This window comes from Carcharodon carcharias, chromosome 3 (genome assembly GCF_017639515.1).
Source record: "Carcharodon carcharias isolate sCarCar2 chromosome 3, sCarCar2.pri, whole genome shotgun sequence".
NCBI lineage: Eukaryota > Metazoa > Chordata > Chondrichthyes > Lamniformes > Lamnidae > Carcharodon > Carcharodon carcharias.
In genome coordinates this window covers 187008287-187113998 of record NC_054469.1, presented here as the reverse complement: position 1 = coordinate 187113998, position 105712 = coordinate 187008287, and the positions used below count along the sequence as shown (strand labels likewise).

Genomic DNA, 105712 nt, shown 5'->3' with positions numbered 1-105712 from the left:
CAACTATAGATTACAAGCAGACAACTTGAAACATCACATTGGTGAACCATGGTTAAGACAAATAGCCGTAGTTTGAAGGGCAAAAAGATCCAGGTATGGAGTAAATTTCTGACAGAAAAGTAGAGGTTGAAGAAATGGCATTGAACTGTAAATTGGAGTGCATGGATCTTGTGGGCAATGGCAATGATACTAATTGGAGCAGAGATTTTGACAGTCCAGAGACCAAATGTTTAGTGGGTATAAAACTTGATGTTGCTGAATGGTTGAACAGAGTGGAACAAGAGAAAAGTTAGCTTTCTCCAAGTTCTTGTTAGGTAGCCTACTCTGGAGTGCTTCATTTTGGGTGGAGAGGAGAGGGGTGAACTATTATCCACAAGTTAATCAAGGAGCACAATTAAAATTGGCTTCCTTTTTACAGGTTATTTTGTAAAAAAAATCACTGCTGAAAATTGGAGTTTCATGAAAAAACCTTCACTATACTGAGTGCATTTGGTTAAGATCAATTTAATTATTGGGTGAGATTGTTAGATTCTTGAGGAAAATTTTAAAAAGTTACTTCACTGCTTGATATCCAACATTTAATCTATTCTAACTCTGCTCAACATTAACATTTTTCCCGAAGATGAAAGCAAAATACTGCGGATGCTGGAAATCTGTAACAAAAACACAAAACGCTGGAAAAACCCAGCAGGTCTGACAGTATCTGTGGAGAGAGAAAGAGTCTCCAAACTCCAATGGATACAGGCTCAATCTGTCCAACATTTTCTCATAAGATATAACACCTTCATTCTAGGAATCAGTTGAGTTAACCTTCTCTGAATTGCTTTAAATGTAATTATATCCATAAATTATGAGACCAAAACTATACGCAGTATTCCAGATATAATTGAAGGATGCGCTGTTTGGTATAATCCACTAGTCGTTGGGATGTATAGCATTGCACTGGCATTGAATTTCATATATCACATCACTGAAGGAGGGTCATACGAACTTGAAACGTCAACTTTGTTTCTTTCTCCACAGATACTGTCAGAGCTGCTGAGTTTTTCCAGCATTTTCTGCTTTTGATTATCATTTTTCCCTTTGGTTAAGTAAGTTGTAGGTAGAGAGCAAATGTCGACCAGCTTAATGTGTACATGTAATCCATCATTCAGTGCATTGGTTCATTCTGCTGTAATTAGAATTGTAACATTTGACCAAGTCCTGAACAGAATTTGAGGGTAAGGCTTTGTAGGGTTTATGTTTTCTTTTAATTGGTTGTTTCAAAGCATGATGGTAATAACTGCCAGCTGAACACAACTAATTAGTGTTGGGGCTGTCAGGCATTAGACTGGTCCAAAACGAGATGTGGGCAGTCCTGCTTGTGCATGTGTACAGTATTTGGTTGAGGTAATGAAATGCCATGCTGTGCAGCTTTTGGTTAAACTTGTTGGGTTGTGCTAACCTGTGTGGGTGGCCACCCTGCCTCTATCCTTCATCTTGAGTAGCACAAAATTCAAGTTTGGAATACTTTGAGGCCTGTCCCAGTTTTTCTCCAAACATTTTCCAAATGAGAACTTGTAAACAGTTTCTGTATTCCTTATAATTTGAAGCCTATTACTGGCTTCCATACTGAGTTAGTGTAGCTCTCTTCTAACAATTAGCCTTGATTCTGGTAACCTTGCTGGAGAATGTCTGCCACTATACCTGTCAGTTTAACCAAGAAAATCTTCATGCTATTCAGGCTAAAATATTGTTCCAATTTACAAATAAATGAGCACAAATAGAAATCTGATACTATGCTCAATCAAATTTACATAAGACCCTAGCCCTTCCAGTTCCCATCTCGGAAAGACAGTCTTTGGTAACTCGGCACTAATTTATGGAATTCCATCCATTAGTAAATGACACAAGAAACAGAGCCTAGAAGGCTCCTGAATTCTAAAAATGTTATTCCAGAGAAGTTTAAGACATTTTCAAAATAGACACCAAAATTGTAACAGTCTACCACATGTTGGTAGACAACCTTTAGCAGTTATGCATTCTTTCACTATTTTCTACTAGCTGTGTCTTCAATGGCCATATCCTGAAAAGCAGGTCCATTAACATCTGCAACCAACACAAAAGTAAAATAACTGTGGATGCTGGAAATACTCAGGCCAGGCAGCATTCAGGTTAATGACCTGATGAAGGACCATTGACCTGAAATGTTAACTCTTTCTCTCCACAGATGCTGCCTCAACTGCTGAGTGTTTCCAGCATGTTTTACTACTATTAATATCTGTTTAATTAGAAATAACAACTCTGCCTAGAAGTGAACTGATTTTTTTAAAAAGTGAACAGGACAATTAAGAGGGTGGAAAGTTTTGATGCATGGTTCCAATTTACATGTTAGCCTTTCCTGCATTGTTAAAGAAGTCACTTCACATGGACAAGGGTTGGAGACAGCTGCTGGCATAATGAACTTAAAGGATCAGTAACTTGTTTTTGATAATGCATCAAAATATTCACCTGCCTCCTCGGAAAGTGCACGTTGCACAGTATTTAGAATTGCATAAATCAGGGTTGTATACGGTTTTGTAGATTTGGGATTGGAATGTTAGTGAAAGGTATTTCCTTGGTAGGGTCCTGGGAGACCGGTTTCATTAGATTGAAGTAATGGAAGGTAGTTGTTGAGTCAAACAGGATATCAGGGCCACTTTTTAATTGTTGGTTTTGGGCTACTCCACCTATCTAAGCTTAGGATACACAATAGAGGTGGGGATGATTATTTCCTTCCCACAATCTAAGTTCTCAATTTTTTTTGTCTGAAACATGGTTTTGAGTATTGCTGAAAAAAAGACATATGCTGTCAAAGCTTTTCATCTTGCACTCATCAGGACTGATGCAAGAATGCCCAATTTCAAAGGCAGCAACAATTTATACTGCATGAGAAAAGGGTGCTTATTGGTTGGCAAGGTGGTGCCATGGAGAATACTCCAGGGAACTGTTGTTCCCCTGTGCTTTTGTTTAGTTCAAAGAAGACACAATGTTTGGAATGTTGCCTTTGTCTGCAGAGGACAGGTCCCTGCATTCGAATATATGTAGCTTCTAGCAAGTGAGCCACATTGCGAGTCAAGTTTGGGTGTTAGTGTAACTCTTGGCATATACAGGATTATTCAGCAAGTGTTGTCCAATCAGTATGTCCTGAGTTTTGCCAGCACAAGCTGCTTGAGTACAATCAGTACTCTACTTATTGCATACATACATGCATGCACGCACACACGCACACCCACCCGGTCCCTTGTGCATGTTCTGCCATTTGATATGACCATGGCTGATCTGATTGTGGCCTCAACGCTACTTGCCTGTCTAATCCCTAATATCTTTTGATTCCCTTGTTAATCAAGAATATATCTTGATATCGCGTGGGGGGTTAATTTAAACAGCCCTGATTTCTCCCCTCACCACCTGTCCATAAACAAGTTTTTTATTTTTGATTTCCCCCTTTATAAATGATGGTGTATTTGCCCTAACCCTTCAGTTTTTTAAGTGATCCAATCCTCTATTAATAATCACACAGCAAACTTGAGAGGGTAAAGTCAGAAGGTTAGTTTATTTTGCACACACTCAAATCACAGGGGCATGTCGCTACACAACTCTGGTACATTCACACAATAAAAGAGGGATAAGGAAAAGAAAGAGGCGCAGGGCAAAGAATACAGGCAAAATAAGAATTATTGTTTCATGTGAGTCCAGAATCAAAAGTCCAATGGTGTATTCCTTCAGAGTGGTTAGCCTGCTGAAACTGAAGTGGGGTGATCCACTTTTCCACAATTGGAGAAGTACATAGGGATGAATCAATCTTGCAGTAGGCACTGATACAGAAGTTCTGATGTTCCAGGAGGAAAGAGTGTAGATGAGGGCCAGGCAATTTAAATCTGGACAGAGCTCTATTTCTGCTGCTGCTTTGTTGATGGAAGTTGGCAGACTGCCTGGATTCAGCTCCGCAAGGCAATGTTACAGGTTTGAGCAGCTTGTGAGGGAGGGGGGTGGTCCTATGATGTAACTCCCATTTCTCCTTGGTTTGGACTTCTTGGCTTGGATTCTTGAGAGGGTTAATGTTGCATCCGTTAATAAGTTTCAGGGCTCCTTTGTCACTGCAGTTGTATTGTCTTCGTTGGCCAGAGCTCTGCCTTAGAAATGTAAAGGATCTTTGCGCATTTCCTTGGGATTTGATTTTTGAGGTCACAGGGGCATTGGCACCTCTTTAGAGATAACAAGATCCTCAGTGTTTTCTGATCCTAGATATTCCTTTTGTGTAAGCTGTAGCTAGTCAGCCTTTGTCAATTTAAAAAAAAAGTTAATAAAGTGGCCAAGATGATATGGACATATATGTATATTCCTTCATGTCTTTCAGGTATGACACTAACACAACCTTAAAAGATATTCAATGACCCTGCCTCCACTGCTCTATGGGGAAGAGAACTCCTCCCGAAGAAAAATTTCTCCTCATCCCTATCTCAAATGGGAGACCCCGTATTTTTAAACTGTGTCTCATGATTCTAGTATCTCACACATCCTCTTGGCATCCACCCTGTCAAGTCCCCTCAGGATCTTGTATGTTTCAATAAGATCACTCATTCTCCAAACTCCAATGGACACAGGCTCAATCTGTCCAACATTTTCTCATAAGGTAACCTCTTCATTCCAGGAATCAGTCGAGTGAGCCTTCTCTGAACTGCTTCAAATACAATTATATCCTTTCTTAAGGAGACCAAAACTATACACAGTATTCCAGATATAATTGAAGGGAATGCAGTTTGGTAGAATCTGCTCGTCGGTGGGATGTACAACATTGCACCGGCACTAAAATTCATATACCACATCACTCATTTTTGCAGTAGGCAGGATGTCTTTTTGGCTTGACAGCAGCATCCTGTTCATGGAAAATATCACTACTGCATAGTAACAGTGTGAAACCACTATTTCCACCTGTTGCTCAAATTTTTGAGATACCTTGCCCTTGCAGTGTAATTTGAGGTAGACTGGGCACTTCTCGGGTTTCAAAACACTTGCTGAATAATCCAAAGTGTGCTGAGAATTCTAGGAGGTCTTGCAGTGCAGTGGTAGTATCCCTACCTCTGAGCCAGCAGCTCTGGATTTAAGTCCCACTCCAGGACTTGATGGCCAAGGAATGTGTGTTCATAATGTGGCCAAACAGGTTGAGTATCGGCCTGAAAATCCTTCCAATATATGCCAGTGGCAGGCAGTAAGAGTGGTAGAGATTCCTGGTCAGCCACATGATGAAAGAAAATAGCCTCTACCATCACTATTCATACCTCTGGACTACAACGTGCATGTAAAAGTGCATGTTGCCTTAGCAACTTGGACTCCTTGCCAGGGGAGGTAGTGGGGCTTGGTTTGCTCAGTTGGCTGGATGGCTGGTGTGGATCACACTGCCAGCAGCACAGGGTTTGATTCCCATTCTGGTTGGGGTGGACCCGGGACTTGCTTCCTTGCCCTATCTGTGGTGGTGTTAGTGCTGTGGTTCAGACTTACTTTCGGACAGCGAACTGAAAAAGAAGTGCTGAGAATTACACCAACAACCAATTTAAGATTATTGTTGGGCTCGTAATTACCACCCTTGCAAGAAGCTACTTTTATTTGTATGCAGGGACCTGGCCTCTGCAGGTAGATGGAACATGTTCAGGCATTGCACTCTTTTTGAATTGAAAAGCTTAGGGGAACAATAATTCCCTGGTGCATTCTCCATGGCAATGCCTCTACCAACTAATCAGTTTCCTTGTGCCGTATAAATTATTGCTCCCTTTGAAATTTGACATTCTTTTTGTCTGTCTTGATGAGTGCAAGAGGAAAAACTTCAATAGCACGTCTTTTTTAGCAATAACGTTTTTGTGAATGTTTGGGCTGTTATTGGTTTTGAAATGTGACGGTGTACAAAGTCTCTTTCCAAAGCAAACACTTGTAAAGTGCCTACTTGGTTTCTACTCTTATTAAAACTGGTGAACCTGCACAGTTATGCAGGTTAGTAGCTCCAGTCAAAGATTAATAAGGTGCATTCTCTTGTCCAATAGTTCACATTTCCTGTGCAGACTTATTATTAGCTTCACTTCAAAGCTGTTAAATAACCTGACAATTATAGCATTTTGGCTTTTTCAGTCCAGGCTGTACCAGAACATTATTCATAGTATTTCTTCTGGGCTGCAAGTGGGCTCCAACAGGAAGAACTTAAATGGCAATGGATCCTTCTGGGATTGTCATTTTATTCTTGGCCTGTCATCAGGGTTTATATGAGAATTTATTCTAAAGTCTCAAAAGCTGTATTTGTCACAACTGGAGAACAGTAAACGATTTTGGGTGTGGCAGTTTCATGTAGGTGGCAGGTGAACTGGCAGTGACTGCCATTAGTTACAACCCTGAGCAGCACCCAGCCATTCTCTTGGGATAATGCTGGTGTTCTGTAGTCGCTTGGCTGAAGGGTCTGCATGGACAATTTGTTGGCAGCCAGGCCATGTAACCAACTTCACTGCAAAGTGGTTAGTGTAAGGTACAAGAGGTGATTAAACACAGGAGTGACAATGTTTCACAGAGCTTGTGAAATCTTGGGATCTGGAAAGGCCAGCAGTTATGGTGTTGTGCTTAGATCACTACCAGTAGTTCCCGTTGGGAAGGTGTTGCATTAACATTAGGGATTTTTTCTGGGGCTGTTAGGTAATGTGACATTTTTGTCTTTAATTGCATTGCCTGAACTTTAATGAGTTAAGATCAGTATTGTATATGATAATAGTTCTTTGTCATCTCTTTAATGACCTCTCTGCAGCCTTTGACACATATACATTGTTCTCCTCTAATACCTTTCTCTGTTGTCCAATTCAGTGGGACTGCCCTCTCTTCGTTCCAGTCTTATGTATCCAATTGGTATTTCTCAGATTGATGGGCAGTGAAGTAATGCCCTGCAAGGATCATTGCTGGGACTTCACCTTTGCACTTCATATAAGAATGACCAGGATTTTGATATCTAAAAACTTGGATATACTTCCCTAAAGAGGCAAATTCGACTGTTTAAAAAAAGTACAAAAGGATGTGGGCAGATCAAATGACTAAGCAGAATGATGGCAATTACACTTTAATCCAAAGTGTAAGGAAATGCATTTTGAGACATAAGAACAGGGAATACAGTCTAAATTGAGGAAGACATAGTGGAAGAGGGGAAAATGAACAAAGATATTTGGATTCAAGTATGCATGTCATTAAAAGCAATCAAAAAGACAAATAGGATGCTGGACATCATAAGATAGAAAAGTGCTACAATATATAGAGGACCAGTCAGACCTCATTTGCAATACTGTGTTCAGTTGAGGGTGCCCTAGATTATGAAGGGTATACGGGCTTTGGAAAACATCCAGTGGTAATGCACCAAAATGATACCAGACATGAAAGGACTGAGTTACGATGAAACATGCTTGGGTTATATTTCCCAGAGATGTGGTAGCTAAGAGATGAACTGATTGAAATGTTTAAGATCACAAAGGGTATAGTTCGGTTAGACAGGTAACAACATTTTCCTGTCATGAGGGAATCCAGAACTAAAGAACCATGTTACAATTTGAGTTCAGCAAATCCAGGAAAAAGGTTCTTGTCAATAAAGGATTGTTAGAATATGGAACACAATGCCCTAGAAGGTCATTAATCTAGAATAAATAGAGATGCTTAAAAGGAACATTGTACTTACTTTTGAATTAATGGTTTGTTGATATGAAGAAATGACCCTAGAATTGGGATTAAGTTAGAGCTGCCATGGCAAGACTGTAAGGCTTATTTTCCTCCAGTATTTCTATCTTTCTTTAATTCTAAAAGCTCACACCTTGTATAAATCCATCTGAATCTTAACATAGAACTACTTAATCATGCCACCAGGTTCGAAACAGTGTCATTGAATCATATTGTATATCACAGGAGACCCATGTGAAAGCTCTCCCCCTCTCATTCCTCTGAAAATTATTTTAAAAATTATTTGTGAAGCACTCAAGGATTGCTGTCAGGCACCCAATGGGAGGAGGACCAGCAGCTTGACACCCCTGAGCCATTCACCCAGGTGACTCCAGGAATATGCAGCTGATCTAAATACCCTCTTCCTGTGATCCCATCAACTGCAGCTCCATAGGCCAAGGAGGGTGCTCCAGGCCCGCAGCAGGATACCCAAAACAGGCCCGGGCCCTTCAGTTCTCGGCCCTCCAGAGGACATCCGCCAATGTTATCTATCACAGACAGCAGGGCATAGCAGTCAGCAGGCTGCCTCCACTTCCGCTGTGGATGTCCAGGGAGCACCAAAACATAGCAGCATGGTTAGGAATGTTAAGATATAATTGCACCGCATAGGCCCAGGTCTTAATCACTTGTACATAATGTTCACTATTATAAATAAACTCCCAAGAATGTCTTCTTGTCTATGCCTCCTTGTGATGATGAGCTGTGTTTGTGTCACTCAGATGTGAAACCTTGGTTTCTGTACAAGATAAAGGCAGGTGTCTCGGTCCAGGGCCTCTTTCCTGTACAGTGTGTAACCTTCAGACCAAAGTGATGGTCCGGCTTCACACTCACTGGACACATCAGGGATGGCTGCACCTCGATGGTGCTGGTCATTGCTGCCAGAATGTCGTGGGCCAGCGTCAAGAGTTCTCTCATTGCCTCTGTGTGCTCTCATCATCTTTGAGGTTGGGCTGCACCCCAACTCCCCATCTCTTCAGCATCTGTGACGGTGTGGTCCTGAATGCAACAGGTGCTGAAAGCTGGCAAAGGATCAGGTGCATTTAAAGTTTCATAGCTGTGTCTCAATGATATGACCCTGATCACAGCGCAAGTGAGCTGCCCTCAGCCAGACAGGAGTCTCACATTCACAGAGGCTATGTGAAGATCTATGGAATGTCCTCACTGCATGTCGTCGTCATCTCCCTGGAATCTTGTGCCTCCGCTGCGTCTCCATGACAGGAGCCTGAGCACTGAGGGTAAATGCGCGGCCATCAAGCACAAGCACACAGGAGTCAAACGTTCACAGATGCAAGGTGAGGATGTCAGAACTGTCCTCACCTCACCATCATCCTCCACGAATCTTGCGGCCACCAGTGCCTCACGAGCGCGCCAGCCTCGCCTGGCCAGTGTGATTGCCTCATCGCCGCATCCTCACCTTTGACAACCTCATCACCGTCACCCTCTTCAACGTCCTCATCAGAGGAGATATGCAGTTCTTCCAGCTCCTCCTCAGCCAGGGCCTCACCCCATCACAGCATCAGGTTGTGGAGTGTGCAGCAAGTGATGATGATATGCAACACTTTGGGGACTGTTTTGCAGTGCTCCACCAGGCCTGTTGAGGCACCAGACCTTCATTTTCAAGATGCTTATCATTTGCTCCACCAAAGTCCAGGTTGCAGCATAAGCCTCCTCATACCGTGTCTCTGCTGCAGTCTGAGGCCACCGCACGGACATCATCAGCCACATCTTCTGTGGGTAACCCTAGTGTGTGTGGGATCCTGCACAGGTCACCTGTGGAGCCCTGGAAGGACCCACTGGCATAGAAATTGAGTACCACAGTCACTTTCACGGCCACTGGCAGTGGATACCCTCCATGTCCCCATGGCGCAGTTCCCTAGACATTTGCAGTCTTCAGCAACACTGGTTCTCAGGAATGACAAGCGACGTGTATAGACCCTGGGCCTAGCGAGGCACTTACGAGCGACTGCACTCTGTGGATTTTCAGCTATCTAAGCAGGAGGCCCTGCTGCACCTTGATCTTGAGGGTGGTGCTCTTCTCACGGGTGAGCTGGGCACCTCTGTTACACACTCCTCCTTTTTCTCTGCTCCCTGTAAGCATGATCCTGATGTCCTCCTCCTGCAGGATCAAAGAGAGATAGGTGTGGGTTAGCATAGGTGCCCTAAGGACTTCTCTTGGTTAACTCTCGAGGCCTCTTCATGCATGCTGGAGAGTGCTGGCCACCACTTGGATGGCCAGTAGCTGTCCAAACCCCCACCCACCTCTGATTGGTGGCAGCTTCGACCACTGGAGTGCATGCTGTGTTCTCAGCTCAGGTGCAGGCATTCTCCTAACCCGCACTGCAAGACTGCACTGTTAGCTTGAACCATAATGGATACCTTAATAAAGACATTGCAAGGGGCTGTGAGCGCCTCCACCAGTGACCGTGCCATGGCCACCTTTTGCAAGGGAATTGTGCAACTTGCCCAGTCATCTAAGTGTTCTGTAGCCCCCTAATGCACATTAATTTGCAGTCTGCACCAGAGGGTGAAAAGTTCTGGAGCATTTGGTGGCAGATTCATGCTTTTGCGTTGCTTGAGTGGGCAGAAATGCTTCAGAGGTCTGACTCCAAGCGTATCAATGAAGCTGCTGGTGAACAGTCTTATCTATGGAAGAATGCTCACCTTTGACAAGCTTTCCCAATTGCATGGCTGCTTCTCTCACCCTCCACCCCCTACCACAATGCCACTCTTCCCCCCCCCCACCCCTTCATTGTCCACTCACACCTGCCATGATGCCTGCCGCCAACAGGAGTGGAAAATTCCAGCCAATGTATCAGTATCTAACCTGTGAAGTCTCTTCAGAATCTTGTATGTTTCAATAAGATTACCTCTCGTTCTTCTAAACTCCAGAGAGTATAGGCCCAGTTTCTTTCCTAATTGCTTATTGTTACCTGCATACTAACTTTTTGTGTTTCTTGTACAAGTACACCCTAGTCTGCCTGAACATTTACAATTTCACACCTTTGAAAAAAATATTCTGCTTTTCTACTTTTATGACCAAAGTGAATAATGTCACACTTCCCCACATTAGATTCCATCTCTCACCTTGTTGCCCACTCATTTAACCTGATTATATCTCTTTGCAGCCTCTTTGTATTCCTCCTCACAACTAGCATTCCCACCTGGCATTGTATCATCAGCAAAATTAGGGACAAAGAGACACAGGGTAATGTATAAATCATTAATATAGATTGTAAATAGCCAAGACCCCATCACTGGTCCTCAGCACTCCACTAGTCACAACCTGCCAGCTTGAAAATGCTGTATTTATCCCTACTCTCTGCTTCCTGTACATTAACCAATCCTCTATCCATGTTAATATATCACTATCAACTCCATGAATCCTTATCTTGTGTATTAACTTTTCTTGTGACATCTTATCCAATGCCTTTTGGAAATCGAGGTATACTACATTCTCTGGTTCCCTTTTGTCTGCCATGCTAGCTACTTCCTCAAAAAACTAATAAATTTGTCAAACACCATTTCCCTTTCACTAGATCATATTGACTTGTTCTCATCACACTATGTTTTAGGTGCATTGTTAAGAGTTCTTTAATAGATTGCAGCAGTTTCCCAATGAATGATGTCAGGCTAACTGGCCAGTCGTTCCCCATTTTCTCTCTCCTTCCCTTGAATAGTAGTGTTACATTTGCTAACTTCTAATCTGCTGGACTGTTCCAGAATCTAAGGAATTTTGGAAGATCATAGCTGCAGAGATGGTGAACATGCTGGCTCTCTCTTGGAGAGCCCTAGGACGTAGGCAACCAGGTTCTGGGGATTTGTCAGATTTTAGTCCCTTAAATTTATCCAGTATTTTTTCTCTGTTGATATTAATGGCCTTAATTTCCTCAATCTTATTAGCCTCTAGGTTACCCTCTGTTTCTAGTATGTAACTTGTATCTTCCATTGTGAAGACAGACAAAATATTTGTTCAATATCTCTGCCATTTCCTCATTCCCATGCCGTCCTTGCTTCTAAAGAGATGAAAGCTTAATTAAGCTGCTCTCTTCCTTTTTTATACTTGTGAAAACTCTTTCAATCTGTTTTTTAATATTCCTGACAGGTTTACCCTCATTCTATTTTTTCCCTTTTTAAATCAACTTTTTGGTATCCTTTTTCTGATTCCTAAACCATCCCCAATCCTTATTTTACTATTCATACCTATATAATTGGTAAGTTTAAGATTCTTGTTTAATTGGAGTGTGTCATTTACAAACTTTGTGTGGAATTCAATTGTATTATGATCACAATTTCCCAGTGGATCTTTTACTGTGACATTACTAATTAACCCAGCCTCATTGAGCAATAACAGATCTAAAATAGCTTTATCTCTATTTGGTTCTACAACAGATTGCTCCAGGAAACTCTCATGAAAGCATTCTACAAACTCATCTTCCAGGGCAGCTTTGCCATTTGACTTATCCAGTCTATATAAAGATGTAGACATATAAACCTTCACAACTATTACATTACCTTTGTTACACACACAAATCATATATTGTTTAATGCTCTGTTCAAAGGTATAACTACTGTTAAGGGGCTCATAAACTACTCCCACCAGCATTTTTTGACTTGCTATTCCTAATCTCCACCCAAACAGATTCCATTTCTTGATTTTCTGAGCCAAGATCCTTTCTCACTAATATCTTTATGTCACACTTTATTATCAAGACTACCCCTTCTCCTTTTCCATTCTGTCTGCCTTTTCAAAATGTTGTGTACCCTGGAATATTTATTTCCCAACCTTGGTCACCTTGTAAGCATGTCTCTGTAATGATTAGGTCTCAACCATTTATCTCTATTTGTGCCACGAGTTTGTATTATTGTGGATACTCCACATATTCAGATAAAATTATTTCATTTTTTTACTAGTATTCCCCACGAGTTTGTATTATTGTGGATACTCCACATATTCAGATAAAATTATTTCATTTTTTTACTAGTATTCCCTACATGGACCTTACTCATGGATGCATTATTACTGTTAAACTGTCTGTTCCCTCCCATCCCACTCAGCTTATTTTTATCCACATCAATACACTTTACTGTTGCCTCAACTTTTATTTTTGGATTTCTAAATATCCCTTCACCTGAGCCCCACTTTCCCTGTGACCTTTTTTGCTGGTCCATTCTTATGCTCTGTCCCTCCCTATCACCCACATTGCTACTCTGCACTATTGGCTTACCCCTCTCTTTAATGTTCCACCCACATTGCTACTTTGCACTATTGGCTTACCCCTCTCTTTAATGTTCCAAATTTCCCCTCGTGCACCTCTTTCCCCCCCCCCCCATTTAGTTTAAGCCATCCCTATACTAGTTACTCAAAACCAGTTTTTCCCATGCTAATTTTTAGGCCATGCATTCAACTCTTATTTACTTTGTCAATTTGCTCATGGCTCAAGTAGTAATCCAGAGATTATTACCTTAGTGGCTCTACTTAGGGCAGATGACTAAAAGCTTGGTTAATGAAATTGCTTTTAAAGAAGCACCTTAAAAGGAAAGAGAGGCAGAGATGTTTGAAGAGGAAATTTCAGAGGGAAAGCGACTCTTCTCCTCCCAAGAACCTTTATCTTTGACTATGCCCACTCCTTTTCAGTTTTTGTATCAAGACTAATTATGTTGTGATCACTGTTTCCTAGATGTTCCCCAACCTTTACAACACCTACTTGTTCCACTTCCTTTCCTAGAATCAGATCCAGCACTACCTCTTTGTCTATTCAAAAAGCAACCCTGGACACATTGGGCAAAACACAATTTCAGTAGGGCACAAAGCCAGTGGTTTTGCATTGGTTGTCTGCCACATGGCTTCATTGGAAAAGAAAACAGAACATGGTTTATAATAGGTGGCTATCCTCCAGCACCCATTGTGCATCCTTGAAGTTGATTTTTACCCCATCTCTTGATTTGCAACTTAAATTACTTATACACCTGTCTATATTTGCATAATTAAAACTGCCTATTATTATGGATCTATTTTTGTATATTTTTCTAAATTTTCTACAGATCTATTTTTCCCCCACCAAACAGTCTACCGTATACTCTCATTGAGTAACAGTTACCTTCATATTTATTAACGCCAAACATATAGATTCAGTTTTTGCACCATCCCTATATCATTCCTATGTATTCCAATATTTAATTTATACTGCCAATTTGACACAAGACTACAGAATGTTGTGGTGACATCTGGAATACGTGTTAGCTTAATGAACAAAAAATATCCTTGATGGAAATTAGGAATCACTTCTAATTTCTATCTAATTCCTCACACATGGATATCCTGCTCATACAATTCTTCTTGATTTTCTCTTCCCTGGCCTTTAATTAAGCCTTCATCATTTTTTCCAAGTGATACTTTTCATCAGCAACTTTTCGATGGGAAAAAGACTGCAAAAAAGAAAGTATTACAAATGGCTGAAAATCCATTTGTACTTTCTACCCATTTTGCTCTTCCATTTTCTCATGTATTTTATAATTAACATGGGGAGAAAAATAGTTTCCTACAGAGTAACTATTACATTTAGAATGCTTAATCTGTAGAAGACACTAGGATTTTCTTCTGACCTTCTGAAGGAAAATTGTATAATGCAAAATGTGTCAGTGTGCTGTTGTGCAAAATTCAGTCTGAAATGTATACATTAATAAACAATAACCTTTTTTAACCAATAACCCTTTATTAAAATTATTTTTGTTTTTAGAATGTGTTACTACAATATGACAATCAATTTATCTGTTACATTTTTACATATTTCTGTATCATCACCTTTGAAAAATATTGATCAAATACCCAAATATACCATACTTTAGTATAGTTTACAGGTGCTTGTATAAATCTGACACAGTTATCAGAATCTCTTCATCAGGAACTTGTAAGACATAATTACAAATTAATTTGTTAGTTGAAGATAATGTATACGTAACCTGTGGAAATCACTTACATTTTTCTATCTTTTCAATCTGAAATATTTCAGTTTCCATATTGAAATTAGTCTTGTGAGTGAGTCTTGGCTCCCATTGGTACTGAGACTATCTTCGCTGATCCTAATATCTAGGTATATCTCTGATACTGAGCTACTTAATTTCTCACATGTTTCCATTGGATTTCTCTCATGCTTTCAAAGGGAGGACAAGCATCACATTACACCACTTTTCAGTAACTATGACGCATATTTAGTGAACAGACACAACCACAATTACATATCTATTAATAGTACACATAGGTGTTATACAAATTAGTTCCTCTTTAACAAAACAATAATTGGATGCAATTTATATATATATATTATATATAAAAACTACGTTGTAGTTATAGCTATGCTGCTTTCTTCCTATAGCCTTTCCATCTGTTGCTAAATTGACCAAACCTAATGTTGATAATTCATACTCATGCCATAGTCATCTACTATAATTCGTCTTTCCTAAAAATGGAATTCTCTTCCTCAGTCTTTTCTTAGGCTTTGAAAAGCCAAGCATTAAAGAACAAAAGGTCATCAGGTAATCTTTACTTCATGATTTACAAATAATCATTTGACAGTACAGAAATTGAGTATTGCTGAAAAAATACATTTTGTCGAAGTTTTTCATCTTGCACTCATCAGGACAATCGCAAGAATACCAATTTCAGGGGAAGCAACAGCTTTATATGGTATGAGAAGATAATGCTGATTGGTTGGTAAGTGGACTCTGATTGGTAGAGAAATTGCTATGGAGAATGCACCAGTTAATGGTGACTGACAGTTAACTGCCAAGCATTGTTTGAAATTTTAAATCAGGCACCTTGACTCTGATTGGTCAAGGTATTACCCTGAGGAATGGCTATCACTTAATTTGTTTAGCTGAAACAGGTGGAATGTGTGTACATGTTCTTTCTGTCTACAAAGAACAGGGTCTTGTGCATTAATATATGTAGTTTCCAGTATATGCAAATATGCCACATTGCGAGCCCGACTGACAATCTTAAATTGGTTTTCAGCATAATTTTTGGCACACGGAGGATTATTTAGCAATCTATCTGACCATAATGTCAAAGATTGGATAAGTAAATCAAAAAATGCAGCAAAGCATACGTGATCCAAAACTGGAAAAACGACATGACCATTTGAGTCTCCAGGAGCTTTTTAATTCATTTTATTCATTTTTATTTTACCATTGAATCACTGATTAGCCTATCAATCTTCAGAAAAGCATTATTGTGCCTAATAGAAATCATATAATAATAAAATGAAAACAAATTCAAATTAACCCAATCCTCACACTCTCTTTCTTGGCAACAAATTGCCTTCGCACAATTCCAAATTAAGGAAGAGCCAGATGTATAAAGAAAAGCTCAAAATAAACTGGTTAAAACTTATTATTCCAATACATCAGTTGTATATACCAACAGTCTCCAGACTTCAAAATTTGATGGTGCTGTAACAGATCCGCATGATCAAACACAAGAAGATAGCTAATCAAATAAAGTAATTCAATGCCACTAAAATGGTCCATTAATTTTATTGTTGTAATTAATGTCACTAAAAGATGGAGTCGATGTGTTTTATGATAGTCGACCAATGTACTTTTGCAAATTGACAGAAAGGATGTATGCATCAACTATATCTTTTTTTCAAATTACTTACTAATCAACTCAAACATATTTGCTCAATGGGCATCAATTTCACATCTTACTTTACTGAATTTTTATTACTAGACATTTTCTGAGCAACTTTGTGTTCAGACTTGACTAGATATGTTAAAATTGCCTAAGGTTTCTTCTTGACTTGAGAAACCAGAATTAACCAAATGACCTTACCCCAACTTGGTTGCTCAGTTAACTATCTAACTTTTGACCTGTCATGTTATCTAACTGTATAGCAATTAATATGTGCACACTGGGATTATCCATATTAACCCCATCTCAGTTGATATTGCTATTGCATGGATACTTACAACACCTGTTCTAAATGTCCCATCATTCTGGGACTAGCTAAACACTCGCACAATTAGCAGTAAACTTGGCTTATGTAACCCTCATTGAATAGTTTTTCTTCAGTCATAGGTTTTCCTTTCCCATTGGGTAACAACTCAATGGTTTACCATTGCATGTGCTACAGCATGCTGATACACCCCCTTATATGCAAAGTCGGTCAAGTGTTAAATTTCTCCACGTGGTTGGTGACTGCCTCTCTAACATACGTCACTATGACTTAGGCCCTTAGTTCTCGCGAGAATTAATATTTTGGGGCCCAGGACCCAACTTAAATGGATAAATTGCAACATTTGTGGAAACTGTTTTCTTTTGCATTGATTTTTTTTAAATAAGTTTCAGCAAATTGCTTTATGCATATTTTAATAGATGCATACAATACTCTATTCCTATTGGCCAATTCATCGGTATGCAAATTACGTTAAACGTCACTTCCAGGTGGAATCGAGCGCCATTTTGTCAAGAACGTTACGGTTCTGAAGTGAATTTATGACAAAAGATAAGAAATTAGAAAAAAATCATTAAGCATTTGACTGCGTAACAGCGAGCAGCGGAAAGTTGGAAAACGGGTTAAGGTTAGTCGGGTCAGCGAATTTGGCGCGCAATGTTTTGAGTGGAAAGGGGGTGGGGTGAATAGCTCCCTCTTTCAGCTCTGCCTGGTAGTGAGGGGTTGAGGTAGTGGCGCCGCTATCACTTAACTCGCAATGTCCTTCCCCACCCCAAACTCAACAGGAGCCATGCGCGTCCACTCCACCTTCCCCCGCCCCCCCCAAAACAAACTGCACCTTTAACTCTCATTGACTAAATCTGGGTACTCTTACTCGCAACTGGTTGGTGCGAGTGTGCTTGTGGCTGAGCTGTCTGGGTTTTTTTTTTATCTCTTCTCTCTTTTTCTCTCTCTTGCTTTGTATCTCCCGTGCCTTGTAGATAAGTACCAGCCAACAGGTGAGCGAGTTCACTGCAGCCCGGCGACTGGCTGCTGCTGGTGCGGGCGGTGGCAGTACCTGGGCTTGCACCTCCCCTTTCTCCCTCTTTGCAGAGGATGTCTTCAACTTGTTCAAAGGCGCAAACTTGAACCGTTGGTTGTGACACCCCGCAAGGCTGGGAAAAAGAAGAGATTTCCCTCGCAAACCAAACTACCGGTGTGAAGTGGATGTGTGCGAGGAAATTTCAACACTTACTCCTGCGCGTTAGTCATTACCTGACAATTGCATTGAGCATTTTTAAAGTAACTTCCATAGGTACTTAGCTGTGTGACATTTAAAATACTTTTTTTGTGATTCTTTTTGGGGGGGTGGGGAGAGGACGATGGCGGCAAAAAATAAATTGATTTCACGCGAAACACATTTAATAAAATGTGGAAGAAATAGATACATGCAGTTGAAGTATCAGAAGTTGACATGTTCCTCTGCCCGTATGTAGTTGATTTATTGTAATCACTGATTTGACTTGGTGTACTTCATTGCACTCGTTTGTAATATATTGAAAAATAGTGCAGTATAGGAAGAATTAACATTTTTATGTATAGTATTGGTGAAACATTGCCCTATGACTATTGCCCTAGAGTACTTGCAATGTTGTGTTCCACGTGATGGCAAACTTTTATTTTATCAAAGTTTTAGAATCACTTTCATACATTCTCGAGATTCTGTAACAAAGTCAAAAGTGTAAACATTGCCGTAAATATAGCCCATCGGTCGTCAAGATCGAGCCAAGTTGGTTGCAAGTGTTAGATGCTATATTTCCTTTAGGGATTACTAAAGTAGCAGTTTAGAACATTCATTGAATCGTATATTAATTTGATTTTGGCTACTTCAGCAATGTTTAAGGCATGGTATGTACCATTTTTAGATCAGTATAGTTTCTTAAGCAGTATTTTACCCTGATTCTTTTTTTTTTCTTCCAGTCTGAGTACAGCTAACCACGTGATCAACTGGTATTTATTCTATTTGACGGGCTCTCAGCAAATGCCAGTGAAGGCAGGCCAAGTGGGGGCGGGATTTGGCTTGTTTCAGGTCAGTGTTGACCACGTGACTGTTTCCGTGGTAACTAGCTCATTGGGTTCTGAATGGTGTGATTGGTCTCTGGAAACAAGGTGATTGGAAAGTTGATATCTCATTGGTTAATAAGTGCTACACTTTATTGGTTGGTTATAATCACGTGACAACAAATAAATTACATCACGAAGACAGTGACATCAGAGCAGCTTCAATTGTTAAATCATTTTTCATCGGATGTAAAACTAATTACATAACACGTAAATGGGCCATTTGGCCCAACTGGTGTATGCTCCACCGGCTGTTTCATTTCACCCTATTCCTTCTCCCTCATGTAATTTCCTCTTGAAGACTTCGCCTCACTATTACCATGTGGTGGGAAGTTGCATTTTCTGGATAACAAAGTTTCTGCTACATTTATTAATGATTATTTTATATTTATGACCCCTGGTTTTAGACTGTCACAAATGGAAGCATCTTTACATTTACCCTATCATACCCTTTCATATTTTTAAAGATCATATGAGTTCACCTCTTAGCTCCCTTTTCTAGCAAAAAGAGCCCAACCTGTTAACCCTGTTGGTCATGCCCTCTCAGTTCTGGTGTCAGCATTGTGAATGTTTTTTGTACTTTCTCCAATGCCTGTTTACATACTTTTTGCAATTTGGCGACTAGAGCTTTTCACAGTATTCTACAGTCATGTTACCAGGGTCATGGATTGGGCTGTTGCACTGTTCTTTTACAAATGAGATGTCATGCAGGTAAATATGCAAAGGTTAACAAGAAATATATACTGCATATAATACAATAAATGCCCACTTAACTTTGCAGACCACTCCATGGGTAATCACTTCTTTCTTAAAGCCCAGCCTTTTTCTCCATTTACCTAGACCAATGTTTTCAAATGTTTGTACCTAGCCCCATCGCTCGTGACCATTGACAGGTACCATGGAGGCCACCTGCAACTAATTATCCTTTCTTGGGAGCCCAGGAATTACTGACACATTCTTCGAGATCTCTAGCCTAACTTTAAGATAGTCTCGGCTATCCAAAAACTGTGTACACAACTGCATCCTAGCAGAGGTGAACAAAGTTTGAATAACCAGTTACTAAGCCAACAAATAGACAATTAATGACTACCCTCGTGCCCAGTGACAAGACCAAGTTATTATCTTAGTACTGTACCACATATTGCTGTAAAATGAGGTGCCATTGGCTGCAAAATTTTTCTCCTGCCCATCCCACTGGTCAGCGCAATTCTTGTAACTTTTAAAAATTAGTATATCAGTACAAATCAAGATATCTTTAGTCATTGTGTAGATCATTATTACTTTTTGCTGTTGAAATATCTCCGTGATTAACTTAGTTATGATTCTTTAGCATTGGACTTCCAAGTTGAGACCTGTTATCAAATTATACTTTTGACTCTCTTTATTTTTCACATGGGCTTTCCCTCAGCGATATTTTAGTCTCAGCTGAATATGGGATGAGAAATTGGTGGGTAGGAATCTACCTGCACTGTTTTTAAAAAAAAAACTCTAATTTCCATCATTGGTATTTGAGTGATTGCACTGTTTTAAGGAATGTGGCTGCTTGAAGAATTTGACAATCAGTTGACTTCAGTGATTCTCCACAACTTTATTGAAAATTATATTGTCATTGGTTTGGTGGGAAACTGTCTCGATTGTTACTGCGGTTGGCCCCTTATCACCAGATCGCGCTTTGCCTCTCCAGGCTCCTCTGCTTTCTTCTCCTTCAAGCACCTCAGCTTGTTCTATGCCTTTCATCTCTTCTATAAAATTCTTGTTCTTAATTGCCCAGTCCCCAGTCCTACAGTGTTTCTCTCAGATGTTCTCCCTCCTTTCTTCTCTCAGACTCTACACAGAGTGACTCTTCAGCTTTGCTGAACTTCTTTCTCAATCAACCTTGCCTGTCTTCTCTTATTTCATTGCCTTCCAGTCCTGCGCTACATATATTAATAGACAGAAAGAACATGTGTACACATTGCTCCTGTTTCAGCTAGTTAGTCATTTGCTTTGCTGATTCATTCTTCAGGGCAATGTCTTGATCAGTCAGAGTCAAGCTACCTGGTTTAAATTTCAAACAATGCTTGGCAGTTAACTGTCAGTCACCATCAACCAGTGCATTTTCCATGGCAACGTCTCTACCAATCAGCACTCTTCTCATACAGTATAAATTGTTGTACCCTTCTTAAATTTGGTATTCTTGCGAATTGTCCTGATGAGTGCAAGACAAAAAGCTTTGACAAAGTCTCTCTTTTCAGCAGTACTAAAGTCCTTATTCATAGCTGGTCCATTTCTAAAGGCATTATAGCAAAACCAGAGGGAATGTCAGTTGGTTGCCTCCGTGTACTTTGCAGCTGCAATGGTTTCTATTGAAGTTATTGCCAAACAGAAGTCTACCTTCCCTATTTGTTTAAAAAATGTTGGAAAGGTTTTAGAAACAACACATGCACTATAAACAAATACATTATAAACACTGCTGCATGATCAATAGGTTAACTTAAATCTTCACTTTGGGGAAGAACATTCCAAATATTTGAAAAATCAATGTAAGATGTTCACACCTGGCTGGCAATCAACTTGTGCAACAGTACCAGGAAGTCATGCTCCCAGTGACCATACGCTAAGGTGAATGAGAAATTGAGAGTCTACTCACCTGGTTTAAAAGGCACTGGACTTTCAGTGCTGAGTCGTAAAATTCAGCCAATCTGTGCTTTAAACCAAAAAGTTTGAATTCTAAGGCAGAAAAGGACAGTTGGGTTCAGAAGGCTGTGCTGGGGTGAAAGTGTGCTGGGGTGAAAGTGTGCTGCAGGCTGTATGTTTGACACCCTTGCCCTATGCTCTGGAATCCCCTCCCTACACTAGTCATCTCCCTCACCTTTAAAACCCATCTGCTTTTTGTCGCTTTTCCTTTGCCTTGACATCTCTTTTTTTTTCTGATTATACTTTCATTAAATGCCTTTTGGATGTCTTTTACGTTAAAGGTGCTGTGTTTCTCAACTTTCAGAAGTTAAGGTGATAGGTTGCTGCTACAAACTGAACTAGGAATACTTTGATATTGAAAATGCTGATTGGAATTGCTAGTTGACATGGAAAGGGAAATTAGTATTTTAAACCAAAATGTCAATGTTTTAAAACCTTTATATCCTACTTTTAATTAATACACTAAGGTTTTCAGGCCAATGGAAATCTTCAATCCTGTTAACATTTCATACAAGGTTTTAATTCCATCCTTTTAGCTAAACATATTTTAATGGTTCAACAGTGCTGAGGGTACTTTGGGGTAGTAAATGCTAATTGTTGAGCTTTTTATTGGAACAGAAATTGGAAATACATCTCTAATCAGAGAGCATCTGTTAAGAAAAAAACACAATTTAATGACCTTTTAGGTGTATACCTTTCAGAATTCTTATGAAGAGAGCACAGCCAAAATATCATAATGCATCTTTTCTTTTAGTGATGCTGATTAAGCTGCTGTGTATTTCTAACTTTTTCTGTTTCAGATTTCCAGCATTCGCAATTTTACTTTATTGGCTGCTGAACAACCCAGTGCTGATTTCAAAAACTCACTTCAAACAGAATCTATCCCCTTCTCAACAGCCTCTGGACTTGATTGCTGATCAAGACCACACTCTAGTATTAGAATACCAATTACAGGATTTTGCAATTGTTTATCTTTGACATTTTTTTATCAAATGGTCTTTGGGTTCAGTAGGATGAAATTGCTGAAGGTTTTGAAAATGTATTGAAGGAAATAAACACAAGTTAGCAACTGATTTTGTCTTCTCTGTAAACATACAGACAGATGGACCTAGTTTTTAGGAGATTAAGTAAAAGTCGATTTCTCTTTGCAAGTTCAAACAAAACTACTAGTAAGCACTGATGCACGGTATGTGCAGGGAGCACTGCAAGGCACGAGCACTTTAAAGTGCGGTGCTGTTAATGCAAGGAAATGCGAGAATGCATTGAAGCCCCTGATCACTCATATCTTGTAACAAACTGCCATATAACATAAAACTATATCTAAAATTGAGGTGGAAAAGAACCTAATCAAGATTTTGAAGGACATAATCAAACCATGTCATGACAAAACATTTGATTGAGACCTTTTCTTCAAATGGTTCTTGTGTAGTGACTATCATGACCATCTGTTTAATTGTTTAGTCCCTGGTAATTCTGATCAGACCTCGTAGAAGGTGAAATTCCCTGCTTACTCAAATGTCAAAGAATATTGCTTTAATAGTATACCACACACTATGAAACTTGACTGGTTGTATTTTACAGAAAACAATCTTGTCTCAACAAAGTGGAGTTGTAAAACTATATAGAATATTTGGTCAATTGTGTGCTTCTCCGTCAGAGCTAGATTTCCTTTCATACCTAAATACCTGTCAATTTTAAAAAATTTTTTTTACACACACATTATTTTATTTGGCATTAAGTGCTGGAATTATCTTCAATTTTTGAACTTTCTCAACGTATTGCTGTCCATTTTTTTTATGATAAATTGCCTAATTTTGAAACAAATTTCAGAATATCCTTAGGAATTAGAGCTAAAAGGTGCAAAGCTTCCATAGTCACTGTTCTTCAGTTACGTCCCGGTACTTACATTCTCTTTTCCAATGTCATTTAGTTTCTTGGATTAATGTGCCATTTTCACGTGTTATTAGAAACAATCTATTTGGAACCATATTAAATGTTTTCTGATGAGGCAGAATTATTCTTCACATCTGTAATCCACTGAATATCCGAAATAGGATAACTCTCAGGATCCCTGTCTAAAACAGTGAAGTAGGTTTTCTATGAGGCAGCAGTGAAGATTGATTTGGATGGTTAAAAATTCATTTTTGAGTGTGTTGTTCCCTGACTCCAATATTCCAGGATTGCACATTCTAGAATGGTCACCCCACAGCTGCAGAGCTCAGGAAGATAGTAAGTTGGTGACCATCTGGCAGAGTAGTAAAATAAAGGCCATGTAGGAATCCTCCGTGAGTGGAATCACAAACCGGTTTGCAGTGCTAATACTGGTGAAAGTCATGACACCTTCAAGGAGTGTCATCTGAAACAAATCCAGAGCACCTTGGAGCAAAGCACTGCACAGTGGATTGGCCAGTCGGTGAAGTAGACATGTTTCTGCAATTGCTGATGTGGGTGTTGCATAGGGTGTTTCCTACCTGGCTCCTGTGTAAAAGATATATCTGAATGGGTGCAGTACATTTTGTGAAGATAAGGAGAACAGCCAGCAGCTGTGGTCCATGTTGGAATCAACATGGGAAGGAAATAGCTTGAGGTCCTGCGTTAGGGTTTCACAAGATAGTGAGGAAGTTAAAGAGCTTGACAAAGGTGGTACCACGTGCTATTGATTTACAGGAGCACTAAGATAAAACAGGTTGTTGTGTGGCTGGAGAAATGATGCAGGGGGAGGCCTCAGATTTCTTGGGCAGGAGAAGATTGGCACATTGCAGCTTAACAGAGCTGGGACCAATGCCATTATGGAGTAATTAACTGTTGCTATGGGGGAGGGTATAACTAATTTGGAGTTGAAGCAGCACCTGGATGAAGCATCATGGGAAATGAGAGTCATAGAGACTTGGGAGAGACAATCAGCCTTAGCATAAAGTTGCTCAGAAGTAGGGATCGTGGGAAATGCAAGGCAGACTAGGATGAGTTTGGAGTGCATTTTTGTGCACAGAGTGAGGTTAATAAGGTTGATGGGCTGCAAGCACATTGCACCGTGGGATTATATAGTGGTAATAGAAACCTGGCTTAAACAAGGGGACTTTTGACTACATAGCATTCTGGAAAGATAGGGAAGCAAAAAAGGGGAGGGGTTTGTGGCAGTATTGATCAAACTTACTTTTGGAGTGCTGGAAAGGGATGTTCTTGAGGGTTCAAAAACAGAAACTGGCTAGAATTAAGGAATATTTGAGGAACTATTAAGCTGCTGCATGTGCACTGTAGGCCACCAAATAGTGAGAAGGACATAGAGGATTAAATTTTAAGGCAAATTTCAGAAAAATGCAAAAACTTTGCCTTGATGGTAATAGAGAATTCCAATTATCCTAATATAGACTGGGAAAATAATAGGCAAAAAAGTGAGGTATTTCTGAAATGTGCATGAGAACTTTCTTGACCCGTATGTTTCCAGTCCAACAAGGAAGATCAAGATTTCTTGGGGAAAATCTGGGGAATGAAGTGGAAGGAGCTTTTGGGAAATTGTGAAAAGGACAAGGAATAGTCAAACATGGAAATCTTCAATTGGAGGAGAGCTACTTCAAAAAGGTCCTGGCCCAGGTGGATTGGAATCAAAAATATCTGGAAAAACTCAGCAGGTCTGGCAGCATCGGTGGAAAAGAGCACAGTTGAGGTTTCGAGTCCTCATGACCCTTCCATGAGGACTTGAAACCTCAACTGTGCTCTTCTCCACTGATGCTGCCAGACCTGCTGAGTTTTTCCAGGTATTTCTGTTCTTGTTTTTGTTTTGGATTTCCAGCATCTGCAGTTCTTTGCTTTTATCTCGTGTTTAATTGACTGCCACTTCTCTTCAAGGAATGACTACCTTGAAGAAGTTTTGCTCTACTCTCCGTCAGGATTTTTGTATCTCTCTTTTGCCTTGTTCACCTTCATTGCTTTCCATTTCTCTCCTGGTGTTTGACAAGGTGTTTACTAAAACCCACTTTCACAGCCATATTTTCTTTCTCAGTGACTGTCTCCGTCTCCGACTTGCCCCACGTGCATTTCAACTGAAATTCCATCCCTCATGTTTCGAACCCACCCAGGGAGTTCTGTCGAAGGGTCATGATGACTCCACGTCAACTGTGCTCTTCTCCACCAATGCTGCCAGACCTGCTGAGTTTTTCCAGGTATTTCTGTTTTTGTTTTGGATTTCCAGCATCCGCAGTTCTTTGCTTTTATCTATGGATTGGAATCAAGATTGGCAGGTAAAACAGGAAATGAGTAATTGCTCTTTTTAAAGAGCAGAGAGTTCAGCTACAGGCTGGACACATGCCCATGGGAGGAAAAGAGAGGGCATCTAAAGCTAGAACTCTGTGATGAAAGATTGAAAGATTCCAATGAAACAGGAGGTGTGCAGTAAATGTAAGGGCTCAATACAGGAGAAAACCACATTGAATGCTGAAAGAATTGTTTAAAAAAAGAATGGATGAGAATAGATTAATGGGTAACATAAAAGAGGAACCAAGTTCTTTGACAATGGTTGTACTACTTACATATTTAGAAAAGAAAAGGGGGAGGATTGATTACAATCCAAAAAGATTATCTTGTGGAGGGCCCCCATGGTTCAGTGCCAGGACTATTGCTTTTTGTTTTGCTATATATAAATGATTTGGATAGAGTAGTTAAAAGTTTCAAAATTTGCTGATGGTCAAACTTGGAGCAACGGCAAATGGTGAGGATAACAGCAGTTGACTGCAACAAGACATAGGCAGGCGAGCAGGATGGGCAGACAAATAGTAGATGGTATTTAGTGTAGAGAAGTGTGGGATTATGCAGTTTGGCGGAAGGGATAAGGGGAGACAATATAGGCTGAATGACACAGTTCTAAAGTGTGCAGGAACAGAGGGATTTTGGAGGTGCATGTACATAGATCTTTGAAGGTGACAGGATATATTGAGAGCGGTTGGCAATCTGAGATCTTGGGCTTTATAAATAGAGGCTTTGAGTACAGAAGCAGAGATGCTATGCTGAACCTTTATAAAGCACTGGGTAGGCCACAGCCAGAGTATCGAATCTGCTTCTGGTCACCATGCTTTAGGAAGGATGAGGGTCCTTTAGATGCTCAGAGGAAATTTACCAGAATGGTTCCAGGGAGGAGGGATTTTAGCTACAAGGTGATGTTGGAGAAATTGGAGTTCTCCTTGGAGCAAAGGAGATTGAGGGGGGATTTGATGCAGATGTAGAAGATTATGATGGGTTTGGATAAGGTAGACTAGGAAAATCTGCTCCCATTTGCTGATGGTGCAAGAACAAGGAAACATGTTTGAAGTTTTGGGCAAGAGATGCAGGGGGAATGTGAGGAAGAACTTTTTCCAGGTAATGACCTGGAACTCACTACCCACAAGGATGTTGAAAGCAGAGAGGATCAATGATTTTGAAAAGGAACTGGGTGGGCAGTTGAAGGAAATAAATTTGCAGGGTTAAGGGGGTAGAACAGGGGAATGGGACTGACTGGATTGCTCTGTGGAGAGCTGACAAGAATTCTGGTGCAAATGGCACTTTCCTATGCTGTAAATGATTCTAACAAGGTAGGGTGTATGCCTGAGGAACTAAATGAATATTTGGCATTTGTCTCCAGTAAGAGGATGCTGCCAGTGTCACAGATGGATGCATCCTGGGATATTAAGAGAAGTATGGATGGAAGTTGCAGAGACTCTGGCTAGTTTTCTGATCCTCCTTTGGTTATAGGAGTGGTACCGGAGGACTAGAAGATTGCGAATGTTGCACCCTGTTCCTGAAAGTGGAGGGGGATAAACATAGCAATTATAGGCCAGTCAGCCCAATGTCAGTGTGAGGGAAATGCTGGGAGATAATCTGAGACAAATCTAATTGACACTTGGAAAAATGTGACAAATGGCAGCCAACATAGATTTGTGAAAGGCAAATCAAATTTGAGTTATTTGTAGGTAGTAACAGAGGGGTGGAGTTGAGGGTAGTGTCATTCAAAAGTCCTTTGATAATAGGCTTGTTTGCAAAATTAAACCTCATGAGCTTAAAGGGGCAGTGGCATTGTGAGCAACAATATTGGCAAATAGGCAAAAATCCAGACAATAGCTGTGAGCAATTTGTTTTTCAGAATTGGGGGAAATCTACAGTGGTATTCCCCAGTGTTCCATAGTGGAAATATTTTTGATATTAATAACCTGGACCTGGGTATCCATGGGCATAATTTCAAAGATTGTAGATGACACACAACTCAAATGTAGTGAACAGTGATGAGGATAATAGACTTCAAGAGTACATAATCAGATTGGTGAAATACTGGGTCAGATACTGGGTAGATGCATTTTAATGCAGAGAATTGTGAAGAGATGAGGCAGGGCAATATAAACTCATGTATAATTTTTTAAAAGGATGCAGGAAGAGAAACAGGGCTGATTGTTCATGAATCTTTGAAGGTAGGAGGGACTGTTGAGAAAGCAGTTAAAGCGTAGGGGATCTTCAGCTTTTAACAATAACTCAGTATAGTGTAAACCCATAATAGTATAAACGTGTGAAAGTTATGCTAAACCTTTATAAATATAGCTGTGGAGTACTTTGTCCGATTCTGGCCGTCAAAAGAGATTTACTAGAATGGTTCCAGGAATATGTAACTTTAGTTAAATGGAGGGATTGGAGAAGCAGTGGCAGCTTTCCTTAGCTTAAGGGGAGATTTAATAGAAGTGCCCAAAATCATAGTTTTGATGGAGTATAGAGGGAGAGGCAGAGTGTCAGTTTTTTATTATTCTTTCATGTGGGTGTCACTGGCAAGGCCAGTATTTGTTGCCCACCCTTAATTGCCCTTGAGCTGAGTGGCTTGTTAGGCCATTTCAGAAAGCAGTTAAGAGGCAACCACATTGCTGTGGGCCTGGAGTCACATGTAAACCAGGTAAGGACAGCAGATTTCCTCCCCTCAAGGCATTAGTGGATCAGATGGGTTTTTACAACAATCAATGATAGAAATGATGACCATGAAACTGATACTAGCTTTCAATTCCAGATTTATTAATTGAATTTAAATTCCACCAGCTGCTGTGGCGGGATTTGAATCCCTGTCCCCAGCCCATGAGTCTGGCCCTCTGGATCACTAGTCCAGTGACATTACCATGATGCCTCCATCTCCTCCTGTTACCACAACACAGATTTAAGGTATTTGTTGGAGGAACCAGCACTGAGAAAAGGGGAATTTTTGTTTTGTAAAGCAAGTTGTGATCTGGAATGTACTGCCTGGAGGAGCGGTGGGAACAGTTCAAGGGTGGCTTTCAAAACTGAATGGGGCAAATACTTGGCGGGAGAATTGTTCCATTGCTATGAGGAAATGGAACTAGTTGGACAGCTTTTACAAAGAGCCAACACGGGCATGATGGACTAAATGGCCACTTGTGCTGTATTTTACATTCCATAGGCGAGTCATCAAGTCGAGAGTCAATACTACTTTCACTTAAGAAATAGTTCATTGATCTTCCACCAAGTAATACTCTTAGTTGTTATTTCTCTGTCTCGAAGAATCCTAGTTTTCATTCAGTTTCTTCTATCTGAGAAGTTTATAATGGATATAGTTGGACATGAGGTTAGCACTCCGTGTCCCTCTTGAATTTTGACATAAAAAATGATGATAAAAGAAATAGAAAGCTAACCGACTTATGGTCGCTGAGAAAATACTAGCTCTGCAATCTAGGGTCAAAAACCCAAATTTATGTTTGCTTGTGTCAAAATTTACAAACTATCCCACCTTGACTCAGCTTAAGGATGAGAGAATAATATGAAAAAGCTGTCAGACTTTGAGAGCCTTCTCTTCTACTTAGGCATATTACTTGTATTCATTTTAACTTAATTGATTCCCATTTAGATTCAACTCTGATGGATCCCAGTTGAGCAGCTTTGGAATGGTCTATTCCTGGATTAATGTTTGACTAATTGGGGGCACAGATTTTTCTGCACTGATCTTGAAAGAATCAGACGGAGTTTTCAGTCCCAATTGATGTAAGAACCCTGTGGAAGAACTTTGTTCTTATCTCAAGGTTTCCAGTTACAATCCACAATCTAAAATAGAACCCAGAGCATCAGCGATTCAGAAGGTTAAGCTGTCATTTAATGACATGTATTTTGGAGTTTTGCTTTATTATCTTTTGAGATGCAGAGAATATTTATGCAGCACTTTACTTTGGCTGAAAGAGTAGATTGCCTGCAGAAGCAGTAACCTCAACAGACAAAGTGGTCTTTCCTCACTTCAACTTTGTTACTGTAATGGTTTCACTTATTCTGACTAGTGACCATGTTTTGGCAGAATATTGTTGCATTACACATTTCAGTTCTACAATTAAGTTATAACAATTTGCATTTATGTGCACCTTTAACATAGGAAAATGTCCCAAGGTGCTTCACAGGAGTGTAACCAAACAAAAGTTAATCCAAAGAGATATTAGGATTGTGGGAAGGGATTAGAAACAGTGGAGAGAGTTGCAAGACTGTTGAGAGATTTGAACATGAAGGTGAAAATTTTCACGTTAAGAAGTTTGTGCACTGGGAGCCAGTGTAGACTGGTGAGCATTGGAAGATGAGAGTTAGGATATAGAAAGTATCGTTTTGAATGAGCCCATTTGTAGGGTGTAAAATGGGAAACTGTTCAGGAGAGCATTGGAATAGTCAAGTCTGAAGATAAAAGCATGGATGTTGATTTCAGCAGCAAGTGGACTGTGGGGCAGAGTTGGCTCATGCTACAGAGATAGAAGTAGGCAGACTTGGTGATGGAGAAGATGTGGTTTTGGAAGATCAGCTCCAGGTCATGTTAGATGTTCAGGCTGCAAACAGTCTGGTTCAGCCTAGGATAATGGTCAGAGAGGGAATGGAATCAGCTAGAGAATGGTTTGGGCCTGAAGACGACGGTTTCAGTCTTCCCAGTGAGAAAATTGTGGCTGGAATGTTGAGAAAGCAATCTGTTAAGCGGCAGTGGAGACGTCAAGGGAGGTGGTGTTGAAGTAGAACTGGGAGTCATCAGTATGTGTGTAACGTGATGGGTCCTTGGGTGATGTTTCCGAGATGACACCAAGGCTCAATTTCAGGATAGAGGTAATAATGTGGAATGGCATTACAGGATATCCTTTGCCAAGATTGGATAGTTAAGAGGTAAAGAGTGAAACCAGATGAGAGACCCACCAAATCGGACAATGGAGGGGAAGGGTTGGAGGATGGTGTGGTTAATTCTTTGGAGAGGAGGGGTAATGCACCATGGTCAGCCACAAGAAATGTCATTTGTAACTTTGATTAGGGCCATTTCAGTGCTATGGTAGAACAGATACCCAATTGGAGAGGTTCAGGCATGGTGCTGCAGGAAAGGTGTGCATAGGTTTGGAAGGTTAAAACACATTCAAGGACTTTGAAGCAGATGGGGAGTTGGAAATACAGTGGTAATTTGCAAAGCCAGAGGAACCAACACTGTGTTGAGGGGCTCATGTAAATGAATGTCATCTCTTCTGAAATAGACCCTTTAACTTAATCTATATTATGTATAACATATATTAATCTTTACATGATGTTCAGTTCTGTTAGTTTCCTGGTAGGTAAGATGGGTTAAAATTACATCCTGGCACAGCATGTAAAATATAATATTGAAGTGTATAGCTTTATTTGTAAGGATGCAGCACAATATTTGGAAAATTTGGAACAATTTGTTCTGACCCAGGTTGGCCAGTGTTTAACTATCTTGTGCAGTAGCTCAAATCGGGCTCTCGCCCTTTGTTCATGATGTCCTGTTGTTTTTCAATACACTATATTGCCCCACAATTTCACATGACTGGAATAAGAAGTTAGAGGCGTAACACTTCTAAGCAAGTGCAGAAACAAAGAATTCTTATGTCCTCCTTTTCCTGTGTCACCTTTCACTGCCAATCAAATAACACTATGATTTTGCAAAGATCCTCATTTTTCTTTAATTGAAATTCCTTTTGTCCAAAATTAAACTTCAAACAGATGTTACATATTTCCCAAAATTAGGATGAGTTTTATTTATTAACTTAGACATTCAATTTTTATTTGAAAGCCTCAGAATCTCACAAAATCAGAGATTTGACTTGACAATTTTATCTTAAAGTTTAATGTAGATTGTGTAGTCTAAGCATGTGCAGTGTACAGATTTTGCCAAGCTACATGTTATTCAGGTAACTGCTAGCATAATATTGTCTATCTTCTAGCAGTTTTTGCTTGATTTGTTTTCAGTATTTTCTTTATGCATGAGTGAGAGAAAACATTTCTATTGATTATATGCCTGTTATCATTTTCATAACAGAGAAAGCATTTAAGCTGAGTGTCTTCTTGTTGAGTTCGGTATTCAAAAAAAAGTTAAAACAAGCATCTTGTAATTACCTTTATTGTTTTGGTTATACTTCAAAGCTGTAAACATTTTATTTACTGACACTTGCTAACAATTAAACTTTGATGCTATTCTCATCTTCATTGAGTGCTTTTATATTTTGAGCAAATGGATAGATGGGGAAAAAATGTGTGGAGGAGGAAAAAGGGGTGTGGAGGTCACTGGCCCCTCAACTTGCCTTTGGATAGAACTAGGGGTGGGAGGGGAACATATATGGAGAGATAATGATGAGGGGCAGAGGAGCATATGGGGGTTAAGTAATGGAAGGAAAATATCTAGGGGATCTTTAAAATTATTTATTCATAGAATCTGAGCTTTATTGGTAAGGCCAGCATTTATTGACCATCCCTAATTGCCCTTGAGCCACCATCTTGAACTGCTGAGTTCCTTGTGGTGTAGGTACACCCTCGGTGCTGTTGGGTAGGGAGTTCCAGGATTTTGACAGTGGAAGTATATTTTGGAGTCCAAGTGTGGTGGAAGGCAGATTCAATCAAGACTTTTAAAGGAAAATTGAAGTTAAATTTGCAGGGTTACAAAGAAAGGGCAGGAGAGTGGGACTAGCTACGTTATTCTTACAGAGAGACGATATGCATAGAAAGGGCCAAATGGCCTCCTGAAAAATGACCATTCTATGATTCTACTCCAGAACTCAAGCTGGTGTGTAACTTGGTGGGAACTTGCAATTGGTGATGTTGCCCTGTGTCTGCTATCCTACAATTAGGCAGTAGGGGTTGTAAATTTAGAAGATGCTGTCAAATCCTTGGCTAGTTGCTGCAGTGCATCTTATAGATGGTAATACTCTGGTGCTGGTGGTGGAAGGAGTAAATGTTTAACTACACCACTGGCATCTACCTGGCTCTGGAAAATTGCCCAGGTATGCCCTGTACACAAAGCAGGACAAATCCAACCTGGCCAATTACTGCCCCTCAGTCTACTCTCCATCAGTTAAGTGGTGGAAGGGTCATGAACAGTGCTATCAAGTGGCACTCGCTTAGCAGTAACCCTGCTGATTAATGCCCAGGGTCACTCAGCTCCTGACCTCCCGAGCTGAGGTAAAAGTGACTGCCCTTGACATCAAGACTTCATTTGACAAGGAGCCCTAGCAAAATTGGAGTCAGTGGAGTTACAGGGAGCTGGTGGCATAATGGTATTGTCACTGGACCAGTAACCCAGATGCCCAGGTAAATGTCTGGGGATGGGGTTCAAATCCAGCCACGGCAGCATGGAATTTAAATTCAGTGAATTAATAATCTGGAATATAAAGCTAGTCTCAATGATGGTGACCATGAAACCATTGTCGATTATTGTAAAAACCCATCCGGTTTGCTAATGCCCTTTAGGGAAGGAAATCTGCCATCCTTACCTGGTCTGGCCTATATGTAACTCGAGACCCACAACAATGTGGTTGACTCTTAACTGTCCTCTGAAATGGCCTAGCAAGCCATTCAGTTCAAGGGCAATTTGGGATGAGCCACAATAGCTGGTTTTGCCAGTGACACCACATCCCATGAAAGAATAAAAAAAATCAAGGGGAAAACTCTCCAGAGTTGGAGTCATACCCAGCACAAAGGAAGATAGTTGTGGTTGTTGGAGGTCAGTCATCTCAGCTTCAGGACATCACTGCACAGGTTCCTCAGTAGTGTCCTTGGCCCATCCATCTTCAGCTGCTTCATCAATGGCCTTCCTTCCATCATAAGGTCAGAAGTCGGGATGTTCGCTGATGACTGCACAATGTTCAGCACCATTTGTGACTTCTAAGATACTGAAGCAGTCCATGTCAAAATGCAGCAAGATTTGAAGAATATTCAAGCTTGGGCTGACAAGTGCCAAGTAACATTCACGCTACACAAGTGCCAGTCAATGACCATCTCCAATAAGAAAGAATATAGCCATCGCCTTTTGATATTCAATGGCATTATCATCACTGAATCCCCCCACTATCAACATCCTGGGGGTTACCATTGACCAGAAACTGAAATGGACCAGCCATATAAATACTGTGCTACAAGAGCCAAGTTAGAAGCTAGGAATCCTGCAACGAGTAACTCACCTGCTGACTCCAGCAACCACCCCCCAAAGCCAGTCTACCATCTATAAGGCACAAGTCAAGAGTGTGATGGAATACTCTCCACTTGCCTGGATGAGTGCAGCCCCCACAACACCCAAAGCTTGACATAGTCCAGGACAAAACAGCTCACTTGATTGGTACCACATTCACAAATGTTTACTCCCTCCACCACAGACACACAGTAGCAGCAGTGTATACCATCTACAAGGAATTCACCAAGGCTGCTTAGCATCTTCCAAACCCATGACCGCTACCATTGAGAAGGACAAGGGCAGCAGACATATGGAATCACCACCCATGGAAGTTCCTCTGCAAGTCACTCACCATCCTGACTTGGAAATATATTGCCACATTTCACTGTTGCTAGGTCGAAGTCCTGGAACTCCCTAACAGCACTGTGGGTGTACATACACCACAGGGACTGCAGGGGTTCAAGAAGGCAGCTCACCACCACCTTCTCTAGGGCAACTAGGTATGGGCAATAAATGCTACTTTTTCTTGTAGTGTTTGGAGCTGCTCTCATCCAGGAAATTGGAGAGTATTTAATCACACCCCTGACTTGTGACTTGCAGATGACGGAAAGGCTTTGAGGAATCAGGAGATGAGTTATTTTGTGCAGAATACCTAACCACATTTTGCTGTTGTAGCCACAGTATTCAGATTAACGGTGACCCGCAGGATGCTCATTTGGGTTTGGTGATTTTCATGCTGGTTAGGCTTTCTAGTTGGAGATGGTCATTCAGTTCAAACTTGAATGTTGTGTAGGTCTTGCTGCATGCAGGCACCAACTGCAAAGAATTCTAGTAAAAGAAATAAGATGAAGTTTTTTATGTGAATCCATAATGTATTCATAATATGATAGATGAACTAGTGGTGCAAATACAGATAAATATGAACCAGGTTGGGAAATAAATATTCCAGGGTGCACAACATTTTGAAAAGGCGGAATAGAAAGGGAGTAGCTGTGATAGTGAAAGATGTCATAAGGACAGTAGTGAGAAAGGCTCTTGGCTCTGAATATCAGGAAATGCAATCAGTATGGGTGGAGATTAGGAATAACAAGGGTCAGACAGTATTGGTGTGAGTAGTTTATAGGTCCCCTAACAATAGTAATCTCTCTGGACAACGCATTAAGCAAGAAATAATTGGCGCTTATAACAAAGACTCTATAATAATCATGGGACACTCTAATCTTTGTATTGACTGGACAGATCAAATTGGCTAAAGTGGTCTGGATGATTTTGTAGATTCTTTTGTGACAGTTTCCAATATGTTGTGGATCTAACTACGGATAAAGCTATTTTAGATCTAGTATTTGTAATATGGCAAGTTTATTTATTCATTTCATAGTAAAAGCTCCTCTGGGAAAGAATGATCATTATACAATTGAATTCCATATTAATTTTGAGTGGTATACTCCATTCCCAAACAAGAATCTTGCACTTAAACAAAGCCAATTACTTTGAGTATGAGGAGACAGCTGACTAAGCTTGATTGGGTAAATAGCCTAAACGATATGGCTGGAAACAAGGGGCTTATAATGTTGCAAAGAATAGTAGTAAACCTGAGGATTGGGTCTGTTTTAGGAACCAGCAAAATGTGACCAAAATGTTAATATGGGGAAAAAATAGAATGAGAGGAAATAAGCTAGAAATATAAAAACAGATTGCAAGAGCTTTTACTGAAAGAAATAAAAAGAATAGCTAAAAAAAGCATTACTCCTTTTAGAGGCAGAGACAGGAGCAATCATCATAGTGAATGATGAAATGGCAGAGACATTGAACAAATACTTTAGGCTGGATTTTGCTGCAGGCTTTAGCGTCCCAGCATTGGAATCAAATGGGGGCCCCAAGCCAGCACTTGCCAGCAGCGAGACCGGCTCCATAGTTTTTCAGGATATGGCCTCCAAATTGGCTGCTTCTGTGCTTGTTGCCCTATTGCAGGATGGAGGGTGGCCCTGTGGCATCAAGAGCCTAATCAGAAGGTCAGCATCTCTGGAGCCTCTGCATCCCCACCGAGGAGACAGGCACTCCTGAGACAGGTCAGCGACCGCTGGGCTGCATAGCTTGAAGAAATAAACAAAATCTAGACTGGCAAATCCAGTGGGATGGAGGGGAAATTCCTCCACTGTATTGGATTGAGCACAATTGCAACGTTTCGTGTTTGCAGCCCTGAGGCTGCAAAATCACCCAAAATTTGAGACCTTAACCAGCGTTGTTGGCTACCTGCAGCCAAGGAGTGGACAGCCAACCTGATTCCCACCCTGAGGAAAGTATCCCGGGAGCAGGAATGCATCAGACACTGCCCTGACTTGGCTTGTTCCCATTTTCCTACTCTCCTTCTGGCAAGTCTACTATCACTGGGCTGGGAAGATTCAACACTTTGACTTCTAATGTGAAGTCAGCCACACTAATTATGTACCAGAAATAAAGGGTAACCAAGTGGCTAATAAGAGTGTGGATCTTTAGGCAATTAATATCAACAGACAAAAAGTACTGAAGAAACGTAAGGGACTAAAAGCTGACAAATTCCTGACTAAATCCTAGGGTTCTGAAAGATGTAGCTGCAGCAATAGTGGATGCACTAGTTATAATTTTCCAAAATTCTCTCAATTCTAGAACTGTTCCACCAGATTGGAAGTTACATATATAACACTGCTACTCCAGAAAGGAGGGGGAGAGAAAATGGGGGAATTACAAGCCAGTTAGCCTGACATCAGTTGGGAAAAGGCTGCAGTCTATTGTTAAGGAAGCCTTAACAATCCACTTTGTCTGATCATTACTATGATTTTCTAAGTCACCATTGTTTTATGAAAGGGGAATCATGTTTGACAAATTTGCTAGTCTGAGTCGCTAGCTAGTTGGGTAACTAAAGGGGAACCAGTAAATGTAGAATACTTGGGTTTCCACAAGGCATTTGTTAACATGCCACACAATAAGTTAGTAAGCAAGATAAGGGCGCTTGGAGTTGTGGGTAATAACTTCGATTGGTTGACAGGCAGGAAGAAGTGCGTAAAGATAAGAGACATTTTCAAGTTGGCAGGCTGTGACTACTGAAGTGCTCCAAGGATCAGTAGGGCCCCAGCAATTTATAATCAGAGACCGAGAGTAATGTATCCGAATTTGTTGACAACACAAAGTTAGTTGGGAGTATAAGCTGTAAGGAGGACACACAACTGCAAAGAGGTATAGACAGGTTAATTGAGTTAATTAATCCTGTTGTAGCTTCACCCCATTGGTACCTGACATTTGGGTGCACCTTATGTTGCTCCTGATATGCTGTTCTGCATTCCTCGTTGATTGAGGGTTTATTCCTTGCTTGATGGCACTGTGAAGGATATGCTGGGCCATGAAATTACAAATTATGGTGGAATGCAATTATTTGTTGCTGTTGTCCCACTGTGCCACTTGAGGCAGGTAGCAGAATGATGGGGGAAAGAAGTGGCTTGAGAAAACATGTTGCACTTTCCCCGATGCAAAATGCAGCTTGCAGCCATCAGTGACTTCTAACCCTTGCATGGCATCTGCCATGTACAATCTCACCCTCAGCCCTGCCCCCAGCCGTATGAAAAGAGCAAGACATAGAAGTGAAGAAACCAGTAAAGGGGAGAGAGAGACAGTAACATGGAGATGAAAGAGAGCTTGCGGTATCTGGCACAGTGGGGTGCAGGAGGGATGCAATAATATATTAAAGCCCAATAATTTATGTCCATCAGTGTGAAGGATATCTGCTGGTGAATGAAGCACTTCTGATATATCTTTTCTGTATAGAGTGCTCCTGGGCTTGGTGTATAGATAAAGAGTATTTGTCTTGACACAATCATGTTCATTATACCCAACTTGAAGAGTTTTTCTTACTATACCAGTGCAATGATTTTTAAAGTTAATTTCCAACATCATTCTGAGTAAAATTACTAACTTGAAAATTTGTGGTGCACATCTGCACTGGTAAACAGCTAAGCCAAGACATTTGGACCAATGGAGTGATGCAGTTGATGGGTGGGAGATGGTGCTTTCGCCCTGTTAGCCAAGTCTGGGACTTATGTTTCAGAAGTGAGAAGAGTTTGGTTCTAACTTAATGCTGACCTGACTTCCTTTGTTTATTCAGTGACAGTAAAAATGTATCAGCTTCCTGTAACCAAGCTGGAAACTATCAGGAAATCTAGAAAGAAGGTGAAGAGGATCCTGTCAGATATTGGTCTTGAATACTGTAAAGCACTATTGGAGGTATGTGGCAAGGTATACCTCTAGAAACTAACAAAAACATGTAACAATGTCTCGTTCAGCAATGAAGTAAGTTTGTAATGTTAAACTGAATTGTGCAAAAAATAAAATTGGGAATCTTTTTTCCATAAATTGCCTTATGGTATATTTTAAACCATTTTAGCTGTTTCGTTTATTCTGGACCAAATTCAAGGACAAAAGACCTGTGTTATCTCAGTCGTTTGAGGATGTTTGGTTATGATTTTAGGTTGCTCTCCCTGTTTTACTTATCCACCCTCTATCTTTTTCCCTATCCAACTTGAACACTGGTTGTTGTGGTTCTAATGTATGCTTTATCATGCCCTAGCTGGGGTAGTGGTCTGCCTTTCTGGAAGGGAAACTCAAGCGGAAATGTCACCAGTGCAGTGCTTTGAATAGATATTTTTGAGTGTTCACCAGTTTATTACTATACCTCAACATAAAAGAATTTGATAAATCTGACCTGGTTACACTTGTGGCAGGTTGGGGGTAGGTGATGATGGTGGATCAATATTGCTGAAGAAGACATTGGCAGGATTGATAGTGAATAGAACTTCAGTAGAGTGTATTGAAATGAAGAAATCATTTTTCAGGTCATGACAAACCTTGCTGTACTAACTGGTCTGAATGTCAGAGAATTGACCTCTATGGCCTTTCTATTTTTGTGTGCGCTCCCCAATGCTGCTGTGCCATAGATGTAAATGTTTATCCAAGCTTCCTTTTTATCCTTGATGTGTGAATAAGTTTTCTGTGTACAAACAAATGCTCAAATGCTAAAACTGACCACATAAAATATATGTTCTAGGCTTCCTAAGCTGTCAAAATGCCAATATAATGAGCATTGGGGAAAAGTGTTGAGCTATCAACAAAACTTGAAGCAGGGTGGCATTTTCATTTTCTTTTTCTCTTCTTGAGTATGTGCATTTCCTGAAGTCCCCTGCATGTGCTGTGCCTGTATCCTGGTCCAGATTGAATGCAGTGCTGGAAAACTGTTTATTTGGATGAATGCAATATTTGTTAATTGGTTGTGTGTGCTTGCTGTGAGCTGTCAACTTTATAAAACTCTCCTTGACATACACTCTGAATTTAAAAAGACCTTCGTTACATGACATTTAGAACCATTTTTGAACACTTGAATGTGCTACAATTAAAAATGTTTATATATTTGTAGGAATTTAAAAGTTATAATCCAGGGGATTACTACATTAAGAACACATCATGGAGCGATTTTTCAATATGGCAACCAAGTAAAAAGTCAAAGGTAATCCAGGTGTTTGCTTGAGATTTAATTTATGCACCCAAATGCAAGAATTCATTTTCCTAATACAACTTCTTTGCTAAATCATGGCTCCATAACGGAGATAAAAAGTCGCAATGGGCTTTGAGGTTTAGGATTGTTCAGTAAGCCTCAAGCCAGTTATCAGAGTTTAAAAATAAAATGCAATCTGTGGTTTCTTAATGTCATTTGATATATGCAACTTTAAACCTCTCTGAAACCAACTTTTGCAAATCCTGTTGGGCAGAAAGTATACCTTTTGAAAGCTGTAGAAGAAAGTCACTGTTCAAGAATGTTGCTTTGGATCTGAATTTGAATAGAGAAGTACAAAGAGCATATCTTAATTAAATATTGACGCTAAGGATTTTGCACTGATTTGTTTTTGGCTGAAAATTACCATATATGATGAATTACGGATAGGTGGGGGAAGCAGGGTGATTCAAATCAGATATATTTTCTTGGTAATTTACTTGCATCTCCTCATATAAAGGGCTATAGTTTCATGGGTGCCAGTCAGCTCTTGTCAAGGGCTCGTTATTTATTTATGAGCCTTGATGGTCACGGTCAATGGCCAAGCTCTGTCCTGACCTGACTCCCTTTTTAAATTGCTGCTATTTGCTAGCTAGCAATCAGTAGTGTGGGGTGTGTCTCCAGCCTTTTCCCCCAACTCCTTCCACCCCTGGTTAAGATCCAATAACAGTGCACCTCTGGGATTCCCTGATTCTTGTGCCACTGAAGGAGTGCTACATTGTCAAAGGTCTTTTGGATGAGACATTAAACCAAGTCTGCCCCTTCAAGTAGATGTAAAAGATCGCACAGGAATGTTTGAAGAACAGGTGAGTTTTCCTGGTGCCCTAGTCAATCATTATCCTTGGACCAACACTTACATAATTAGATTATCTGTTTTTTAATCTTATTAGCGTTTGTGGAATCCTGTGTGTAATTTGGTTACATGTTTCCTGCATTTTGGCAATAGCTACATTTTAGAAGTACTTTGGCTGTAAATGGCGTTGGACTGTCATGAGGTTGTGAAAGGTGCTATGTAAATCTCTCTCATTTCTGCTCCATTTAAAAAATGCATTTTATTTTTTATTTGCAGGCCTACCGAGCAAAACCATATTGCTGCAGCCTGTGTGATTTTTCAACAAAATTTATTTCTGCTTACAAGAGTCACATGCGATGTACCCATGAGGATGAAATGGATGTGGAACTGATGGTTAGCTGTCCTAATTGTACATTTATCTCTCATCCCAAGAGCATGAAAAAACATGTTAAAATATTCCATTCTGATTCTCGGAAAGTGCACAGTGTTGCTAACCATGTGAATACAGATCAGATAAGACAGATCCAACCCAAAATGTTTCAGGGCAAAATGTCAAACCTAGTCCAGCCTGTTTATTTTTGCCGAGTATGCTCATACAAAGATGTATCATTGTATGCCATAAAGAAACATGTTTTTCTCTCTCACTTTGGTAATTTAGTAAATACTTACATTGGTCAGGTAGAGGAACAGGTACTACTTTCTGTATATAAGTACTTTTGTAAAGGATGCCAAATGAAAATGGTCACCTATGATGCCTTACTGTATCACATTCTGGATAGACATAAGGAAGTGGAAGGTCCGGTAAAAGCTACAGTTGGACATATAACAGAGCTGAGACCTAGGCTACACATTGCTCCTAAGCCTCAGGTGAACAATGCTTCTCTTCCAGTGCTTCCCAGTGTGGGATCAGCAGTATCATCACCTAATGCCATACTAACTGGGCACGTGCTTTCATGTGTGAAGTCGACTGCATCGACACCCAATGTCAGACCAATTGGACCAGTATTTTCATGTGTGAAATCGCCAGCCAATATTACCCCACCTGTACCATCAACTTCCTGTGTGAGATCACCTGTAACAGCACCCATGCAACAGACAGTTAATTTATTGACACTTCCTCAAAATATTAAGCCAGTAACTTTGGGATCATTAAGGCCAAATATGAATTCTTTCCCTTTACCAAACAATATAATTCCAGTAACTGTATCCACAGCTGGTGGTACTCCAAAACCAGCACATGTTAACCTTGTGTCTGCTACTTTTCAGGTCACCCAGAATAACCTCACAATCCGAGCAGTAGGTCCAGTCCTTCCTCAGGCGTTTTTGATGCCACAGGGATTGACCATGGACCATACAGTAGGAACCAATATTCCAGGAAATGCCCTTCCAGCTGGTTCACAAACAGTGAGACATTTGATCCAGAGCAGCAAACATGTCAATGGTGTACCTGCATACACTCTAACCCCAGTTCAGTTTTCTTTGCCTATTGCCCCAGGTGATATAACGGGTAACAAAGCTGGAGTGATTTCTACAACACAAGTGCCACTTAATATTTCCCAAACAAATACAATTACTTCTGGTTCTCAACAACAAACAAAAGGATCTTCCCCTGAAATTATAGTTACATCTGGAGCAGTGGGACAGAAATGGAGTGCACGAGTACCTACAGTCGTAGATTTGACAACACAAAATACCAAGGCTCAGCAGTGGAAGAGTTGCTCAGTGTGCAGTGCATTGCTGCCACTGAGTGCTTATGATAATCATGTTGCGACAGCACACAAAGTTGTGGAATGTTCTGACAAACCTGAGAAGATTGTAGCCTGTGCTACTTACCTGCAGAGAGTACGTGCTCACATAAGTAAGTGTCTTTTCTGTAGAAGCTATGTGGATAAAAATGTGCTAATTTCCCACTTACTAATGCATGGCCTGACTTGTTTATTCTGCTCTTTGACATTCCATGACCTCTCAAAGCTTTCAGAACACGTGAAGGTCTTGCATGCTGGGCTGAGATTTGAAGCTGTTGAAAATGTTAAAGATGGAGTTTCAACCACCAATGAAATAAATGGTGGCAGTTTTAACTTTACTATTAAGTTGCCAGAAGCTAAAATGGGTCCTAATGACATTCACTTGACACTTATTCCAAACAAAATGTCTTCTCCTCATGCACCTTTAGTAATTGAGGTATGCAGACAAAAAGAAGAAATTCATGTAAAAGATTCTATAGTAGAAGAGCCTCAACATTCAAAATGTCCCTTTTGTTCAAAACACTTCTCAAACTCAAAATATGAAAGCCATTTGCAGGAAGATCACCACGTAGCATCCATGATTCATCCACTGCTGAAAATACCAGCTTTCAAGTGTATTCACTGTCTTGGTGTGTACACAGATAGCATGACAACTTCAACAATATCTCTTCATCTGTTGCGTTGTAGAGGCCTTAATAAACAGCAAAATAACACTTTGCAAAAAAGTGGTGTTCAATCGAAGCGTGAGTTTCCAGAAACTGCCAAAAAGTACAAGAATGAACTTTCAAATGGGGATAAGAGAGATTTGGCATTGCCTCCTCCTAAACGAATAAAGGCTGATGTGATGGGAAACACTTATGAAGTTTCCCCTGCGATATTGAATGACACTGCAAGCACTTCACATTCTCCACCATTATCAGACCCATCTACAGTCTTGGCGCTGGTACCAAAAGGCTTTGAGGAACGCTCTTATGAAGAAAGGAAGCTATTCCTACTTGACTACTTTCACAAGCAACCATACCCCAGTAATAAAGAAATTGAGATGTTATCTTCAGTCTTATGGCTGTGGAAGAGTGATGTTGCTCTTATGTTCAGCACTAAACAAAGGCTGTGCTTGAAAGCAATGAAGTACAAACCATTTGTGCTTTTGGGATTCAACATGACTGAATTAAGGAAAGTGAAACACAATCTAAAACTGGGTGAGATTTGATTGTGAAAACAGCTGCCAAGGTTTGTACAAACTTGCATAAGCAGTCTGCATCAAGCAGAAATGATGGCAAGGGTGGTCCACAGATTTTGTGGCATAAGCACATGGAGCCATCTGTACTCTTGGACAATCAAAATAGAAGAGTAAATGGCAGATCATTTTGCTTTTGGTGGGGGGGTGCGGTGTGCCTTTTATTCCACACTTTAGTTTCCAACAACAAGTAATATTAGCCAGAGACCAAGGTGAACCTATGGAAATGTCTAACATGAATCCTACCTAAAGCCAAAACTATTGTCATGTTTATTTAAAACCACTTAATATACTGTCTGGTAACTTGTGGTTTGCAGAAATATGTAACCTTATATATAAAAGCAAGAGGAATTTGTTGGTATTATGCAACCGTACATGATAGGTTATTCTGCCAGTATGTTGCTGCAGGATGAGATTAATGTACAACCTTGTGATCTTTGCTCAACCACATTTGCAAAGCAATCTGTCTGCCTTGCCATTTATATATTTTTTAACATGGTTGATGTGGAAGTCTCCTTCCTCTGGGAAAATGCATTGAAGTATCTGCATTCAGGAGAGCAAGAAAAATACAACAACTTTGATCATGCTTACTGCAAAGTTGCTTTTGGCATAGCCTTTGTTGCCTCTTTGCACAAGCATTGCTTTGCTCATTTTATTGTTTCAAATAATTATTAATGAAGGTTTTAAATGCCTCTTTCCTTGTTTTATCTACTTACGGCAGAATTTGGTATTTAACCCCTCAATCACTAAACGTCAGAGCACTCTCACTGCCCCATAACTAATAAGAATTGCAAATCATTTAAGCCTCTAAAGTAATTTCCAATCACTTGCATTTTCATAAAATATTTAATAAAAATGAGGTTTTACTGCAGAAGGTTTGGGTGTTGAAGTTATAATAAATACGCTGTAAAAAGGACACATTGTGAATAATTGCACCAATGACTAAAAGGAATCCTAGGACTGTTCATTTAAAAAGCAATTTTTGTTGCTGCAATTAAAGTATAAGCTATTGTTTTCTACCCTCATCTGTCAATTCTAAAATGTTTAAACACAAACAACTTTTTTGTTAAACTGATTTGATACCTGCTACTGTATTGACTCTACTAGGCAATAACCTAACAAATATATAGGAATGGAGGAAATGAATAACGAATGAGTGCTGTCTGATCACTGGACTGCACATCTGAACATTTCAAAAATAGGTTGCTTGTTATTTAAATAATGCTCAGATGTGACATTGATTTTAGTTTTTCATGCTGAAGAATTTTACATAAACTCAGATCTTGTTTCTAAATGTTGTCAAAGTTGCATGTTTTTTCAATTGAAGGCTGTTTATTAGAATATAATCTGAAATGTATATCATTCCTGAATGCAGATTTAAGGGCAAGAAAATGATGCCTACCATTGTCAACAGTAAACTGGGTACATTTTACAGATAGGAAGGCTCCATCCAAGCTGGTGTAACATTAATTTAAACAAACAACACTCTTGCCCACTACCTTTTTTAAAAAAAAGTTCTTATCTGAAATCTTTTCCCCTCTACTCCAGAGTGCCACGTATGAGTTACACTAAGTGCTGGCTTTCTGTCAGTCTAAATCTGAGCAGATTCATTTGCAGTTTCCTAATTGTGAAATTTGTGCTCCTTATAGAGTCTTAATAGTGCTTGCAAGGGCACTTTTTTTCAACTAATAGAAATTGCACCCAATAGCATTCTATAAAGTTGAGTTTGGAATGTCACCAATCACGCGCCCTGCAAAGTTTGCATTCTTATATCAAGATATGAAATTTGAAACTAGTTTTTGAGAAATACTTAATATTTGCTCTTCTGGCTTTGTGTAATATGTTTAAATCAACTACTGATTTTGCTCAGTTTGAATTATAAATTGCTAAATCCAACCCATTTTTGTAGCCTGACAGGCGTTTGATTCTGATTGAGATGTTGCAAAGTTCTGTGTTGTCACTTGAAGCTAGTGACACTTATCAGCAACATTGTTATATTGATTACTTCATTTTTATGTGAATACCCTTTAATTTTCAGATCAAAGCACTGACTTGCCTCGTTTGCCTTGTCTGGTTCATTACTCGGGGCTGATTGTGAATTGATTCAAAGCAGTGAAGATCTTTGCAGCAGCAGACAACTGCTGTTCATGAGTAATGCCTAATGGGAGGAAAAGAAACAAATTGCAGTACCTGTCGTCTTCAATTTTTAAAAAAACGCATCAGGTTTTTTAAGCCATTTTTAATTACTATCTTTACTCTTAATTTTTTCATAATTCTTCGTTCCAAATAAATGCCTGCGATCATCTATAAACAAAGATACAAGAATTTCATTTGGCTTATTTCATATACCTTTCTTTCATGAGCAAAGACTTGAGTTTGGAAAATAGTTGAGTAAAATGACGTGTAGTAGAGGCTATCTGTATCCATCAAATATCCATCAAATGTTGACTGTCTCTACATAAATATTAGATCAACTCCTTTTGTGCCAAATCATTTTTATTTTTCAAGCCTTACTGACATTTTGCTTCCTACAACTCTGCTTAGTAAAGAATAGGGCATTGATAATCCTGGGTGTGAACCTATGTCCCACTGAGTTTTACCATATCTCATTAATTGAGTCAAGCTGAATCATCATCACATCTTGTACTGTGCCACTTTTAGTTTGGGAAGCATAACTGAGTTTTGTGGAGAAGGCAGGAGAGTAAAATGAGGTGGTCAGCAAGATACACAGCAGCTAGAACATGAGTTATATGTTGTGTGGCCTATAGTCAAGATGGGGCATCAGTTGCCAGTTAGGAAAAATAAAAAAAACAAAGATGAGCATATTTGGTTTGACTATAATTGTATTCTGATTTATAAATGACTTGTTTTCAAATTGTTCTTAATCACTAAAGATTAGTCTACACCATGAATATTGACAGCCTATTCAATTAAACAATAATTTAATTCATTCTTGTAGGTTGAGAGTTTTCAAAGTGAACTATTTACTTCCTAAATAGTTGGCTTTTAATGTACTGTATAGCCTTGATATTGACTCACTTTAGTGCAGTATCTTTCACATTTACATGGCTTTATAACTTAATGATTTTAATCCTTTATTCCCTACTTAGCAGTTAAACTCCCCCTGTGTGCTCCCACGCAATTAAATTTTTCCCTTTATGGAAGAGAAAATTAGTACTTTACATGATAGGACAACGGATTGCTCTTGTTAACATACCCATATTTAAAATTTAAGTTTGAGCAAAATTAGATTTAAAATCCTTGCATTAGACTAGTCTGATAATGACTTTTTTACTTTGATATATTTAAACACAAGGTATCCATAAAGAATCTAAACAATGTTAGTCTTTCAGAATAGCAAAAGCTTTCTTAAATGTACTTGAGAGGTGGTGATGCTCAAGGCAGAATGATAGAATTTGTTTCTACGCTGCTTTTATCGCTTAATTAAATAGACGAGTTTTGCATTTTTATAAAGGGTGCATATTATTGAGCATACATGACGTGTTTTATTTGTATGTCCATTTACATGCACCTCCAGCAACTGGCTCGTAATATAAGATGGTTAAGCTGTCACTTGTTTTTACTTGTTGGTTGGTTTGCCATTGTACACCCGATATGGTTTGTCCTAGTTTGTTCACATAGTTGTTGTATATTCAGTATGAAAAGGTGCTTGTGGTCCATGCAGTTCAGCGTTGTATTGACAGATTTTTTTTGTGCAGCTTGTTAGTGATGTAATTATTTGTACATAGCACTAAATACGTTTTTAAAGCATTTTCTCTGTATTTGTGCAGTGATTTGTTTTGTAAAATTACCTTTTCCCAGGGCAGAAGACCTTTTTATGAAGTACTATATTAGGGTTTGGGGTTTTATGGCCTTTTTATATTCATTCATTGTGAGTAGTTGAATTTTGCTTAAGTACAAAAATAAAAATAAACACAAAAAATAAAATTCCTTTTTGCATTTTTGGTCATAAATTTTTCACCCTTACACAGCCATTCCTTTCAATATGAAATAATTGAAATAGATAACTGGAGTTGTCAATTCATTTGTTTCTAATTTATGTGCACCTCTATCTAATATTTTTATAAGACCAATAAAAATGGGTCAGAAACTTAATGAATACTATGCAACTTGAAGGCAGCTTATAATGCAACAGCTTGCCATGGAAACTGCTGACATTCAACCATTGGCAGTCTTAGTTTCCCCAGAGATAAAAAGTTGAAGTACATAAGAGAAACAATGCAGCTTTAAAATGTCAGCAATGCGGCCCAGTGACAGCAGAGGAATTTGGAGGTGATGGTGTTCCCATGCACCTGTTGCCCTTGCTTTTCTAGGTGATGCAGGTCATGGGCTTAGATGCTGTCAAGGGAACCTTGGCAAATTTCTGCAGTATATTTTGTAGATGGCACAGAGCACATGCTGCTGTACTATGCACAGGTGTTGGAGTGAGTCGATGTTTAAGATGGTGGATGGGACGCCAATCAAGCGGGGTGCTTTGCCCTGGAAGGTGTCAAGCTTCTCGACTGTTTTTGGAGTTGCACATATCCAGGAAAGTGGACAGTGTTCTTTAACACTCCTGACTTGAGTCTTGTAGATGGTGGATAGGCTTTGGGGAGTCAGGAAGTGAGTTAATTACCTCAATTCCCTGCCTCCTACCTGTCCTTGTAGCCACATTGCCTAAATGGCTTGCCAAGTTCAGTTTCTGGTCAATTATGCACCCTGGGATGTTGATGGTGGAGTGTTCAGCGATGGTAATGCAACTGAATGTCCAGGTTAGATCCTCTTGTTGGAGATGTGTGGGCAAAATGTTACTTGCCATTTATCAGTCCAAGCCTGAATATTATCCAGCTCTTGCTGCATGTGGGCAAAGATTGCTTCAAAATCTAAGGAGTTGAAAACTGAGCACTGTGCAATTGTCCCTGCTTCTGACCTTATCATGGAGGGAAGGTCACTGATGACCTGGCTGAAGATGGCTGGGCCTAGGACACTACCCTGAGGAACTCCTGTCGTGAGGCACCTCCCAACCCCCAATTTCCATTGATTAATTTGTTTAGGTTCCTTGATGCCACCCTTGGTCAAATGCTGCTTTGATGTCAAGGGCAGTCACTCTCACCTCACCTCTGGAATTTAGCTCTTCATCCATGTTTGGACCAAGGCTGTATTGACATCAGGAGCTGAGCGCCCCTTGTGGAACCCAACCCGAGCAGCAGTAAATAAATGGCCTTGCAGCAGTGACGCTGATATATTTCTATTTATGTACTTAAGCTTCTATGCCAGAGTCGAAACTTAATTGAAGCATGAAGCCCATGGTGTTGAGCCTCAACTTGTTTTTACGTAAATCCGTCAGCTAAACAATTGCACGCCTCTGACATCGTGGTTTTGGTTTGAGTAACTTGAGGGTAAGTTAAAATTTGACTTATTTTCTGCTAGTGGTATTGCAGTTACCAGTTGAATGGAACATTTACCCCGATGTTTTGTGCCTGTGATTAAGAGTTTCCCAATGTGAGCTTCGATCCCTATTGCAGAGAAACAGAAAATCTCACATTAGATATAGCAGCAACAATGGCTTGCACTTATGTAGCACCTTTTAATGTAGGAAAAGATGTCTATTATAAGAGTCGATTGCAAATAATACAGACAAAATGTGTTTTGTAAGCTTTTGAAATTGTTGAACATGAAAACTGCCAGTAAATATGAAATGAAAAGTCAAATCTATCAGTTTCAAAAAAAGGAAAACCCAAATGGTAAATTTAAATTTTGTTAAATTTACTTCACTGTCTACTATGCCTTTCTTTGGTCTCTTTTTATTACAAAATGCATTCCTCACTTGAAAAACTGATTGCCTCATTCATTGCAGGGTAAGATTCTGTAAGTTTCATACCTCGCCAAAGTTGTCAGTTTTTGTGGATGAAACTGGACGGTGAATATTTGTGAAGCTCAATGCAAACTGGAGGAACAGCACCTCATCTTCTGACTAGGCACTTTACAGCCTTCCGGACTGAATATTCAGTTCAACAACTTTAGATCATGAACTCTCTCCTCCATCCCCACCCCTTTTCCAATCCCTTTTTCCAATAATTTATATAGATTTTTCTTTTCCCACCTGTTTCCATTATTTTAAAATATTTCCATCTGTTGTTTTATCTCTACCTTTTAGCCTATTTTGATCCCTTCCCCCACCCCACCCCCACTAGGGCTATCTGTACCTTGCTCGTCCTGCTTTCTACCCTTACTGTCACCATTAGCACATTTCTTGGCTAATATCATCACCGTCAACACCTCTTTGTCCTTTGTCTATGACATCTTTTGGCAATCTCCACCTATCACTGGCCCTCTATCCAGCTCTACCTGTCCCACCTCTCCGCACCGCCCCCCCCCACCTTAAACCAGCTTATATTTCACCTCTTTTATATTTTTCCCTAGTTCTGAATGACGAGTCATTCGGACTCGAAACATTAACTGTATTCCTCTCCACAGATGCTGTCAGAGCTGCTGAGTTTTTCCAGGTATTTTTATTTTTGTTGTGAATATTTGTTGTTCTATCTGAGAGCCTAATTCTAACCTTGGTTGATGTCTGGACTTTAATATAGAGTAGTCCCATGGCTGTAGCCTAGCTCTGGCCTGACTAGCATTATGCTGCATTTGTGCAAAGAAAATATCGTTCTGTTAATGTTGAGTACCACCCTAAGCCAATGTGTGAAAGTGGACTTGTATGACTTATGAGTAACATATTGGAAGATCTCATCTTAAGCACGAAACTTTTGGATTTCTGGTGAGTGATACATTATCATTTTTGTGACATATAAAATCCAAACTAACCTAATAAGGCATTATATGTTTTTTTTGATGCACGATGTAGTAGTCAGCTATTTAAAAAATGGGGGTAGAATTTCTGCTTTAGTACAATTAGGGAAATTGAGCTTGGCAACATCTATTCACACCACAATGATGCAAATACCTGATTTTCTTATTCACACTAACGGGAAGTGGGAGGACAATTCCAATGCTTTGTAATGCATAATTTGATCCGGTCTATTGTAGAGTAATTCAAGTTTCTTGCAAAACTTTATCTGGTCATTGTAACTTGCAGAACCAAAACCAAGTGGCTTGACTGTGTCTGCTCTATTTGCCGCTCTCAACCCTACCCCTCCCTCCAATAGGATTCTCCTTGTCCTCGCCTTTCACACCACCAGACTCCGTATTCCACAAATCATCCTCCTCCATTTCTGCCACATACAGCATGATGCCACCGCCAAACCCATCTTCTCCTCCCCTCCCCTCTGTTTTCAGTATTCCAAAGGGACTGTTTCCCCTGTGACACTCCAATATCCCCTCCCTTTCCATTCAAGTGCAGGAGATGCAATACTTGTCCTTTTAGCTCCTCCCTGCTCACCATCCAAGGCCCCAAACACTCCTTCCTAATGAAATAGTGATTTACTTGTGCTTCTTTCATTTCTTTCAATTTGGTATACTGTCTTCATCGCTCACTATGCGGTCTCCTCCATGTTGGGAAGGCCAATCGTGGAGGTGGTGACTGCTTTGCAGAATATCTGCTTTCAGTCTGTAAAGATGAGCCTGAGCTTCCTGTCTCTTGTCATTTCAATTCTCTATCATGCTCACTCTGGCTTTTCTGCCCTTCGCATGGTGCATTGTTCCAATGAAGCTCAATGCAAGCTCAAGGAACAGCATGCATCTTTAAGCATCTGATAACTAGTTTAAGAATCAGAGAGCCCAGAGGAAAGCAAAGCAGTTTAAGTGTTGTGCAGAGAGGTAAAAACAACTTAAGTGACATAAATTTGAGAAAAGAAGCTGCTGGTCAGTATTTATTTTGTCTTGTTTATTTCTGATCATTTAATTTAGTCCAATAAGTAAAGATATGGCAGGGAAGCACAGACTCCATGGAATGTGCATCTTGTTCCATGTGGGGACTCTGGGAAACCACATATGCAGGAAGTGTCAGCTCAAGCCCTGGGATTCTCAGCTTGAGCCGCTGGAGTCACTGATGCATCTATGAGGCTGAGAGTTTCATGGATAGCACGTTTCTGGATTTGGTCACCCCACAGTTTAGGAGAATTCAGACAGAGATGGAATGATTGGTCCCTAGACAGTCAAGCAGGCAGTGCAGGATTCCCCCAGTGCATCTTGCTCTCTAACTAGTATTCCATTCTGGATACTAGAGTGTGATGGGCCCTTTGGAGAGTACAGCAAGAGCCAAGTTTACCTATACAGCTGATCCAGCTGCACTCTGGGAGGGAGAGAAACATTGGGAAAGCAATAGTGATAGGGGATTAGATAGGTGATTCTATGGCCACAGGAGTAATTTCAGGATGGTATGTTGCCTCCCTGATGCCAGGGTCAAGGATGTCACTGAGCAGCTGCAGAGGACTCAGAGGGAAGAGTGAACAACCAAAGGTCATGGGTCCATATTGGTACCAATGACTGTTAGAAAGAGGGATAACATCCTGCAGGCCAATTTTAGCGAGCTAGGAAAGAGGTTACAAAGCAGGACCTCTCAGGATTGCTCCCAGTGCCACACACTAAATAGTATAGAAATAGGTTAGTGCAAATTATGTGCATGATTGGAGAGATGGTGCAGAAAGGAAGCCTTTAGATTTCTGGGCCATTAGTCCCGGTTCTGGGGGAGTTGGGAACTATAGACTGGACAAGTTGCCCCTCAGTGGGGCTAGGACCAATGTCCTCATGGGGCAGTTTGCTAATGCTGATGGGGAGGGTTTAAACTTGACAGGGGGTTGTAGCATTATAAAGGAGAAACATGGTGCACAAAGGTTTGGGGCAGGGGAGAAAGTAGCACTAAAGTAAGAAATAGTAAGGTATTGTGTGGGGGCAAAGTAAGATGAAATTCAGTTAAGCTTAATTAAGGTTAAAAGTATATAAATATAAATGCACGAATCGTGATGAATAAAATTGGTGAGCTGGAGGCGTTAATAGCTACGAGGGAATATGATGCCTTGACAATAATGAAGACTTGGCTCAAAAGGGGCGGGACTAGGTACTAAATATTTCTGAATACAAGGCATTTGGGAAAGATAAGGATGTTACACCTTTGTTCAATAAAGGTGTAAGGATAAACACAGCAACTTCAGGCCAGTATGTTTAACCTCCAAAGTGGAGAAGATTTAAGAAATGATAATCCAAAATAAAATTAATAGTCACGTGGACAATATTCTTTCATAGCACGTGAGTGTCACTTGTAGGCCAGCATTTGTTGCCCATCCCTAATTGGCATTGAAGTGGTGGTGAGTCACCATCTTGAATGGCTGTGGTCTGTGCAATGCAGCTGTATGCACAGTGCTGTTATTAAGAGAATTCCAGTTTTTTGACTGAGCAGCAGTGGAGAAACGGCAATTTAGTTCCAAGTGAAGATGGTGTGTGAATTGGAGGGGAATTGCAGTTGGTGGCGTTCCTATCAATCAGCTGTCCTTTCTCTTCTAGGTGGTAGAGGTTGCAAGTTTGGACGGTGCTGTCAAAGGACCCTTGGTGAGTTGCTGCCATGCATCAGAGATATGGTAGACACTGCTACCACTTGGCACCCCATCTGCCACAAATGCAAATCAAGCTGGCTGTATTGTCCTGAATAGCATCAAGCTTCTTGAGTATTGGAGCTGCATTCATCCAGGTTAGTGGAGAGTATTCCATTACACTCCTAACCCATGCTTGTAGCTACTGTACAGGCTTTGGGAAGTCAGGAGATGAGTTACTTGTGTCATGATCCCCAGCTGAGGTTACCACTGAACAAGCCTGATCCCAGGGTGGAAACCAGCTTGATAGATCCTAACTTTTATTTGTTTTGTTTTTAAATACGTGGAGAGGGGCCACTGGACAAAGTCACCGGAGTCAGCTAATGAACTGTTAACAAAAGCATAAAACATGTATTAAACAAGAAAAAATGAATTATATTACAATATTCCCTCACCCACCACTATACCTTTACAGATATATACAGATTTATAAGGATAACACAAGTTACAAAAGCTACCTTATACTCTAATGTTCACAGTAAGCACACCGTCCATGTAAACCAATAGGTGACCTGTGGTCAGACACCACACTCTGAAACCAAGTGACAGATACCACCCCAGACAGATGCTATGGATCTCTCCTCAACTCCCCACAGATGCTTGTTACACTGTGAGCCAACCAGTCTCACTGAACTCTGTCTTTCACATGAAGGTTTCCAATCTCCACTTTCCAAGAACTTGCTTTGGAATCTTGTCCCAAACCGCACTCTCTCAGATGCCTTCCTCAAGGGTTCAACTCCAAGGTTTCGAACTCTCCTTCCGATGTTTCTCTCCTCTTGGTCACCACATGTGTTCAGGTTTTCTTCCACATACTGTCTCTCACTGACTCAGCTGTCAACAGTACACCAATGCTTCACATGCCCATAGCAAAGAGTTACAGACCTTCTGACTTTTCACAAGCCTTTATTTCACTTTGACTCTGCTTCCTGCAGCTCAGAGCTTGAAGCTTGGAGCCTTTCTCTGCCCCCTCACTCTTAACTTCACTTATCAGGACTTTTTCCAGGTTCCTGTTTTTTCTTTGACTAGAAGATCTGTTTGGGACTTTCTCCTGTTCCATTCCCCTGGATGCTTGGGGACTTTCTTCTTTAGCTTGGGACTGGCTATCTGTCCCTTTTTCTCCAGTCTCTCTCTGGCAGCTACTTTCAACCAACTTTAGCTTGGGACTGGCTATCTGCCCCTTCTAGGTTGCTTCTGCTTGACAGCTGTCTTCAAACCAACAGAACGCAAACAGCTTACAAGATGGTTAGGTTCTCTGTTGTTGGAGATGATTATTGCCTGATGTGAATGTTACTTGCCACTTATCAGTCCAAGCTTAAATGTTGTCCAGTTGTTACTGCATGAGGCCACAGACTGAGGAGTTGCAAATGATACTGAACACTGTGCAATCATCAGCTAACATCCTTACTTCTGACATTATGATGGAGGGAAGGTCATTGATGAAGCTGCTGAAAATGATTAGGCCTAGGACACTACCCTGAGGAATTCCTGCAGTGATATCCTGGGGCTGAGATGATTGGCCTCCAAAAACCATCTTTCTTTGTATTAGTTATGACTCCAACCAGTGGTGAGTTTTCCTCCTGATTCCCATTGACTTCAATTTTGCTGGGGCTCCTTGGTGCCACACTTGGTTAAATGCTGCCTTCAAGTCAAAGGCAGTCAGTCTTGCTTTACATCTGGAATTTAACTCCTATGTCCATGTTTGGGCCAAGGCTGTAATGAGGCCAGGAGCCAAGTGCCTGTGGTGGAATCTGACCTGTGCATCAGTGAGCAGGTTATGGCTGTGTAAGTGCTGTTTAATAGCACTGTAAGGGACACTTTCCATCACTATGCTGATTGAGAATAGACTGAAGGTTCAGTAATTGGCTAGGTTGGATTTGTCCTGCTTTATGTGGACAGATCATGCTGGGGCAACTTTGTAGGTTGTCTTTTCGATTCACTCCACTGGTTGGAGTCATATCTAGCACAAAGGAAGACGGTTGTGGTTATTGGAGGTCAATCATCTCAGCTCCAGGACATCAGTGTTTTGGCTGTACTGGAACAACTTGGCTAGAGGTGCAGATAGTTCTGGAGCACAAGTTTTCCAGTATGGGATGTTGTTGGGGTCCGTAGCCTTGGCTGAAGACACTGGTTACAGCATTTTCCTGATATCATGTGGAGTGAACTGAATTAACTGAAGACTGGCATCTGAGATGTTGAGGACCTCAGGAGGAGGCCGCATTGATCATCCGCTTGGAACTTCAGGCTAAAGATGGTTGAAAGTGCTTGCCATTAGCACTGTGGTACTGGGTGCCCCCACCATTGGGGATGGCGATGTTTGTGGAGCCTTCACCTCAGGTAAGTTGCTTATTTGTCCAAGACATTCATGACAACTAGTTGGGAGTTCAAAGTTTGTGAGGTGACTTTCATCTTGTTTGCCAGATAGGTTCCAGCTAATGCCTCATTAGCAAAAATGAGGCTGAGCTCTGATCAGACGTAATCTCTGGATCTAGTCTCTCACTTCAAGTCCTACCCACCCCTTCTCATGACGAGCCCTGTTAACTTCAAAGGAACAGGCATTGAAAAGGAAGAACAAAATCCATTGCAACATGGAATGCAATACCTACAAGTACTCTTTTTGGCAGATATGGCACAATGACAACACAGTGTAGACACAACAAAGGGTGAAAGCAGAGTAACCTCCCTCTGGTGGGCATCTACTGCAGCTGCCAAGCTACCTAGATGTCTTGGATCCTCCTCTGGGATTATGCAAAAGCTGCCTTTAGTGTAGGGGCATGCATCCTTTCTCCATTATAATCAAAATTCTTTAGCATATGTTTACCTGTAAAGACAAACAACTGATAGTAGGTTCCTTGTTCAAGTATTTTCAAGCTGTGAGTTATTGCAGCATCATCTGTGCTGCTCTCATGACTGAAGAATCTGATGCAGGATTGGATGGACATCCACAGAACTGGCAGTTCATTACCGTTGTTGCTTGGGGAAGCTTCTGCAGCTGCTCCACCCCTCTGGCCTTCCGCCAACATGTTGGATATGACAAGTTTGGAGTAGATAGTCCTCAAAACATGACGTGACCTGCTCAGAAATTTTCTGGAGCGTGGTCACCTTGCTGTTGAGCCCAGCACAGTGAAGCATACAGTTTGTGATTTTATCCTGCCATCTCATTCTCATAATGAACTTCGGGTGTCTTTGGTAGAAGCGTCCAGAGCTTTGATGTCGTGCCTCTAGCAGGCCCCGGATTCTGGCTTAGTAAAGTTTGATTTTAGTCTTCAGCTTAATGCCATGCTGCTTCCAGACACGATCCTGGAGTCGGCCATGGTCAGAGCTCGCTTTCTGGATGTGTACGCATCTTCAATAGTGGTATCCCTAGAGAGCACACTACCAGGTAGCACATCCAGTTGTGAACGGTGGTGGACAATTAAACAATTCACTGAAGAAGTAGGTTTACAAATACCCAATTCTCATGATTGGGGAGCCCAACACATCAGTGCAAAAGATCAGGCTGAAGTATTTGCTACAATCTTCAGCCAGAAGTGCCAAGTGGATGATCCATCTCGGCCTCCTCCAGAGGTCCCCAGTATCACAGGTGTCAGTCTTCAGTCAATTTGATTCACTCCACTGGTTGGAGTCATATCTAGCACAAAGGAAGATGGTTGTGGTTATTGGAGGTCAATCATCTCAGCTCCAGGACATCACTGCAAGAGTTCCTCAGGGTAATGCCCTAGGCCCAACCATCTTCAGCTGCTTCATCAATGACCTTCCTTCCATTATACGGTCAGAAGTGGGGATGTTCGCTGATGATTGCACGATGTTGATCATTTGCAACTCCTCAGATACTGAAGCAGTCCATGTCCAAATACAGCAAGACCTGGACAATATCCAGACTTGGGCTGACAAGTGACAAGTAACATTCGTGTCTCACAAGTGCCAGGCAATGACCATCCCCAACAAGAGAGAATCTAATCATTTCCCCTTGACAGTCAATGGCATTACCATCACTGAATCTCCCACTATCAACATCCTGGGGGTTACCATTGTCAAAGTACTGAACTGGACTAGCCATATAAATACTGCGGCTACAAGAGCAGGTCAGGGGCCAGGAATCCAGTAGTGAGTAACTCACCACCTGACTCCCCAAAGCCTGTCCACCATCTACAAGACGGAATACTCTCAACTTGTCTGAATGAGTGCAGCTCCAACAATACTCAAGAAGCTTGACACCGTCCAGGACAAAGCAGCCCACTTGATTGGCACCCCATCCACAAACTTTCATTCCATCCAACACTGACACACACTGGCAGCAATGTGTACCATTTACAAGATGCACTGCAGGGATTTGCCAAGGCTCCTTAGACAGCACCTTCCAAACCCATGATTGCTACCATCTAAAAGGACAAGAGCAGCAGATGTAACTTTCAGACTGGTGCCATCAACAGTTATGTCTGCGACTTCATAGCATATATATGGTGCTGGCAGAAAGATAACCTTGGCCTAAGGGTCACTGATTTGGTGACCAAAGTTTTTGGCAGCCCTTGAGAATTTGTTTTGTTTGTCATTGTCTGAATGTTTTCCTTGTTGCGAACAGCTAGGGCACAATCATCTGCATATAGAAGCTCTCTGATTATTGCCTCTCTGATTTTGGTGAAGGCTCGCAGTCTGGAAAGAGTGAAGAGCTTCCCTGAATGGAACCTAATGTTGATGACTGAAGATATGTTTCCATGTGGCTCCATATGTCTCCATTCATAGGCATTGCAGCAAATAAAAGATTGAAGAGTTGGACAGGAATGACACATCCTTGCTTTACGTTGCTAGTTATTGCAAAGGATTTAGATATCTCACCACAGGCACAAACGCACCCAGCCATGCCATCATGCAGTAGGGCACAGGATTTTGACAAACTTGTTCAGACACCCTAACTTGGAGAGTGAATGCCACAGACCAGGTTGATTTACACTGTCAATGCCTTAGTTAGGTCTGTTAACAGCATATATAGATTCTGATATTGCTCTCTGCACTTATGGTGTTTGCAGCAGGACAACTACATCACTTTCCATGGTTAGCCCTAAAACCACAGTGACTCCAGGGGGACATTTGTAAGAAGTGTTTTCCTGCAATTGAGAGAATTTGGCCATGTAAAATGTGCATCCTGTGGGATGTGGGAAGTCATGCAGGCACAAAGTGCCCTCGATGACTACATCTGCAGGAAGCATCACCAACTGCAGAAACTTGAGCTCCGGGTTACAGACCTCGAGTGGTGGTTGGAATCACTGTGGTGCATCTGCAATGCTGAGGATTGTGGATAGCATGTTTAGAGAGGAGGTCACACTACAGCTAAGAAGCACAGACAGAGAAGGAATGGGTGACTAAGAGAAACAGGCAGGTAGTGCAGGAATCTCTGAGGCTATCTTGCTCTCTAACCGCTTTTCCATTTTGGATACTGGTGAGCGAGATGGTTCCTCAGAGGACTGACTGTAGCAACAGCCAAGTTTGTGGCACCACGGGTGGCTCAGCTGTGCAGGAAATGAGGAGGAAGAGCTATGGTGGTAGAGGATTCCATGGTTAGAGGAGCAGACAGACACTTCTACGGCTGTAGACATGACTCCAGGATGGTATGTTGCCTCCCTGGTGTCAGGGTCAAGGGTGTCACAAAGCGGCTGCAGGCCATTCTTTGAGGGGAGTGTGAACAGCCAGAAGTTGTGGCCCACATTGGTCCCAATGACATAGGTAGGAAAAGGGATGACGTCTTGAAAGCATATTTTAAGGAGTTTAGAAGGGAATTCAAAGGCAGGACCTCAAGTGCAATAATCAAAGGATTACTCCCAATGCCACGTGCTAGTGAGCATAAGAATAGATAGACTGCGCAGTTCAACACGTGGCTGGAGAAATGAAGTAGGAGGGAGGGCTTTAGGTTTCTGAGGTACTGGGATCGGTTCTGGGGTAGGTGGGACCTGTACAAGAAGGGCAGGTTACACCTTGACAGGACTGGGACTAGTCTCCTCACAAGGAGGTTTGCCAGTGCTGTTGGGGAGGGGTTAAACTAGAGTTGCAAGAATTATAGAGAAATTATAATGGGGGACTTCAATTATCCAAATATAGACTGGGATAGAAATAGTGCAAAGGGACAAGAGGGGCAAGAGTTCCTGGTATGTGTTCAAGATAATTTTCTGCAACAGTAAGTTTCTGGCCCAACTGGTTAGGCACTGTTGGACCTGGTTCTGGGGAATGAGTTGGCCCAAGTAGATCAAATATCAATGGGAGAGCATTTAGGGGCCAGTGAGCATTGTATCATAAGGTTTGGGTTCATCATAGAAAATGACAAGGAACAATCCAGAGCAGGGATAATTAATTGGGGGAAAACCAACTTCAATGGGATGAGAATGCATCTGAGTCGAATGAGTTGGAATCAAACGATGGCAGAAAAGACAGTGGTTGATCAATGGGCCACCTTTAAAGCTGAAGTATTTCAGGCAATGTCAAGGTATATTCAATTGAAGGGGAAAGGTAGGACAAATAAATCCAGAGCGCCGTGGATGACGAGAGAGATAGAGGTGAAGACGACAAGGAAGAAGTGCTCATATGACAGATGTCAGGTAGAAAATGCAATGGAGAATCAAGCTGAATATAGAAGGACCTGAGGGGAAGTGAAGAAGCTAATAAGAAAAGCAAGGAGGGAGCATGAAAAGAGACTGGTAGCAAACATGGAAGGTAACCCCAAGGTCTTCTATAAGCATGTAAATAATAAAAGGGTGGTAAAAGAATGGGTAGGGCCAATTAGGGATAAGAAAAGGGGATTTTCATGTGGAGGCAGGAAAAATAGTGGAGGTATTAAACGAGTACTTTGCATCTGTCTTTGCAAAGGAAGAAGATGCTACCCAGGCTAAGGTGAGAGAGGAGGTAACTGGTACACTAGAAGAACTTACAACTGAGAAGGAGGAGGTGTTAGAATGGCCATCTTTACTTAAAATAGATAAGGTACCAGGACCGGATAAGATGTATCCAAGGGTACTGAGGGAAGTGAGAGTGGAAATTGCAGAGGCACTAGTGATAATCTTGTGGTCTTCTTGAGACACTGGAGATTCCGGAGGACTGGAGAATTGCAAATGTTACATACTTGTTCAAAAAGGTGTGCAAGGATAAAGCTGGTAACTACAGGCCCATCAGTTTGACCTCAGTGGTAGGGAAATTTCTGGAAACTATAGTTTGGGACAAAATGAATAATCATTTAAACAAGAGCAGGATAATTAAGGAATGCCAGCATGGTTTATTTTTTTTAAGGGAAAATCATGTTTAACTTACTTGCTGGAGTTTTTTGAGGAGATAACAGAGAAAGTTGATAAGGGCAATGTTGCTGATGTGGTGTATATGGAATTTCAAAAGGCATTTGATACAGTGCCACACAACAGACTTGTGAGCAAAATTCTAGCTCATGGAATGAAAGGGAAAGTAAGCACCTGGATAAGAAATTGGCTAAGTGACAGGAAACAGTAGTGATAAATGGATGTTTTTCAGATTGGAGGAAGGTGTGTAGAGGAGTTTCCTAGGGGTCAGTGCTAGGAGCCTTGCTCTTCTTGATATATATTAATGACCTAGACTGTGGTGTGAGGGCATGATTTCAAAATTTGAGGATGATACTAAGATTAGAAGCATTGTCAACTGTGATGAGGATAGGTGAATTGGGCAGACAGGCAGATAAAGTTCAATGCAGAGAAGTGTGAGGTGATTCATTTTGGCAGGAAGAATATGGAGACAGTATATAATAAAGGAAGAAACTTTAAAGGAGGTGCAGGAAAAAAGGGACCTCAGTGTATATGTACATAAGTCATTGAAGATGGGAGGGCATGTTGAGAGAGCAGTTAATAAAAGCATATAGTATCTTAGGCTTTATTAACAGGGACATTGAGTACAAGAGTAAGGAGGTCATGCTGATCTTGTACAAGGCACTAGTTAGGCCTCATCTGGAGTAATGCATCCAGTTCTGGGCACCATACTTGAGGAAGGTTGTGAAGGCATTGGAGAGAGTACAAAGGAGATTCACAAGAATGATTCCAGGGATGAAGAACTGTAGCTATGAGGATACATTGGAGAGGTTGGGACTGTTTTCCTTGGAGAAATGAAGGCAGAGAGGAGACTTGATAGAGGTATTCAAGATCATGAGGGATATGGACAGGGTAAATAGTGAGAAACTGTTCCTACCCGAGGCAGCATCAAGAATTAAAGGGCACAGATTCAAAATAATTGGCAAAAGGAGGAAAAGTGATGTGAGGAAACCATTCTTTCACCCAGAGGGTAGTTGGAACAAACTTCCTGAGAGGGTGGTGGAGGCAGGTTTGATCAAGGTATTCAAAAGGGAATTGGATTGCTATATGAGAGTATACAAGGTTACATGGATAAAGCAGGGGAGTGGGACTAGGTGGAATGCTCTTTCAGAGAACCAGTACAGGCTCAATGGGCTGAATGGCCTCCTTCTGCACTGTAAAGATTCTGTGATTGTCCTGGTACACTTTCTGTCTCTGCTTGAGAGGTGGCCTTATAGAAATGCAAATGTGAGCTCCAGTACAGTTTCGGTAAGTCTTTTGAAGTGGTTCTTGACATCAGCAGATGTGAAATTTCATGACGATGTCTGGGCATGTCTTAATGCTATTCCACATTGGAACATTCCAGAAAACTGCTCAACTTGTAATACCAGACATAGTTGGAGCCATTTTACATCAGTGTCTTTGCTTGCTTTTTAAAGGCCCTTTTTAAGCAGTTCATTATATGTTTGCTCAGCCGATGAAATTAGAGATTAATATCACAAGTCACATCAGCAGGACGTTTCCTTGCCCATGTTTGATCTGATGATGAAATTTCAAAGGATCCAGAGTCAATGTTGAGGACTCCCAGGGCCACTCCCTCCTGACTGTATAGCTCTGTGCCACCACTTCTGGTGATGGTATTGATGGGATATTGATTGTAAGGTATGATTCGATGAGTACGACTATGTTGGGCTGTTGCTTCACTAGTCCGTGGGCCAACTCTCAATTTTGGTACAACTTTCCAGAAGGTGGTAAGGAGGACTTTGCAGGGTCAACAGGTCAGAGTGTGCCTTTTATTATTTCTGGTTCCTTGGCTGATGCCCCATGCTTGAATGAAACTGCTTCCAGTGCTGTGTTGTTGAGTCTGATCACAACTGGAGGCGCAACACCCTGTCCCGTAGCTACAGTTTACTTGACACTGATGGTAAGGGAAAACATGACACTGCTTGTTCACCAGACAATCCATGAGACTTTGGATCTTGTCTTCTATCTGTGCAGCTAGTACAATATTATCAGCATACAGAAGTTCTCAGGACATTGAGGAATTTCCTACCTGATCGTGCGTGGACAGTCCTTCCATTTTGGCAGAGAAAGCAGTCAGGAGGACAGATAAAGGTACAGAATAGCCGGAGCTAAGAGACAGCTCTGTTTCAGCCCATTCTTGATCTCAAAATTGTCAGAGATGAAGCTGTTGAACTGAATGGTGCATGAATGAATGCATTTTTATCATCGAAGGATCATACGAGACTGTGAAGCTTGGGAGGACAGCCATTTTCTCTAGTGTCCGGTAGAGGCCCATCCTACTCACCGTGTCAAATGCTTTTGCTATATCCACAAAAGCAGGCAGACTAGTGTTTGCTACTCCCTGCACTTGTCTTGAAGCTGGCACAGAAGATCACGTCTACCTACACTGAAGCCACATTTTGTCTCTGGGTATATTCTGTTGGTTAGTTGATTGAATCTCATCAGAATGACTCTGGCAGACACCTTCCTAGTGATACATGCTGAGGTGAGCTGCCCTGGAAATTGTCACAATCCCCCTTGATCGCCTTTGTTCTTGGCTAACATGATGTTTGTATCATGCATATCCTGTGGGAAAGCCTTCTCTTCAGCAGATGTGGCAGTGGTCATGGAGATATGGCAGCAGGTGGGGCTTTCCATACTGAGTAGCTCAGCCGGTATGGCACCCTTTCCATGTGTGTTCCTTGCTACTATGGAGTCAATGGCCTTCTCAAGCTCAAGTAATAACGGTTCTGCATCAAGCTCATACGAACAGGTAGCTGCAGAAGATCAAACACAGGCAGAGAGATATCAGTCTCTTGTGAATATAGCTCAGAGTAGTGCTCTACCCATCAGGCCATTTGTTTGTCCCTGTCAGTGAGTACTTTGTCATCTGTGGATTTCAAAGGAACAACTGATGATGGGGCCAAGTGCTCTTTTGACACCGTCATATATAGCACGATGGCCATGATTGTCTCTAGCAGTTGGTATTTCTTTGCATGGGTTGATCCAATACTTGTTGACACAGTACCTTGCTTTCTGCTGCACAGCTGCCTTGACTAGCATGAGATTGTGCTGTGATTTAGGGTTAGGAGACAGATTGTAAGCCAAGTGAGCTGTGTTCTTTGCTTCAATGACAGGAGCCATTTCTGCAAGGTGAATTTTGAACAAATCTTTGTTCCTGTTTTTTCCTTTGCCAAACATGGTTACTGCAGCTTCATAAATGATTGGCCAGAGACAATCCATGCTTCATCAGTATTATCTGGTTGGCCCTCAGGTGGAAGGGACTGCCTGCAAGCTTCTGAGAACTTCTAACATTTGTTGTCATCTTTCATGCAGGGAATGTTGATGCATGACAGGCCGTTGTGTTTGGACTTGAGTTTTCCCTGTTTTTTTACATTCATTCATGGGATGTGGGCATCAGTGGCTAGGCCAGCATTTATTGACCATCCCTAATTGCCCTTGAGAAGGTGGTGGTGAACTGCCTTCTTGAACTGCTGTCCACATGGTGTAGATACACCCACAGTGCTGTTAGGGTTGGAGTTCCAAGATTTTGACCCAGCGACAGTAAAGGGATGGTGATATATTTCCATTTCAAGTCAGGATGGTGAGTGATTTGGAGGGGAACTTCCAGGTGGTGGTGTTCCCATGTGCCTGCTGCCCTCGTCCTTCTAGGTGGTAGCGGTCGTGGGTTTGAAAGGTGCTGTTGAAGGAGCCTTGGTGAATTCCTGTAGTGCATCTTGCAGGTGGTGCACACTGTTGCCACTGTGGTGGAGGGAGTGAAGGGTGGATGTGGTGCCAATCAAGCGGGCTGCTTCGTCCTGGATGGTGTCAAGTTTCTTGAGTGTTGTTGGAGCTGCGCTCATTCAAGCAAGTGATCTGTGCTTTGTGGATGGTGGACAGGCTTTGGGGAGTTAGGAGGTGAGTTACTCACTGCAGGATTCCTAGCCTCTGACCTGCTCTTGTAGTATTTATATGGCTGGTTCTGTTCAGTTTCTGGTCAATGGTAGACTTCTCAGCAAATGGAAGCCCATGGAATAAAAGGATGCCACACTGTCTGAGTGACAGGAAAAAAAGTAGTGGCGGACAGTTGTTTTTCAGACTGGACAAAGGTATACAATAGTGTTCACCAAGGGTCGATACTAAAGGAACACCGCATTTCTTGATATATATTAGTGACTTGGACTTTGGGTGTACAGGGCAAAATTTCAAAATTTGCAGATGGGGATCGTGATAGGCTTCAAGAGGAAATAGACAGGCTGGTAGAATTGGTGGACACCTTACAGATGAAATTTAATTTCAAGAAATGTGAAGTGATACATTTTGGTAAGGATGAGGAGAAGCAATATAAACTAAAGGATATGATTTGAAAGGGGGTTCAGAAACAAGGATACTTAGGGATTTATGTGCACAAGTTGTTGAAGGTTGCACAGCAGCTTGAGAATGTAGTTAAAAAGGCTTCGGAGCCCCTGAGCTTTATAAACAGGCATACAGTAGAAAAAGGGAACTGGTTAGCTCAGTTGGTTAGATGGCTAGCATGTGGTTCAGAATAACACCAACAGCACAGATTCGATTCCTGTTCTGACTGAGGTAGACACGGGATCTGCCTCCCTGCCCTGTCCCTGAAAGTGGAAGGCAATGGCAATCTACCACTGATCCAAACTACCACGAAAATGGCCCAGGATAAAGCATCAGCAGACAATGAGCCAAGGACCTGCCTTCAGGCAGAGCACACTGACATGACATGAGAGTACAAAAACAAGGAAGTTATGATGAGCTATTATAAAAACACTGGTTTGGCTTCAATTGGTGTACTGTATTGTGTTCCGTTCTGGCACTGCATTTTAGGAAAGGTGTGAAGGATTTAGAAAGGGTGCAGAAATGATATACAAGAATGCTTCCAGGAAGGAGGGACTTCAGTTATGTGGATAGATTGGAGAAGCTGGGGCTGTTCTCCTTAGAGAAGAGAAGGTTGAGAGGAGTTTTGGGAGAGGTTTTCAAAATCATAAGGGGTCTAGACATCAGATAGAGAAAAATTGTTCCCCTTGGAGGGATCAAGAACTAGAGGACACTGATTTAAAGTGAGGTTGGAAGCTCACTGCAGGGTCAAATAGGTCATTCTATGGTTGTAAACGACGTTTCATCCACCTGGGATGTTTGACTTCTGACAACACTGAGACCAAGGAGTCAACAGAGTTGATGGTGAGGTAGAACATGGTGTTGTCAGTATACATGTGGAACCTGACATCACAGCTTTAGACGATGTCACAAAAGAACAATATGTACATCATAAATAGAAGGAGCCAAGGGTACTAGTGTGTTCTAGAGATAGTGGTGCAGGGGCAGAAAGAGATGAAATTGCAGGAGACTCTTGCTTCGACTGGGTAGGTAGTAATGGAACAAAGCAAGGGCATTTCCATTCAGCTGGATGATAGATGACAAGCTTTGGAGAAGATACTGTAGCAAATAATATTAGCTCCGATAATGTGGAATCTGTTTGGGTAGAGTTGAGAAACACTAAGGGGCAAAAAACGTTAGTGGGAGTTGTACATAGACCCCCAAACTGTAGTGCTGATGTTGGGAATGGCATTAAACAGGAAATTAGAGATGCATGCAATAAAGGAACATCTGTAATTATGGGTGACTTTAATCTGCATATAGATTGGGCAAATCAAATTAGTAACAATACTGCAGAGGAGGAATTCCTGGAGTGTATATGGGATGATTTTCTGGACCAATATGTTGAGGAACCAATGAGAGAACAGGCCATCCTATACTGGTATTGTGTGATGAGAAAGGAGTAATTAGCAATCTCATTGTGTGAGGCCCCTTGGGGATGAGCGACCATATGATAGAATTTTAGAATATGATAGAATTCTTCATCAAGATGGAGAGTGATGTAGTTGATTCTGAGACAAGGGTCCCAAATCTTAATAAAGGAAACTACGATAGTATGGGGTGCGAGTTGGATATGATGGATTGGGAAACGTTACTTAAAGGGATGACGATGGATAGGCAATGGCAAACATTCAAAGAGCGCATGGGTGAACTGCAACAATTGTTTATTCCTGTCAGGCGCAAAAGTAAAACAGGAAAGGTGGCCCAACCATGGCTTACAAGGGAAATTAGAGACAGTATTAGATCCAAGGAAGAGGCATACAAATTGGCTAAAAAAAAACAACAGACCTGAGGATTGGGAGCAGTTTAGAATTCAGCAAAGGAGGACCAAGAGATTGATTAAGAAGGGGAAAATAGAGTACGAGAGTAAGCTTGCAGGGAGCATAAAAACTGGCTGTAAAAGTTTCTATAGGTATGTGAAGAGAAAAAGATTGGTGAAGACAAATGTAGGTCCCTTACAGTCAGAAACAGGGGAATTTATAATGGGGAACAAAGAAATGGCTGACCAGCTAAATACATACTTTGGTTCTGTCTTCACAAAGGAGGGCACAAATAATATATCAGAAATGTTGGAGAACACAGGGTTTAATGAGGAGGTACTGAACAAAATCAGTATTAGTAGGGAAATGGTGTTGGGGAAATTGATGGGATTGAAGGCCGATAAATCCCCAGGGCTTGATAATCTACGTCCCAGAGTACTTAAGGAAGTGGCCCTAGAAATAGTGGATGCATTGGTGGTCATCTTCCGAGATTCTATAGACTCTGGAACAGTTCCTACAGATTGGAGGGTAACTAATGTAACCCCACTATTTAAAAAAGGACGTAGAGAGAAAACAGGGAATTTTGGACCAGTCAACCTGATGTTGGTAGTGGGGAAAATTCTAGAGTCCATTATAAAAGATTTAATAACTGAGCACTTGGAAAGCAGTGGTAAAATCAGACAGAGTCGGCATGGATTTGTGAAAGGGAAATCATGCTTGACAAATCTACTGTAATTTTTCGAGGATGTAACTAGTAGAGTTGATGAGGGGGAGCCAATGGATGTGGTTTATTTGGACTTTCAGAAGGCTTTCGACAAAGTCTCACATAAGAGATTAGCATGTAAAATTAAAGTGCATGGGATTGGGGGTAGTGTATTGATGGATAGAAAACTGGTTGGCAGACGGAAACAAAGAGTGGGAATAAACAGGTCTTTTTCCGAATGGCAGGCAGTGACTAGTGGGGGTACTGCAGGGATCGGTGCTGGGACCCCAGCTATTCACAATATATATTAATGATGTAGATGAGGGGACTAAATGTAATATCTCCAAATTTGCATATGACACAAAACTGGGTGGGAGGGTGAGCTGTGAGGAGGATGCAGAGATTCTTCAGTGTGATTTGGACAAGTTGAGTGAGTGGGCAAATGCATGGCAGATGCAGTATAATGTGGATAATTGTGAGGTTATCCACTTTGGTAGCAAAAACAGGAAGGCAGATTATTACCTGAATGACTATAAATTGAGAGAGGAGAACGTGCAACGAGACCTGGGTGTCCTCGTACACCAGTCGTTGAAGATAAGCATGCAAGTGCAGCAGGCGGTAAAGAAGGCAAATGGTATGTTGGCCTTCATAGCGAGAGGATTCAAGTACAGGAGCAGGGATGTCTTGCTGCAGTTATACAGAGCCTTGGTGAGACCACACCTGGAATATTGTGCGCAGTTTTGGTCTCCTTATCTAAGGAAGGATGTTCTTGCTATAGAGGGAGTGCAGTGAATGTTCACCAGACTGATTCCTGGGATGGCGAGACTGACATATGAGGAGAGATTGAGTTGGTTAGGATTATATTCGCTGGAGTTCAGAAGAATGAGGGGGGATCTCATAGAAACCTATAAAATTCTAACAGGACTAGACAGGTTAGATGCAGGATGTTCCTGATGGAGTCCAGAACCAGGGGTCACACTCTGAGGATATGGGGTAGGCCATTTAGGACTGAGATGAGGAGAAATTTCTTCACCCAGAGAGTGGTAAGCCTGTGGAATTTGCTACCACAGAAAGTAGTTGAGGCCAAAACATTGTAAGGAGGAGTTGGATATCGCTCTTGGGGTGAAAGGGATCAAAGGATATTGGGAGAAAGTGGAAGCAGGCTATTGAGTTGGAAGATCAGCCATGATCATGATGAATGGCAGAGCAGGCTTAAATGGCCGAATGGCCTACTCCTATTTCCTATGTTTCTATGAAGCTAGTGTGCAGCAGCTGAGGTGTGGCTGGTGTTAGGTAGTGTAGGAAAGAGTTCTGGTGTGAATATGTAAGGAAGGTGTTGCCAAACAAAAGTGGAGCAGGATGGGAGAGCAAGGAATATTCAAGGATCGTACTGATGGGCTTGAGAGAATTATATAGTCTGTAATTCTGTGTTTCTGTATCTTGTAATAACTAAGTCCCCACATTTGATGACCATCTAAAATTGTGTAAAAAATAATTTTTGTTAAGATTGATATAAATATAAAGGATTTGAGAATCAATAAATATTAGTGATTAACAATCTAGGGCTATTCGGGCTCCAGTGAAAAATGCTCTCTTACCTTAAGGAAGAGAGATTCTCACCAGTTGACTAAGAAAATACAAGAAGAGCAGGTTAATTAGTTAATCAATTGTATGAGAATAATCTCCAGGTGGTAGTTGACCCACTTAACAGAAAGTAATAGGAAATTGTTACATTTCTGTGGTTAACTGTGTTTAAGAACAATGGAAATATAGGTGGGGTTGGATAGTGCACCACATCCAGAGAATGTCATTTCTGACATTGATTTGGGCTGAAATCCAATGGGGGAGTTTCAGACACAGAGTTGTGGGAAAGATGGCAGACAGGTATATGTCCATGCCCTGGACAAAGACTGGTATCTTCTCAAATTTGGCCAATAGCTCTTATTCACTGCTGATCAGGCATCCAACCATTAATATCTGATTTTTGGCCATAATCTTGTTCTTCCTTTGAAGTGAAGAAAATGACCATGTTTGCCATCTGGTGTGTTTTTAGCAGGGTTATGATGGGTATTTAGGTGACTGGGCTATGCCCAGAAAGTTCTGCTGCAAATAGGACAGGACACCGCAGATAAGTTTGGACGAGTTGCTGGCTCGGGATTTCCCCTCCTTGCGTTTTATCTCTGCTGCTGATATGTGCTTGCCTCTGAAGGAGGCTGCACCATTTTTTATTTGGTTGAGCCAGGTGCAGTGATCCTGGACGACCTTCTCCCAGGACTTTAAGTCAATATCAAAACTCCTAAGCGAAGTTTTAAGAGTGTCCTTCGGGTTTCCTCTGACTGTCATGAGAGTGCACCCCAGACTCAAGTTTAATTGAGAAGATTCACTTTGGTAAGCGAGTGTCAGACATTATAACATGACCAGCCCAACTCAATTGTGACTGTATCAATTTGGTGTGGGTGCTTGACATGCCAGCTCAGGTGAGCATCTCCATGCCTGCTAGTTTGTCCTGCCATTAGATCTTCAGAAGCTTCTGAAGGCAGATCAAGTGACAGTGGTTGAACTTATTGGCATGAGGCTGGTACACAGTCCAATCTCGCATGACTAGAACAGAGCGGGCAGGACTTGTTGCTCTACAGACTTTCAGTTTGGTAGACAGACTTAGTCCTCATCCCAGATTGAATTGAGCAGCGTTGTGTGATTTTGATTTTTGTCCATAATACCACCTTCCTAAATGGGTGTATCTGAGATGTTGTTTGAGTAAACCAGATGCCATGACCAAATGGATGGATCACAGAAATAGGAGTATGCTATTTAGACCCTCCAGTCTGTCCCACCATTCAATTATATCATGGCTGATCTTTGACTTAACTCCATATACCCACCTTTGCCTTGTATCCCTTAATCCCTTTTATTAACAAAAAATTGATCAACCTCAGTTTTAAATTTCCAACAGATCTAGAATCAATTGCCATTTGCTGAAGAAAGTTCCAATTTCTATCATCATTTGTGTGTAGAAGTGTTTTCTAATTCCACTTGTACAAGGTCTGGCTTTAATTAGGAGACTATGTCCCTTCAATCCTAAACTCCCCAACCAATGATAATTGTTTCTTTCTATCTATCCTGCCTGGTCCCCTTGATATCTTGAACTTCGATCAAATCACCCCTCATCCTCTAAACTGCAGGGAAAATTCTAGTCAATTTACACTGCACTCCTTCTAAGGCCAAAATAGCCTTCCTATGTTATGGTGCTCAGAACTGCTCACAGTGCTCCACGTGTGATCTATTAAATCTTTGAATAGCTGAAGTATGACTTCTTCCTGCTCATATTCTAGCCCTCTAGATATTAAGGCCAGCAATCTATTAGCCTTTTTGACTATTTTCTGTACCCGTTCATTGCATCTTAATGATCTATGTATCTGGATCCTCAAGTCTCTTTGGAACTCCATTATTTCTGTCTTTTTCAAGGCTAGAGAGGATGACTTCACATTTGCTAACATTGAAATCTATTTGCCACAGTTCTGCCATTCATTTAATCTATCATTGACCTGTAATTTCTGAGCTTCCTGTTTGTCATAAATGGGGGCATCCAAAGATGTATTGGGGAACACCCTCCCCCACACACCCACCCTGCGACCCTCCACCCCAACCCCCTGACCCTGGAAGTCCCCAGGTAAGGATTGTGTGGTAATTGCCCGTGAAGTTCAAACTTCCGTTTGGCAATTGCTCTGCAATCGGAACCATCCCGAAGTACGATTAAAATCGTAAACATCAGGTGGTTCTGGCTGTCTTATAGTAATGGTTACCCAGAAAACTTCTAAGAATTAAAACCGCTTATAATTCCTGAGTAACTATAGTTCTGGTCCCCCTCCCCACTGACCAACTGACCTCCCAACTCCCACTGACTGACACTCCCTGACCAACCGACCCCTGCCCAGCATCCCCCCAATCCTACCCAATTACCTTACAAACTTATCTTCTCCCTGGCTCTTGAAAGTGGCTAAACCTACCTGTTTGATGGCAGCTAGTGCTGTAAAAAAGGGTGCATGGCTTCCTTACCTCCGACTTTGTAGCCCTCGACTGCAGGCCTCAGGTACACGCTGCGCTACACAGGTCTCACCTGGCCAGAGTGGGAAGGTCAAACAAGAAATGAGTAGCTGGATTTCCAGGTAAGAAACTAGGAGGGGAGTGGCAATCTGACTCTGCTGCTCCAAGGAAATTCGGGCCCAATATCTCTCTTGTAATGTTAATCCTCAATCTATACTGCTTACAATGCTATCTATATTTGTGTAATTGGAAAAGTTGGATATGTGGTTTTCCATTACATCATCTAAGTTGTCAATAAACACGGCAAATAGTTGAGGCCCAGATCCTTGAGGGACACCACTAATTGCATCCTGCCAATTGGAGTATCTGCTCATTATCTCTACTGTGAATCTCCTGTCATGCTGCCAATTTCCTAACTAGATCAAAAATTTGCTTTTAATTCCATCAGCTTCAACTTTAGCTATCAATCTCTTATGAGAGACTTTACAAAATGCCTTCTGGAAGTCCATATAAATAACATCCATTGGCATCCTCAGTCCACTATTTCAATTTTTTGAAGAGGTAACCAATCAGACTCATTAGCCATGATTTGGCCTTCACTTATCCACATTGATTCTCTTTGATCAATTTAAACATTTCAAGGTGTTCTGTCAATCTATCCTTCATTATTGACGCTGGTAATCTCTTGACAACAGACACTAGGCCGCCTGGTCTATAATAACATGGTTTCTCTCTCTCACCTTTCTTAAGTAGTGTTATGATCCCAGTTACCACTGGACAAGGGTTCCCAGGCTGGAACCCAGCTTGATAGATCTTAACTTTTATTTGTTTGTTTAAATACGTGGAGAGGGGCTACTGAATAGAGTCACAAGAGTCAGCTAATGAACTTTTAACAAACGCATAAAACATATATTAAACAGGGAAAGATGAACTATATTATAATACTGTCACCCACAACTATATCTTTACAGATATAAATAGATTTGTAAGGATAACACAAGATACAAAACCTACCTTATACTCTAATGTTCACAGTAAGTACACAGTCCATGTAAAACAATTGGCGACCTGTGGTCAGACACCACACTCTGAAATCAAGTGACAGACGCCACCCCAAACAGATGCTATGGATCTATCCTCAACTCCCCGCAGATGCTTGTTACACTGTGAGCCAACCAGTCTCACTGAACTCCGTCTTTCACATGAAGGTTTCCAATCTCTACTTTCCAAGAGCTTGCCTTGGAATCTTCTCCCAAACCAATGCTTTTTCTCAAGCGCCTTCCGCAAGGGTTCACCTCCAGGGTTTCGAAAACTCCTTCCGATATTCCTCTCCTGAGTCACCACATGCACTCAAGCTTTCTTCCACACACTCTCGCTCACCAACTCAGCCATCAACAGTACACCACTGCTTCACATGCGCATAGCAAAGAGTTACAGAACTTCAGTTGCCTACTTGGACCTTCTGACTTCTCACAAGCTTTTATTTCACTTTGACTCTGCTTTCTGCAGCTTGGAGCTTTAAGTTTGGAGTCTTTCTCTGCTCCTCGCTTTTAACTTCACTTAACAGGACCTTCTTCCAGGTCCCTGTCCTTCCTTTGATTATAAGGTCTGTTTGGGACTTTCTTCTGTTCCATTACCCTGGATTCTTGGGGACTTTCTTCTTTAACTTGGGACTGGCTATCTGTCTCCTTTTAGACTGCTTCTGCCTAGTAGCTGTCTTCAAAACTGAACTCAAAAACTACTGTTTCTAGTTTCTTCTGTGTGTCTGGGGAAGGGACCTGCGTCTCTGGACCCATGTTGCTAGGCAACAACCCAGTTTTTCTACTCTTGTGTTTGCTTAACTTCTGTTACCACATTAGAAATGCAGGCACCTTTTAAAGTGAAACTAAAACTCAACTTGACCTTTTCTTAACACACAGATACAGAAATACAAATCAAAATTACATATTAAAGCTTAAACTCATTCCTAACAGTAACAGAGTGACATGCACAATTTTCCAATCTAAAGGAATTGGGGGCCCTTGGAAGATTGTAGTCAGGGCATCTAGAATGTCCTCAGCTACTTCTATTAAAACCATAGGATAGAAACCATCTGATCCTGGGGATTTGTCCTTCTTTATTGTCATTTTCTTCATTACTGTGATTTGTAATTTGGGTGAATCCTTGCCCCTGATGCAATATTAGTTTCTTGGGATGTCTGGCATGCTTACCCCTTCATCTACTGTGAATACTGATACAAAATAATTTCAGCATATCTGTATTATGAACAGGAGGATTTAATTTAAAAAGCCCTGATTTCTCCTCTCACCACCCATCCACAAACAGAAAGCTTTTGATTTTCCCATTATAAGCCATATTTCCCAATCCCTCAGTTGTGATGTGAACCAATTTCTATTAATCACCCATAGCAAACTCTAGATAGGATAAACTCAGAGGGTTAGTTTATTTGTACACTCAAAATGTTGTGGGGGGAGGGTCACTACCTAGCCCCCTGTACATTCATACAACAAAAGTGGGCGGGGGGAGGAAAGATTTGCAGGGCAAAGACCACAGAGCGAAATATTATTGTTTCATGTGAGTCCAGAGTCCAGAATAAAACTCCAATGGCGTTTTCCTTCACAGCGGTCAACAGGTTGAAAACTGATGCTGGATAATTCACTTTTCCAGTAGAGATGACTTCCACAATGAGATAGGCATGCAGATATGTATCAGTCTTACAAGTGATGGTACAGAAATTCCAGTAGAAACAATGTAGGTGGAGGTCAGGCATTCAAACCTGGACAGAGCACATTTTCTGTGCTGCTGCTTGGTAGGTGGAAAGATGGCAGACTGAACTTTGCAGCTCCACAAGGCAATATTACAGGTTCCACCAGCTAGGGGTAGGGGGTGTGGGGTTCATGTCACATGACTCCCACCTCTTCACTTTGGCTTTGACAAAGGGTGTATATCTACAGATTGTTAATGATCCAACCATTAAGTCTTAATGGAAGGTTGCAGGGTCCTTTGTCCTAGAAGACAAATTGGCTCCGGTTGGCTAGGTCTGACTTATGAAATGTAGATTACCTTTGTATAATTCCCTTGAATTCCAGCAGCTCACAGGGGTCATTAGCATTTTTTCAGAGATAACAAGGCGCAAGTTTCAGCAAAACTGCAAAATAGCTTTTACTGTTTGGAGAGTCACAGCCATAACTTCAGTTTTTTTCAAAAAGTCATTGTTACAGAATCACAGATTGCAGAAGAGACCCTTCAGCCTATCAAGCCGCACCAACACGTGAGAAACACCTGACCTACCTACCTAACCTCATTTACCAGCACTTGCCCATAGCCTTGAATGTTATGATGTGCCAAGTGCTCATCCCGGTACTTTTTAAAAGATGTGAGGCAACCCACCTCCACCACCCTCCCAGGCAGTGCATTCTAGACCGTCACCACCCTCTGGGTAAAAAAGTTTTTCCTCACATCCCCCGCTAAACCTCCTGCTGCTCACCTTGAACTTATGTTCCCTTGTGACTGAACCTTCAATTAAGGGGAACAGCTGCTCCCTATCCACCCTGTCAATGCCCCTCACAATCTTGCACACCTCGATCAGGTCACCCCTCAGTCTTCTCTGCTCCAATGAAAACAACCCAAGTCTATTCAACCTCTCTTCATAACTTAAATGTTTCATCCCAGGCAACATCCTGGTGAATCTTCTCTGCACCCCCTCCAGTGCAGTCACATCCTTCCTATAATGTGGCGACCAGAACTGCACACAGTATTCCAGCTGTGGCCTCACCAAGAGGTCTTAGTCCCGTTGCATCTGATATTTTCATTGACAACATTGTCATCATTAGTTTCCCAGGGATCCACATTGCTCCTTACCAGTCTCGTTTTCAAAACGTAATTATAAACATCTTTTGTGTTGTCATATGCAAGTTTCTTTTCATATTCTTTGTAACTCTTACCATCTGTTTTGTCACCTTTTCTATTATTTGTATCTTCCTCATTTGTCAAGACCTGTGCTATTGTTTACATTTTGCACGTTTCTTTTTTTTTTTTGTTACCTCTTCAGTTGTCCATAGCAATTGTCCATACTTTTTGGCAAGTACAGCTCTTACACTTTAGGGGTATAAGCTGATTTTGTATCACATTCAATTACCTTTTTGAATGTCTCCAACTGATCAGCTGGGAGGAAAAGAGGATCCATCTGGAGACTAACCTTTTTAGATAGATCTTTCTCTAAGCACTGAGAGATGAAGATCTCACCCTGTATATTTTATATTTAATAAAATATACATATAGATACCCTCATTGCTATTTCATAAATTTTAAAACTGAACAGGATCCTTAAAACAGCTGAACCTGTGTTTGTTAATGAACAAAATAAGCCACATGGCAGTTTAGGATAATGTACACCTCATTATTTCCAAGGTGCCTCTAACAGCCCCTGTGGACTACACAACCCAAATTCAGCGAGAACTATAGAAAGGCCATCTGCATTTAATAATCCCAGCTGGCCAACAGGAGGTGAATCATCTGCTAAGACAAAGGCCCCGCAACCTTCCTTTCAATTCCAAATGGCTGAAGCATTTAACAGTCTTTGGAATCCAGATGATGGATATGCATCCTTTGTCAAAGATGGTGGAGTGGGGGGAGACATGTGACATGGCCCTCTGACTTGCGGAACAAGTAATTTGCCTTAACAAAAACAGAATTACCTGGAAAAACTCAGCAGGTCTGGCAGCATCGGCGGAGAAGAAAAGAGTTGACGTTTCGAGTCTTCATGACCCTTCGACAGAACTTGAGTGAGTCCAAGAAGAAGTAATTTGCCTTGCTGAACTGCATAGTTCAGTCTGCTGTTTACCATCTGACTAGAAGCCTCACAGAAACGGAGCTCTGCCCACATTGAACACCAGGCCCCATCTACCCTGCTTCTGCTGGAAATCCTATAACATCACCTATATGACTGATTCATCACTGCATGCCTATCTCATTGCATGAAGTCAACACAACCAGAAAAGCATTGGCTTTCAGCTCATCAACCTCCATGAAGGAGTAGCCCATTGGACTTTGAGTCTGGATTCTAGAACCCATGTGAAACAATATTTATTTTCTCTGTGATCCCTGCGCTGTAAAAACCTTCTTTTTCTCTACCCTACTATTTAATGTCTGAAGGTGGAAGCAACATTGCGCTCCTCCTTTTGCATTTTGAGTGTTTATAAATAAATTAACCCTTTAGAAACATAGAAACTACGAGCAGGAGTAGGCCATTCAGCCCTTTGAGCCTGCTCTGCCATTCATTATGAACATGGCTGATCATCCAACTCAATAGACTGCTCCCGCTTTCTCCCCATACCCTTTGATCCTTTTATAGTTCATCCAACCTCGAGTTTGCTGTGGGGTTATCTGGTAATTATGGTTTTATCTAATGTGTAATATACCTTTAAGAGGAATGTTTGTTAAGGAAGATCACATGCTCTTTAATACTCAATAGGAGAGGAGCACAGGTTACCTTAGTAGTTAGAAGAATGTAGAGGTAGAGTTTGAAGTGAAAGCACACGCGTAGTTGCTGCTGAGTACCTTTGTAAATAAACTAGAAGTTTTTCACCTAAGAAGTGTCTGCTGATCAACCTATTAATAGTACCAACTCGGCCACTCCTCACAACAAACTGTCAATGAGTATCCACAGGATCCAACAGGTTATAAATATAAAATTGGATCACACAAAAAAAACCAAGGTTGAGGAAATACACCACCACTTATAAAGATGTAAACAAATCAAAACACCTTTCTATTTACAGACAGGTGGTGAGAAAAGAAATGAGTGCTGTTTAAATTAACTCCCCACTCCTCCTGTCCATAATGGTGTTCTGCACCTTTGAAGGATGTGAGCGACAATCAACTGAGTTGTGCATGTGAGGAGACCGCCAAGGAAACTCTGGCTCGTGGACAGGCTCCCAGCAGCAATGACTGCCCCCCGTGGAAACAGTGTCCTCCCACCCCCCCCCCCCCCCCCCCCCCCACCCCCCAACCCCCAATTCTGCTCCTGGTGGTACTACTGGGATTAGCTTGCAGCTTGTGGAGGAGGGCTCTTTTTTCTTGAAGGGACGGGAGACCAGGTGGCAGCTCTTTAGCTGCTTGGTTGGCATAGAATCCAGGCAGGGGTTCCCAAATGGCAGAGGCAGGGTTTCACACAGCTCTCCGGCCTGTCATCGGGGCCATGGCTGAGCCAACAAAGTCCAGCCCGAAGTCTGTGGAAAACTGCAAATGTAATGAATGGCTAGTACCATTCATTTGCTGTTGACCAAAAAAATCCAGGCTAATACCTCATTTGGCTTAATGTCAAATTTTGTTTGTTAATAATGGCACCACGTTAAAATAAGTTATACGGAGTTCCAAAGGAAGTGTTGTCTAAAGTCTGAAAAGAACAAATCAAAAAGTCTAAAATAAATAGAATCTCAAAATTGAGAAATAGTTATTGAGTTTATTCCGTGTGTCAGGAATATCCCATTGACTCAGTAAACTGTACTCCAGACATGGAGCTGAGACAGATTATTGAAGTTGGTTCTTATTGTTGATTTAAAATATCTGTTTTCATAGTTGCTCATTTTTAACATCGAAAACAGAAGTGAAATAATTGAAAAAAAATTGGACCCCAAACAGACAGATACATTTGGAGAATTATCATTCAAATTTATTTGGAACATTGAGAAAATGCTAGGAATGCTAGATTCTTCTTTTATAGGATGAAAATAATTATTAAAGTCTGGAAAAATTGTATAAAATTGTACAAGAGATATGAGTGAGCCACAGTACAGTAACGTTCCTACTGGAATCAAGATGCATGGTGCCTCAATAAAGACTTAATGCTACTTTATTACATCTGGCTGTGGTGTGTATTCTGGTGTTTAAAATTAATGAGACAAATTTGAACAAGAGTGCAATCCAACATTTTAGTGAATCCTATGTGATATTTTCAAATTTTGCTAAGTTGAAGTTGGTTCGAGGGAGTGTTTCCCACACATTAGTTTGAGGGTAAGTGTTGTTTTCAGGGTTGTGTAAGATGGAATCCACTCCAACTGGACTTTATGAAATATAAAAATCTTCAAACATGTCAATACTGAAAGCAAATCGATACTGTGTAAAGACACTGGGACATTATCATCTCAAAGACACAAAGCAGGTGCCATCAGACAATCCAATTAAAATAAAAACAAAAATAAAAACAAAAAAACTGCGGATGCTGGAAATCCAAAACAAAAACAGAATTACCTGGAAAAACTCAGCAGGTCTGGCAGCATCGGCGGAGAAGATTTGACGTTTTGACTCCTCATGACCCTTCGACAGAACTTGAGTTCGAGTCCAAGAAAGAGTTGAAATATAAGCTGGTTTAAGGTGTGTGTGTGGGGTGCGGGGGGGGGTTAAGAGAGAGAAGTGGAGGGGGTTGGTGTGGTTGTAGGGACAAACAAGCAGTGATGGAAGCAGATCATCAAAAGATGTCACAAACAACAGAACAAAAGAACACATAGGTGTTAAAGTTGGTGATATTATCTAAACGAATGTGCTAATTAAGAATGGATGGTAGGGCACTCAAGGTATAGCTCTAGTGGGTGTGGGGAGAGCATAAAAGATTTAAAAATATTTAAAAATAATGGAAATAGGTAGGAAAAGAAAAATCTATATAATTTATTGGAAAAAAACAAAAGGAAGGGGGAAACAGAAAGGGGGTGGGGATGGAGGAGGGAGCTCAAGACCTAAAGTTGTTGAATTCAATATTCAGTCCGGAAGGATGTAAAGTGCCTAGTCGGAAGATGAGGTGTTGTTCCTCCAGTTTGCATTGGGCTTCACTGGAACAATGCAGCAACCCCAGACAGACATGTGGGCAAGAGAGCAGGGTGGAGTGTTAAAATGGCAAGCGACAGGGAGGTTTGGGTCATTCTTGCGGACAGACCGCAGGTGTTCTGCAAAGCGGTCGCCCAGTTTACGTTTGGTCTCTCCAATGTAGAGGAGACCACATTGGGAGCAAGGAATGCAGTAGACTAAGTTGGGGGAAATGCAAGTGAAATGCTGCTTCACTTGAAAGGAGTGTTTGGGCCCTTGGACGGTGAGGAGAGAGGAAGTGAAGGGGCAGGTGTTGCATCTTTTGCGTGGGCATGGGATGGTGCCATAGGAGGGGGTTGAAGAATAGGGGGTGATGGAGGAGTGGACCAGGGTGTCCCGGAGGGAGCGATCCCTACGGAATGCCGATAGGGGGGGTGAAGGGAAGATGTGTTTGGTGGTGGCACCATGCTGGAGTTGGCGGAAATGGCGGAGGATGATCCTTTGAATGCGGAGGCTGGTGGGGTGATAAGTGAGGACAAGGGGGACCCTATCATGTTTCTGGGAGGGAGGAAAAGGCGTGAGGGCGGATGTGCGGGAGATGGGCCGGACACGGTTGAGGGCCCTGTCAACGACCGTGGGTGGAAAACTTCGGTTAAGGAAGAAGGAGGACATGTCAGAGGAACTGTTTTTGAAGGTAGCATCATCGGAACAGATGCGACGGAGGTGAAGGAAATGAGAGAATGGGATGGAGTCCTTACAGGAAGCGGGGTGTGAGGAGCTGTAGTCGATGTAGCTGTGGGAGTCGGTGGGTTTGTAATGGATATTGTTGGACAGTCTATCACCAGAGATTGAGACAGAGAGGTCAAGGAAGGGAAGGGAAGTGTCAGAGATGGACCACGTGAAAATGATGGAGGGGTGGAGATTGGAAGCAAAATTAATAAATTTTTCCAAGTCCCGAAGAGAGCATGAAGCAGCACCGAAGTAATCATTGATGTACTGGAGAAAGAGTTGTGGAAGGGGGCCGGAGTAGGACTGCAACAAGGAATGTTCCACATACCCCATAAAGAGACAGGCATAGCTGGGGCCCATGCGGGTACCCATAGCCACACCTTTTATTTGGAGGAAGTGAGAGGAGTTGAAGGAGAAATTGTTCAGTGTGAGAACAAGTTCAGCCAGGCGGAGGAGAGTAGTGTTTCCAGGACTGTCACTGACCTCATCTCCTCTGGGGATCTTCCTCCCACAGCTTCCAACCTGATAGTCGCCCAACCTCGGACAGCCCGCTTCTATCTCCTACCCAAAATCCACAAACAGAACTGCCCCGGTAGACCGATCGTCTCAGCTTGCTCCTGCCCCACAGAACTCATTTCTCGTTATCTTGACTCCCTTCTCTCTCCCCTTGTCCAGTCCCTTCCCACCTACATCCGTGATTCCTCTGACACCTTATGTCACATCAACAATTTCCAGTTCCCTGGCCCCGACCACTTCCTCTTCACCATGGACATCCAATCCCTCTACACCTCCATCCCCCACCAGGATGGTCTGAGGGCCCTTAGCTTCTTCCTCGAACAGAGGCCCAAACAATCCCCATCCACCACTACTATCCTCCGTCTGGCTGAACTTGTTCTCACACTGAACAATTTCTCCTTCAACTCCTCTCACTTCCTCCAAATAAAAGGTGTGGCTATGGGTACCCACATGGGCCCCAGCTATGCCTGTCTCTATATGGGGTATGTGGAACATTCCTTGTGCCAGTCCTACTCCGGCCCCCTTCCACAACTCTTTCTCCGATACATCGATGATTACTTCAGTGCTGCTTCATGCTCTCGTCGGGACTTAGAAAAATTTATTAATTTTGCTTCCAATCTCCACCCCTCCATCATTTTCACGTGGTCCATCTCTGACACTTCCCTTCCCTTCCTTGACCTCTCTGTCTCAATCTCTGGTGATAGACTGTCCAACAATATCCATTACAAACCCACCGACTCCCACAGCTACATCGATTACAGCTCCTCACATCCCGCTTCCTGTAAGGACTCCATCCCATTCTCTCAGTTCCTTCGCCTCCGTCGCATCTGTTCCGATGATACTACCTTCAGAAACAGTTCCTCTGACATGTCCTCCTCCTTCCTTAACCGAAGTTTTCCACCCACTCAACCGTGTCCGGCCCATCTCCCGCGCATCCGCCCTCACGCCTTCTCCTCCTTCCCAGAAACATGATAGGGTCCCCCTTGTCCTCACTTATCACCCCACCAGCCTCCGCATTCAAAGGATCATCCTCCGCCATTTCCGCCAACTCCAGCATGGTGCCACCACCAAACACATCTTCCCTTCACCCCCCCTATCGGCATTCCGTAGGGATCGCTCCCTCCGGGACACCCTGGTCCACTCCTCCATCACCCCCCGCTCCTCAACCCCCTCCTATGGCACCACCCCATGCCCACGCAAAAGATGCAACACCTGCCCCTTCACTTCCTCTCTCCTCACCGTCCAAGGGCCCAAACACTCCTTTCAAGTGAAGCAGCATTTCACTTGCATTTCACCCAACTTAGTCTACTGCATTCCTTGCTCCCAATGTGGTCTCCTCTACATTGGAGAGACCAAACGTAAACTGGGCGACCGCTTTGCAGAACACCTGCGGTCTGTCCGCAAGAATGACCCAAACCTCCCTGTCGCTTGCCATTTTAACACTCCACCCTGCTCTCTTGCCCACATGTCTGTCCTTGGCTTGCTGCATTATTCCAGTGAAGCCCAATGCAAACTGGAGGAACAACACCTCATCTTCCGACTAGGCACTTTACAGCCTTCCAGACTGAATATTGAATTCAACAACTTTAGGTCTTGAGCTCCCTCCTCCATCCCCACCCCCTTTCTGTTTCCCCATTCCTTTTGTTTTTTTCCAATAAATTATATAGATTTTTCTTTTCCCACCTATTTCCATTATTTTTAAATATTTTTAAATCTTTTATGCTCTCCCCACACCCACTAGAGCTATACCTTGAGTGCCCTACCATCCATTCTTAATTAGCACATTCGTTTAGATAATATCACCAACTTTAACACCTATGTGTTCTTTTGTTCTGTTGTTTGTGACATCTTTTGATGATCTGCTTCGATCACTGCTTGTTTGTCCCTACAACCATACCAACCCCCTCCACTTCTCTCTCTCTCTCTCTCCCCCCCCACCACACACCTTAAACCAGCTTATATTTCAACTCTTTCTTGGACTCGAACTCAAGTTCTGTCGAAGGGTCATGAGGACTCGAAACGTCAACTCATTTCTTCTCCGCCGATGCTGCCAGACCTGCTGAGTTTTTCCAGGTAATCCAATTAAAGAAACTGGGAGACCATCCCAGCAAATGGCCTAAGACAACAGCCATCACACAAACAAACATCGGCAACAGCTGAGAAATGCATCTTATCGCATGCGTATTAACACAAGATCCAGAGACATCACTTTGGGATGGGGTCCATTGTTTTGGTCATGGAAACAACATCGCGATGAATGGGTTATTCAGACCAGGGCAGGGACCAGGCTAAAGAGCTTAAGGGGTACTAAGCACCAACCATCCAAACAGAACGTGCTCCAGGGAATGTCCATTGAAATTATAAACAAGATTTGTAAGAAAAAGGCCAAGGCCATGGGCTCTAGCACTTCAGTCACCAAGGAGGATCAGGAACGATCAACCTGATTCACAGACCTACAGCTCACACTGGAACAATCAACCAACTTTGTGCAGAGTTGTAAGTATCGGCCAGATCCATGGATTTTGGGGCTGAGAATTAAGGATAGCTTTAAGGGTAGTAACTGAATCCTGAAAAGGGGTTTGAGTTGGACCGAATAAGTTTTGGGGCAGAAATGTGTGGTTTTGTCTGTGGTTCTACTTTTCATAAATGTGTTTGTGGTTTAGAGTGTTGTGTGGCATCATTACACAGTTTAGAGCTCTTGTATTAGGGGCAGTGGAGGCATTCAGTCAATAAATAAGTTTGTGGTTGAGCCTAAACCTCTGTGTCCCTGTGAGTTTGTCCTTTATAAGATCCGAAAGTCAAGAACCAATAGTAAGGGTAAACGAGCACTGATCGAACCTCTTACATACCTGGCAACCGCAGCAGGACTTTAAGGTTAAGGACAAATTATGGACGGGGCTAAGAGCAAGAAACCTCCAATGGAGCAGAGGATATCCGAGTATGCAGAAGGTAAATTGAACTTTTCTGCATCATGGGTACAGGAGTTGATGAATGCTGCCTGCCTGGGGGAGAGGGTAGCGGAATGGGTGGATAGCAGTTCACACAAGAAATCAAAAGATAAAGCAGTTTGGCTGCTCTGTATGCAGAGACAAAACCAAATTCTAGCAGCGAAACTTAAGCAAGTGCAGGAGGAAAAGGAGGAGTGGGAGAACAGGGCAAACGATATGAGGCCGTGGTGAATAAACTGGCAGCAGAATTAAGAAGAGAAAGGCAGGAGAGGCAGGCGCAGGAGGAGACTTCAAGCAATACGGTGGAATATTTGCAATGCCAGGTTATGGAAAGTAAGAGGGAATGCCAGGCTTAACAGGAACAAAGTGCCAGGGATCTGGAGAGACCTGGCAAGGCTGAGAGGCAGCTGAACAATGTTAAGACAGCTTACAAGGTAGTGCAGAGTCAGGCACATGAAGAGGCTGACCATGGACCCTGTAGGGAAAAGATCTGGAAGCTGACCATAGCAGTATCAGGGGCCAGAGGTATGGCCAACCTCATGAACCAGGAGAAGGTAGTATAGACTGAGATGGGACTCAGTATAGCTGGAGTTGGCTGGCTCCTGAAGCACTGGCCCACCAAGACTGATGTGCCCTCTGCGACAGCACAAGATTGGCCCACCTCCAGTAGGCGGTGGTCCGGCACCATTGCGAAGTGACTACGTAGTGCCACATATGATCCTCCAGTTACAGGAGCTGCTAGCCAACTTGCCAAAGTTAAAACCCGGAGAGACACCTCTGTTCACTTCGCAAATATAGAAAACATAGAGGGGATTAACAATTGTGAAGACAAGATGAAAAAGTTGATCTTATTCTCCCTGGACAGGAAGTTATATCAGAGTTTATCAGCAGCTACTAAGGTGGTGGGTGGAAATGCGAACGTGTTGAAGGATGAGATTTTGATTACATTGGAAAATGTTAGGGCAGCCCATTCATGCAGATTGAACAGACCTGGCAGCTAGTTGGGGAGGAACCAGACGCGTTTGCAGACAGGTTCTGGCCTGTGTGTCTGAAGCCTACAGGAGGCAACCAGGGTCAGTTACAACTAGCAGGGGCTGCTAGAAATCATTGGCTGAGGATCCTGGTATCCCACGGATTAAACGATGGCAGAGTCATGGTTTGACTCTGAGGACCCGATGAGTACAGAGGCAAGGGTATTGATGAAGCTGATCCTAGCATTTAAAGCTGACCGGAGGGAAGTCCTCAAGCAGAAGGGTAAAGTGCATGCAATGAAAGGAAGCCAAGGGGACAGAAGGTAATGGAAGCAGGAAGGAGCTAACATGGACAAAGCATGTTTTAATTGTGGGAAGATGGGACACTGGATCAAAGAGTATCGGTTTCTGAAAGGGGTAATTCAGGAAGACGGTGTTCCCCAAGGTCGAAGACACAGGGAGCGGAGGCAGAGCCTTGATGAAGGAAGCAGACGACCCAGTAAAAATGCTAGTAACTGCATTACAGCAGGTCATAGGCATGGGACAGGGGAAACCAGACACCACTATATGCAGTGAGAAGCCCAGCGCTTCCACCCTCTCCCAATGACTAAGCCGTGCCCAGCCTGGGCATCTGTGCCCATTCAGATACAAGTGGGGGAGGACCTGTGTAGAAATGAGGTGCAAGATATTAGGGGGGAACATCTAGTGGATACTGGAGCATCCAGCACAGTCGTCCAAACACCCAACCCAACCACTTCTCCCTGGTCAAGCGGGACTCCATTTGGGTTAATGGGCTTCACAGGAAAAGAATAGGCTGGGACCATATCAAACCCCTTGCTGATAGATAAAAGCAAAATACTGCGGATGCTGTAAATCTAGAACAAAAACAAAAATACTTGGAAAAACTCAGAAGGTCTGACAGCATCTGCAGAGAGGGATACAGTTAACGATGCGAGGCCGTATGACCCTTCATCAGAACTAAGACATAGAAATTAGATGAAACATAAGCTGGTAGAAGGGGGTGGGACAGGAGAGCTCGAAAGGGGGCCAGTGATAGGTGGAGGCCAAGAAGAGACTGCCAAAGATGTCATAGACAAAAAGACGGTGGTGATATTATCTAAAGGATGTGCTAATGGGGACATTAAGGGAAGCAAGCAGGACAAGCTAGTGGCAGATGGCCCTAGTGCGGGTGGGGTGGGGGGAAGGGATCGAAATGGGCTAAAAGGTAGAGATGAAACAATAGATCAAAATAAATTTAAAAATAGGAGGGAAAAGAAAAAAATATAGTTGTAAAGAAATTATAAATTATTGGAAAAAGGGGGATCAGAAAGGGAGTGGGGATGGAGGAGAGAGTTCATGATCTGAAGTTGTTGAACTCAATGTTAAGTCTGGAAGACTGTAAAGTGCCTATTCGGAAGATGAGGTGCTGTTCCTCCAGTTTGCATTGAGCTTCACTGGAACATTGCAGCAGGCCAAGGATGGACATGTGGGCATGAGAGCAGGGTGGTGTGTTGAAATGGCAAATGACAGGGAGGTGGGTCATGATTGTGGCAAGCCAAAGGTGTTCCGCAAAGCAGTCACCCAGTCTGCGTTTGGTCTCTCCAATGTTGAGCAGACTACATTGGGAGCAGCGAATGCAGTAAACTAAATTGAGGGAAGTGCAAATGAAGCACTGCTTCACTTGAAAGAATTGTTTGGGCCCTTGGATGGTGAAGATAGGGGAAGTAAAGGGGCAGGTGTTGCACCTTCTGCTGTTGCATAGGAAGGTGCTGTGGGAGGGGGTTGAGGTGTAGGGGGTGATAGAGGAGTGGACCAGGGTGTCCCGGAGGGTACGATCCCTGTGGAAAGCCATCGGGGTGGGGGGGGGAAGGGAAGGAAAGATGTGTTTGGTGGTGGCATCATACTGGAGTTGGCGGAAATGGCGGAGGATGATCCTTTGAACGCAGAGGCTGGTAGGGTGATAAGTGAGGACAAGGGGGACCCTATCATGGTTCTGGGATGGAGAGGAAGATGCGAGGGCAGATGGGCGGGAGGTGGGCCGGACATGGTTGAGGGTCCTGTCAACTACCGTGGGTGAAGAAGGAAGACATGTCAGAGGAACTGTTTTGGAAAGTGGCATCATCAGAACAGATGCGATGGAGGCAAAGGAACTGAGAGAATGGGATGGAGTCCTTACAGGAAGCAGGGTGTGAGGAGCTGTAGTCAAGGTAGCTGTGGGAGCCGGTAGGCTTGTAATGAATATTGGTGGACAGTCTATTACCAGAAATTGAGACTGAGAGATCAAGGAAGGGAATGGAAGTGTCAGTGATGGACCACATGAAAATGATGGAAGGGGGGGAAATTGGAAGCAAAATTAATACATTTTTCCAGATCCAGACGAGTGCATGAAGCGGCACCGAAGCAGTCATCGATGTACCAGAGAAAGAGTTGTGGGAGGGGGCCTGAGTAGAACTGGAACAAGGAATGTTCCACATACCCCATAAAGAGACAGGCATAACTGGGGCCCATGCGGGTACCCATAGCCACACCTTTTATTTGGAGGAAATGAGAGGAGTTTAAGGAGAAATTGTTCAGTGAGAGAACAAGTTCAGCTAGATGGAGGAGAGTAGTGATGGATGGTGAATGTTCGGGCCTCTATTCAAGGAAGAAGCAGAGAGCCCTCAGACCATCCGGTGGGGGATGGAGGTGTAGAGGGATTGGACATTCATGGTGAAAAGGCGGCGGTTGGGGCCAGGGAACTGGAAATTGTTGATATGATGTAGGGCGTGAGAGGAATCGCGGATGTAGGTGGGAAGGGACTGGACAAGGGGAGAGAGAATGGAGTCAAGATAGCAAGAAATGACTTCCGTGGGGCAGGAACAGGTTGACATGATCGGTCTGCCAGGACAGTCCTGTTTGTGGATTTTGGGTAGGAGGTAGAAGCGGGCCATCCAAGGTTGGGGGACTATGAGGTTGGAAGCTGTGGAGGGAAGATCTCCAGAGGAGATGAGGTCAGTGACAGTCCTGGAAACAATGGCTTGATGTTTAGCGGTGGGGTCATGGTCCAGGGGGAGGTAGGAGGAAGTGTCTGTGAGTTGACGCTCAGCCTCTGCGAGGCAGAGGTCAGTGCGCCAGACAACAACAGCACCACTATTATCCTTTAGATAATATCATCACCTTTGTCCTTTTGTCTATGACATCTTTGGCGGTCTCTTCTTGGCCTCCACCTATCACTGGCACCCTATCGAGCTCTCCTGTCCGACCCCCTTCTACCAGCTCATATTTAATTTCATTTCTATATGTCTTAGTTCTGATGAAAGGTCATACGAGCTCAAAACATCAACTGTATCCCTCTCCGCAGATGCTGTCAGACCTGCTGAGTTTTTCCAGGTATTTTTGCCTTTGCTGATAGAGTTAGGACCCCTTGCCACAAAGTGGAAATGTGTCCTGATGAAATGGGAACAGGCAGGCGCAGGGGAACTAGGGGATAACTTCATGCCCACCATGTCATTGTAGATGCAGCATGACTGCCGAAACAGACAAAATGGCCGCATATAAACCAGTGCAAGCTCTAGGATCCTGGGGGCGGGGTAGGAAAGTAAAACAAACCAGAGTTTCGTGGATAGCACGTTTTTAGACGTGGTCACCCCACAGCTTACGGAAGTGCACACAGAGAGGGAATGGGTGACCATCAGTCAGAAGAGAGGTGTCAGGCAGGTAGTCAGGAAATCCCCAGGGTGCATCTCGCACAAGAACCGTTTTTCTGTGTTGGAAAACGGTGAGAGTGATGGTTCCTCTGGGGAGTGCAGCCACGTCCATGGCACTGTGAGTGGCTCAGCTGCACAGAGGGGGGAGGAAAAAGGGGGGAAGATACTGGTAGGAGACTCGATAGTAAGGGGAACAGACAGGCGTTTCTGCGGCCATAGACTCCAGGATGGTATGTTGCCTCCCTGGTGCCAGGGTTAAGGATGTCACTGAATGGCTGCAGGGCATTGTAAAGGGGGAGGGCAAACAGACAGAGATCCTGGTACATATTGGTACTAATAACACAGGTAGAGAGAAGGATGAGGTCCCGCAAGCAGAATTTAGGGAGCTGGGAAACAGATGAGAAAACAGGACCTCAAAGGTAATAATCTCTGGATTACTTCCGGTGCCATGCGCTAGTGAGTATAGAAATAGGAGGTTAGTCTAGATGAATGTGTGGACAGAGAGATGGTGCAGGAGGGAGAGCTTTAGATTTCTGGGACTTTGGGACCATTTCTGGGGGCACTGGGATCTGAACAAGGTGGGCGGGTTGCACCTGAACCGGAATGGGACCAACATCCTTGCGGAGAGGTTTGCTAGTGCTGTTGGGGAGGGTTTAAACTAACTTGGTAGGGGAATGGGATCCTGGGAGGAGGTTCAGCAGGGGGAAATGCACAGCCAAAATTAAAAGAGAGAGCAAGTGAGTCTGGAAGGCATAGAAATTATAGGCCAGTTAAGGCACAAGGGAACTTGGCAAGGTTGGATGGTATTTATCTTAATGCAAGGAGTCTGACGAATAAGGCAGATGAGTTGAGGGCAGAAATTAACACATGGAAGTATGATGTTATTGCTGTCACAGAGACATGGTTGGGAGAGGGGCAGGATTGGCAGCTCAATATTCCAGGATACAGGGTCTTCAGGCGAGACAGGGAAGGAGGTAAATGAGGAGGGGGGTTTCGCAATGTTGATCAAGGAGTCAATTACAGCAGTAAGGAGGGATGGCATCTTAGAAGGCTCCTCAAATGAAGCCATATGGGTAGGACTTAAGAACAAAAAAAGGAGCAATCACATTGCTGGGACTGTACTATAGGCTCCTAAACAGTCAGAGAGAAATAGAAGAGCAGATATGTCGGCAAATTTCAGAGAAGTGTAAAAATAATAGGGTAGTAATAGAGGGGAATTTCAACTTTCCCAACATTAACTGGGTTAATCATAGTGTTTAGAGGGAGAGGAATTTTTAAAATGCATCCAGGAGAGCTTTTTAAGCTAGTATGTACAAGAAAGGGGGCGGTCCTGGACTTAATTTTAGGGAATGAAGCCCGGCAAGTGGTAGAGGTATCAGTGGGGGAATATGTTGCAGATAGTGATCATAACTCCATTAGATTCAAGGTTGTTATGTAAAAGGACAAGGACGGGCCAGAAATCAGAGTTCTAAATTAGGGGAAGGACGATTTTAATAAGATCAGATATGATTTGGCCAGAGTAGACTGGGAGCAGCTACTTTTAGGTAAATCTGCGTCAGAGCAATGGGACTCATTCAAGAAGGAAATAGAGAGAGTGCAAGGCCAACATATTCCAGTAAAGGTAAAGAGTGGGACCAACAAATCCAGGGAACCCTGGATGTTGAGGGATATTCAGGATTGGATGAAATAAAAAAGGGAGGCTTATGGCAGATTCCGAGGGCTCAAAACAGCAGAAGGCCTAGAAGGGTATAGAATGTGTAGGGGGGAACTTAAAAAGGAAATTAGGAGAGCAAAAAGGGGGCATGAAAAATCACTGGCAGGTAAAATAAGGGAAAATCTAACGTTATTTTACAAGTACATTAAGAGCAAGAGGATAACTAGGGAAAGAGTAGGGCCCATTAAAGACCATAGTGGTAATTTGTGTGTGGAGCTGGAAGACATAGGTAGGGTTCTAAATGAATACTTTGTGTTGGTGTTCACAAGTGAGAGGGACGATGTGGGTATGGAAATCAGGCAGGACTGTGATATAATTAAAGAAATTAGCATAGAAAGGGAGGAGGTTCTAAGTGGTCTGGCAGGCTTAAAAGTAGATAAATCTCCAGGCCTGAATGAAATGTATCCCAGGCTGTTGAGTGAGAAAAGGGAGGAGATAGCAGGGGCGCTGGCAATAATTTTCCATGCCTCTCTGACCACAGGAGAGGTGCCAGAGAACTGGAGGGCAGCCAATGTGGTACCATTATTCTAGAAGGGAGGAAGGGATAAACCAGGGAACTACAGGCCAGTCAGTCTAACCTCAGTGGTGGGGAAACTATTGGAAGCAATTCTGAGGGACAGAATTAACCTACACTTGGAGAGGCAGGGATTAATCAAGGACAGTCAGCATGCTTTTGTTAAGGGGAGGTCATGTCTGATCAATTTGATTGAATTTTTCGAAGAGTAGTGTATAGGTGAGGATAATGCATTTGACGTAGTCTACTTGGACTTCAGCAAGACTTTTGATAAGGTCCCACAAGGGAGACTGATAACAAAGGTAAGAGCCCATGGGATTCAAGGCAATTTGGCAAATTGGATCCAGAATTGGCTGAGTGGCAGGAAACAGAGGGTGATGGTCAAGGGGTGTTTTTGTGACTGGATGCCTGTGTCCAGTTCCACAGGGATCGGTGTCGGGTCCGTTGCTGTTTGTGGTATATATAAACAATTTAGACTTGAATGTAGGAGGGTTGATCAGCAAGTTTGTGGATGACACAAAAATTGGTGGGGTGGTAAATAGTGAAGAGGATGGCCATATATTGCAGGATATAGACGGGCTGGTTAGATGGGCTGATCAATGGCAAATGGAATTGGATAAGTGTGAGGTGATGCACTTGGGAAGAACAAACAAGGCACGGGGATACACGATGAATGGTAGGACCCTGGGAAGTACCAAGGATCAGAGGGACCTTGGTGTGCATGTCCACAGGTCCCTTAAGGTAGTGGGACAGGTAGGTAAGGTGGTTAAGAAGAGTATGGGATACTTGCCTTTATTAGTCGAGGCATAGAATATAAGAGCAGGGAGGTTATGCTGGAACTGTATAAAACGCTGGTTAGGCCACAGCTAGAGTATTGTGTGCAGTTCTGGAATCCGCATAATAGGAAGGATGTGATTGCACTAGAAACAGTGCAGAGGAGATTTACCAGGATGTTGCCTGGGCTGGAGAGTTTTAGTTGTGAAGAGAGATTAGATAGACTGGGGTAATTTTCCTTGCAGCAGAGGAGATTGAGGGGGGGACATGATTGAGGTGTATAAAATTATGAGGGGCATAGACAGGATAGACAAGAAGGAACTTTTCCCCTTGGTGGAGGGATCAATAACCAGGAGACGTGGATTTAAGGTAAGGAGCAGGAGATTTAGAGGGGATGTAAGGAAGTATTTTTTCACCCAGAGGGTGGTGGGAATCTGGAACTCACTTTCTGAAAGGGTGAAAGGAGGCAGATACCCTCATAACTTTTAAGAAGCATTTGGATGTGCACTTGCGATGCCTTGGCATACAAGGCTATGGGCCTAGTTCTGGAAAATGGGATTTGAATAATTAGGTACTTGTTTGACCGGTGCAGACTTGATGGGCCAAAGGGCCTTTTTCTGTGCTGTAGACCTCTATGACTCTAAACCAGGGCTCAAGAAATTATCATGAGCCTGGTGAACGTGAGTCATTTCTCCATGGCCTGGGGTGATGACGAGGACACAGACAGCAGGGCAGTAAGGAGGAACAGCCAGACAGCCCAACCCAGGGTGTCCTGGATGCCTCCTCACACACCAACCCCAAGCCGCAAGAGACCTCACCCTTATAGACAGGGAAGGAGAATGCGGTAACGCGAACACACCGTTTGTTTGCAAGGTTGACATACAAGATAAACTTTGGGGCTATGGAAAATGGTGAGGGGAAGGTATAAGAGATTAAGTTGCTATGCCCACAGTATAGTTAAAATCCTATGTGAATGGCAAAAGAAACCTAGTGTCTATGTGCATGGATTTCGTTTCTGTGTTTGTTTTAATAGTGAATTTGTGTGTCTGTGCTCCAGTGTTCAGTGCTTGTCAATGAGTAGATATTGGAGGTATTATACCAATTGTGTTGTACGCTTGGGCTAAGTGAGAGAGAGTGGGTCTTTGTCTGTGATTTCTCTGTGTGTTTGCAAGTCAGTGTCTGAGCCACTTAAAAGTTGCTTAACTCCTTGTGGTCTGTTTTTGTATGTGGTTTTCAAACAGCTGGTTATTTAATGTGTTTCAAAAGCTGTAATATTGTGAGAGAATGTGTGTGTGATAAAGATTTTGTGTGGATGAGTATGTTTTAAAATTTCTCCTGAAACTGCGATATCTATCTTAAAAGGGAGGACACCTCACAGAGCAGTGCTATTTTCCTTTTTTCTCTTTTCTGTAGAAACAAATCGGATCCAAGGGTACAAAATAGGATACATCCTGTGGCTGAATGTGGTAACGATCCTGGTTGGAGCCAGACAGATGGAGCAAGGAGACACCGAGATATCCTTCACCTACGGATGTATAGGGGGGCCAGACCCATCGTAATACATGGGGGAAAACCACAGGATGGGATAAACATATATTCCCATGAGGGAAAGTGGCCAGGTTGGTTGGGGTCAAATTTGACCAAATACTCCAACTCTATCGGCTAACAGCTCGGTGAGACATCACTGTCCTGCCCAAAGATTAAATATTACAACTGGCAAGGTACGGGTGGACGAGGGATGGCCAGTCTGCTTGGAGAGTCAGGGAAACATCTCAGTGGGGTGGCTACGAAAAACAGATAGGAGTAAGGCTGATGTATTCGGGGTCTAGGAAACTACTCATTCAGACAAGTTACTGGGAAAAGTGGGGCACGAAATTGTGCTGGGGCAAATGGTGGGAGAAGGAGCAAGGGATATATACATATGGTGGGTATCTGAACACAAATGTCAGTAATGGGCCCTCACAACAGCCAGTATAACGGGTGGAGAATATTGGGGTCATTAGGAATGGGGTACATGTGCAGCATCAAAAGACCCCTCAATATGTGGTCAAATGGGGGAGCTCTATGTCTGGCATGGACTTAAAAGGGTGTCATGAAAAGGGAGGGTGGGGCACATGTGGTGTTACGCCCATATCACCTGAATGAATTTGATCGACTAATGGGTTTGAATCAAAAAGTACACAATTCATCAAATGCACTATGGAGGTGATGACCTAGGACCATGTTCCACCCCGAGTGGCGTATGAGGGCAACGGGACATATTCCGTTACCACCAGGGCGAGTCAGTCTAGGATACGCAATAATATGTGGTGCCTTATTCAGGACTCGGCTTTCTGTTTTAAACCCCAGCTGGAAATCGAGATTCCACAAGTAAGGATAATCCCTATCTGGGATCATGCTGCGATGAATCTTCCAGTAGACAGGACCCTCCCAAACCTCTAAGATTACGTAGGTCATTTTGGATATGATTTTCCACCATTGCCCGAGCACCTTGCAAAATAAGTAAAGGGGGTGGAATTGCCTCAAAAACACCAAAGCGCTCTCGAACAGAGAAACAGAGACACAGGGAATGAAATCAGAGAAATAGCATCCCCACCTTGGATCTTGGTCTCAACATTGAAAAACACTCTTGGGTCAGAATTGTTTCACATGTGTTAGCCATTGTACAGTTAATCATGATGTATATATCAGCTTTATCTTGTAAGCTGAGCTGTAGAACCAAAAGGCAAAACCTGGGGAAGTGGTTAAGAAGGGACTCTAGGGTATAGGCAGTGGTCTGCTGAGGCTTGCAATTCCCAGAATGTGGGATAAGATTTGTCATTAGAAGTAATATCTTTAGTGTTTGAGATATTAAAGGGGGTAATGTGGGATTGAAATCCCCTCCAACTGGACTTTGTTAAATATAAAAACCCTAAAGATCTCGCTTCATGGACATAGACACTGCAAAACAAAACTGGCCAAACCTCAACACAGAGGCAGGCTGTACTACGAGGGGTTAATTTTCAAACATATTAATACCGAAACCAAAGCGATACTATGTAAAGACACTGGGACATTATCATCTCAAAGACACAAAGCAAGTGCCACCAGAAAATCCAATTAAAGAAACTGGGAGACCATCCCAGCAAATGGCCCAAGACAAAAGCCATCACACAAACAAACATCGACAACAGCTGAGAAATGGATCTTATCACATGCACATTAACTTGAGATCCAGAGACATCATACTGGGATGGGGTCCATTGTTTTGGTCGTGGAAACAACATTGCGATGAATGGGTTATCCAGACCAGGGCATGAACCAGACTAACGAGCTTAAGGGGTGTTAAGCACTGACCATCCAAACAGAATGTGCTCAGGGAAATGTACTTTGAAACTATAAACAAGATTTGTAATTAAAAGGCCAAAGCCGTGGGGTCTAGCACTTCAGTCACCAAGGAGGATCAGGAACGGTCAACCTGACTCACGGACCTACAGCTCACACTGGAACAACCAACAGCGCGGGGAATTGTATCAGCCAGATCCATGGATTTTGGGGCTGAGAATTAAGGATAGCTTTAAGGGTAGTAACTAAATCCGGAAAAGGGGTTTGAGTTGAACCGAGTAAATTTTGGGGCAGAAAAGTGGGCTTTTGCCTGTGGTTCTACTTTTCAGTGGAGTTTTATAAATTAGTTTGTGGTTTAGAGTGTTGTGCAGCATTATTACACAGTTTAGGGCTCTTGTATTAGGGGCATTGGAGGTGTTCAGTCAATAAGTAAGCTTGTGGTGGAGCCTAAACCCCTGTATCGCTGTGAGTTTGTCCTTTATAAAATCCAAAAGTCAAGAACCAACAGTAAGGGTAAACAGCACTGATCGAACCCCTTACCATTGCAACCTAGAGGAACCTCGAGTTAACAATGGGAGGAACGGGGAATATCCTGGACGAGGTTCGGTTACTTCTAAATAACTGGATTGAATCTAAAGGTTGGCGGGTCCCTATGGCTTAGGGAAGGAAACGATGTCAGGAGGATGGAGACACACCAGCCTTGAGTGGAGTGTGTCTAGTTAATGTGACAGAAAAGCATTAGTGTTCAGAAGTGATAAAAAGAGTAAGGCATTAATATCTAGTGCTGGGAATTCAGAAGCTAAATTGCTGAGGCCAGAGATAAAGAAGTTTCAGAACTTATAGGGCAGCCAGCAGTAGCTAGGAAAGGTGATTCCAGGTGCTTGGAACAGCCAGAGCTCTTCTGAACCTGGATCAGCATCTTGTGGATGAACGGAACAGAAGAGAAAGGAATATCTAAACTGCAGTATGCAAAGTTGGCCAAACCTGGGTGGGCATTATAGTTAGAGGGTCCCCTACCACCTCCTGTCCTGTGGAGAAATTGGGAGTGAACCAGATGGCAGCATTAATTCACCCAGTGGAGAAAGAAGTTGTTGAAATCTGGTGGTGTATGGAGGAAAAATCAGATCCAAACGTTGATAAGGAATCTCTAGGATAGGGAACTGCTCCTTTAGGAACCCACTTTACCTTCTCTGAATTTGGAGCCCCAAACCTCCCTGGGCTCAAGCGGTGACACTAACTACAGGGGACGGACAGCTAGATGCCTCTTCAGTTCAGAAAACCTCAAGAACATTTCATCTGACCTTCCGGTAATGCAAAAAAGTCCGAGGAGCACGATCAGGCAGACAAGGCGAGAGCCTGACAGCATCTGTGTTATTTTGTTTCTGATGTCAGCATCACCCACTATTTGACTCACAGGGCATAAAAAGTTTGCCTTCTCTTTGATGTTGAATTAACCCTCTGAAGATTGTGAAAGCCGTACTTCTTTTAGTCATTTTGGAGATCGCTGACATGAAATGAGGGATAAAATTACAGGACATGATAGGACATAATCAGTGATGCCCAGAACCCATGGAAGAATAAAAAAAAGGAAATGAGAAAAAAAGAGTGCAAGGTAACGTGGAGTTAATATCAGGTCTTTCACAGCAAAAGATAAAATCTCTGAAAAAATAGGGTTTGTGTTTTCAACATGCTCTCCCTTTATTTTAGAAGAAAAAAGTGCTGAATTTTGTTTTCAGTTTCAAGAATGTTTGTGAATGTGGGAATGTTTCCTGGCCTGTGAAAGACTGCCTTAAGAGAAAACATCTGTTATTTTGTTTCTGATGCCAGCATCACCCACTATTTGACGACAGGGCAAAAAAAAGTTTGTCTTGTTTTTGATGTTGAAAGTATTAAGCATTTTAATTAATTGCTTTTTCTACAAATATGTACTTTTTAAAGTTCAATTGTTTTTTTTCTATGTATGGATATGTGTATTATTTTTGAGGAAATTGAATCATGGTTTTGAATTGATATAAACTATGTGAATATCCCTTGGACTCAAGACCTTGGGAATATCATATAAAATTTGCTCTGCATTCATAGCCCAATACAGGATCAATATTTCTAGTTTGCATTGAAGTGCAAATGTGATTGTTGAGTGTGTTCATTTCAAATTAAGATTATGCGTCCAGAATTGGGGAAAGGTTTGGATTAAATTTTAAATTAGAGGCACTGGCATGCATTTATTTTGACTAAAGCTAAAGCAACTGTGAAAAGCAGTATAAATTTTCTGAGACGCATTTAGAAGTTCCTATAGGAATGAGGTGCCTCAGAACCTTTGAATGTCTAGCAAAATGCTTAATTTTGAGTGCATTGTCTAAAGGGATTCAATTCAGAATGGGAGTTGAAATGTTGAGAAGCCATTAAAGAGGTTCCAGAGGGTGAAATAAAAACAGATCTGGGACTCTTGACTGGATATCAGAGTTCCCTTCACTCTTTATGTCACTATATCTCTTCCATATAACCAAAGAAATTAATAAGAATGAAGGAGGTGACACGTTTCAGTGATGACACAGACCGAGTTTGACATTTTGAATCAGTTCAGAATGAGTTAAGCAGAAAGCATCAGAAATGAAAGGAAAAAAGGCATAAAATTAATCTATGATGATATAAAGGTGAAAAAGGAAATAATCCATCCTTATTCTACATTCGCAAGTTGCAGGAGTCCTTTTGTTTTCAAACTATGTCTCCTTAAAAAAGTCTTTGTGAACGTTTTGGAACTCTCAAACTGTGCGAAACTTTGCCCTCCAATCTTTTGCATAAATGTGTTGCAGGTTTTATTTCAGCATGGAAGCTAACCACCTTTTCAGTATTATTCAGTATTTTTGCAAAATCTTTGCAAATTTGAAAAGACACCTGAAGAAAGAAAAAGGAATGCATAATTTACTTTTTGTTCTGTATTGTGTTTTGTTAATAAAATGTTGGTCTGAATTAAATTGGAATTATAAGTTAACTAACCTATTGTGAACACCAGGGGGCAGAATTTTCTGGATGACAGGGGGGCTGAGCGGGAGCGGGTGCGGATCCGATCACCACTCCCAATTGGGTCCACACCGCCATTTTACGCGGGCAGGCCAATTAAGGCTGTCCAGCCTACTTCACGACTCCCGTGCATAGCGGGAGTGGGCAGGGGTGGCAGGCGTGCTCAGCCCGCTGAGTCCAATGGTAACCCGGTGGCCTGTATAAAGGCTGCCATGGAAAGGCTGCTTGCAATGGCTGGGCGACGGGCCCTGCAGAGGGGCAATGGAGGTTATGCAAATCTGGAGAGTAGGCCATTGGGGCAGGCCAGACCGGAGGGTAGGGTGGGGGCCAGTGTGCCCGTTTTTCTGATGGCTGCCTTGCTGTCCTCCTTGAGGAGGTGGTAGCAAGGTGGGAGGTGCTGGTTCCCCAGGATGGGAGGAGGAGGCCCCCCCACATGACAAAACGTGCCTGGGAGGAGGTGGTGGAGGTGTGGAGCTCCCGTGACCTGGTGCGGCGTATCTGGATCCAGTGTTCAACGAATTGTTGCGCTCTGGAAGGGTGAGGACAATGTTGGCATTGGGCATTCAACCCAGCAGGTCAGCTTCCCCCCCGCCCAGCAAGACTGAGTGTAGTGATACACTGAGACCCACATGACTGTTTTGGGGGCAACCTGGAGGAGTTGCACCTAGGCACTGTGCTTGAGCTGCAGGACATGTCCAAGTCAGGGTGATGATATGCTGGGATGGGAGCTTCAAGGTGGTGTGGCAACGAACCATCTGCTGTCCTCTGCGCTCCGCGTGCTTGCGCCTCCTTGTATGGAAGGATATACCGTGTGGTGCCTAATGTGATGTAGGCAGCATATGGCGGGGGGGGGGGGGGCGGCGGGAAGGAGGAGTGGAAGAGGCCTAACTCCTTTACGTGAGCATTCGGCAGCAGCGGGGTGAGGTGGCACTGGAGCCCTGATATGTCCCACTTTTGGTTGAAGTGGGCCATGCACGAAGAGAAACCTTATACAATTTTCACAGATCAATGCTCTTCTCTCATTTTCAGGAGAAGAATGCTCATAATGTGGCAGAGCGTACGAGGACTGGCGGCGGTCAGGCGCAGTTAGCTACTCTCAGCCAGTTTGAGCAGGAGGCCCTGGATTTGGAGAGGATTTGTGCCCAGGTCCACTGGTATCAGTGAGGCTGGGGTGCCATGGCTGCATACGTTTCCCAGTAGTGAGGTCAGCATTGTTCTCCCAACAGCCATAGCACTGCTGAATATTAAGAGATTTAATTTTGCAACATGGCTTGACCATTGCTTATGGCAGGATGAGCGTATAATGAGCCAGGGGATAGGGATGCACTTTGTCATTGTCTCCATGTTAACTGATCCAATGTCCTTGTTCTTCCTTTCATCACCAGTGGAGCAGGGCTGGCAGGAGGAGCAGCAGAGTCCCCCTCTCACACCTGAGGGCCCTAAAGTCTCATCAGCGTCACACCATCTCTGCCAGACAGATACCAGCGCAGATACTAGCACCTCGGTGGGAGTTAGAACATCGGCTAGTGTCCTGGGATACAGCGGTGAGGGCACTTCACGTTCGCTGGGGGAGCTGGCAGAGACAGGGAGTGCCCATGGCACCAGCAATCGAAAGACTGCAGGGGACCAGGCATATGCTCAGTTGGTGCCTGATGATGTGCCTCTGGAGTCATCTGCAGCGCAGCAGGGGCATGAAATACGGCTGGGTGTGCGGAAGCATCTGGGGGAGATACATGAGGCTATGCTTGGCTTGGTCTCCACGGTGGAGGAGTCTATGCGATGGCCAAAGCAATGAGCCTCATGTCCAAGCGCCATGCGTCCTCCACGGAGAAAATGGCGACTCTCGTTTTTTTGTGCCTGTGTGGTTCATGTTTTGAAAAATGAAGTAAAGGTCAGTCATCTCAGCCCAACCATCTTCAGCTGCTTCATCAATGATCTTCCTTCCATCAAAAGGTCAGAAGTGGGGATGTTTGCTGATGATTGCACAATGTTCAGCACCATTTGCGATTGCATGAAACAGTCCATGTCCAAATGCAGCAAGACCTGGACAATATCCAGGCATGGGCTGACAAGTGGTAAGTAACATTTGCACCACACAAATGTCAGGCAACGACCATCTCCAATGAGAGAATCCAACCATTGCCTCTTGATGCCTCTTCGTTGGCATTACCATCACTGAATCCCCCATTATCAACATCCTTTGGGGGGGGCGGGGTTTAACCATTGACCAGAAACTGAACTGGACTAGCCATATAAATACTGTGGATACAAGAGCAAGTCAGAGGCTAGGAATCGTGCGACGAGTAACCCACCTCCTGACTCCCCAAATCCCGTTCACCATCTACAAGGCACAAGTCAGGAGTGCGATGGAATACTCTCCACTTACCTCGATGAGTGCAGCTCCCACAACACTCAAGAAGCTTGATACCATCCAGGACAAAGCAGCCCACTTGATTGGCACCACATCCACAAACATTCATTCCCTCCACCACCGACGCACAGTAGCAGCAGCGTGTACCATCTACAAGATAGATGCACTGCAGAAATTCACCAAGGCTCCTTCAACAGCACCTTCCAAACCCACAACCACTACCATCTCGGAGGGCAAGGACAGCAGATAAATCGGAACATGACCACCTGGAAGTTCCCCTCCAAGTCACTCACCATCCTGGCTTGGAAATAGATCGCCATTCCTTCACTGTTGCTGGGTCAAAATCCAGGAACTCCCTTCCTAATGGCACTGTGGGTGTACGTACACCACATGGATTGCACCGGTTCAAGAAGGCAGCTCTCTACACCTTCTCAAGGACAATTAGGGATGGGCAATAAATGCTGGCCCAGCCAGCAAAGCCCACATCCCACGAAATGAATTAAGAGAAAGCAAAATTTATTTTTGAATTTAATTGCATCAAAAGTGCAAGAGTTAAAGGCACAAACACTTTGCAAAAATAGTTTGGTCCTTTTTATTTGCAAAAAACATTTTAAAAAATTTATCTGAAAGCTGCAAGATGTCATGTGGTAGAAGCTCACATTGACTGATGTATGGGTTTGCCTTTAGAAATGCAAAATAGTTAACTCTTTCCACAAGCAGACCTTTTCTTGCTTTCCAGTTAAATTTTTGATACTTGAATGAGAATATCATGAAGACAACCGAGAGCCTGATGTACACTACATAATAAAACCACTGAGATTTTGTTGGAAGCTTGACAAGTATGTGAGGGATAAATCATCAAAGCAATGGTAATTTCACATTTTGTACAGAATCGTCTTGTTTATGCAATGTTGAAGCGTGGTGGTTATCTGAATCTATAATTGTGGATAGGAGGTTTGGGCAATTGTATGTATATAATTCCCATCCTTATACTGGTTTTGTTGTTATTAATGACCAAATACAGATATACATTCTAATCAATCTCTTCTAATTGAAGAGTGTAGCAATTGTAATTTTATCGACACAAAGTGACCATAGACCAATGGACTTGAATCTGAGTTTGTAGCAACCCTACTTTGACCCTAATTACTTTGATTCAAATGCTGAAGTGGTTGAAATTTTGTACTCAATTTCTGCATCGCTTCCTTCCAGGTGGCAAAGTAATTAGGGTCAAAGACATTAGCCATCACACTGCTGAAGTTGAGAATGCTTGCAGAACTTTGGATCCGGTTGAACATGTGGTGGGAGTTATCATTTGGATGGAGCCCAACAGCTATCGGTGGGACAAAGAGTAAAGCACCAAGTTCCTATGCGGTGCTATTTCAGTTAATCGTGCATGAGTTTAATTTACTATGGATGGAGTGTTCAAAAACAAGGATTACAACTGAGCAATGCTGTCCAATTTCTTACCCAGATAACTATTGGCAGAAAAAAAAGAATCAGGGGAATGTGGAAACAAGAACTCACACTATCTGAATACTTCAATGTGCTGGGCAACCTGTGGGACTAAAATCAGTAATGCAGCACACCCTCAGTACTGTGTTGAATTGTGCTCAAGCTTCTGTTGTGTGATTTGAGCCCACAACCTTCTGACTCAAAGGTGAGAGAGATCACTGAGTCAAAGCTGATAAAACGTGTTTTTCTTCATATACATGCAGAACTTGGCCTGATCTTCATCCTCTTCAGGAGAAAATTCAAATAATCAGAATTTTTAAAAGCAATTAGGAAACAATCTGGCTTTAAATTGATCCACCTACCTGAACAAAACTCCCAGAATGAAAAGGACATTAAAGTGTCAAATAGTTCCAAAATTGTGAACTGTTTTGTAAATCCTGCAGGAAGCAGCAGTGGAATAGTTCACTACAGACAGCTACAAGTGTGGTACAATACTTGAAAACACATGTCTGTTTCAGGCACTGGTAAAATGACAACTGCTGGACAGGAGTAGGATAGGAGGCAGAGGGGAATTGCATTTGAGCGTTCAGTCTGCCCTGAATGTGAAATCATGTGAAGGTCTTAGAGAGGGTGCAGAAAAGATTTACAAGAGTGAAGTCCCTCTCCCTGGAACCAGTTACATAAATAGATTGGAGGAGTTAGAGTTGTTCTTAGCGCAGAGAAGATTAAGAGGAAATTTGGCAGAGGTTTTCAAAATCACAAGGGACTGGCTAGACAGAATAGATAGAGAGAGGCTGTTCACATTATTGGAATGGTTGAAAACTAGAGGAAACTGATCTGAGGTGAATGGCAAAAGAGCCAATAGAGACATAAGGGAACAGTTTTATGCTGCAAACGGTTATGCTCTGGAATGCACTACCTGCAAAGGTGTTAAGATTCAATCATGGCTTGCAAAAGGGAATTAAATAAATACATTTATAGAGCTATGGGGATAGGATGGAGGAGATCGTCTAGCTGGATTACCCTTGCCACAAGCCTACGTGGATTTGATGGTCTAAATAGCCACCTACTGTGTTGTCGTCATGATCAGCCTACCTTCTGCACTAGGTGGAACAGCATTTGAAGTGACCAGCTTTTTAAAAAGGTCAACAGCACTGAAATCAAATCTAGAAGCAAGACACATTATCGAACAATGAATATCTGCCATAATAGAAGGGAGGCCTCTGCTGCATAATGGAAATTAGTGAATTGAGTGAGCTCCCGATCTTCTTTTAACAGGTATTTTAAAACTGAGTTTTAAAAGCAATTAAATCTTGTATTCTGGTTGTAATCATTGCTACAACACCATTTAATATCATATTGCTAGTTAATAATTTATGGTCAAAATAGCTAACTGGATTTCTATTACACCCCTCCACTTCACCTCTTCAACTCTTCCACCACTTGCCCCTACTCCACCAAACTTAAAACTCAGCTCTTTGACAACTTTTGTCATGCCTCCTAATACCTCATGTGGGTTATCACCTGAAAGCAGTTTGGTATATCTTTCCAGATAAATATTTTCCTATATAAATATAAATTATTGCTGTTTTGTCTATGTTTGTATGATTCTACTGTCACTGGCTTTAAATAGTTTTGGATATGTAACAATGCAAAAGTGATACTAAATCAGGCTATTGAGCATGCCGCAGTCCTCAGATGCGAGATCTCTTCCTGGAGCCCATGTCAGAGCTGCTCAAAGTTTCTAAGGCATGTACTACAAATCCAGCCTAAGACACGACTGCAAACAATGAATATGTTCACAATACAGCTATTGTGTCTGGATAAATCAATTTCACTTTACATTGATGCTGCAGTTAGTGTAAAGGCAACCTAAATCCAGAGTTACTGTCCAAATTATGAAGCTTCTCTCCTGGAGGACAGGAAGGCTCATCCTACTTCAGAGTCTGTTTGGGCATCATTAAAAAACCCAATTTTAGCCAAATCTGCTTTGCACCAATGCAAAATTTATTATATAAATGCACTTCAATATTGCCAGTGAAATATGTGTCTTGTTTTCAATTCTCCTAAAATAGAGGGTATTCTGCACCATTTTAACAATTAAAACAAATACACAGCATGCATTGTTAGGAGTTACAATACTGAACAGCAATTTAATATTTTCCAACACAAAAAACCTTTTATAAAATCTAGTGTCTAAAGCAGTTATTTGTATCAAAAAAAATGGATATTTTGTTTAATATAATTAATTAGGGATTTTTCTGCCCACTATATAAATTCTGCAGAATTTTTTTAAAAATTGGAAGCACATTGTGTTTTAAGGCAAAGGAAGTATTCAAAAAGAGTGCAAAAAGCATGACTTGGGTATTAGAAGAGATACCACATATCACTATCAAAAAAAACCCAAAGCTAGTCTCAAACAGAACTTGGGTTATCAAATCAGCACAAAAGCCTATCTTTGGCAACCATAAATCTTTAGATAAACATTAATACTGGTCTAACCTGATCTGGCAGCAGTATTTACTTTGTACATATATTTAAGCAGCAGCTTCAAAACCGAAGTAATTTTTTGAAGATTTAAATGGAAGACAAGAGTGTTGGCCTTTTCCTCAAGGATTTGAATGTCTGTTTCATGAGGACTTGAATCTCGGTTCATTATTAACTGCAAGTTACTGATGCATCCAGTGGATTTAGGGAATTAAGATTCCTTCTTTTGTGCTGCTATTTTTTCAGTGTCATCATTCACGTGGCTGAGAGTTCTGCACTGGGAAGTAATCTTCTGTCCGGAAGAGAGCTGGAGGCTCAAATATTTGCTGTTGTCTCTTTGGAAAGGATGATTTCTACAATGAGAAAAGCAGATCGATTAGAATCAGGGCTCCTACCATCTCAGTATATCATAACTTTGATCATTATTTTTTAACCCTTGATTTCAGCATCATTGGTGGTCCTATAAGCAAACGATATATTCTCTGAAGTGAATATTCCTCTAAGCAAAGTGATAGAGATGTTCAGAGATTACAAAGAATCCGTACTCTGTGCACCGGCCATCACGACTCATGTCGGTTTGATACTGATCAAATGTACAATCCATTAGACCAAGGTTCATTCTCCAAACAAATAAGTGAGCTTAAATATAGCAAGTAAATATATACTATCCAGTACAAATCATGTGCTTCATCAGGGTACAGTAATGTAATGGTTATGTTATAATCTGGGATTGAGAATTCAAATCCCATCATGGCAGTTTGTGAATGAGTTCAGTTTAAAATAAAATAAATCTTAAATAGCAAACAGATATCAGTAATACTGACTGTTAAGTTATTGGATTGTCAAAAAACAAGCTGGTTTCCAAATGTCCTTTAGGGAAGGAAACCTTCTGTTTTTACCCAGCCTGGCCTACATGTGACTCCAAACCCACAGCAATGTGGTTGATGCGTAAGTGCCCCCTAGCAAGACATCCAATTACATTAAACCAGTACAAAGGAGTATGTTAAGAATAAAACTGCAGCAACCAGAACTAGGCGTTAGATTTGGACACAAACACACCCAGCCCAGTCCTCCTCATCCGAGACTCCTCCATCACCATCCTTGGGTATTTCCTGTCCCAGTGACATCATGACTAGTAGTACTACCAGTGAATGGATTAACAGATCTAAAAATCAAAACTAGGCATCCCAGGAGATGCTGTGGGCTATCAGCAGCAGCTTAATTATATTTCCATCACAATCTGTAACCTCATTGCCCAGCATATCCCTCATTCTGCCATTACTATCAATCTACATGGCCAAACCTGGCTCAGTAAGAAGATGGAAAGTGAGGTGCCAACCTGGTGAAGCTACAATACAGGATACTAACCGTGTGGAAGCAGCATGCTACAAACAGAGCTAAGCAATCTCACAATCAACAGATCGAAGTGCTGCAGACCACATCCAGTCATGAATTGCAGTGGACAATTAAACAACTACAGTAAGTCCTCGGCGCCACTTTTAAGGAGGCTGTCTGTACTGTATTCAAAGCAACACTTCTTGAAAAAAACCCAGAGGCATCCAAAGTTGGAGTTGTTTACTTTCAAGCAAAAAAGTTGGATTTAAATTTGATTTAAATTTTGAAGTTTGAGTGCCTGCTGTGGGTGAGTCTTTTAAATTACTTTTAAACATGAGCCAGAAACACCCAGTAAGTGCTGGTTGAGTACCTGCAGCTGCAGCAGTGAAATTAGACATTTTAAAAACATCTGGAGCCTGGTGAGTGTTATCTAATTTGAAATTATACAGGATTTCTTTTATAATTAATGCTTTATTTTATTTTGCAAGATATTTCAGATAGGAATGTACAGTGCTGCACATACATGGTACAGTATTTCAACTTGTACATTGGACATTTCTTGCCTGGAAAACCAAAGGAACCTAATACCAGCTTTAACACTGATTCCCATGGGAATCCGTGATTTACAAATTTGTTTCACTTAAATTCGCGATTTCCAGGAACGCAACCACAGCTTAAAACAAGAGCTTATTGTAATGGAAGTTGGAGGCTCCATGACCATCTCTATCATCAATGTTGGTCAAATCCAGCACGTGAGTGCAAAAGACAAAGATAAAGTGTTCGCAACCATTTTCAGCCAGGTGTGCTGAATTGCCTCCTCCTTGAGTCTCCACCATCACAGATGCTGGTCTTCAACCAATTCCATTCACTCCACATGATATCAAGGAACAAATGAGCATACTAGATACAGTAAAGACTATGGGCCCTGGCAACATCCTGGCTATAGTGCTGAAGACATATGCTCCAGAACCAGCCATGCCTCAAGCTGTTCAAATATAGCCAAAACACTGGCATCTTCCTGACAAAGTAGAAATTTGTCCAGTATGTCCTGTCACATCAGCCATGTAACTGCAGGGAGCTGGTC

General features: G+C 42.2%; 2 protein-coding genes across 6 annotated transcripts in view; one reads left to right on the top strand and one right to left on the bottom strand.

The window, feature by feature from the left end:
- Window positions 1-15399: 15399 nt before the first annotated feature.
- Window positions 15400-47198, top strand: LOC121275861 (activity-dependent neuroprotector homeobox protein-like). 4 transcript variants are annotated; one of them, XM_041183605.1, is made up of 5 exons: window positions 17190-17331; window positions 18663-18771; window positions 38036-38154; window positions 39341-39430; window positions 40545-47198. In XM_041183605.1, exons 3-5 carry the CDS (start codon window positions 38047-38049, stop codon window positions 43221-43223), a joined length of 2877 nt encoding a protein of 958 aa, XP_041039539.1. In that variant the 5' UTR covers window positions 17190-17331; window positions 18663-18771; window positions 38036-38046; the 3' UTR covers window positions 43224-47198. The 4 variants fall into 4 exon arrangements, with proteins under 4 accessions (XP_041039542.1, XP_041039539.1, XP_041039540.1 ...); XM_041183608.1 differs by lacking the exons at window positions 17190-17331; window positions 18663-18771 and adding an exon at window positions 15400-15463; XM_041183606.1 differs by lacking the exon at window positions 18663-18771.
- Window positions 47199-102792: 55594 nt separating this feature from the next.
- LOC121276178 (biogenesis of lysosome-related organelles complex 1 subunit 4-like) overlaps window positions 102793-105712 on the bottom strand; it is a 15532-nt gene continuing 12612 nt past the window's right edge. For both annotated transcript variants that reach the window (XM_041184283.1, XM_041184284.1), the window contains exon 5: window positions 102793-103646. In XM_041184283.1, the coding sequence (XP_041040217.1) occupies window positions 103545-103646 (102 nt within the window). In that variant the 3' untranslated portion in view covers window positions 102793-103544. The remainder of the gene's footprint in view (window positions 103647-105712) is intronic.

Excerpts from the sequence above, each read along its gene's own strand:
- LOC121275861 (XM_041183608.1), top strand. The coding sequence starts at position 38,047 with ATGTATCAGCTTCCTGTAACCAAGCTGGAAACTATCAGGAAATCTAGA. Across the intron at positions 38,155-39,340 it reads ACTGTAAAGCACTATTGGAG|GAATTTAAAAGTTATAATCC; the intron begins GTATGTGGCAAG and ends ATATATTTGTAG. Across the intron at positions 39,431-40,544 it reads AACCAAGTAAAAAGTCAAAG|GCCTACCGAGCAAAACCATA; the intron begins GTAATCCAGGTG and ends TTTTATTTGCAG.